The 144,179-nt window shown below is 44.3% G+C and overlaps 1 protein-coding gene across 4 annotated transcripts; it reads right to left on the bottom strand.

Annotated features, from left to right (window-relative positions):
- Positions 1 to 50,884: 50,884 nt before the first annotated feature.
- Positions 50,885 to 120,665, bottom strand: LOC142656401 (LITAF domain-containing protein-like). Of its 4 annotated transcripts, none has more exons than XM_075831323.1 (5): positions 120,406 to 120,665; positions 57,426 to 57,497; positions 54,087 to 54,152; positions 51,727 to 51,889; positions 50,885 to 51,152 (listed from the first exon to the last, which is right to left on the bottom strand). In XM_075831323.1, exons 2-5 carry the CDS (start codon positions 57,478 to 57,480, stop codon positions 51,044 to 51,046), a joined length of 393 nt encoding a protein of 130 aa, XP_075687438.1. In that variant the 5' UTR covers positions 57,481 to 57,497; positions 120,406 to 120,665; the 3' UTR covers positions 50,885 to 51,043. The 4 variants fall into 4 exon arrangements, with proteins under 4 accessions (XP_075687438.1, XP_075687439.1, XP_075687442.1 ...); XM_075831324.1 differs by having other exon boundaries at positions 120,540 to 120,665; XM_075831327.1 differs by lacking the exon at positions 120,406 to 120,665 and adding an exon at positions 108,364 to 108,401.
- Positions 120,666 to 144,179: the final 23,514 nt, after the last annotated feature.

The following is a 144,179-nucleotide window of genomic DNA, read 5'->3' as shown; positions in this document are numbered from 1 at the left end:
CTAAGAACAAGAGACTATGAGAAGGAACTCCGCAAACACACTGCACAAGATCTACATCGTACCAATTTGGCAGAATATCATAGATTCCTCGGGGCCTATGAAGTCAGCTACACTATTCTCAGAAGATCGTGACTACTGTGAACAATTTAAGAAAATACTCAATAAATGTTCTCTATACCTGATTCTATTAACAATTGAACATCTGCAGAAATCACTTAAAGAATCTGCCGAGAAAATCAACACACTCGAACAACAATTAACCTCTTCCCTACCTAGTAGCGCGTGGGAAACCCTAAGACCCGCACAGACAACGCCATAAAAGAATATTACAAAGAAATTCAACTAAGAAAAAGTGAAAAGTTCCAAAGGGATGCAAACGACTATCAGAACAATAGAGTCTATGTAGCGTCCATGGCCGCGGGCCGTCGGGTTTACTCACCTCACGACGCCCGCAGCCATGGATCCGTGAGCGCTGGTCCCCATCTCCTTCCTAGGAGACGCCAGCGCTCACTTCCGCTCCGGTCTGCTGTGTCTCGTTGGGTTCGTGCGCACGCTCGTGCCCGGCCTTAAAGGGTCAGCGCGCGCACCAAGGAGATCGTCGTCATCATCATCATCAACTGCCACGATTTCCTGGTCTATAAGAAGGCCCCAGGCCTTCTGATTCTTGCCTGAGCGTTGTTAGTTTTCCCAGTCTGTCTTGCAAATGGTCCCTTAGTGTTTACCGTTCCAGTTGTTACCTGTGCCTTGTTCCCTGTTCCTGTTTCCCGTGCTGTGCCTTTAGTATCAAGTTCTACCATGTCCGGAGGAATCCGACACGTCCTGTGTCATCTGCCACATCCGGAGGAATCCGCCATGTCCGGTGTCATCTGCCACGTCCGGAGGAATCCGCAACTTCCTGTGACATCTGCCACGTCCGGCGGAATCCGCCACGTCTGGCGCAACCTGCGGCACCTGTGTCATCCGCCACGTTTGGCGTTATCTTCTGCAACCATCTCCATCAGTGCTAGAGCTGCGGCCACCGTCTGGACTATCCAGGTACCCTTGTGTGGGACATTGTATTGCTGGGGTTTCCTGTTGTTTGGCCAGCTGCCTCCCCGCTACGGCGGTACGGCCTAGTGGGTCCACTAACCCGCTTCGTGACAGTCTATAGATGGCAGTACTCTTCCAACTCCTGGCGTTCTTGCAGAAATTACATCCCCAGGAACAGATCCAGCTCGGGAAGCGATACTTGAATCGAGAAATCTACATTTCATCAGCAAGGTATTTAGGCAATCGCTGAGGAAGAGGCGCCCCACCAGAATGGCGCAGAGGAGAGGGACGAGGCCGCAAAACAGGAATACAAACAAGGAGTCAGGTAATGACAGTAACCTGGTAGTCAAAGTATCCTCCCACTCCCTGGTTCCTATAGAACTTTCGGTCTTGCAATAAGGTTTGTCTTTTTGTCCCACTGTGTCATGTAACACATTTGTTTTGAAACAAGAATTGAATAGATTCTATAGATCACTTAGATTAAAAACTAATTTCGGACTATCCGAAACAAACATCAACGCTACAACAGAGATTCCACCATACACACAATTATCTATCTCACAACTAGGTTTACGCAATTTCTCGCCCCCTAGAATCTATCATGCTACCGAAACGGCAATTGAACTAACTGAAAGGGATACCCAAATCATATTACACAAGTGCAAAGTAGCGTCCATGGCTGCGGACCGTCGGGATTACTCAATCCTCGGCGGCCGCAACCATGGATCTATGAGCGCTGGCCCGCATCTCCTCCCCAGGAGATGCCAGTGCTCACTTCCGGTCCGCTGTGTCCCATAGAGTGCACGCGCACACATGGGAATTATCACTAATTAGACCATGATCCCCCTGGACTATAAGAAGGGTCCTGACCCTTTGCTCATTGCCTGAGCATTGTTGTGTTTTTCTATGTTAGTCTTGCAAATGGTCCCTTAGTCTTATCCTGGTTCCATTGTTTCCCGTGCCCTGCTAACTGTACCCAGTATCCCGTGCTATTTAATTCTGTGCCTTAAACCTGTAGTAGTCGTGTTGTGCCCCCGGTTCCACCTGCTGTATTACACCATGTCTGGTGTCTGCTGTCAAGGTCCCCTCCGTGACTAGCCATTGCTACTGTCTGAACCACTACAGGTACCCTTGTGCTTGGACTATTTATATATTGACTTGGTACTCTGGCCAGCTGCTATCCCGCTACGGCAGTATGGCCCAGTGGGTCCACATACCCACAGATCGTGACATACAAATTAGGCCTATACCCACACCTAAACAATTTATCAAGAGAGGAGTCCAAAGCCTTAACATTTCTGAGTAGAGAATAGAGATATCATAATCAAACCGGCAGATAAATGGGGAGCTACAATAGTCTGAGACAAAAGGGATTCTATGTCGGAGGTAGAGAGACAACTATCCGACCGTGATACATATAAAAAAAATCCTGGTGATCCCACTCCCACTATTTGTAAAAAATATCACCACAATCTTAGAACATTATCACAGTCTAAGAACTATAGACGACAAAACATTGAAATATCTACAAAATCCCCATCCAGTAATTCCGTTACCGAAAATACATAAGTCTTTACAGAACCCACCCAGTAGACCTATAGTAGTCTCCACAGATTCTATTCTCTCACCACTTTCCATTTTTCTCATACTCACCCCACTGATTAAGACAACACACTCCTTCATCCAAGATACAGGCCATTTCCTCCAAAAAGTTAAGGAAAATCCCAGGTGAATCCATCCAGTATTCTAGTGACCCTTGACGTAAATAGCCTCTGCACCTCTATACATCACGAAAAGGGAATAGGAGCCACCACCCAACTACTGGCATCCACCAACATGACCACTGAATCTATAACATTTTGTTTAAAATTACTGGATCTGATATTACATGATAATTTCTTCATGTTTGGGGATGAATTTTGTATACAAATCTGCGGCACTGCTATGGGGTCGAACGTTGCACCATCATATGCTAACGCCCACATGGCATTATTCGAACAAGAGCATATTTATACTAACTTACTTACCTACAACATGCCAGATGTTGGTATCGATATATCGATGATATATTCTGCATCTGGGAGGGCCCTCAACAATCCCTGGACAACTTCCTGTCATGTATCAATCTAGTGAGGGAAGAATTTAAATTTACATTAAATAGTAGCAGTAACTGCTTTCTGGACACTATCATTATAAAGGATAACGAAGGTTATCTAACTACAGATATTTACTCTAAACCCACCGACAAAAATGGACTATTACATTACCAGAGTAACCATCCCAAAAACACCAAACACTCATTACCAAGATCACAGATCACAAGAATCTCTAGAATTGTTTCTAATGAAAACACCAAAACGATCAGGTTAAAACAAATGTCCAACAAATTTGCACAGAGAGGATACCCCGAAATACTTCTGAAACAGGAACTTCAGAAAACATTATCCTCCACAAGTAATATCACTATATTGAATAAACTTTCACAGACAAATCTACCATTCGTTCACACATACCACCCTATAATTCCCAAATGACAACAAATCATCTGCAAACATTGTCCGGTACTACACACAGCTTATCCGCAAATAGAGGCATTTTCGCACCCAGCCATGATGTGCTTGAAGAGACCACCAAACATTCGTGACCGCCTCATTAGAGCTGACATAGGCAATCTTACAAAAACAACGAAACAAACATTTCTCCAAACCAAACGCATCGGCACATTCCCCTGACTACATGTTCTTGTTGTTCCAACATCATTAAAGGAGACACCATTCAACATCCACACAGTAACAGAACTTTCCCTGTAAAAGGATATTTTACATGTGACTCTAATTTTGTAATTTATCTAATAAAGTGTCCGTGTGGTCTAGTATATGTGGGTTAAACAACCCAACATATAAAAGATCGCTTATCTAGTCATAAATCTACAATCAGATGTAAGACAACATGGCTACCTCTACCAGATCATTTTATGAAACTGAATCATCATTTATCACAACTGAGATTCCACATCATTGAACAGGTACCCAGACCTAGAAGAGGAGGTCACCACATACAGTTTTTGAAAGAGAGTCCTTCTGTATACATACTCTGGAAACACTAACACCCAAGGGCTTAAATAGGGAATATGACTTATTGTGTTAAAGAAAATCTGAAGTTCGTTCATTGCCAAGATTTACGAATTATGATATATATTTGTTTTCGTGAGGCACGTTATAAATATACCATACATTGTGCGACCAGATACAGGTACCATAAAACCGGTTCATTCTAAATCACCCATTCCATTTCTTTTAGTCCTCTTTACCAATTTTACACCCTTCCCCCCTCCTCTCCCCTTCCCATTTTCCTTTTTTTTTCTGTTCCTTCTTACTTTTCCTCCTCCCTTCACTTACATATTTTCCTCCTTCACTATCCACATATTTTCCTTCTTTTCTTTGTCCCCATTACATTATTACTAGACACGGAGTCTTAAACATATATTCCGTATTTTTTGGACTATAAGACTCCGCTTTTAGCAAGAATAAATCTTGCTAAAAAGTCTCTGCGTCTTATAGTCGGAAGTCAAGGGACCTGGGCCCCCTGACCGCTCCTTACTTAACCGCTTCCTGACCCGGCACATCATGGAGCGTGGAGGGGATGATGTATGGAGCTTACGTGCTGAGCCCGCTCCATACACTGCAGGTGTCAGCTTCTGACACGCTGCTCTAACGGCCAGGAACAGCGATGGCGCTGTTCCTGGCCGTTTAACTAGTTAAATGCCACGGTCAATAGCGACCGCAGCATTTATAGTGGTTTTCCCATGAAGGACATTTATGACATATCCACAGGATATAAACGTTAGATAGAACAGACCCCCTAAACCCCATTCTATCTTCCCTGGCTCCGGTGTCTTCCGGACACTTCCTGGTTGCATGGTCGAGTTACGGAAACAGCTTAACTCACTGAGCTACGCAGTTTCCGTAACTCCTATAGAACTGAATAGTAGTTACGGAAATAGCGTACCATGCTACGCTGCTTCTATAACTGCCGTTCACTACTATGGGAGTTACGGAAACAGCGTAGCTCAGTGAGTTACCCTGTTTCCGTAACTCATAAATGTATTGCAGTGTATTGTACCAGCGATAATCGCTGGTTCAAGTCCCTTAGGGGAACTAATAAAATGTGTAGAAAAAAAAAAAAAGTTAAAGGAAAAACCTTTTCCCATTTTGCACAATGTAAAAATAAAAAAATAATAAAAAAAACTGGTATCGCTGCATCCGTAAAAGTCCGAAACTATTACAATATAGCATTTGAATTTTTAAAACCCCAGAATCGTTGTCTTTTCGCTAAAAAGAATGAAATAAAAAGTGATAAAAAAATCGTATGTACCCAAAAAATAGTGCTAATAAAAACAACAGCTCGTCCTGCAAAAAATAAGCCGTCACACTGCTCAAACGAGGGAAAAATATAAGTTATGGCTCTCAGAATGTGGTTAAACTGAACAAATTAGTTTTTTTAACCAAAGTTTTTTCTTTGTAAAAGAAGTAAAATATGAATTTTTTCCCTCTATTTTATGTCTAAAACCTGGGTGCGTCTTATAGTCAGGTGCGTGTTCTAGTCCGAAAAATACGGTACATATACGCTGCTGACACACATTCACTTAACATCATACACAATGTCCCCATCTCACTATTGCAACAAATATTACCATCGTTCATAATATCTGTGTAACCAATCTCTTCATTACAGCATGGTTGATATGACTATGCGTTCCACACTAGCTTAGCTACCACATCGCTTGTATTCCACAGACACACATGACGTAATTACGTATATTACGCTGTGAGGCCGGATTCACACGAGCGTTGCGTTTTTTCGCGCGCAAACAACGCAGCGTTTTGCGCGCGCAAACACTATTTGACAGCTGCGTGTGTCATCCGTGTCTGATGCGCGGCTGCGTGATTTTCGCGCAGCCGGCATCATAGAGATGAGGCTTGTCGACGCCCGTCACTGTCCAAGGTGCTGAAAGAGCTAAATCTTTCAGCACCCTCGACAGTGAATGCCGAACACAACAGCGAAAAACCTGTAAAAAAAAAAGATAAAGTTCCTACTTACCGAGAACTTCCCGGCCGTTGCCTTGGTGATGCGTCCTTGGTGACGCGCCTCTCTTGACATCGAGCCCCACCTCCCTGGATGACGCGGCAGTCCAAGTGACCGCTGCAGCCTGTGATTGGCTGCAGCCAGTGCTTGGCCTGTGATTGGCTGGAGCTGTCACTTGAACTGAAGTGTCATCCCGGGAGGTCGGACTGCAGGAAGGAGACAGGAGTAATCGGTAAGTTAGAACTTCGTTTTTTTTTTACAGGTTCATGTATTTTGGGATCGCAAGTCACTGTCCATGGTGCTGAAACAGTTTAACTCTTTCAGCACCATGCACAGTGAATGTCTCCCGACGTCGCGGACCGGAATTTTTTTTGCCGGGTTCGGCCAAAACGAGTTTGGCCGAACCCGGTGAAGTTAGCTTCGGTTGTCGGGGTTTGCTAATCACAAAGACACTCCGTTTGGATGCTTGGAAACAGAAAAGCACGTGGTGCTTTTCTGTTTACATTCATCCTTTTGACAGCTGTTGCGCAAACACGCAGTTCGCACGGAAGTGCTTCCGTGCGACATGCGTGGTTTTCACGCACCCATTGACTTCAATGGGTGCGTGATGCGTTGAAAACGGTGAATCAACGGACATGTCGTGAGTTTTTTGCAACGGAGCAACGCTGCGCAAAAAACGCTGCCATGTCTGCACGGCCCCATTGTCTAATATAGCTACGGGCAACGCACGTGAAAATCACGCGCGTTGCACGCGCGTATTTTACGTTCGTCTGAATAAGCCCTGATGCACATGCATGAGCACACTTCAACACTCTGATTGAGCGCAGACCTGCAGTCAATTGCGGCTGACGATCTGCTCAGGACGTAAGGCAGGTAATTACAATTGGCCTCATATTCATCTCAGAGTATCTGGCAGACGCCACATCGACACACCAGACCTTTCATTCATTCATTCAGGTAATTAATTAGATAAAGCGATTATTTCTGCTGTTTACACCACTACCGGTATTTTATGGTATGGTCCTGAGGGGCATTTTGCCAATACCCCTCCTCCTTCTAAGCATATTATATTTCTGCCTATAAATTTTTTGCATGATTATAAGTTATTGTTGCAATTTTGATCTTGTTGCTTGATACACTCATTAATTATTAATTCTTATCTATTCATCGAATATACTTATACATACACATTGAGTACCTTCATTTTAAATACTATGTTGAGATTAATCAATATCTTGTTCTTTTGCACAACAGAGCCAATTTTTCTCTGGCCTCCATTTAATAGCCATAAATTGTGACGACACCCGCTTACTAATACTGAGAGCAGATAGATCCACGTTTTCCATGTGTAATTTAAAGGGAAGGTGTCATTAATTTAGAATTTTTTTTTATCATATTGCTTTTAATATGATATTAACATATTTTTTTTTTATTTGTGTTCTCATGTTCTACTTTTTACTTTGTTCTTACTTTTACTTCTCTATGGGGGCTGCCATTTTTTTTAAATCTCTGTATGTGTCGATTAACGACACATACAGAGATGGAATACGGCACATACAACCCCATAGAGAATGCGAGCGGGAGCCGTTCCATTCTATGAAGCGTACGCCGTCTGTGTGGGAACGGCACAGACCAAAACGAAGCTCGTTCGCAGAGCGAAATCCGGCGCCATTTTCATGTGGACCGGAAGCCGCTGCTGGACAGTAAGATGATGACTTCCGGCCATACGTTCAAGGAAGCGAAAGCGCAAGAAATAGGAGCAGAGGCGGCGGCGGCAGGAGTAGGTAATTTATGTTCGTGTATGTGATGTGTGTATTATGTTTGTGTATGTTCGTGTTATACTGTCTGCTGAGCACTGTATCTAATCCTCCTACACTGTGCAGTCGCTCAGAAAATGGCGGCACACAGTGTAGGAGGTTTGAAGATTCAAACCCCTCCTTCTCCTGGCACTAGCCAGAATAAGGAAGGGGGGATTGTGTGAGGACACTAGAGCGAGTATGCCTACCCCAAATTTGCAGCATAAATCAATGAGGTTGCTTTACCACATTGACCATGCTGCAATTTTGGGAACTGCTCCCTCTAGTGGCCAGCACATGGAAATGTTATAAATTAGAATCTAATTTATAATATTTCCTGACTTGTGAAAAAATTAAAAAAATTAAAACAATCTGTAATCACTTAAATAATAATTGTTTAACTGAAAAAAAATATAATTTCTGGCGAAACATTGCTTTAAATGTCATCGATTATGCTTTCTTGTTATGCATATTATTCAGCTATATTGACGTCCGCTTCTCTGAAACACCACTGTAACATGTCTATGCCAACATGAGCAACCATTCACTGTATTTATGTAATACTTATATGAATTTTTTTTTTATATCACGATTGTGACAAAGGCCCCCATGGGATAGGCCGAAACGTCCTAAAAGAATCGCCTGTTTCAAAAAAGATCATTTATACCCTGGAAATAAAAGCATTTGAAAAATCTATGTTTACCTCTACATTCATATTTACCACTGAGTGCTAGGGTTGTTTTTCTATACAATTTGTGGGGTATCCAACCCGAACGCTTACAGCACCTGAACATTCCACCCAGGAGTGCAGCCCATCGTTTCTTTTCTACATTATTTTGGCCAAACAGACAAGACATGGGCACTGGTAGTTGGTACCTTGAAGGATGGAAGCTGATAGTGGATCACTGGTCACAGGTGGATACCGGATAGCTAGACACAGGCAGGTAGCTGTTCACAGGCATGTAGCAGATAGCTGGAAATTCGCAGGTAGCAACAGCGGACTGGATACAGGCTGGTACAGGCTGATAACTTATAGAAATAGCGGACTGGATACAGGCAGGTAACGGACAAATGGGTACAGTCTAATAACTGATAACAATAGCAGACAGGATCAGATGCATGCAGGGACCTTCACTGGATAACACAAGGATTTTCCAATATTGCTCAGGCACCAGGTGGATAGTGAAGGTGCCTTATGTAGTCTTGAGAGCAACAGGGATTGGATGGGTGAATTTGAATATTACGAGTCCTGGCCCTTTAAGAGACGGCTGGAGCACGCGCGACCAGACTTGGAACACAGCGGCCATGAGTAGAGGATAACAGAAGATGTTGGCAGGACTAGTGAAGGAACAGGCCGCCGAGGAAGGTACAAGACCTGGCGGTGGGGACTGCTGGCAGGAGGGGAATTGGCGCCAGGGTTACAAAAGAACAGCAAAACTAGAATTCCTTTGTCATGCACTGCTCCCTCAGGCCCTGCACTAGGCATCCCACAGTGTAACAGTTTTTCCCAAAATTATATGGATATAAAGAGCATTATTAAATAACATGGTTTCCAACCAGACAGGAATAGGAGATTTTAAAGGTGTTCTCATCATAGACATGGGTGGCATAGGATGGATAAAACGAAGTTTCATTGACTATATTGGCTGTCCAAGCAGCTGCCCTGTGAATCCATCAGTAGAATGTAACCTGTCTGTGGAGCAGGAAATACATTATTGGAACACATCTGAACAGAGTCCGATAGCATGCGTATATTATGGATTTACTGTTTATGTCTTTAATTCACATTTTAATGCAGGTTCACAGGAAGTAAACACTTTTTACATGAATAAATGGATCTTCAGTTTTGCACGGTGTTCAGAAAGTCCCTAGTTGATGATTTATCACAAGCTATTTGTTTATGAAAATGACTGAAATTGAATGAATTTAGATTCTCTAATTTGCAAAGTCAAACATCAGCGATTTTCTTAATCCCACACATAACACATTATCTCTCTGTGTGTTTAAAATTTAACTAAAAAATGTTTAAAGAAGACCTCCAGTGGAAACACCACTTTCCATGTCTGCATTCCCTACCTGACTGTATACCACACGCTACACTGCTTTTATGTATACTATACTTACTTTTTGAACTTCCGGCCAGAAGTATTTCGCTCCTACAGGGAGCTACAGTGGCACTATCAACAGTGCCATCTACGGGGGGTGCTATCTACAAGGGGGCAGTGGCACTACCTACAGCATAAAAAATCTCCTCTTGACATGCACTGTGAGGAGAGAGCGAGCCGCAGAAAGCACGGCCGTCACTCGGATCACATCCAAGTGACGGCCATATTTTACACAGCCCAATAGACTTCTATGGGAGCCGTGGGGCAGTGAGAACGGCCCAAAATAAGGCATGTTCCATCTTTTGACAGCCAGGTTTACCGGGCGTCAAAAAATCGGCCGTGTGAATTTGGGGTCTATTGTTTTTATTGCGGCCGTTAATTAAATGGCCCTCACACGGCCGACTATCCCAGCCGTGTGAATAGGGCCTTAGATTTCCCCAGCTTTCCCTTTCTCTCTGTTTTGCTATCAATCCCATGATGCTTCAGCACAGCATCACATGACCAGCTAAAGACCATACCATTTCTGCATGCTGGGGGACACTGTGATTATCATTCTCTCTATGTTCTCCTAAATAAGCTGAGAAACCATAAGTATACAGACAGGGAGGCTGCACTATATTCTTCTACATTATACCTGTGTGACAGGAACCTATCTAAGTATCAATGGTAGCTGATTATAGAAGTTTCTGTCACCCCCTGTGAAAAACTAGTGTGGTACACAAACTGCTGAGGCCTGTGATGGGTGACACATAGATCTCTTAAGACCCAAGTAGAGAAAGCGTGTCACCGAGCCTGATTCACACGGCTGCTAATCAACCATTCCAGTCTGATATATAGAGATAAATAACAGGTGAGAGACTGACACATGGAATACCAGAATGGTACACATGGGAAATTTTCGTTTTGGCCAGAGTGTCCCTTTAAAGGGGTTGTACAGTATTAGAAAAACATGGCTGTTTTCTTCAAAAAACATTAGGACCTTACCCCTGATGAAGCCAGTCCATTGATCCTCACGGAGTGTCACGAAGGGTCTGGAAGTGGCAAAGAAATGCGTGGGTCAATACTGCCAAGAGGTGTAGACTGAGGAGCCACATTGCCAGGAGGTGTAGTAGGAGGAACAGCAGCTTGTGCCTCCTGCCGACGTGCAATAATGTTCAATGCTTGGAGGAGTTGGTCCTGTCGGGACCGAAGGTCCAGCATATCCGCTCGCATCTCCTGTGTCGTCGCCATAGTCTTGAACCGGCCAGCGGGGTCCATGGCCTGAACGTACTGTCACGAAGGGTCTGTGGACCCACTGGGCCGTACCGCCTTGGCGGTAGGGCAGCTGGCCAACAGGGTGCAGGTCACAGTCTATGGTATATAGGGTACCTGTGGCAGCACGGACAGTAGCTTGGCAGGAACTAGGCAGCGGGTGGACGTCAGGCGTGGAGAAGCAGGCAAGCGTGGTATCCAGCACAGCACGACTATAGCAAGCACGGCACTAGATCGGGATACAGGTACAGGAACAGGAACACTGGGAGCAGAAAACACTAGGGGACCATTTGCATAGACAGACTAAGGGATACACAACAACGCTCAGGCATAGAACTAGGTGGCTGGACCCCTCTTATAGTCCAGGGTACTTACGGGTCAAAGTTCATCCATCCGGTCCAGTGCACACGCTGCCCCTTTAAGAGCGGGCACGAGCGTGCGCGCGCACCCTACGGGATCCGGCAGAGGTGAGTGGACGCAAGCACTGGCATCTCCTGAGGAGGAGGCTGGGGCCAGCACTTGTCGACTCGTGGCTGCGGCTGTCAAGGGAAGGTTGGAGCTGACAGCCCACAGCCACGGACATTACAGTATCCTCCCTCTTACGCCCCCTCTTCTTGGGACCAGAGCGAGAGAGAAACTTCTTCAGAAGAGTAGGGGCATTGAGGTTCTCTCTGGCTCCCAGGACCTCTCTACAGGGCCGAACCCCCTCCAATCCACCAAATAAAAAGTCTTTCCTCTCACTCTCTTGGTGTCCAAGATCTCCTTGACCTCAAAGATGTCCGAAGGGCCGCTGGAGGCAACCGCAGGGCTGGGAGTCTTGGAATAGCGGTTCAGGATCACTGGTTTCAGTTGGGAATCCTGAGGGTAGGAGGCAGCCGAAGCTTGTAGGCGACAGGGTTGATTTGTTGCAGGACCTCGAATGGTCCGAGGAACCTGGGGGCAAATTTATATGAGGGTACCCTCAGTCGGATATTCCTAGACGATAGCCAGACCTTAGTGCCAGGAAGAAATCGAGGAGGCTCTCTTCTCCTTGTGTCAGCCTTCCGTTTCATGCGGTCCACTGCCATTAGGATGGAGGCTCGAGTCTGCTTCCAGAACTACAAAAAGTCTCTAAACGTGGAGTCAGCTGCAGGTATTTTCGAAGTATCACGTACCGGAAGAGGAATTCGTGGGTGCTGGCCGTAGACAATGCAGAACGGTGTATTTCTAGTAGACTCGCTGGTGTGATTATTGTAGGAGAACTCCGCCCATGGGAGCAACTGCACCCAGTCATCATGCTGTTTGGAGATGAAGTGGCATAGGTAGTTCTCCAAAATCTGGTTGATCCTCTCGACCATGACCATGAGACTGAGGATGGTAGGCAGAAGAAAAGTCCAACTTCACGCCAAGAAGTCCGCAGAGGGCTCTCCAGAACCTTGAGGTGAACTGAACCCTCCGATCAGACACAATATGCTGTGGCAAGCCGTGCAGGCGGAAGATGTGTTGAATAAATAACTTGGCCAACTGAGGAGCAGAAGGAAGATCGGTCAGAGGAACGAAATGGGCCATCTTCGAAAATCGGTCCACCACCACCCAGACAGCACTGCATCCAGCAGAGAGAGGCAGGTCCGTGATAAAGTCCATCGCTATATACTGCCAGGGAGCATTGGGCACAGGCAATGGCTGGAGCAGGCCAGCAGGTCTGGAGTGGGTGGCCTTGTTGGCTGCACATACAGCACAGGAAGAAACGAAGTCCACAGAATCCTTGGGCAGAGTGGGCCACCAAAAGTGATGAGCAATTAAATTCTGGGTCTTACGTAACCCCGCGTGACCTGCCAGTCTAGAGGAGTGTCACCAGCGGAGGATTCTTCCACGATCAGCCAGGCGCACAAAAGTCCTCCCTGGATGAATGTCCCCGATTTGCAGGGGATTGACCGAGACAATGCAAGACGGATCAATAATGTTCTGTGGATTCTCAATGGTGTCTTCTGTCTTGAAAGACCTGGACAAGGCATCGTCCCTCACATTCTTTTCAGCCGGGCGATAATGAAGCTCAAAATGAAAACTTGCAAAGAACAGTGACCACCTGGCCTGACGAGGGTTCAGCCGTTGGGCAGTCTGGAGGTAGGTCAGATACTTGTGGTCCGTAAAAATCAAGATCGTGTGAGCTGCGCCATCTAGTAGATGTCTCCACTCTTACAGGGCCAATTTGATGGCCAGTAACTCCCGATTCCCAATCGAGTAGTTGCGTTCTGCGGAAGAGAAGAGCTTAGAGAAGTATCCACATACCCTTGACTTGACCTTGGGACCTTTCTGGAACAGGAGTGCACCAGCACCGACAGAGGATGCGTCCACCTCCAACGAGAACTGCAGAGAGACATCCGGATGATGAAGGATAGAAGCTGACATGAAGGAACTCTTCAGGCTGTTGAATGCGGACTCTGCCTTGGGAGTCCACACCTTGGCGTTCATACCCTTCTTAGTAAGGTTAGAGATGGGAGAAGTCAGTGAGGAGAAGTTCGGAATAAACTGCCTTTAAAAGATAGCAAATTCCAGAAAGCGCTGTATGGCCCTCAAGCCTTGAGGACGTGGCCACTCCAGGTCAGACTTTACCTTCTCCGGGTCCATCTCGAGACCTCGATTCGAGACGATGTAGCCCAGGAAGGGTAGAGCATCCTTGTCAAATACGCACTTCTCTAACTAGGCGTACAGATGATTCTCCCTTAACCGTAGCAGAACCTGACGGACATGTCTCTGGGGCGTCATAGGATCTGGGGAGAAAATCAAGATGTCATCAAGGTAGACTACAATACAAACATAGAGGAGGTCATGGAAAATGTCATTCACAAACTCCTGGAAGACCGCGGGAGCATTACACAGGCCGAAGGGCATTACTAGATACTCATAGTGTCCATCACGGGTGTTAAATGCAGTCTTCCATTCATCGCCCTGGCGAATCTGGATTAGGTTGTAAGCCCCAAGCAGGTCTAGTTTAGAAAAAGTCTTTGCACCACGTTTACGGTCAAACAGTTCGGAGATCAGTGGCAACGAATATTTATTCTTCATCGTGATCTGGTTAAGACCTCGGTAGTCGATGCAAGGACGAAGAGAGCCATCTTTCTTTTTGACGAAGAAGAACCCGGCTCCTGATCGTGGCCTGAACGTACTGTCACGAAGGGTCTGTGGACCCACTGGGCCGTAGGGCAGCTGGCCAACAGGGCGCAGGTCACAGTCTATGGTATATAGGGTACTTGTGGCAGCGCGGACAGTAGCTTGGCAGGAACTAGGCAGCGGGTGGACATCCGGCGTGGAGAAGCAGGCAAGCGTGGTATCCAGCACAGCATGACTATAGCAAGCACGGCACTAGATCGGGATACAGGTACAGGAACGGGCACAGGAACACTGGGAGCAGAAAACACTAGGGGACCATTTGCATAGACAGACTAAGGGGTACACAACAACGCTCAGGCATAGAACTAGGGGGCTGGACCCCTCTTATAGTCCAGGGTACTCACGGGTCAAAGTTCGTCCTTCCGGTCCGGTGCGCGCGCTGCCCCTTTAAGAGCGGGCACGAGCATGCGCGCGCAACCTACGGGATCCGGCAGAAGTGAGTGGACACGAGCACTGGCGTCTCCTGAGGAGGAGGCTGGGGCCAGCGCTTGCCGACTCGTGGCTGTCAGGGGAAGGTTGGAGCTGACAGCCCGCAGCCACGGACATTACACGGAGTCATAGACATAAACCATTCCTTTCTTTCATAGTTTATGTAAGATTGTATATCTATACACTACCGTTCAAAATTTTGGGGTCACCCAGACAATTTTGTGCTTTCCACGAAAACTCACACTTATATTTATGAAAAGAGTTGCAAAATGACTAGAAAATATAGTCAAGACATTGACAAGGTTAGAAATAATGATTTTTATTTGAAATAATAATTTTCTCCTTCAAACTTTGCTTTCGTCAACGAATGCTCCATTTGCCGCAATTACAGCATTGCAGACCTTTGGCACTCTAGCTGTTAATTTACTGAGGTAATCGGTAGAAATTTCACCCCATGCTTCCAGAAGGCCCACCCACAAGTTGGATTGGCTTGATGGGCACTTCTTGCGTACCATACGGTCAAGCTTATCCCACAACAGCTCTATGGGGTTGAGATCTGGTGACTGCGCTGGCCACTCCATTACAGATAGAATACCAGCTTTGGAGGTGTGCTTTGGGTCATTGTCCTGTTGTAGGATGAAATTCGCTCCAATCAAGTGCTGTCCACAGGGTATGGCATGGCGTTGCAAAATGGAGTGATAGCCTTCCTTATTCAAAAATCCCTTTTACCTTGTACAAATCTCCCACTTTACCAGCACCAAAGCAACCCCAGACCATCACATTACCTCCACCATGCTTGACAGATGGCGTCAGGCACTCTTCCAGCATCTTTTCAGTTGTTCTGCGTCTCACAAATGTTCTTCTGTGTGATCCAAACACCTCAAACTTCGATTCGTCTGTCCATAACACTTTTTTCCAATCTTCCTCTGTTCAATGTCTGTGTGCTTTTGCCCATATTAATCTTTTCCTTTTATTAGCCAGTCTCAGATATGGCTTTTTCTTTGCCACTCTGCCCTGAAGGCCAGCATCCCGGAGTCGCCTCTTCACTGTAGACGTTGACACTGGCGTTTTGCGGGTACTATTTAACGAAGCTGCCAGTTGAGGACCTGTGGGGCGTCTATTTCTCAAACTAGAGACTCTAATGTACTTGTCTTGTTGCTCAGTTGTGCAGCGGAGCCTCCCACTTCTCTTTCTACTCTGGTTAGAGCCTGTGTGTGCTGTCCTCTGAAGGGAGTAGTACACACCGTTGCAGGAAATCTTCAGTTTCTTGGCAATTTCTCACATGGAATAGCCTTCATTTCTAAGAACAAGAATAGACTGTCGAGTTTCACATGAAAGCTCTCTTTTTCTAGCCATTTTGAGAGTTTAATCGAACCCACAAATGTAATGCTCCAGATTCTCAACTAGCTCAAAGGAAGGTCAGTTTTATAGCTCCTCTAAACAGCAAAACTGTTTTACAGCGGTGCTAACATAATTGCACAAGGGTTTTCAAGTGTTTTCTAATCATCCATTAGCCTTTTACCACAGTTAGCAAACACAATGTACCATTAGAACACTGGAGTGATGTTTACTGGAAATGGGCCTCTATACACCTATGTAGATATTGCATTAAAAACCAGACGTTTGCAGCTAGAATAGTCATTTAGCACATTAACAATGTATAGAGTGTATTTCTGATTAATTTAATGTTATCTTCATTGAAAAAAACTGTGCTTTTCTTTCAAAAATAAGGAAATTTCTAAGTGACCCTAAACTTTTGAACGGTAGTGTATATATCTTTCATATTCTTCATACATAAGGGTATTTATAGTGTTCTGAGCTTACATGCTTATATATACAGGGGCAATATGTTTTTACTTATTTTTGCATATATCCTGATATATATTTCTTTCTTGTTTACGATAATCTTTTTCCATGAGTTATTAGTCCTTTCTCCTGATCGGGGGCTAGGATTTGGGTCCGGCACATGTTTGTGCACTTTTAAACGTTTTTAAATGTCGTATTTTTTGTGTATTTTGTGATGTTGTAATAAAGTGATTTTATTCATATTAGAGCTGCAGTCTGACGTACGTTTCCTTGTCTTTTTTACTTTTGAAGAAATAGAAGGGGAGGAAACCTCCAGCTCACCAGTTCTGCGTCCCGCACTCAAACCTCGCCCGGATCTCCGCGACGGCCCACGGCAAACAGCATTGAAAAAAGAATATGTGATCCAGCGTAGTATGAAGATAAAAAAGAATCGATTTTCCCACTTTTATTAGTATAGAAAGTAAATAGTAAAAAAAGAGAACGCAGTTACAAGGTGGTCTCAGAGTTGCATAATGTAGAGGCCTACGCGTTTCGAACACTGTCGGTGTTCTTATTCATGGCAAATGTAAGTATGCAGTGCGAGCTTCTCCAATTAATACTCCAGGATTAGGTTTAGGGCGGTTTAGTTAAAAAATTACACCCATAGAAATCAGCGGTGCATGTGAGAAAGTAACCCTTAGTGGTCCGGATTAGACCTGAGATTGCAAAACATGAAAAAAGGGTTCGATATATAAATGATTGAAAAAAATTGCAATAAATGAAGATGCAAGATATTATAAATGTATGGGAATAAATCCCATAATAGTCACAACATTGCTGAATAGAGTGGATGAAATTTAGAGGACGATAAAAGAGATTTAATTTATTGAGAAAAATGCCCATGTATAATAAAGTATAGGAGCGAAGGGAAACTCGCAGAGCATAGAAAACAATAAAAGAAAAATTATCAAAGAGAAAAGAAATTGTAATCATGTGTGAAACTGTGATACATATAGACTACAAACAAGATGTGAAACAAAATAACAATAAGCAACAGTTTCAAACGTAAAAGAACATAAGAAAAGAAAATTCTTTTCAATAATGTTATAAAACAAAAATGATAAGAGCGTATATAGACCAGCATGTAAATAAATACAATTTGCAGTTACCGTATTAGCGATATGTGCATTATTTTGCAACTAAATAATATATGTAATAATATACAGTATATATCCTTTTTACTTTTGTCATATTTTTTAATACATGTTGACTGGTACTCTTGATCCATATTTATGGTGCCCACTATTCTCTTTTTTGGTATTAGAGCTCAGTCGTTGAAATGAACAATGTCACACACAGCCAGTGGAAAGGTGTGGTGCTGTTTTTGGAAGAAAGCAAACATGTTTTTTAATCCTGGACAACCACTTTGAGGGTATGTTCACACGCTAAACAAAAAACGGCTGTAAATTACGAACCTGTTTTCAAGTGAATACAGCTTCTGATTTTCAGACGTTTATTAAGCATCAGGCGTTTTTTTTATGCGTTTTTTACGGCCATTTTTTAAGCTGTTTTTCTATTGACCCAATGAAAAATGGCTCCAAAAACGACTCAAGAAGTGACATGCACTTTTTAAAAACAGCTGCTTAAAAAAATGCCCCATCGGAACGGAATGCCGGTTTTCCATTGAAATCAATGAGCAGTTGTTTGGAGGCGTTCAGCCTCCATATTTGAATCCGTTTTCCGGGGCATTTACGGCCCGAAAAGCAGCTGAAAATAGACCGTGTGAACATACCCTAACTGTTTGCAATACAAGCATGGGTATATAGAAAATACAGTCCTTGCCAAACGTTTTAAGGCTTGACACAAATTTTGGTTTTCAAAAAGGTTTCTGCTTCAGTGTTTTTAGATCTTTTGTGAGATGTTTCTCTGGTATATGGAAGTGCAATTATAAGCGTTTCATAAGTTTTTAATCTTTTATTGACAAATACATCAAGTTTATGCAAAGACTCAATATTTACAGTTTTTACCCTTCTTTTTCAAAACTTCTGCAATTCTCCTTGGCATGCTGGATATCAGCTTCTGGGCCACATCCTGACTGATGGCAACCCATTCTTGCCCAATCAGTGCTTAGAGTTTATCACAATTCCTATCTTTTTGTTTGTTCACCCGCTTTTTGAGGATTGACCACAGGTTCTCAATCGGATTGAGATCTGGGGAGTTTCCTGGCCATGGACCCAACATTTCAATGTTTTGTTCATCAAGCCACTTAGTTATCACTTTTGCCTTGTGACATGGTGCTCCATCATGCTGGAAAAAGCATTGTTTATCACCAAAATGCTCCTGGAACGTTTTGAGAAGTTTATTTTGGAGGATGTTTAGATGCCATTCTTTATTCATGGAAGTGTTCTTATGCAAAATTGTGAGTGAGCCCACTCCCTTGGATGAAAAACAACCCCACACATGAATGGTCTCAGGATGCTTTACTGTTGCCATGACCCAGGACTCATGGTAGCGCTCAACTTTTCTTCCCCGGACAATCACTCTTCCAGATGTCCCAAACAGTCTGAAGGGGGCTTCATCAAAGAAAATAAATTTATCCCAGTCCTCTGCTGTCCAATCCCTGTACATCCTCCTGCAGAATGTCAGTCTGTCCTTGATGTTTTTCTTGGAGAGAAGTGGCTTATTTGCTTCCCTTCTTGGCACCAGGCCAGCCTCCAAAAGCCTTCGCCTCACTGATACCTGCCTGCTGCCATTCCTGGGCAAGCTCTGCATTGGTGTTGAACCGATCCCGTAGCTAAATCCTCTTTAGGAGTCCTGGCACTTGCTGGACTTTCTTGGCACCCTGAATCCTTTTCACAGCAATTGAACCTCTCTCCTTGAAGTTCTTGATGATCGTGGAGGCAGTGTGATGGCATGGGCATGCATGGCTGCCAAAGGCACTGGGTCACTAGTGTTGATTGATGATGTGACTGAAGACACTGCCATTTTTTTTGTCATCTCTGTATGTGTCGATTAACGACACATACAGAGATGGAATACGGCACATACATGCCCATAGAGAATGCGAACGGGAGCCGTTCCATTCACTATGGTGTACGCCGTCTGTGTGGGAACGGCGCCATTTTCATGTGGACCGGAAGCCGCGGCCGGACAGTAAGATGACTACTTCCAGTCGCGGCTTCCGGACATGTGATTAGAAGCAAGTACTAGGAGCGGAGCGAGCGGACGGAGCGAAGGGAGCGGCGGCAGCGGCGGCGGCAGGAGCAGGTAAGTTATGTATGTGTATGTTTGTGTTTTACTGTGTGATTACCACTGTATGTAACTGTATGGAGGTTTGAACATTCAGCCCCCTCCTTTCTCCTGGCACTAGCCAGGATAAGGGAGGGGGGATTCTGTGAGCTCACTAGAGCGTGTGTGTCTACACCAAATTTGCAGCATAAAATAATGCGGTTGCTTTACCACATGCCAATGCTGCAATTTTGGGAATTGCTCCCTCTAGTGACCAGCACAAGGAAATGTTAGAAATTAGAATCTAATTTATAATATTTCCTGACTTGTGAAAAAATTTAAAAAAATAAGACAATGTCTAATCATGTAAATACTGTTAAACAAAAATAAAAAATTTTCTAGCGACACATTCCCTTTAAGGTAGAAAGACCCACAAAAAAGCAACAACTGAAGACAGCTGCAGTAAAGGCATCACAAAGGAGGAAACCCAGCGTTTGGTGATGTCCATGGGTTCCAGACTTCAGGCAGTCATTGACTGAAAAGGATTCTCTACAAAGTATTTAAAAAAAAAAACACATTTTATTTATAGTGATGTTAATTTGTCCAATTACCTTTGAGCCCCTGAAATGAGGAGGCTGTGTAGAAAAATGGTTGCAATTCCTAAACGTTTCACAGGATATTTTTGTTCAACCCCTTGAATTAAACCTGAAAGTCTACACTTCAATTGCATCTCAGTTGTTTTATTTGAAATCCAATGTGGTGTCGTGCAGAGCCCAAATCATGAAGATTGTGTCACTGTCCAAATAATTCTGGACCTAGCTGTACGTGACAACTGCACGGGGCATTGGCAATTGGAACGTATATAGCCATATGGCAGTCATGGAGGGGTTAATTTAAAAAACACAGTATTGTGCAAAAGTTTTAGGCAATTGTGGAAAAATGCTGCAAAGTAAGAATGCTTTCAAAAATAGAAGTGTTAATAGTTTTTTTTATTATCACTGAACGAAATACAAAATGAATGAACAGAAGAGAAATCTAAATCAAATCAATATTTGGTGTGACCACCCTTTCTCTTCAAAACAGTATCAGTTCTTCTAGATCAGTTCTTTCAGTCAAAAAAGCTGTGGGAGGGCTTGTTTTTTTGCGGGACGGATTGTAGTTTTTATTGGTACTATTTTCTGGTACATGTGACTTTTTGATCACTTTTTATTCTATATTTTGTGAGGGGTGGTGACCAAAAAATAGTGATTCTGGCATAGTTTTTAGTTTGTTTTTATGGTGGCGTTCACCGTGCGGTAAAAATAACATTATAGTTTTAGAGATTGGGTCGTTACAAACGCGGTAATACCCAATATGTGTACTGTTTTTTAACGGTTTCATCTTTTCCCTTTAACCCCTTCCCGCAAAATCACGTACAGTTACGTCATGGGAGATGGACTGTTCCCGCATCTTGACGTAACTGTACGTCATGGAGATGAAGCTGGCTCAGGAGCTGAGCCAGCGACATCACCGCCGGGTGACAGCTGTATGTTACAGCTGGCACCCTGAGGTATCGGCCAGGACCGGAGCTAGCCTCCGATCCGACCGATTAACCCCTCACATGCTGCGTTGAATAGCGATCGCAGCATGTGAGGAGTTTATAGCCACCGGCGCCCCAGCAACATGATCGCTGGGTTGCCGGTGGCTGCAAAGGCGATCGGAGGGCTAATGCTTACCTCCCGGTCCGCCAGCAACGGAATCCTCCTATGCCCCGTCGTCGGCGGGGCTCAGGAGGCTTCCGGTACCATCGGCAAGATGGCGCCGGCTCAGCTTCCGGCTCAGAAGCTGAGCCGGCGCCATCAGCAGTGGATGTCCGCTGTATGTTACAGCGGACACCCCGATCTATCGCCAGGAACCGGAGCTAGCTCCGATTCCTGGCATTAACCCCTTCGATGCAGCGATCCATTGTGATCGCTGCATCCTAGAGGTTTGTAGCAAATCGGCAGCCTTGCCACGCGATGGCAAGGCTGGCGACTGCTACCATGGCAACAGGAGCCCTAACAATGGACTCCTGTCTGCCATTACGTAGGCTGATTAGGCCCCGCCCAGAGGCGGAGCCTGATCGGCTTGCTGTCAGTGAACAACTGACAGTTCTAATACATTGCACTACATAGGTAGTGCAATGTATTAGAACATCAAACAAACTGTTGGACCTTCATGTCCCCTAGTGGGACTAAAGAAAAGTGTAAAAAAAAGTGTCAAAAAAGTAAAAATAAAAGTTGTAAAAAATACAATAAAAGTTTCAAATAATAACACAAAACACAATCGCCCTTTTTCCCTTATCAAGTCATTTATTATTGAAAAAAATAATAAAACCATAAATATTTGGTATCGCTGCGACCGTAACGACCTGAACTATAAAAATATGATGTTATTTATTCCGCACAGTGAACGCCGTAAAAAAAATAACTAAAAAATACTGACATAATTGCTATTTTTTGGTCACTTTGTCTTCCAAAAATTGAAATAAAAAGTGATCAAAAAGTCGCATGTACCTAAAAATGGTGTCTATAAAAACTATAACTCGTCTCGCTAAAAACAAGCCCTCATACAGCTCCGCCGACGAAAAATGTAAAACCGTTATGGCTCTCACAACTTGGCAACAGAAAAAATCCATTCTCTTTACAAAAGTTATTTTATTGTGCAAAAAGTTGTAAAATATAAAAAGTGCTATAAATTAGGTATCACCGGAATCGGACTGACCCGCAGAATAAAGGTAACATGTAATTTATAACACGTGGCGAACGCTGTATAAAAAGAACTAAAAAAATATGCCAGAATTGCTGTTTTTTGGTCACCTTGCCACCCAAAAAAAAAAGGATAACAAGTGATCAAAAAGTCGCATGTACCCCAAAATGGTACCAATAATAACTACAGCTCGTCCCGCAAAAAAAACCAGCCCTCATACCACTACGTCTATGAAAAAATAAAATTAGTCAAGGCACCAATAAGCCAGGAAATAAAAATATGCAGTTGTGCAGCCCGAGGGGAACATTTCTTCTGTTTCAAGTGGCGAATTATCAAGGCCCCTAAAATTAGGGATCCAGGAAGGGGAGGGCCCAAACATATCTGCTGGAAGCGAGGGTGCCTGTATTATACCAGGACAACACTTCCCAGCAAAATTCCCCAAACTTCAAAGGTGCCGAGTGCGGACCAAAAGGGGGATAAGTAAAGACCATTTATTAGTGCGACACCGGCCTGTGCAGAAAGGATTGTGTCACAGCATAACACACATCTATGGATTATTATTTTTTATTTTTTTTACCCCACTATACCACCTGACTATGCCCCTTATATACTCCGCCCGCCTTACATGTACCCCCACATTATAAACGGAAACACCAGTAAGACTCCAAACAAAACTACTACCAAGCAAAATCCACGCTCCAAAAGCCAAATGGCTCTACCTCCCTTCTGAACCCTACAGTGTGCCCAAACAGCAGTTTACTTCCACATATATGGCATCGCCATACCCGGGAGAACCCTTTTAATAATTTTTGGGGTGTGTGTCTCCAGTGGCACAAGCTGGATATTGGCATATCTATTGAAAAACCATTTTCACTCTGCAACATCACGTGCACACCAATTTCTGCCAATCACCTGTGGGGTTAATATGCTCACTACACCCCTATGTGAATACCTTGAGGGGTGTAGTTTCCAAAATGGGGTCACTTCTGGGGGGGATCCACTGTTTTGGTCCCACAGGGACTTTGCAAATGCGATATAGCGCCCAGAAACCAATCCAGCAAAATCTGTACTCCAAAAGCCAAATGGCGCTCCTTCCCTTCTGTGCCCTACTCTGTGCCTAAACAGCAGTTTATGACCACATATGTGGTATTGTCATACACAGGAGAAGTTGCTTTACAAGTGTTGTGGTGCTCTTTTACATTTATTTGTTGAGAATATGAAACATTTTCAGCTAAAACTACGTCTTATTGAAGAAAAAGGATTTTTTTATTTTCACTGCCCAATTCTAATAAAATCTATGAAACACCTGTGGGGTCAAAATGCTCACTACACCCCTAGATGAACTCCTCAAGGGGTGTAGTTTTGTGAATGGAATCACTTTTGGGGAGTTTCCACTGTACTGACACCTTAGGAGCTTTGCAAAAGTGACATAGTGTCAAGAAACCAATCCAGCAAAATCTGTGCTCCAAAAGCCAAATGGCACTCCTTCTCTTCTGATCCTTGCCGTGTGCCCAAACAGCAGTTTATGACCACAAATGGGGTATTGCCGTACTCCAGAGAAGTTGCTTTACAAATGTTGGGGTTCTTTTATTCCTTTATTTGTTGAGAAAATGAAAAATGTTGAGCTAAAGCTACGTCTTATTGGAAAAAAAGGATTTTTTTTATCTTCACTGCCCAATTCTAATAAAATCTATGAAACCCCTGTGGGTTCAAAATGCTCACTACACCCCTAGATGAATTCTTCAAGGGGTGTAGTTTCCTAAATGGAGTCACTTTTTTGGTGTTTTCACTGTTTTGGTCCCTTAGGGGCTTTGCAAATGCGACGTGGTCTCCGCAAACCATTCCTGCTAAATTTGAGCTCCAAAAGCCAAATGGCGCTCTTTCCCTTCTAAGCTCCGGCGTGTGTCCAAAAAGCCGTTTATGACCACATGCGGGGTATTGTTTTACTCGGGAGAAATTGCTTTACAAAAGTAGTGGTGCATTTTCTCCTTTTAGTCCTTGTGGAAATTAGAAAAAATTAGCTAAACCTACATTTTCTTTGAAAGAATGTAGATTTTCATTTTCACGGCCTACTTCCAATAATTTCTGCAAAAAACCTGCGGGGTCAAAATGCTCACTATACCCCTAGATAATTTCCTCAAGGGGTATAGTTTCCAAAATGGTGTCACTTTTGGGGGATTTCCACTGTTTTGGTGCCGCAAGAGCCTTTCAGATCCGACATGGAGCCTAAAATATTTTCTAATAAAAAGGAGGCCCCAAAATCCTCTAGGTGTTCCTTTGCTTCTGAGGCCGGTGCTTCAGTCCATTACTGCACTAGGGCCACATGTGGGATATTTCTAAAAACTGCAGAATCTGGGCAATAGATATTGAGTTGCGTTTCTCTGGTAAAACTTTCTGTGTTACAAAAAAAATAGATGAAAAATGAATTTCTCCAAAAAAAAAAAGAAATTTGAACATTTCACATCTAGTTTGCCTTAATTCCTGTGAAACATCTAAAGGGTTAAGAAACTTTCTAAATGCTGTTTTGAATACTTTGAGGGGTGAAGTTTTTAAAATGGGGTGACTTATCGAGGGTTTCTAATATATAAGGCCCTAAAATCCACTTCACATCTGAACTGGCCCCTGTAAAAATAGCCTTTTGAAATTTTCTTGAAAATGTGAGAAATTGCTGCTAAAGTTCTAAGCCTTGTGATGTCATAGAAAAATAAAAGGATGTTCAAAAAACGATGCCAATCTAAAGTAGACATATGGGTGATGTTAATTAGCAACAATTTTGTGTGGTATTACCATCTGTCTTACAAGCTGATACATATAAATTTAGAAAAATGCAAATTTTTGCAATTTTTCGCTACATTTTGGTGTTTTTCACAATTAAATACTTAATGTATCGAGCAAATTTTGCCAGTAACATAAAGTCCAATGTGTCACGAGAAAACAATCTCAGAATCGCTTGGATAGGTAAAAGCATTCCGGAGTTATTACCACATAAAGTGAAACATGTCAGATTTGAAAAAATCGGCTGTGTCCTGAAGGCCAAAACAGGCTGTGTCCTTAAGGGGATAATAAGATACTTATTATAGGAAAAAAACAATTTTATTTTTACACTTTTGGAAAACATTTTTATTAACTTTAAAAAAAAAAAAATTCTTTACTTTTGACACTTTCTTTTTTTACCTGCAGCTCTGATCGCTGCTAGAATACATTACACTACCTAGGTAGTGTAACGTATTCCAACTGTCAGTGTGACGTCACAGTAACTCTGACAGTTAGTCTACGAGGACCAGCCAGAGGCTGATCCTCATAGGCTTCCATACATGGCAGACCCGGAGGCCGTTGTCTGACCCCCAGGTGCCATCACAAGCATCAGCAGCCACCACAATTGCATGGGGGCTGCTGATGTACTACAAACCCCAGAATGCGGTGATTGCAATCGATCACCGCAATTAAGGGGTTAATTGCCGAAATCAGCGGAAATAAGCCGCTAATCGGCATACAGTCGAGTGACAGCTGTCAGGGACAGCTGGCCTCCCGGTGCACACTGTCGCCGACAGTGTGCATTGGGAACCACGCAGTAACTGTATGTCCCTGGCCACATGGATGTACAGATGCGTCGGGGTGCGCCTCGGGGTTCAGAAACGAATTAGCATAAATCTAAAATGGCACATAACTTGCTCAAAAATGATCGTTTTTCAAAATAAAAACCACTGTTATCTAAATTACAGCGCCGATCACAATATGTAGGAGATACGGCACTTATAATCTGGTGACAGAGCCCCTTTAAAGAGATGGTTCACAGAGTCGGTGTTGCGAAACTGATCCACTAACCTTTCTCAGGTTTAGATCCAAAAGAGTGGAAAAGTATAGAGAAATATTTATTCATTTCTCTTCTTCTCTACCAGTGTTGTAAAAAATAAATAAATCTGTGTTAAAGGCATGCTGTGATAACTCATCTGAATGGTTGTTTGATTATTTTGTATTTAATAAATCAATACATGAAAAACATTGCCAAAATGATCACATGAAAAATAATATAGTCACCGTGTTTTTCCTGTTTATTAGTGTCAATACAACATAATAGGAAGCATATAAAGTCTTGGAAAAACAGGTGAAAAAAACAAAAAAAAGAAAGAATTTTTCACTTTAAAGGACGAGTGTCGCGAAATATTTTTTTTTATATCAATTTGCTTTTAGTGTTTTATTAAAAAACGTTTTATTTATTTGTATATTACTTTTTTTTATTTTTTAACTTTTTCTTGTCTATGGGGGCTGCCATTTTTTTTCCATCTCTGTATGTGTCGACTAACGACACCTACAGACATGGAATACGGCACATACAGCCCCATAGTGAATGCGAACGGGGCCCGTTCCATCCACTATGCTGTGCGCCGTTTGTGTGGGAACGGCGCATGCGCCTCTCCCACACAGTCCAAATTGAAGGTCTTCGGCCGAGCGACGTCCGGCGCCATTTTCTTGTGGACCGGAAGCCACGGCCGGACAGTAAGATTACTACTTCCGGTCGCGGCTTCCGGACTTGTGCACTTGGAGCGGAGGGAGCAGACGGAGCGGACAGACCGGAGGGAGCGGCGGCGGCAGGAGCAGGCAAGTTAGGTCTGTGTATGTACGTGTTTTAGTGTGTGATTACTACTGTATGTAAACCTACTACGCTGTGTGTTAGCTCAAAAAATGGCGAAACACAGTGTAGGAGGTTTGACCGTTCAATCCCCTCCTTTCTCCTGGCACTAGCCAGGACAAAGGAGGGGGGATTCTGTGAGCTCACTAGAGCGAGTGTGTATTCTCAAATTTTGCAGCATAAAGCAATGTGGTTGCTTTACCACATGCCAATGCTGCAATTTTGGGAATTGCTCCATCTAGTGACCAGCACTGGGAAATGTTATAAATTAGAATCTAATTTATAATATTTCCTGACTCGTGAAAAAATTAAAAAAATTCGAACAATGTTTAATAACTTATACACTAACTGTTTAACTAAAAAAAAAAAAAATTTCCTAGCGACACATTCCCTTTAAGGTGCAATAAACAGTAATGGTTTTGACATTTTTAAAAAAATTTCTTTAACCTCTTAGTGACCAGCCCATTTTAGGTCCTAATGACCAAGCTATTTTATTCGTTTTTCTATAGTCGCATTCAAAGAGCTATAACTTTTTTTTTTTTTCGTCTACATAGCTGTATGAGGACTTGTTTTTTGCGGGATTAGTTGTACTTTTTAATAGCATGATTTTTGGGAACTTTTTTTGGGGGGATTATAAAAAAAACTGAAATTCCGCCATTGTTCTATGCGTTTTTAAATTGACGCCGTTCACTGTGCGACATAAATAACACATTACCTTTATTCTATGGGTCGGTACGATTACGGCGATACCACATATGTAGAGGTTTTTTTATGTTTTACGACTTTTGCACAATAAAAACACTTTTGAACTAAAATTATTTGTTTTTGCATCGTCGCTTTCCAAGAGCCGTAACTTTTTTATTTTTCCATCAATGTAGTGATTTTTTTAGCTTGTTTTCTGCGGGACGAGACGTAGTTTTGAGTGGTACTATTTTGGGGTGCATGGCACTTATTGATTCATTTTTATTATGACTTTTTTGGGGGGCAATGGAAAAAAATTGCAATTTCGCCATTGTTTTTTGTGTTTTTTTTTTACGGTGTTCATCTTGCGGTTTAAATGACATATTAACTTTATTAATGGAGTCATTACGGTCGCGGCGATACCATATATGTGTACTTTTATTTATTTTTTACACTTTTACTAAATAAAACCACTTTTTATGGAAAAAAATGGTTTTATTTATTTTTTTACTGTCATTTTTATTATTAATCTTTATTTCACATTTATTATTTATTTCATTAGTCCCACTCGGGGACTTTACTGTGCGATCTTCAGATCGCTGCTATAATGCTTTGGTATACTTCGTATACCAGAGCATTATTGCCTGTCAGTGTAAATCTGACAGGCAATCTATTAGGACGTGCCTCCGGCACATCCTAACAGGCATATGTCCAGGGCAGACCTGGGGGCTTTTATCAAGCCCCCGGCTGCCATGACACCCCATCGGAGACCTGCGATTGCATTTGCGGGCCGCCGATGGGAGACAGAGGGAGCTCACTCCCTCTTTAAACAAAGTCAAATGCTGCGGTCGCTATTGACGGCGGCATTTAACGGGTTAAACGGCCGCGATCTAAGTAAACTTCGATCTCGGGCGTTGGAGCAGGAGCTCAGCTGTCATCAGACATCAGAGCCCCGGCTCCAGCCTGCACGGGTGACCCGTGCAGGACTTAGACTAGGCTCACGTGAAAAAGCGTCAGCCTAGCCTAAGGCCCCTTAGTGACCAACGTAAAAAGGCGTATTAGTTGTCATTAAGGGGTTAAATTAAATTAAATGTGGGGCTGTGATACCATGTGTCCCCCAAGCAAATTGCTATGGGGGGCCCTGACATGCATACTGTCTGGTATCAAAGAAAAGTGTCCATAGACCCAGAGAAAGAAAGCTACATCAGGGGCACACCCAGAAATGTGACTCACGTGAAAAGGCGTATTGGTGGTCACTAAGGGGTTAAATATGTAAATACTTTTTCCCCAAAGAAAATAAAGTATAAGGGCCAGTTCACATCAGCATCTGGTTTCATTCATCGGTTCCGTTCAACCTTTCCGTTTTTTTTTTCGGAAACAATAGCGTAGTCGATATACTATGGGATTAGACGTGGGGCGGTATAGTAAAAGATTGACGCCCATATCAATTAGCAATGCAACCCCAGCATCTCCAAATTGGGCATGGAGTGGCGAAATTTAAAATTTCCTATCTTAACTCCACAGTGCAACTGAGTGGTGGAACGCACATCGTGACCCGCACGTCCATTAGTCAAGATTCATCGGGCGTATGCTCAGCTGAGCATTCCTGTGGCTATGTGGACCAGGCTAGTGATATTCGAAAACTATGGAATTTTAGCCCTTAGCTGCTATTGTTGATGTTTTCAAAAAATCATACTGTATCCACCACAAGGGTGACACTTCATTAGTGCATACTAAATATGTTATATGGAAATTTGTATTAATTATTGAATTCATTATGGATTATCATAAAGTGTGTATTTATATGTGCACTACTCACTGATTGTTATGCTTGAGAAAGGCCCCATGGAGTAGGGCTGAAATCTCGCATTTGGTGAATAAATCTACTATTCCACTTATTGAGGACTGCTGTCTCGTGTTTTGGAGGATTTGACTAAGTATCTGGGGACACTGGTCACGTGTCCAAATGGGAATATTGCACCCTGATTGTACGTATTTGGGAAACGGTGCTACCCCTTTACCTTTATATATATATATATATAAATATATATATATATATATATATATATATATATATATATATATATACAATCCCCAAAAAATATGTCAAAGATCCCATAGAGACGGATCGAAACATTGCCTGCCTGGGGTGAATAAACACACCACTTTTTTTCACCAATTTCCTTGGAGTGCTGCCTCTTCATTTTTTTGGGATTACATTTAGGCCTGATTTACACAAGCGTGTGCGTTTTGTGCACGCAAAACACGCAGCATTTTGCGTGCGCAAAAGGCACTTAACAGCTGCGTGTGTCATCAGTGTATGATGCTCGGCTGCGTGATTTTCTCGCTTCCGCCATCATTATGACACTCCATTTGGATGTTTGTAAACAGAAAAGCACGTGGTGCTTTTCTGTTTACATTCAGTGTTTGACAGCTGTTGCGCGAACCACGCAGTTCGCACGGAAGTGCTTCCGTGCGACCTGCGTGGTTTTCACACACCCATTGACTTCAATGGGTGCGTGATGCGCGAAAAACGCTGAAATATAGAACATGGCGTGAGTTTTACGCAGCGCACTCACGCTGCGCAAAACCCACGGACTGTCTGCACTGCCCCATAGAGTAATATAGGTGCGTACGACACGCGTGAAAAGCACGCGCGTCGCACGAGCGTATATTACGCTCGTGTAAATGATGCCTTACAAGGGTTCCTAGCCTCAACCTAGGAGGCCTTCACCCACTGCTGTCGCTGTGCTGCTATATATACAGGTCCTCCTCAATGAATTAGAATATCATCAAAAACTTAATTTATTTCAGTAATTCAATTCAAAAAGTGAAACTCATATATTATATAGATTCATTACTGCCAGCATTTATTTCTTTTAATGTTGATGATTATGGTAACAGTTAATGAAAACCCAAAATTTAGTCTCTCATAAAATTAGAATATTATATAAGCCCAATTTCAAAAATGATTTTTAATTCCGAAATGTTGGCCTTCTGAAAAGTATATCCAGTATATGCCCTCAATACTTGGTCGGGGCTCCTTTTGCTTGAATTACTGCGTCAATGCGGCGTGGCATGGAAGCGATCATCCTGTGGCACTGCTGAGGTATTATGGAAGCTCCATCCAAAGCCTTTGTCGCAGACTGTATCAGATTAGACAGAAAAATAGTGCTTCCTGTTCAAATGATGGACACCTTGGCCGAAGCTCATGGACCCCGTTATACGGGTAAGGCAGTAGGGACTATCAGGCACCACTGGTGTCCATTATGCGATGGATCCAATACTGCATTATGACTTTTGTTATGAACAGGTCGCTGACAGATCCTCTTTAACCCCTTCAGGACCCAGCCACTTTTGGACCAAATGACACAGCCTCATTTTTTAAATCTGACGTGTGTTACTATATGTGGTAATAACTTGGGAATGCTTTTACCTATCCAAGGGATTCTGAGATTGTTTTCTCGTGACATATTGTACTTTAAGTTAGTGAAAAAATTTGGTCGATATATTCAATATTTTTGTGTGAAAAACACCAAAATTTAGAGAAAATGTGCAAAAAATTAGCATTTTCTAAATTCAAATGTATCTGCTTGTAAGACACATAGTTATACCACACAAAATAGTTACTAGCTAACATTTCCCAGATGTCTACTTTAGATTGGCATCGTTTTTTGAACATCCTTTTATTTTTTTAGGACGTTACAAGGCTTATAAGTTTAGCAGCAATTTCTCAAATTTTAAAGACAATTTCAAAAGCCTATTTTTTTAGGGACCAGTTCAGTTTTGAAGTGACTTTGAGGGCCTTATATATTAGGAACCCCCGCAAAATACCCCATTTTAAAAACTGCACCACTTAAAGTATTCAAAACATCATTTAGAAAGTTTCTTAACCCTTTATGCGTTTCGCAGGAATTAAAGCAAAGTGGAAGGGAAATTTGCAAATTTCATTTTTATTTGCAGAAATTCCATTTTAATCCATTTTTACTGTAATACTGAAGGTTTTTACCAGAGAAACACAACTGAATATTTATTGCCCTGATTCTGAAGTTTTTAGAAATATCCCACATGTGGCCCTAGTGCACTACTGGACTGAAACAAAAGCCCCAGAATCAAAGGAGTACCTAGAGGATTTTTGGGCCTTGCTTTTCTTTAATTATATTTCAGGCACCATGTCAGGTTAGAAGAGGTCTTGTGGTGCCGAAACAAAGGAAACCCCACAAAAGTGACTCCATTTAGGAAACTACACCCCTTGAGGAATTCATCTAGGGGTGTAGTGAGCATTTTGAGCCCACAGGTGTTTCATAGATTTCATTAGAATTGGGAAGTGAAAATGAAAAATTACATTATTTTCCAATAAGATGTAGCTTTACCTCAACATTTTTAATTTTTTCAACAAATAAATGAGGAAAAGCACCCCAACATTTGTAAAGCAACTTCTCCAGAGTACGGAAATACCAAACATGTGGTCATAAACTGCTGTTTGGGCAAGCGGCAGGACTCGGAAGGGAAGGCACGCCATTTAGCTTTTGGAGCGCTGATTTTGCTGGATTCATTTCTCTGCACCATGTCGCATTTGCAAAGCTCCTAAGGTACCAGTACAGTGGAAACCCCCCAAAAGTGACTCCATTTAGGAAACTACACCCCTTGAGGAATTCATCTAGGGGTGTAGTGAGCATTTTGACCCCACAGGTGTTTCATATATTTCATTAGAATTGGGAAGTGAAAATGAAAAATACCATTATTTTCCAATAAGATGTAGCTTTACCTCAAAATTTTTATTTTTTTCAACAAATAAATGAGGAAAAGCACCCCAACATTTGTAAAGCAACTTCTCCAGAGTACGGAAATACCAAACATGTGGTCATAAACTGCTGTTTGGGCAAGCGGCAGGACTCGGAAGGGAAGGCACGCCATTTAGCTTTTGGAGCGCTGATTTTGCTGGATTCATTTCTCTGCACCATGTCACATTTGTAAAGCTCCTAAGGTACCAGTACAGTGGAAACCCCCCAAAAGTGACTCCATTTAGGAAACTACACCCCTTGAGGAATTCATCTAGGGGGGTAGTGAGCATTTTGAGCCCACAGGTGTTTCATAGATTTCATTAGAATTGGGAAGTGAAAATGAAAAATTACATTATTTTCCAATAAGATATAGCTTTACCTCAACATTTTTAATTTTTTCAACAAATAAATGAGGAAAAGCACCCCAACATTTGTAAAGCAACTTCTCCAGAGTACGGAAATACCAAACATGTGGTCATAAACTGCTGTTTGGGCAAGCGGCAGGACTCGGAAGGGAAGGCACGCCATTTAGCTTTTGGAGCGCTGATTTTGCTGGATTCATTTCTCTGCACCATGTCGCATTTGCAAAGCTCCTAAGGTACCAGTACAGTGGAAACCCCCCAAAAGTGACTCCATTTAGGAAACTACACCCCTTGAGGAATTCATCTAGGGGTGTAGTGAGCATTTTGACCCCACAGGTGTTTCATAGATTTCATTAGAATTGGGAAGTGAAAATGAAAAATACCATTATTTTCCAATAAGATGTAGCTTTACCTCAAAATTTTTATTTTTTTCAACAAATAAATGAGGAAAAGCACCCCAACATTTGTAAAGCAACTTCTCCAGAGTACGAAAATACCAAACATGTGGTCATAAACTGCTGCTTGGGCATGCGGCAGGACTCGGAAGGGAAGGCACGCCATTTAGCTTTTGGAGTGCTGGATTGATTTCTCTGCACCATGTCGCATTTGTAAAGGTACCAATGCAGTGGAAACCCCCCAAAAGTGACTCCATTTGGGAAACTACACCCCTTGAGGAATTTTTCATGTGGTGTAGTGAGCAGTTTGACCCCACAGGTGTGTCATACACTGGGCAGCAAAATAATAAAATTTAGATTTTTTTCAAAGAAAATGTTGCTTTAGCCCCAAATTCATAATTTTCACAAGGGGTTAAAGGAGAAACAGCACCCACAGTTTGTTATGCAATTTCTCCTGAATACGTCAATACCCCATTTGTGGAGATAAACTGCTGTTTGAGCACGTGGCGGGGCTCAGAATGTAAAGAGCACCATGCAACATTTGAGTCCTAGTACAATGGCATTTACTGCCCTGTGTCATGAAAACAGAGGATCTGGGATGTCAAAACATTAGAAACCCAGAAAAGTGACCCCATTTAGGAAACTAAACCCCTCAAAGAATTCATCTAGCGGTATAGTGAGAAGATTTAGATTGTAATGTAACACCTTTCAAGGTATTCATCTAGGGGTATAGTGAGAATTTTTAATTTGTGAAGTAACAACCCTCTAGGTATTCATCTAGGGGTATAGTGAGAATTTTTAAATTGTGAAGTGACAACCCTCTAGTTATTCAACTAGGGGTATAATAAGAAATACTTTAATTTTAGTAAATAAGGAGGACAACCTGGAAAACCCGCAATGGAGGGAGAGGGAATGGCAGGTCCCACTACCAACCTACCCACCATTCCATAAAATCCAGCCCAAAAAATAAATCAAAGGCCTCAGCAAAAAAAGATTTGCCGAGACAACCAATCTCATCTGGATTTATTCCTCTCACCCAGATTTGCAACCTGGATGAGACAGACACTCCCTCGGGTATAGTGAGAATTTTTCGTTTTGTTTTAGGTGATTTTTTACACATTTTAAATGATCAAATTTTAAATGGGGCTGGTCAGTAAAAAAATGAATAATTGGTCATGGCCAGTATGGGAGACAGAAAAGGTGAATAAAGAATAAATAAATTAAAAATCCAAGGAGGTATGATAAATTTTGAAACATTGTTTCATGCACAGGCCGGGATTTGTGGGACACGTCTCACATTGGTATGTGGTGTCCTTACGAATGCCTCGCTTGGCACACACACGGCATTTTTTTGGGGGCTTCTGTTTTTTTTCAGTGGGGGGGATTTCTGTGGGGAAATGCTGGCCGGGAATTATCCTACTGACGGAATAGCCGGATGAACTGTCCTCTCCTTCCTGGTCACCAAATATCAGGGACTTTATGACCTTTTCCTGAAATTGCAGGAACGTATCTCCACTGCTGGCATATCTGTAGAGGACAAAGGCGTTGTATAAAGCCATCTGTGTAAGATGCACAGACAGCTTCTTATACCATACTGTGGTCTTGCGCATGGCGCTGTATGGTTTTATAACCTGGTCGGACAGGTCAACGCCACCCATATACTTGTTGTACTCCTGTACACAATATGGTTTTGGGACTTGGGTGTTGGATCCACGTACAGGGACTAGGCTGCCTCTGCTGTCATGTATGCTCGTCAGTATAAGGACGTCCCTTTTATCCTTATACTTTAGGAGGAGCAGATCGTCGCTGCAGACAGCTTTGCTCTCTACTAATTTTAGGATCTGACCCAGCAATGTTTTGGCAATGTTTTGGGGAGGCCCTTCTGATTTTTGCGGATTGTTCCGCACGCCAAGGTGGATCTGGACGAGAGAACTTTTAGTAACGGGACACTGTTATAAAAGTTGTCCAGATAAAGATGATTTCCTTTGCCAAGTAAAGGATTGATAACATCCCATACGATCTTTCCACTAATTCCAAGGAAAGGGGGGCATTCTGAGGGATCTATATGGGAGTCTTTTCCCTCATAGACCCTAAAAGAGTACATGTAACCGGTGGCACTTTCGCACAGCTTGTAGAGCTTTATGCCGTACCGGGCTCTTTTATTGGGTAGATACTGCCTGAAGTGCAGTCTACCCTTGAAGCTGACTAGGGATTCATCCACCGAAATATTTTGTTGGGGGGTATAAACGTGGGAAAAAATTTGGGAGTAGTGGGCAATCAATGGTCGTATTTTATATAGCCTATCAAAATTTGGGTCCTGTGGGGGTGGGCACTGACTATTATCATTGTAATGAAGGAATTTCAGGATGGCTTCGAATCGCTTCCTTGTCATTACTGTGCGGTAAAGGGGGGTGTTATATAAAATATCAAGGGACCAATAGTCTCTAATACTGGGCTTTTTTATGAGACCAAAACTTAAAAATATGCCCCAAAACTTCCGCAATTCCACTGGGTTTGTGGGGGTCCAATTTTGGCTTCTCCCATAATAAGAGTCACGGTTCTGGGCGATAAACTGTTCCGCATAGATGTTGGTCTGCTGGACCATTAACTCTAAAAGTTTAAAATAATCAATGGGGCTGAAGCCGGTAATTTCAATTTGAATGCCTGAGGGGGCTGTAAACTCAGGCACCTGGGGGGTATAATTGTCCGCAGCTTCCCAGGTCAGCTCAGGCAGAGAAGGACCTACGGCTCTTCTGCGCCGACTGGGGGGTGCAGACTCAGAGTCACTAGATTCAGAGGAAGATGGAAGCACGAACTGCTCTTCACCTTCACTCGCGCTGTCCGTGTCGGAACACAGCATTTCATATGCTTCCTCGGCTGAAAAGACTCTTTTGGCCATACTGATAAACTTTTGCTACCTAACTAACGAACTAACGAACAAAATTTTTTTTTTACATTTTTTTTTTATCAAAAAATAAACCGCTTCTCTCAACTGTGGAATGAGAACAGACCCTGCTGTATTCAATTAGTAAGGGTACCCTACCTACCAGGGGAAAAACGAAATGAGACATTATATATATATTTTTTTTTTCTTAACCAGTGGGCACCAAAGGGTGTGATCACAGGTTAGTGGGCACAAAAGAGCAGAAAAGGGGCAGATCGCTGGTTTTTTTCGTTCTTTTTTTCACTTTTACACTGTATTTCTTCTTGTCTCCGACTCTCACAAGCTCTCTGACAGGAATGAGCTTGTCAGAGACGGAGATGCCGGCAAACCACTGCTCCTGCGCTGTGATTGGCCTGTCAGTACTGACTGGCCAATCACAGCTCGTTCCGGCACGGGACCACTCTGATTGGTCCTGTGTCCGCGAGTCCTGCTCGGCAACTGTCTATGACAGTTGCGATCGGGACGCTGTCACCATGTCTGTTGACATGGTGACAGTTTGAAGCTTGGGCGTAACTGTACGCCCGAATGCGGGAAATCACTTGCATTCTGGACGTACAGTTACGCCCAATCGCAGGAAGGGGTTAAAATAGCACCCCTAAGTATGCTTTCAAAACAATAACAATCTGATCTTCCTATTTTTATATTTATTATAAATAAACTGTAAAGGAACATATCCATCACCAGATCCCTTTAGTTTAGTCGTTGTGTTTAACTCTGGCATCAGGGTTTGTTTATGGCTTAAGTAATGAACAGTATGTTTGCCTAATAACTGAACAATCACACCTAATTCCTTTGTACAAAAACACAAGCCGGCTTGTTTAGGTTGTGTAAGAGTACGTTATGTTACCTTTGCTATTCTGTCCTGTAGGCAGAAGAGATTTTCTATTAAAGAAGACTTGTCAGCTCTTTCGACCTGCCTTGTTTAGTAAGTATTATATTCCTTGTGACATGTCCCTCTGCAGGACATTGGCGCAATGATAGAGGTTAATATTAGTACAGTGTAAACAAGCGCAATAGCAAGCATAACTATAATGGCGGTCAAGGTTTTTTTCTCTCACTTGTTGAATAACTATAGTGGCTGTGGCCAAAAATACAGTGGTAGTTTTCTACCCTCGAGCACTTCTATGTGGGTCTCCGTGTAAGATTTCTACAGTACTATCCATGGTTGCTTGCTGATATAAAATGAGCTATGTTGTTAATGTTCTACAGTTCAGTTTACTGTCCACAAGGCAGAAGGCCCATTCTTGACTTTGCGTCATTGTGATCCAGATCTGCAGCATTCCTTTACTTTGGGGTTGCTTGAGGGGTAGAAAAAAACATGGTAACACAAATCCCAACACAGAAACAACATAACATAAATAAAAACACAGGCCACTTTAACTTTGGAAAATATAGGCCACGATGTTTATTAAGGGTTACCATAGAATAAATAATTAAATAACACATAACCATAAAATTATGGAAAATTCATCAATCAATCATCGTAAAAATATTTTACCAAGTCCCCCCAGCATTAGCTGGGAGACTAAACCCCACTACTAAACATCGCGACAAGGAATCATTTTTATTAAAAAAGAGGGGAGGGTGGGCAGGGGCTTTCCTTCAAAATCTTCTGCAAATGGCCCCGTGCGCCGGCGAACACCGGAATATAAAGGGGAATTCTTCCCACCGTTGCCACTCAATACCCAATCAGGAGAAAGCGCTGGCTTCACGAGCGCAAGGTGAAAGATTCCAGAAACTGCTCGTATGTTCCATACAGCTGACCAACAGTTTACCCCAGCTGGTAAGTACCAACTGTAAATAATAAGAAGGGGAGGAAGGAAGAAATCAAACACACAAACAAAACAACACCTTTAAATTAACCCCTTAGTGACCAGCCCATTTTAGGCTCTAATGACCAAGCTATTTTATTCGTTTTTCTATAGTCGCATTCAAAGAGCTATAACTTTTTTATTTTTTCGTCTACATAGCTGTATGAGGACTTGTTTTTTGCGGGATTAGTTGTACTTTTTAATAGCACCATTTTTGGGTACTTATAATTTTTTTATTAACTTTTATTAACTTTTTTGGGGGATTATAAAAAAAACTGAAATTCCGCCATTGTTCTATGCGTTTTTAAATTGACGCCGTTCACTGTGCGACATAAATAACATGTTACCTTTATTCTATGGGTCGGTATGATTACGGCGATACCACATATGTAGAGGTTTTTTATGTTTTACGACTTTTGCACAATAAAAACACTTTTGAACTAAAATTATTTGTTTTTGCATCGTCGCTTTCCAAGAGCCATAACTTTTTTATTTTTCCATCAATGTAGTGATTTTTTGGGCTTGTTTTCTGCGGGACGAGACGTAGTTTTGATTGGTACTGTTTTGGGGTGCATGGGACTTATTGATTTATTTTTATTATGACTTTTTTGGGGGGCAATGGAAAAAATTGCAATTTCGCCATTGTTTTTTGCGTTTTTTTCGTATACTAGAGCATTATTGCCTGTCAGTGTAAATCTGACAGGCAATCTGTTAGGACGTGCCTCCGGCGCGTCCTAACAGGCATATGTCCAGGGCAGACCTGGGGGCTTTTAACAAGCCCCCGGCTGCCATGACACCCCATCGGAGACCCGCATTCGCGGGCCGCCGATGGGTGACAGAGGGAGCACTTTCCCTCTGTAAACAAAGTTAAATGCCACGGTCGCTATTGACGGCGGGCGTTTGAGCAGGAGCTCGGCTGTCATCAGACAGCTGAGCCCCGGCTCCAGCCTGCACGGGAGACCCGTGCAGGACTTAGAATAGGCTCACGTGAAAAGCCGTCAGCCTAGCCTAAGGCCCCTTAGTGACCAACGTAAAAAGGCGTATTGGTTGTCATTAAGGGGTTGAATTAAATTAAATGTGGGGCTGTGATACCATGTGTCCCCCAAGCAAATTGCTATGGGGGGCCCTGACATGCATACTGTCTGGTATCAAAGAAAAGTGTCCATAGACCCAGAGAAAGAAAGCTACATCAGGGGCACACCCAGAAATGTTAACGCTGAACTCAAAAACACAACCAAAACATCACGAACTAAAACGCTGTCTATGTAGACTTTTCAATATTTCACTATAGATTTTAAAGTAGCATCTGGCTGCACCATTTCTGACCTAAAAAATCTCTGTGAAAAACGCCAACAGAAGTGCCAGAAAAACAGTAAAACGCTGTGTGTTATCCGAAATTAGATGTGATGAGGCAAGCAGAGTAGTAGTTAGGCTTTCCTTAACCCCTTGCCGCAGAATCACGTACATGCACTGCTGGGAATGCTGTGCCTTTCCGCATTTCGCCATACATGCACGTGATTCAGTTAAACTGCGCCCGCACGAAGTCGTACAGATGAAATTGAACAAAAACTGCTGACAGCCCCTGACAACAAGTGTCCCTTGCTGGCCAGGGACAAATCAGCTGTTGTCCCGGTTGGTGATCGTTATAATTGGTTCGTTTCTACAGCGGACCAATTACAATGAACACTATCAGAGGAGGCTGTCCCCCCCCCTCTCCGATGCATGGGATATTGATCTAGTTCAACTTGATAAACTTGAAGTTCAAGTTCATCTGCAGTCAAAACCCTCATTGTTCTGTGCTTTGTCAAGTTCATCAGCAGTACATAAAGTGTCAGGCAGACCTGACAAGTTCAAGTCCAAATAGACACAATCGTTCTGTATCAAATAGAAACAATTGTTCTGTGATTGTCAAGTTCATCAGCAGCATACAAAGTGTCAGGTCGACAGTTCGTTGACAGTTTGTCAACTGAAATATTTGCGATTGTATGTACATCTGTTAAGTTCAAATCCATTCACAGTATATATAGTACTAGGACAAGTTCAACCTTTATGTTATAAATTTAGCCTTATAGTTAAATTCGAAAAATGTCTGAACGGACGTACAGTGCCGAGGAGGCATTTGATATCCTAAATTCAAAGTCTGACAGTGGAGGACAAGTGCATTTTCTGCTGTCATCCTCTTCATCTGATTCATCAAGTGATGAAGAGCCCGTAGACGCTCTAGGGTCAGCGGTCAATCAGTTCCCCCAAGTGACTCTGACTGGACCTCCGCTAGTAATTTTATATGCCAAGTGTCAGACTTTACAGCCACTGAAGGAATTTGTGTGAACACTGCAGGGTTCAAGGAAGTAGATTTCTTTTCACCTTTTTTTTCACAGAAGAGTTAATAGGGATGATAGTTGAGCAAACCAATATTTATGCCCAGCAGTTTTTAGCTGCCAACCCCAACTCATATTACGCAAGGCCCCGTCAGTGGACTCCTACCAACTCAGTGGAGATGAAAAAATTTTGGGGTCTAGTCCTAAATATGGGAATAATAAAAAAGCCCTCAATAAGGTCATATTGGAGTAATGACCTTTTATACGACACTCCACTGTACCGCAACGTCATGCCCAGGGCTCGATTTGAAGTGTTACTAAAATGTCATTGCCTACTCCCTAATGACCCTGCATATGATCGCTTATTTAAAATTTGGCCCATTATAGACCACTATAATCTTACATTTTTCCCAGATATACACCCCCCACAAACATGTAGCCATAGCTGAATCCATAGTACATTTCAAGGGCAGATTACATTTTCGTCAATACCTACCCAACAAACAGGCCAGGTATGGCGTAAAACTTTACAAATTATGTGAGAGCACATCTGGCTACACACAGAAGTTCAGAGTCTACGAAGCAAAGGACGCCAAAATAGTGCCCCCAGACTACCCCCATGTCCTGAAAATAAATGGCAAAACTGTATGGGATCTGCGTCTAGCAGGGGGTTAGATCAAGGGTACAATTTATATCTAGACAATTTTTATAACAAAGGTACTGTTGCCTGTGGAACTATCAAGCGAAACCAAAGAGATTTGCCTAAAAGCTTCATAGGGCAAAGGATGAGAGCGGGGGAAAGTAGGGCGGTGTGCACTGACAACATGAGGCTTGCCAAGTACAGTGACAAGCGTGAGGTCCTTGTACTGACCACTATACATTCTGACAAATCCAGCTCCGTCCCAGTCCGTGGAAACATAGAGTCGGTCCCCAAACCTGTGTGTATCCAGTACTATAATAAGTTTATGGGAGGGGTGGATTTGTCAGCCCAGGTGCTGCACCTGACCCAAATAGCCCCTTATAATTCTTTTGTGTAGGAAACAAGGGGAAATTCCTGCAATTTCAGGAAAAAATAATAAATGCCTTTATATTTGGGGAACAGGTATGATTGGGGAGCAGGGCCTCAGGGCAAAATAATTCCAGGGCAGTATTTCCCTGGAGTAGTTCCCCCGACAGAGACAAGGAGGAAGTCACAAAAAAGGTGTCGGGTCTGCTCCAAGAATGGTATTAGAAGAGACACTACACACCGTTGTGAGACCTGCCCCTCAAAGCCCAGTCTTTGCATACAAAACTGTTTTGAACTTTACCACACCTTAGTTGACTTTAACTAACCTGCCCTCCCTTTTTTCAAATACCCCCTGGAATAACTTTTTTTTATTATTCTTTTTATTACCAATGGTGAAGTAGAAAATTACTTTATTTAATAATTTAGTTCCCATTTTTACTTATTACCATATTTCCAGCGTTTCAATTGGCAATCTTGTAAAACCCCTAAACAAAACTAAAAAATCTCATTACACCCCTAGATGAATACCGTGCAAACACAAAGCGGATCCTCAAAATAATGAGAGTAAAAATTAGGTCACAAAATGCCTTGTGCCGCATGTCCTGCCATATAAAGCTGTTATAACAATTCCTATTACTGTTTTGTGAAATCGGCCTGAACACAGGAGAAACTGGGCAATAAATGTTGGGGTGCGTTTCCTCAGTTTCATGTCCTATGTACAAAAAATATGTCCTATAACTGACGCATTTGTGAAAAAAATTAATGAAACTTATTTCTTCTACAGCGGTTTTGCATTAATTTCAGCAACAACCTTTGGGCCCAAACAACTCACTATACCCCTAGATGACTATCTTAGGGGGGTGTAGTTTTTAAAATGGGGTAAATTCTGGGGGGGTCACATCATTCTGCCAGCTCAAATCTTTTGCAGGCATGGAGAGGGGCCTATAAGTCATTCAAGCTAAAATGATGTCCTGAAAAGCCAGAGGGTGCTTCTTTGCTTTGGGTCAACACTGCGTGGGCATGCAGCAGAGTACGGCCTCAGTGGGGATATTTCTGAACATAGGACAAACTGGGCAATAAATGTTGGGGTGCGTTTCTTCAGTTTCATGTACTATGTACGAAACATATGTCCTATAATTGATGCATTTGTGGAAATAAATTATTTTTTTATTTTTTACACCTACTTTACATTAGTTTGTGCACAAAAACAATGAACTCAAAAAACATAATACACCCCCCCCCCCATTTAACCCCTTGTGGTGTAGTTTTTAAAATGGTGTTGTTTTGGGGGGGGTTCCTTATGTTCTGGCACCTCTGAGCCTCTGCTAACCTTGCTTGGTGCATGAAAACAAAGTGTTTTTCCAAATTTTCAAAATTAACTTGACATTTTTAACCCCTTCCCGCTCCTTGACGTACTATTACGTCATGGCAGCTGTATCTTTCGCGCTCCATGACGTAATAGTACGTCACGGGAGTAACGGCCGTTTCGGCCGTCCTCCCGACAAATACAGGAGCTGTGACGCTGCTGTCTTGTTCAGCAGCTGTCACAGCTCCTACAGCGGGGACCGATCGCTGTGTCCCCGCCGATTAACCCCTTAAAAGCCGCGTTCTATAGAGATCGCGGCTTTTTAGGGGTTAAGCTGCCATCGCCGGCCTGCTACGCGATAGTGGCCGGCGATGGTGACTATGGCAACCGGACACCAAACAATGGCGTCCGGCTATGCTTGCTGTCAGTGAGTAGCTGACAGTTCTAATACACTGCACTACGCATGTAGTGCAGTGTATTAGAATAGCGATCAGGGCCTCCTGCCCTCAAGTCCCCTAGTGGGACAAAGTAATAACGTTAAAAAAAAAGTTAAAAAAAGATGCGTAAAAATAAGAAAATAAAAGATTTAAAAGTAATAAAAGTAAAAATCCCCCCTTTTCCCTTATCAGTCCTTTATTATTAATAAAAATATATAAACAAACAAATAAACTATACATAATTGGTATCGCTGCGTCCGTAACGGCCTGAACTACAAAACTATTTCATTATTTATCCCGTACGATGAACGCCGTAAAATAAAATAATAATAAACCGTACCACAATCACAATTGTTTGGTCACTTCACCTCCCAAAAAATGGAATAAAAAGAGATCAAAAAGTCGCATGTACCTAAAAATGGTACTGATCGAAACTACAGTTCGTTACGCAAAAAATAAGTCCTCGCACGGCTTTATTGATTGAAAAATAAAAACGTTCTGGCTCTTAGAATAAGGTAACACAAAAAGTGAATGATTGTTTACAAAACGTATTTTATTGTGCAAACGCCATAAGACATAAAAAAAAACTATAAACATCTGGTATCGCCGTAATCGTATCGCCACGCAGAATAAAGTGAATGTGTCATTTATAGCGCACGGTGCACGCAGTAAAAAAAAAAAGAATAAAAAAACAATAGTAGAATTGCTGTTTTTTAGTCACCACGCCACCTAAAAATAGAATAAAAACTGATCAAAAAGCCGCATGCACCCCAAGAAAACTACAATGGATTCCTCAAGGGGTCTAGTTTCCAAATTGGGGTCACTTTTGGGGGGTTCCCAATGTTTTGGCACCACAAGACCTCTTCAAACCGGACATGGTGCCTAATAAAAAAGAGGCCTCAAAATCCACTAGGTGCTCCTTTGCTTCGGAGGCCGGTGCTTCAGTCCATTACCGCCCGAGGGCCACATGTGGGATATTTCTCAAAACTGCAGAATCTGGGCAATACGTATTAATTTGCGTTTCACTGATAAATCCTTTTGTGTTAGAAAAAAAATGGTATAAAGTGGATTTTCTGACAAAAAAAAATATGTAAATTTCACCTCTACTTTGCTCTAAATTTTTGTGAAACACCTAAAGGGTTCATAAACTTTCTAAATGCTGTTGTGAATACTTTGAGGGGTCTAGTTTCTAAAATGGGGTATTTCATAGGGGTTTCTAATATATGGGCCCCTCAAAGCAACTTCAGAACTGAACTGGAACCTAAAAAAATAAATAAATGAGGCAATACTTCGCTTCTTACATTATACTGATAAAGAGCCGTGCCCACCCCGAGATGACCCCAGTTTTGACCGTTTGTATAAACGGAGACCCCTATTAGACCGTTCCAGTGCCCGGTTTTCCCCAGCATACACCCCGAGAAGTGTATTTCTATTGATGAGTCCCTGGTACATTTTAAAGGGAGGGTTCAATTCTGCGAGTACCTGCCGGGTAAGAGGGCAAGGTATGACATGAAGATGTATAAGCTGTGCGAGTGCATCAGGGTATACCTACAGGTTTAGGATATATGAAGGAAAGGCCACCCCCAAACCAGACTGCATCCTGGACTACAATAGGTACATGGGAGGGATGGACTTGTAAGATCAAGCCCTGAAGCCCTACAGCGCTATGCGGTGTGGTATAAGAAGCTGGCCGTGCACATCATACAGATGGCTTTGTACAATGCGTACGTGCTACGTCGATGTGCAGGCCAGACGGGAACTTTCCTGGAATTTCAAGAGGTGATTATCAAGAACCTAATCTTTAGGGACCAAGAAGGGGGGGCACCCAGTACTTCTGGAAGCGGGGCCACACGCATCGTACCAGGGCGGCAACACTTTCCAGGGGAAGTTCCCCAAACTGGCAAGAAGGGAAAAAGTCAAAAGAGGTGCAAAGTCTGCTATAAGAGGGCGATAAGGGATGACACAATATATCAATATGACACGTGTCCCGAATAACCAGAGCTCTGTATGAAAGAGTGTTTTAAAATTTATCATACATCCCTTGGTTTATAATTTACCCCAATTTTACTTACCCTGATGCACTCCGCACAGCTTATCCCATCTCGTCTTTCCCCTCTGAGCCCTGCTGTGTGCCCAGGCAGCTGATAACAGCCACATGTAGGGTATTGCCATACCCGGGAGAACCCACATTACAGTTTATGGGGTGTAGGTCTCCGGTCAAAATGCTCACTACACCTCTAGATGAATGCCTTAAGGGTGTAGTTTTAAAACGGGGTCACTTCTTGTGGGTTTCAACTGTACTGGTACCTCAGGTGCTTCTGCATACATGACTTCGCACTAGAAAATCCCCAGTAGGCCAAATGGTGGTCCTTTCCTTCTGAGCCCTCCCATGGACCCAAACGGCAGTTTATCACAACAAATGGGGTATTGCGGCCCTCAGAACAAATTGCGCAACAGAATGGGGTATTTTGTTTCTTGTGAAAATAAGAAATTTTCAGCCAAAACTACATATTATTTGAAAAAAATAATTTTGTTTTCATTCCCAGCCCAATTCAAATTAGTTCTGTGAAAAAACTATGGGGTCAAAATAGTCACAACACCCATAAATGAATTCCTTGAGGGGTCTAGTTTCCAAAATGGGGTCATTTGTGATTGGTTTCTATTGATTTGATACCTCTGTGGCTCTGCAAATGCGACATGGCACCCGAAAACCAATCCAGCAAAATCTGGACTCCGAAGAACACACAGCGCTCCTTTCCTTCTGAGCCCTCCCATGGGCCCAACCGGCAGTTTATCACCACAAATGGGGTATTGCCGCACTCAGGACAAATTGGGAAACAAAATTTAGTATTTTATTTCTTGTGAAAATAAGAATTTTTGAGCTAAAATGACATATTATTGGAAAAAATATATATTTTTTTAATTCCCAGCCCAATTCAAATAAGTTCTGTGAAGAAACTATGGGGTCTAAATGGTCACATTACCCATAAATGAATTCCTTGAGGGGTGTAGTTTCCAAAATGGGGTCACTTCTGGTGGGTTTCCATTGCTTTGATACCTCTGGGGCTCTGCAAATGCGACATGGCAGCCGAAAACCAATCCAGCAAAATCTGGACTCCAAAGAACACACAGCACTCCTTCCCTTCTGAGGCCTCCCATGGGCCCAAACGGCAATTTATTGCCACAAATGGGGTATTGCTGCACTCAGGAGAAATTGGGCAACAAAATTGAGCATTTTGTTCCCTGTGAAAATAAGAAATTTTGCTAAAAAATTACATCTTATTGGAAATAATTTCATTTTTTTTAATGTCACAGCCCAATTGAAATAGGTGCTGTGAAAAAACTGTGTGCTCAAAATGCTAACAACAACCATAAATGAATTCCTTGAGGGGTGTAGTTTCCAAAATGGGGTCACTTTTGGTGGGTTTCCATTGCTTTGATACCCCTGAGGCTCTGCAAATGTGACATGGCACCCGAAAACCAATCCAGCAAAATCTGGACTCCAACAAACATATAGCGCTCCTTTCCTTCTGAGCCCTCCCATGGGCCCAAACGGCAGTTTATCACCACAAATGGGGTATTGCCACACTAAGGACAAATTGGGCAACCAAATGGGGTATTTTGTTCCCTGTGAAAATAAGAAATTTTGATCACAAATGACATTTTATTGGAAAAAATGACATTTTTTTCATTTCACAGCCCAATTCAAATAGGTGCTGTGAAAAAACTGTGTGGTCAAAATGATAACAACCGTAAATGAATTCCTTGAGGGGTGTAGTTTCCAAAATGGGGTCACTTTTGGGGGATTCCTACTGTTTTGGCACCTCAACACCTCTTCAAACCTGGCATGCTGCCTAAAATATATTCTAATAAAAAAGAGGACTCAAAATGAACTAGGTGCTTCTTTGCTTCTAGGGCTTGTGTTTTAGTCCACGAGCGCAGTAGGGCCACATGTGGGACATTTCTAAAAACTGCAGAATCTGGACAATACATATTTAGTAGTGTTTCTCTGGTAAAACCTTCTGTGTTACAGAAAAAAAAATGAATAAAATTGAAATTCCGCAAGAAAAATGAAATTTGCAAAGTTCACCTCCACTTTGCTTTAAAGGAACAGTGTCATCACAAATTATTTTTTTATATGTTAAAGATGTTAGTGCTTTATTAAAAACGTTTATATTCATTTGTGTGTTTGTGTTTTACTTTTTCTTATTTTTACACTTTTTCTTCCCTATGGGGGCTGCCATTTTTTTTCCATTTCTGTCTGTGTCGATTAACGACACATACAGACATGGAATACGGCAGCCACAGTCCCATAGGGACTGCGAACGGCTCCCGTCCCATTGACTTCCGTGTACGGCGTCTGTGTGGGAACTGCGCATGCGCCGCTCCCACACAGTCCAATTCGAAATTGGCGCCGTCCGGCGCCATTTTCCTGTGGACCGGAAGTCGCGGCCGGACAGTAATATTACTACTTCCGGTCGCGGCTTCCGGATTTGTGCACTTGGACCAGCGGCAGCAAACGGAGCGGACGGGCCGGAGGGAGCCGCGGCGGCAGGAGCAGGTAAGAGATTTCAATGTATGTTCGTGTTTGTGTGTGTTTACTACTGTATGTAAACCTACTACACTGTGTGTTAGCTCAAAAAATGGCGACACACAGTGTAGGAGGTTACACCGTTCAAACCCCTCGTTTATCCCGGCACTAGCCAGGATAAAGGAGGGGGGGATGCTGAGAGCTCACTAGAGCGAGGGCTTTTAACCCAATGTTGCAATGCTGCAATTTTGGGAATAGCTCCATCTAGTGACCAAAAATGGGTAGTATTATAAATTTAGAATTAATTTATAATATTTCCTGACTCGTGAAAAACATAAAAAAAATTTGAACAATGTTTAACCACCCACACACTAAATGTTTAATTTTTTTAAAAAAAACATGTTTTTCTGGCAACACATTCCCTTTAATTCCTGTGAAATGCCTGAAGGGTTAAAAAACTTTCTAAATGCTGTTTTGAATACTTTGAGGGGTCTAGTTTTTAAAATGGGGTGTTTTATCAGGGTTTCTAATACATAGGCCCCTCAAAGCCACTTCAGAACTGAACAGGTACCTTAAATAAAAGGCATTTAACATTTTCTTAAAAATATGAGAAATTGCTGTTTATGTTCTAAGCCTTGTAACGTCCAAGAAAAATAAAAGAATGTTCAAAAAACGATGCCAATCTAAAGTAGACATATGGGAAATGTGAACTAGTGACTATTGTGGGTGGTATAACCGTCTGTTTTACAAGAAGATGCATTTAAATTCTGAAAAATGCAATTTTTTCAAAATTTTCTCTAAATTTTGCAATTTTTCACCAATAAACACTGAATATATTGACCAAATTTTACCACGAACATGAAGCCCAATGTGTCACGAGAAAACAATCTCAGAATCGCTTGGGTAGGTTTAAGCATTCCCACGTTATTACCACATAAAGTGAAATATGTCAGATTTGAAAAATGGGCTCTGAGCCTTAAGGCCAAAACTAGGCTGCGTCCTTAAGGGGTTAAGCTTTGTAATACATATAAAAATGGAAAATATTTTAAATACATTGCTGTTAAAAATAGTACAGCATGTGCATGAGAGTGAGAGATTAGAGTTTAAAATACTAAATAAATGATTTTTTTCAAACATTTTCTTAGATTTTTGCATTTTAATAAAAAAATAGAAATCGTATCGGCCTACTTTTACCACATAAATATAGCACACAATGTCAGAATCACTTGGATACACATGCATTACGCAATTATTTTGAAAAATGTCACCACAAATGGGGTATTGCCACACTAAGGACAAATTGGGCAACCAATTGGCCAACCAAATTGGCCAACCAAACCAGGATGAATCTTCACAGACATACAATAAAACAGGAGGTGGATACACCCGTGGGAAAACACTTCTCTGGACCAGACCACAGTTTGGCAGATCTAAAAACCTCAGTTTTATTGCCCCGGCTTATCTTAATGATGTATCACCTCATGTACTAATTGTCTTTGTGTAACATCTAAATGTTGTGTTTTTTTCTAAGTCATTCATTTGTAAACTGCCTGAAGAAGGGGCTCTGAAAGCTTGCATATAGAACTTTTATGGTTAGCCAATAAAGGTATCATACCTATTATACTTTTGTCTTTTTTGACACAAAAGTATTTAACATTTCATATTGTCTCTGGCTAACACGGTACTACACTATTTTTTACTGTACTTCGGAAAAATGTTCACAAAACCCTAGATTTTAAAAATCTGGCTAGGTCCTTAATGCCAAAACATTAACCCTTCAGGGGTTATAGGGAAACTGTCAGTACGTTTGGAGCCACTAGACCACCAGCATGCTGTTATGAAGCTCGGGTTTTTGGGCTGAGTTCCCAAGGGTCAGATATGCTGCATAAAAACTGTGCAGTGTATCAAACCTGGAGCCCGCAGAACCTTCCATCCAACCATTCATCGCCTACAGTGCAGGAGGGGGGGTGCCGGCTGGTTTCAATGGCGCCACCGCCCCCTCAGAAAGGCAGCAGGCTACCGTCATGGACGGTGTGGCCCTGGCAACCCCCATCTGCTCTTTTAGTTCAGCCCGGGGCACATGCCCCACCTCCCCCCTAGCAACGCTCCTGCATATAGAGGCACAAACAGCAGACAGATTCTCCATTAGGCACTAACTTCTTGCAGGGGTGGGCTGTGGGCAGAGCTTCCTTCTCTCCTCTTGCTGCCTCTGCTCCTGTCTCCTCCTTGTGTGTAAGCAATATGCCGACCCTGCGTCTAAGACACTCCCACTGTTTTTGGATTGTCTAGAGCTGCATACTTGAGCAGTTCTGTCCAGTCCATGAACAGCGGGCATGTCTTACACAGTCTGAGATGCACCGGTGTAGCCCCTCCCCTCTGCCCTGTAAGCCACCTGATTGCCTGTCGGTCAGGTCACAAAGTAAAAAATTTTTAGAAAAAATAAATAACCCTAAAGCTGCCCCCTCCTGCTGAACACCCTAGGCACTGTGGCAAATATGGGCCTGCATGGTCATGGGGAGTGAAAATTGTGAACCATATTCGTCCAGCAATAATCTGATGAGCATGCCTACCTTCCCAGCTAGTATAAAGACCCTGTGCTTGGCTCACAAAGTGGTAATACGTAATACGGACCTGTAGGCACTACATGTACACTATCTCCATGTGGCACCATATTCTCCACTAGGATCAAGTCTTCTAGGGGAGAATATCTCCAGTGTACGGCATTCTACGTGGCACTTTTTTTTCTGCTTCAATGCATGGAACAAAATACTGTGTGCCTCAGTATCAGAGGCTCATGGTGTAAGAGTATGGGCCCGTAACAGGCTATTGGTGCCTTTTTTTGGAACTGCCTAATAAATATTCACAACTATAGCTATACATACTCATCTGTAAAGCGGACACATTTTTTTCCTAATTGCAAATTTCTTAATTGTCCACAATAATATAGAGAATTATCCTACAATATTATTTTCAAGTGATTTAGAAAGGCCAAAATAAGAAACCTAACAACAATGTTAGAGATAATTCTGTATAAATGTCAGATGAAATTTTCAAATGAACATATAATAAAATATTAACAAGAAGAGAAAAAAAATCAGTAGAACTTAACATTTAATATAAATTGCACAATCCATATAATTAGTAAACCAGATCACATCTTTCAGGAGCTCCTACAAGGTAATAATTTTTTTTTTTTAATATGACACAGAAAAAAAATTTTCTTTGTTTTTTCTGGACCGTTAAGGGAACTTCTTCAAAGTCTTTTGTATTTTGATAGGTGATGATTGCAGTTTGGGCAGAAATGGTCAACATCCTTACAGCTGTCCAAACAGAAAGGGATAAGGCAGCATCCAAGCCAGCAACTATGGAAAAATACACAATTAGATAATACATAAATCAAGTGTTTATAGAAAAATAAGATGCCCAGGTCCGGGTTGGGATACATTTCTATGTTCGTTTTGAATACATGATATAGAAACACACAGCAATAATGTCATAGTTACTAGTCCAATATCTAAGAATGTCGAGGCTTCTAGTGACCTCCAGTACAAATGTAGCAAGGTTGAATCAGGGACATCGCTATAGGGGGTGCAGAGGTAGCAGAAGCAGTTGGGCCCAAATTCCCTTCTGCCCCATAAGAAAACACCCGTATTCTACATAGAACATGGTAGGTGGCGGTGGGGGCTGTTACAGATTTTGCATTGAGTCCCATGAGCTTCATGTTACACCTTCATGAGGAAAATCAACTAATAGAGATGCCATATTATATATCCCAATGTGTTGCGCCAAATCACAAATTTGGCTACGTTAAATCTTTAGATGGACTAAAACATTACGGCAATTGCGTTATGCGTAATTCGCTAATATATTTGTATTACCCGAATCCAAACAAACTGCAAGGTAAATTATTTTATTATTTTTTATTGTAGTGCTTACCCAAAGAAACACAGGATGCCAAAGATAAGCCAGGCGAGGAGCCCAGTGTTATATTGTATACGTGTCACCACATTCTGGCGACAAACAGGACAGGTGCACGATGTTGGCGAGTCAGCGAATGATGTTCCCATGATCACTATTGTGGTCATAGGAGCCATAACCACTGCGGGGATAAGATAAACAAAATGATAAATATGCAAGAACTTTTTACACAAAAATAATAATTGCACTAGGGTGATAGCAGCGACATCATTGCTGGGTCCAGCTGCAACCACATTATTTCCAGACCAAAATGATATACTGCTTCTTATGACCGATTAACATATTTTCACATGAACCAGTAACGGAGCAGAAGAAAAAAAATAGTAAAAGATTTTATGCAAATACATACGGTTTTTGCATGTGATTGTGCCGTGTTCCCTGCTCTTTTAAAGAAACCGTCTAGGAAAATACACCTAGAGTTGCTTTTAAGGAAAACCTCAATTCATGTAGCCACTGCATTAAAGTACTCACCAAATCTGACGTGTAAAAATACGATTGTGCATCAAAACTGCAGCTTTAGCAAAGATAGTAGACTTCCTAAAGCTGGCCATAGACTTAAAACCAGCTCTCCTGACAAGTCTGATTTAGGAAATACTTGCATATATATTGAGGGTCTGTGGTCTGAATTTAGTGGTCTAGTCTTAAGTATTATTATATTTTGAGGTCTGAATTTGTTTAAAGATCTTATGTGGGGTCTGATTTAATTTTGAGAAAATAATTAATTTAGGGCTTTGGAGCTGTATTGGGGTCTGGTCTGGGATCTTAATTAAATTTGGGGTCTGATCTGGGGTCTGTATTAGTTCTGTGGTCTGGTCTGAGGTCTAAAGGTGTTGCTGTAGAGGCTGGGGATGAGCTGCAGAAGCAAAGGGGCAAGAAATGTCTGGGTAGCAGGCATGCAGAGGTTTGTAGAAGTCATGACAGTCTGAGCCGGATGGAGAAGAAACACACTACTACTACAATCAGAGAAGATGTTACCTGTGAGTCTCTAGATTTAGCTGTTATGTATTCTGCCAGTGACTGCTTATTTTCTTTGTGACCTGCTAGTTGTCAATGGACAAGTAGGGATTGTCTAAAGCGGAGAACCCCTTTAAACAGGGCAACATAGTATGATGACTGATGCTTTTTTTTCCATCTGGCCAACTCTGTAGGCCTGTTTTTTGTATCTGTAGGTTGCAGTTTCCTGCCATAAAGGTACATTTACACATAATCATGTTTAACAAAACAGTTATGAGTTTTATAAGTTCAGAGCAGTACAACTTTCATATGTATTTGGAACAATTTGATTGTATGCCAATATAGTGCTATAGAGACAAACAGGCAGACAACCATTTACTTGTTACAAACATAAAATAATGATTTTTATGTATGAACACAATTTTTTTAATCAATAATAAGCAACACTTTCAGCGTTTATAATTTAGTGCTTTACATTTTTCCATTATCGTTACGATTCATTTAAATTGTACGAATTATAACAAGAATCTGTACATGTAAACAGGCCTGCCATTCCGCACGATAGCGCCCTTTCTTGAATAATACTGGGGGAGGTACCAGTGACCCTAGAGAATGGTACTTGCACGCACAATTGGAGAATTCTTACCATTGTCTATACCTGCACTCAACCCTTTACAGATAACTCACACCATTTCAATTGGTTTGTGTAGATAGTCATATAGTGTTCCTGCATTATGATATTGATCATTTATAACAAATTATTCTGTTGCACTGGAAGTCTTTGCATGTTCATAATGTGGTAGAATTTGTTGAGAATCTCAACCATATTATGTTAGTGGAAGAATTAATTTATATTGACTAGGAGGAGGTACATAGATTCACTTTTACTTGGTATCCCTGGCTTGCTTTTCAGGATTCTAGCTTCTGAAGCCACATTCACATGGCTACATTACGGCTCTATACACTTACATATGGAGGTTTTCGGTCGGAGCCGCATGCCACACCATATCACGACACGCATGTAGAAAAATCTGTTTGCTTGCCATGATTTTCGTTGCGTTTTCGGCCACGCCCAAAAAACGGCGGGAAAAACGCCTTTTCTGCCTCTCATTGGTTTCAATGGGAGGTCAATGGCGGAACTGTGGCCCCGCTTGTTTTTACCATGAGCGGCTAAGAACCACCGCAGAAAAAAAATGCCTCCGCCTCCCATGGAAATTCAGTTCCATGGGAGGCGGTTTCAGACACTTTTTGCCGCTAATTCCGACTCGGTTTCCGCGTCAAAATCAGCGTAAAAAAACTCTGTGTAAACTGGGCCTTACACCGCCAAAAAATACAAATATGTACATATAGTAATTGCACTCTACCTGTGGGCTGTGCCCCTCCCATTCCATATGGTGGTGGTTGTGGTGGTGGATAAGCTCCTCCAACACCTATATAAAAGCAAATATAAATATTTAAGACGACTGGACAACATCTGTAGATGCATGTATTCAGCAATATCATGTAGATGAATTGATCACACTGTATTTCATGGGATACTTATGCTGAAATGCATGAGACGACATCATATCCATACAACAATTAAATGCTATTATTACCATATCATTAAGAATTTAAACCGCGCCTCCAACAGAGAACTTGACTGTGCTCTTTAATCCCATAAATTTCTAGTCTTTGATTTAAAGTAGACCTTAGGGTATGTTCACACGCTTAACAAAAAACGTCTGAAAACACGCTTAGGCTGGGTTCACACGACCTATTTTCAGACGTAAACGAGGCGTATTATGCCTCGTTTTATGTCTGAAAATAGGGCAACAATACGTCGGCAAACATCTGCCCATTCATTTGAATGGGTTTGCCGACGTACTGTGCAGACAACCTGTCATTTACGCGTCGTCGTTTGACAGCTGTCAAACGACGACGTGTAAAAATACAGCCTCGTCAAAAGAAGTGCAGGACACTTCTTTCAGACGTAATTTGAGCCGTTCTTCATTGAACTCCATGAAGAGCAGCTCAAAATTTACGGCTGTCAGAGAAGCCTCGCAAAATGCGAGGAGCAGCGTTTACGTCTGAAACGAGGCAGCTGTTTTCTCCTGAAAACAGTCTGTCTTTTCAGACGTAAAAGCCTGCTACCGTGTGCACATACCCTTAGCTAAAAACATATGAAAATAAGGAGCTGTTTTCAAGGGAAAACAGCTCCTGATTTTCAGCCGTTTTTTTTTAGCAACTTAGGTTTGTTGGTGCGTTTTTTACGGCCGTTTTTGGAGCTGTTTTTCTGTAGAGTCAATGAAAAACGGCTCCAAAAACGGCTCAAGAAGTGACATGCTTTTCTTTATCGCAAGCGTTTTTTTACGGCCCCGAAAAACGGCCAAAAATAAGCCGTGTGAACAAACCCTTAGACTTCCTTCACACATTGGGGCAGATTTATTATTATTGCCTTACACTTAGGCTGGATTCACACGAGCATGTTCGGTCCGTAAAGGACGGAACGTATTTCGGCCGCAAGTCCCGCACCGAACACACTGCAGGGAGCCGGGCTCCTAGCATCATAGTTATGTACGACGCTAGGAATCCCTGCCTCTCCGTGGAACTACTGTCCCGTACTGAAAACATGATTACAGTACGGGACAGTTGTCCCGCAGCGAGGCAGGGACTCCTAGCGTCGTACATAACTATGATGTTAGGAGCCCAGCTCCCTGCATTGTGTTTGGTCTGGGACTTGCGGCCGAAATACGTTCCGTCCTTTACGGACCGAACATGCTCGTGTGAATCCAGCCTTAGACAGCTTAAAACTAGACCAGGCAGGCAGAAGCTGCGCCAGATTTATCACAGTAGTTCATGCTGTAAGATAAATTTGGCGCATATCTCTATAAATGTTAGGTAGTTCTTTCCTAAGGCTGAGTTCCTACACTGCAGAATTTCCACAACGGAATTCTGTGCAGAAATTTTGCAGTATTTACAGCAGCAGCAAAGTGGATGAGATTTTGCAAATCTCATGCCTACATTGTGGAAATAAATCGCAGAAAAGTCGTGTGGAAAATGTTCTACGGTGTAACTTTCAAATCCGCAACATGTTAGTTTATGCTGCATATTCTGTGTGGGGATGCTGTGAGTTTGTCCCATAGACTTCATTAAGGGGTCATAAATGCAGCAGAAATGCAGTAAAAATAGATTTTGCATGTATTTTTTGAGCCAAAGACTTATTCACACGGTTTGGTTTTGCCGGCTTTGTTTTGCAGTTCTAAAGCTGCACTTTAAAAATGCATGTGTTTTTACCGAGATTTGCAGCGGTTTTGCAGTTAGCATGGAACAGTAAAAAAGTGGACCTCTGTACAGCGCTGCGTAATATGTTGGCGCTATATAAGTAACTGAAATAAATAAATAATAAATAAAAACCTCTTGAAATCGCGGTAAATACACATATGTTTTAGCAGTTCGGTTTTCGGCCACGCAGCAAGAAATGAGACAAATCCCCACCGTGTGACTACACAATTAGGCTGGATTCCCACAAGGTCATTACGTCCGTAATTGACGGACGTATTTCGGCCGCAAGTCCTGAACCGAACACAGTGAAGGGAACCGGGCTCCTAGCATCATAGTTATGTACGACGCTAGGAGTCCCTGCCTCGCTGCAGGACAACTGTCCTGTACTGTAATCATGTTTTCAGTACGGGACAGTAGTTCCACGGAGAGGCAGCGACTCCTAGCGTCGTACTTAAGTATGATGCTAGGAGCCCGGCTCCTTGCACTGTGTTCGGTCCGGGACTTGCGGCTGAAATACGTCCGTCAATTACGGACGTAATGACCTCGTGTGAATCCAGCCTCACACTACCTTTTACTTGGCAAAAAAAAGCCCAAAACAAAAAAGCATTGTTTGTAGAGTGTTTTATATTTTACTATAGTCTTTCAGTTAACATATGCCTGCAGATGTTTTTGGCCAAAAAAAGCCACAAAAAATCCTGCATTTTTCCAAAAATGCTATGTGTGAAACCATCCATAAAGGCTATTTTGAAGACATTTTTTTAATAAAACAATGTATCATGGCGTTCTAAACAACTTTTTAATAGTTTTTTTATTAAAGAAAATGTTTACTTTTCGAGATATAGCTTCTATGTATCCTGGATACATAGTAGGACCCGCTGTCACGGAATCCATCAGTCCCGCTGACCTGACGGATTCGGGATTGAGCACAAGATATAGCTTCTATTTATCCAGGATACATAGAAGCTGTATCTCAAAAAGTAAGGGCCTGTTCACTGCGAATGCGCTATTGATACCGCCAAAAAAACGGAAACCTTACGAAACTGAGACAAATGGAAACCATTTGCAACGGAAGCATTACCATTGAAATCAATGGTAATGCAAATGGAAAGCTATGGCTTCCGTTTGGTTTCTGTTCATGGGTTCCCCTGATGAAAAGGTCTAACGGAACCCACGTACGGGACCCTGACGCTGATGTCAACACACCCTTAAAATCTTTTTTTTTTTTAATAAAAAAACAATTACAAAGTTGCTTAAAACATTGTTAATATGCGTACACGTATAACACATTGTTTTAGTGGGAAAAAAACTGTACAAAGGTTTACAGATATCCTTTAATGGCTGCACAGTAAATATGTTAACACTATTTTCTATTATAAACATGTGTATAATATATTACAGCTTAAATAGGCACTTTATATAGTAAACATTGTCAAACCCACCTGGTTGTGGGTAAGCTGGAGCGGATGGAGGATATCCCTTATCTGGCTCATACATGATAATTGACTTTTCACCTGCATGAGTAGAGAAAAAAAAATAGGATTTAAAAAATCATCATTCCATGGTTTTTATTTTAAAACAAGTAATTATTTTATGAGCTAGTATTAAAATCAAATATGACTAGGACAGTAGTGCAATACCTTGCACGGCCACTACAAATGTAACGGTGCAATCAAGTATGAACAGAAAGAAGAACCATGTAAACAATAAAGCGGTTGTGGCTCTCATACGAGCACTGCGGCCCCTTCCAACACCTGATCGGACAATCAGACCACCACCGATCTAATATTGATGGTCTATCCTGAGGATAGGCCATCAATTTTAGCAACCCGGATGACCCCTTTAAACTGTCTATGAGTACAGGAGATTTAAGGAACTGCCACACCATTCTAATGTTGTGCTTTTCGGGGTAAGGAATGGAAGTTGGCCAGGAGGGGGTTGTAGATTGGGATCTATCATAACAAACAGTAGGCAGGTAACAAGTCACATATAGGCACAAGCAGAATGGAAACAAAGACATCAACTTAAAAAAAGCAGAAAATACAACATTCATAAGGCTCTCGATCGGTGGATGTCAGTGTGCTAAAACAAAGTTGTTGAGCGCTGTTCCCCTTAGGGCGGATTCAGACGGACGTGAGCGTTTAGCGCCCGCACAAAACGCATGCGTTTTGCGCGCGTGGCAGCAGCGTGACAGCTCGGTGTGTCCTGTTAATATGGATGCTCGGCTGCGTGCTTTTCGCGCAGCCGCCATCTTTATGACACTCTGTTTGGATGTTTGTAAACAGAAAAGCACGTGGTGCTTTTCTGTTTACATTCATTCTTTTACTGTTGTTGCGCGAATAACGCGCGTCCCATGGAAGGGCTTCCGTGGGGTACGTGTGATTTTCACGCACCCATTGACTTCAACACCTAAATATAGAACATGTCGTGAGTTTTACGCAGCGGACTCACGCTGCGCAAAACTCACGGACTGTCTGCACTGCCCCACAGACTTGTATAGGTCTGTGCGACCCGCGTGAATACCACGCGGGCTGCACGGACGAAAATCACGTCCATGTGAATCCGCCCTTAGGCTGGATTCACACGAACGTGTATTGCGTCCGTGCGGGCCACGCACAGACCAATACAAGTCTATGGGGCAGTACAGACAGTCCGTGCTTTTTGCGCAGAGTTTGTCCGCTGCGCAAAAAGCGCGACATGGTCAATATCTCAGCGTATTTTGCGCATCACGCACCCATTGAAGTCAATGGGTGCGTGAAAACCACGCAGGTCGCACGGAAGCACTTCCGTGCGAACTGCCTGTTTCGCGCACCAGCTGTCAAAAGGATGAATGTAAACAGAAAAGCACCACGTGCTTTTCTGTTTACAAACATCCGAATGGCGTGTCATAATGATGGCGGCTGCGCGAAAAGCACGCAGACGCGCATCATATGATGCTGCCTCACGGAGGAGGTAAGTGGCTTTTGCGCAGGCAAAACGCCTCGTGTTTTGCGTGCGCAAAAACGCCACGCACGTCTGAATCAGCCCTTAGTGTGTGTTAACACATGGCGTACTTGTGTGAAAATATGCTGCAGAATATGGGACTGTTGTTTCCATTGCATTCTTGTATAATTTTTGCCTGCTGATTAGGAGGCTACCTCCTACTGCTGCTCTGTGTCTTTGATACTCTATGTAATATTGAAGTGTTATAGTGCACTGTATGTGAATTTTGCAAATGCATGAAACTAATGTATATGCTGTTATGTTGTGTAAATTTTAAAAATAAAAATCTTTGATAAAGAAAAAATAAAAATATGCTGCAGAAAACTACAATGTTTGCCAATACACGTATTTGGAGTTTGTGCTGCCCTAGGCACTTTTAGTGATGACATCCCGATAACGCAACTTTTCCTCTGCAAAAATTGCAACGGTGCTAATCGTTGCGGGTTTTACCGCCCCAATGAATTCAATGGGGAAAACCTGCTACAGAAAACCAGTGATCTCACAGCATAAATTTACATGCTGCGGATTAAAAAAACGCACCGCATGTCAATTTATGAACGTTTTTTCGGTGGGTTTTTTATGCAGCGGGGTTGTTCAAATCCCATGCACTTTATGAAAAATCTGCATTGTTTATGCTACGTGTGAACTTACCATAAAAGAAATGTTCAGTGCTAACCCATTAACATTCCCTCACCTGCCCCCACATGAACACTGAGGCCCATTTTCCCTATTATTTAGAAAAAAAAACACTCCTGTAGCGGCCCTCCCTCCCGACTGAAGCAAATTATGCCCCGCCAGTTACATCAGTACATTGTCCTACTTTTAAAAGTAGACCAAGTTTACTGTCACAGACCCAGGAATGTAAGTATGGTAATGGTTTTTCTATTTTACTTATTAATGTTACTAATATTAGTTTTTTTATGTTTTTTAACAGGTTCGGTTGTTGGACTACGTCGGATTCGAGGACTACTTCGATAACGCCGTTTTCATTCCCAATGGTTAAATCAGGCGTTTCATAGATTTTATTAGAATTGGGCAGTGAACATAAAAATATATTTTTTTCCCAATAAGACGTAGCTTTAGCTGAAAATGTTTATTTTTCTCAACAATTAAAAGGAGAAAAAGCACCCCAACATTTATAGAAAATTTCTCCTGAGTACGGCAAGACCCCATATGTGGTCATAAACTGCTCTTTGTGCACACAGTAGGGCTCAGAAAGGAAGGAGCGCCATTTGGCTTTTGGAGTGCAGATGTTGCTGGATTGGTTCCTGTGCGCTATGTAGCATTTGCAAAGCCCCTGTGGGACCAAAACAGTGGAAATCCCCCAGAAGTGACCCAATTTTGGAAACTACACCCCTCAGTTGTTTTCCACAAATTAGTGTACACTCGATGAGTGAAAATGGGAATTTTTCCATAGATATGCCAATATTGGGCGCCCAGCTTGTGCCACCATAACAAGAAAACTCTCTAATAATTATGCTGTGTTTCCCGCTTTTAGAAACACCCTACATGTGGCCCTAATCTTTTGCCTGGACAATCGACAGGGCTCAGGAGTGAAAGAGTACCATGCGAAATTGAGGCCTAATTTGGCGACTTACATAGTATTGGTTCACAATTGCAGAGGCTCTGATATGAAATAATAAAAGAAACCCCTGAGAAGTGACCCCATTTTGGAAACTACACCCCTCAAGGCATTTATAAAGAGGTGCAGTGAGAATTTTCATCCCACAAGTCTTTTACATAAATTAACCCCTTCCCAACATATGACATACAGTTAAGTCATAGCCGGGTAGGGCAAGTATGGGGCATGCTCACGGAGTGAACCCGCTCCATACGATGCCGGTGTCAGCTGTTTATTACAGCCGACACTTCAGAGTAACGAGCGGCTTCACGCTTGAGTGCGATCCCGCTCGTTTAACTCGTTAAATGCTGCGGTCAATAGCGACCGCAGCATTTAAACTACACCCCTCAGTTGTTTTCCACAAATTAGTGTACACTCGATGAGTGAAAATGGGAATTTTTCCATAGATATGCCAATATTGGGCGCCCAGCTTGTGCCACCATAACAAGAAAACTCTCTAATAATTATGCTGTGTTTCCCGCTTTTAGAAACACCCTACATGTGGCCCTAATCTTTTGCCTGGACAATCGACAGGGCTCAGGAGTGAAAGAGTACCATGCGAAATTGAGGCCTAATTTGGCGACTTACATAGTATTGGTTCACAATTGCAGAGGCTCTGATATGAAATAATAAAAGAAACCCCTGAGAAGTGACCCCATTTTGGAAACTACACCCCTCAAGGCATTTATAAAGAGGTGCAGTGAGAATTTTCATCCCACAAGTCTTTTACATAAATTAACCCCTTCCCAACATATGACATACAGTTAAGTCATAGCCGGGTAGGGCAAGTATGGGGCATGCTCACGGAGTGAACCCGCTCCATACGATGCCGGTGTCAGCTGTTTATTACAGCCGACACTTCAGAGTAACGAGCGGCTTCACGCTTGAGTGCGATCCCGCTCGTTTAACTCGTTAAATGCTGCGGTCAATAGCGACCGCAGCATTTAAATCGTTAGAAAGAGGGGGCAGCCCCCTCTAACAGCTCATCGCGCCCCCCGCAACGCAATCGCGGGGGGCGATGGTTGCTATGGCTGCCTGTGGGCGTAATGAAGGCCCCCCGATCCGCCATCTTTGTGCACCTATTAAGCCCTGCCTCCGGCAGGGCTTAATAGACGCCTGTCAGAATCACGATATACTGCAATATATGGCTGAAGTCCCCTAGGGGGACTAATAAGAAAAGCAAAAATGAGTTAAATAAAGTTTTTTTTGTGTAAAAAAAAAATATATATATTAAAAGTTCAAAAAACCTCCCTTTTCCCGTTTTCCCCCTAGAGCATAGTAAAAAAATAAATAAAATAAACATAATTGGTATCGCCGCATCCGTAAAAGTCTGGACTATTACAATATATCATTATTTAACCCGCACGGTGAACGCCGTAAAAAAAAAATTGGAAACGCCAGAATCTTTTGGTCACCTAATCTCCCACAAAAGAAATAAATAGTGAACAATCCGTCGCATGTACACCAAAATTCTATTATTAAAAACTACAGTTTATCCCGCAAAAAATAAGCCCTCATACCACTTAATCGACGTAAAAATAAAAAAGTTATGGCTCTCGGAATTTGGCGACACAAAATACATTTTCTTTTTTACACTTACGGTATGTTCACACGGCCTATTTACGGACGTAATTCAGGTGTTTTAACCCCCGAATTACGTCCGAAATGACGGCTTGAAAGCGTTGACAAACATCTGCCCATTGAAAGCAATGGGCTGACGTTTGTCTGTTCACACGAGGCGTATATTTACGCGTCGCTGTCAAAAGACTGCGCGTAAATAGACGCCCGCGCCAAAGAAGTGTCATGTCACTTCTTCAGACGTAAATGGAGCCGTTTTCCATGGACTCCATGGAAAACCAGCTCCAGTTACGTCCGTAATGGACGCAGCGTTCAAGCGCCTGCACATGCCGTTATGGCTGAAATGACGGGGCTGTTTTCTCCTGAAAACAGCCCCGTAATTTCAGCCGTTACGGACGCTACCGTGTGAACATACCCTTAGGTTTTTACTTGTAAAAGGAGTAAAATAAAGAAAAAACTATATATATTTGGTATCGCCATAATTGTATTGACCCACAGAATAAAGTTAACATGTTTTAATTGCACGGTGAATTTCATAAAAACGGCGCTCAAAACACTATGGAGGAATCGCTGTTTTTTTCATTCTCTACCCCACAAATAATCTTTTTCCCATTTCCTAGTACATTATATGGCAAAATAAATGATGCTACGAAAAACTACAACTCGTCCCGCAAAAATCAAGCCCTCATAGGACTATATAGACGGAAAACTAAAGACGTTATGGCTTTTGGAACGTGGGGAGGAAAAAACGAAAATAAAAATCTGAAAGTTGTTTATGACGGGAAGGGGTTAATGTGCAGCAGATTGTGCAAAGTAAAAAGGGCAATATTTCCCTAGATATGCCATTTCAGTGGCAAATATGTCGTGCCCAGCTGGTGCCACTGGAGACACACACCCCAAAAATTGTTAAAAGGGTTCTCCCGGGTATGGCGATGTCATATATGTGGAAGTAAACTGGTGTTTGGGCACGCTGTAGGGTTTAGAAGGGAGGGAGCGCCATTTGGCTTTTGGAGTGTAAATTTTGCTTGGTAGTAGTTTGGTTTGGAGTTTTACTGGTATTTTAGTTTAAACTGTGGGGATATATGTAAGCTGGGGTAAAAAAATCCATAGAGGTGTGTTACGCTGTGAAGCAATCCTTTATGCACAAGCCAGTGTCGCACTGATAAATGGTGTCCTTTCTTTTCCCCCTTTTGGTCCACACTCTGCAGCTTTGCAGTTTGGGGAATTTTGCTGGGAAGTGTTGTCCTGGTATAATACGGGCGCCCTCGCTTCCAGCAGATATGTTTGAGCCCTAACCTTCCTGGTTCCCTAATTTTAGGGCCTTGATAAATCGCTACTTAAACAGAAGAAATGTTCTCCTCGGGCCTGCACTACTGCATATTTTTCTTTCCTGACTTATTGGAGTCTTAACCTATTGTATTTTTTAATAGACGTAGTGGCATGAGGGCTGTTTTTTGCGGCACGAGCTGTAGTTATTATTGGTACCATTTTGGGGTTCATGCAACTTTTTGATCACTTTTTATCCTTTACTTTGGGAGGCAAGGTGACCAAAAAACAGCAATTCTGGCATCGTTTTTTAGTTTTTTTCATACAGCATTCACTACATGTCATAAATTACATGTTAACTTATTCTGCGGGTCAAATACGATTCCGGCGATACCAAATTTATAGCAATATTTTGTTTTACAACATTTTGCACAGTAAAATTACTTTTGTAAAATGAATGTATTTTTTCTGTAGCCATGTTGTAAGAGCCATAACTTTTTAATTTTTTAGTCGACGGAGCTGTATGAGGGCTTGTTTTTTACGTGACCAGCTATAGTTACCACATAGCTACCATCTTTGGATACATGCGACTTTTTGATCACCTTTTATTTAAATTTTTGGAAGACAAAGTGACCAAAAAACAGCAATTCTGGCAACTTTTTTAGTTTTTTTTTTTTAAGGTGTTCACTGTGCGGGATAAATATTTTTTTTTTTATAGTTGAGATCGTTATGGACGCGGTGATACCAAATATGTATGGTTTATTTATGTTTTTCAATAATAAATGACTTGATAAGTGAAAAAGGGCGATTGTGTTTTATTTTATTACTTGAAACTTCTATTTTATTTTTTACTATATATATATATATATATATATATATATATATATATATATATATATATATATATAGTGTATTGTATTAGAACTGTCAGTTGTTCACTGAGGGCAAGCCGAACAGGCTCCAGCTCTGGGCGGGGCCTTATTGGCTTCCGTAATGGCAGAGCAGAAGGCCATCGCATGGCAGGGCTGCCAATTTGCTACAAACGACTAAGGTGCAGCGATCGCATCTAAGGGATTAATGGCAGGGATCGGAGCTAGCTCCGGTTCCTGCCGTTATAGCAGGGTGTTTTCTGTAACATACAGCGGACACCCACTGCTGATGACGCCGACTCATCTTATGAGTCGAAGTTGAGCTGGCACCATCTTGCTGTTGGTGCTGGAAGCCTTTTAGGCCCCACCTCTGAGCGGGGTTCTGTTGCTGGCAGACCGGGAGGCCAGTATTAGGCCTCCAGTTGCCATTGCAGCCACCGGCAACCAAGCGATCACATTGCTGGAGGGCCGGTGTCTAAAATCCCGACAGATGCTGCAATTTCTATTGAACGCAGCGTCTGAGGGGTTAATCGGCTGGATCGGAGGCTAGCTCCGGTCCTGGCCGTTACATCAGGGTGATAGCTGTAACATACAGCTGGCACCCGGCGGTGATGTTTCGGGCTCTGCTCCTGAACCCACACTATCACCGCGATGTAATGGTACTGCGCTTTGCGGGAAGCCCGACAGCGCCGTATATATATGGCAAATTTCGGGAAGGGGATAATTCCTCTTTTACGTTCTGTTTTTGGCTTAAAAAAACACATACAAAATCTGCAGCAAATCTGCACTGTGGGAACTCAACCTACTTCTTGCCTTCTCACAGGGTGTTAAGCATATTGACAGAATGATATATAGACATATCTTACTATATATATATGCCTCATATACAGTATGACGTAATTGCATATGCCAATTGTGGGTGGACAGATTTTGCATCAGGGTGTAAAAGCTTTAAGCTATGTTTCTGGAATGTAGGTGCTTCTGCATTTTCTGTACTAAAAGCATTGGTAAAAAGTTATAGGTACTAGATTGCTGGAGATGGGTCATTGATCAGGAATATATTAGGTTCTCATCTTAAATTAGGCAATTGGCAACTGCCTTAATGACCCTGTTCAGATGGAGTATTTTGCAGGCGGTTTTCGCTGCGTTTTTCAGCCGCGGCCATTGAGCGCCGCAGGCAAAAAACGCAGCGAAAAACGCTTTCTCTGCCTCCCATTTATTTCAATGGGGGGCAGGAGCGTAACTAGGAAAGACTGGGCCACATAGCAAACTTTTGACTGGGGCCCCCCCCTCCCCTGGGTGTCACACAACCCCCCCCTTGTATGGCGTTATCTACAGGGGGGACTGTATGGCGTTATCTACAGAGGGGGCTGTATGGCGTTATCTACAGGGGGGCGCTGTATGGCGTTATCTACAGGGGGGACTGTGTGGCGTTATCTACAGGGGGGACTGTGTGGCATTATCTACAGGGGGGACTGTATGGCGTTATCTACAGGGGGACTGTATGGCGTTATCTACAAGGGGACTGTATGGCGTTATCTACAGAGGGGGCTGTATGGCGCAAACGCCATACAGCCCCCACTGTATAGAACGCCATACAGCCCCCCTGTAGGGAACGCCATACAGCCCCCCCTGTAGGGAACGCCATACAGAACCCCTGTAGGGAACGACATACAGCCCCCCCTGTAGGGAACGCCATACAGCGCCCCCCCTGTAGGGAACGCCATACAGCGCCCCCCCTGTAGGGAACGCCATACAGCGCCCCCCTGCAGGGAACGCCATACAGCGCCCCCCCCTGCAGGGAACGCCATACAGCGCCCCCCCTGCAGGGAACGCCATACAGCGCCCCCCCTCTGCAGGGAACGCCATACAGCGCCCACCTGCAGGGAACGCCATACAGCGCCCCCCCCTGCAGGGAACGCCATACAGCCCCCCCCCCCCCCCAAAAAAATGCGACCTATAGTGTGTCCTACAAATAACATGCATCCCCTATCCACAGGATAGGGGATACATGTGTGATCGCTGGCATTGATAGGGAGAACGGGGGACTGAAAGTCCCCTGAAGTTCTCCATGACTAACCTCTGACTTCCGGCATCTGCGCAGCTCAATAAAAATGAAAGGAGCGCTGGTCACGCATGCGCACAAGCGCGACCGGCGCTCCATTCATTTCTACGGAGCTGCCGACACAGACCCCGGAAGTCCGAGGTTTGTGATGGAGAACTTCAGGGGACTTTCAGTCCCCCGTTCTCCCTATAAATGCCAGCGATAACACATGTATCCCCTATCCTGTGGAGAGGGGATACATGTCTTTTGTTTAATGGCAGAGCGGGGAGATACCTCCCTGCTCTGCCGTAGTATTCAGTGGCGTCGCGCTGTAGCAGCCATAGCGGCTGCTAGCGGGGCCTCCGGCCATTGTGGGGGCCCGTGCCGGTGGGCGACACGGGCCCTTTCATGCCGCGGGCCCCGTAGCAGTCGCTACGACTGCTACGGCGGTAGTTATGCCACTGATGGGAGGTCAGAGATGGAACTGCGGAAAGAAAGAGCATGTCGCTTTTTTTTCCTGCGAGCGGCTAAAACCGCCTCCGCCTCCCATTGAGATCAATAAGAGGCGGTTGCGTGTGTTTTTTGGCGCTGATTCCTATGAGGTTTTTTGCATTCCTCTGGATCAACATCATAAGGGGTTTTTGTTACGTGCTGTTTTCCGCAGCGGACATTCCAGCCGAAAAACTGCACCACATTTTGGTTCAGTTGGCAAGAGAATATATATCATGAGCTAGCTATGTATATTACAAATATACGTTTTTATTGAAAGTAATTACACCACATGACAAAGTTAAAAACATTTAAAAAAGCATAAACATGTTACAAAGAATCTCTCTGGGTTTTTTTTTAACCAACCTGATAAGTGGAAAGAAAAATGCATGCCCCCACAATACCTCCTAATCCCCTAAATATGCAATCCTAATATATACACATATATAGTGTGCACCCTTTGGCGCATTTACCTCTCTTCGATTTTTATCGTAGGAAAATCATACTAAAATTGGGCTAAATAGCCAAATGTACTGATAGAGGCGTAAGCACGGTAGACCACACAGAAGGGGGAGCAATTGGGGGTGCTGTTGGCGGCATCACACACTGCTGAACGATAGATCCCCCTAACTGAGTTATATTATAAACACCTGGTCAATCCGTGCCAATGAAAACGTGTCCCTACGCGTTTCCGCACCGCTAGTAATCAGGGTGCTTCATCAGGGGTCACACTGATGTGGTTTTAACACATCTATATTATGGCCGGGAGACACCTATTGCGTGTCTCATACAATTCACCCGGCTCGTGCACGACACTAGTCAGCTGGTCGAACACGAGCCGAGTGAGATGCCGGGCATAAATAGTACTAGCCACTCCATCCCAGAGATGACGCGGCGGCCGGGCAGCCAATCCGCCACGAGCCACGCCGTGACGCGGCCCGAGCCGGGCCGACACCCGGACGCTCGCTGTCACTGCAGGAGGGAGCAACCAAAAAGCTTCCCTAGTGACCAGGGATCACAAGGCGGCCATGTAGAACTGGCATGAGACAAGTAGCCGGGAAGAGGACCAGCAACAGGAGACACAGCAATCGTAGAGCCAAGGCACATGGCACACTCGATCGCTGTGTGTGCCTTAGCAACAAGAGACACAGCGATCGCAGAACCAAACCATATGGTGCACTCGATCGCTGTGTGTAACTAATAGGAAGGGTGCAGCAATTCGCTATATATAAACTAGCTAATCACTGAGTGATCGAGTGTGCCATGTGCCTTGGCTCTACGATCGCTGTGTCTCCTGTTGCTGGTCCTCTTCCTGGCTACTTGTCTCATGCCAGTTCTACATGGCCGCCTTGTGATCCCTGGTCACTAGGGACTAGGGACACTTTTTGGTTGCTCCCTCCTGCAGTGGCTCGTGGCGGATTGGCTGCCCGGCCGCCGCGTTATCTCTGGGAGGGAGTGGCTAGTACTATTTATGCCCGGCATCTCACTCGGCTCGAGTTCGACCAACTGACTAGTGTCGTGCACGAGCCGGGTGAATTGTATGAGACACGCAATAAGTGTTAAAACCACATCAGTGTGACCCCTGATGAAGCACCCTGATTACTAGCGGTGCGGAAACGCGTAGGGACACGTTTTCATTGGCACGGATTGACCAGGTGTTTATAATATAACTCAGTTTGGGGGATCTATCGTTCAGCAGTGTGTGGTGCCGCCAACAGCACCCCCAATTGCTCCCCCTTCTGTGTGGTCTACCGTGCTTACGCCTCTATCAGTACATTTGGCTATTTAGCCCAATTTTAGTATGATTTTCCTACAATAAAAATCGAATTTTAATCGTTCATATAGGCAGTGATACAATTTCAATTAATCAAGTGAACGGACATCTTCTTATATTGATGCAACGACTGTTGTGTAGTGTCAAACTGAAAATGATAGTGAAGCGTTTTTTGAGACTTTTTTTTAGGTGTTTTTGGAGGCGTTTTCCATATTGTCAATAGAAAAACTGCTCCAAAAACGCCTCAAGAAGTGACAAGAAGATGCTCCTTCTTTTATGCATCTTTTTACGCGCCATTTTTTAAAACAGCAGCATAAACATACGCCTTGTCTGAACTAAACACCGTATTTGCCATTGATTTCAATAGGAAGCTGTTTGTAGGCGTTTCACTAGTGTTTTACAAGGCTTATTTTGAGGCGTTTCCGCTCCGAAATACGCCTGAAAACACTGCGTGCAAAGTATTTCCTGTTCTAGTTACACACATAAAATTAGCTTTAAAGGGGTTGTCCACCTTCTGACAAATGATGACCTATCCACCAGTATGTCATCGGCGCGGGTCCGACACCCGGACCCCACACGATAAGCCGCTCCGGTGGCCTGCGGGTACCGGATGTTGTGGCACATAGTGCTATGTACGGAGCCCGGAAGCAGTTGGCTCCGTACATAGCATAGCGGCCGTGCTGCAGAATTGCAGGTCTGCTCCTTTTCACTTGAATAGGAGCTGAGCTGCAGTACTGCAGCTCGGCCGCTATTCTGTGGCCGGAGCTAACTGCTTCCAGCTTGTAAGTCCGGTGCACAGAGGCATCGGATCAGCTGATCTGTGCGGGGCCCAGGTGACGGACCCCCATAGATCACATACTGATGACCTATCTGGTGGATAGGTCATCAGTTGTCAGAAGCTGGAAAACCCCTTTAACAAAATAAATAAATCAAAGCTACAAGTACAGTGAACAAAATTAGGTTTGAGATCTGGTTTGGGGAAACTGTAAGGGTAAGTTCACACAATGCAGATACGCTGCACAGCGTATCCACCCTGGCGGCCGCAGGGAGTTCCGCCAAAAAAACGCCCCAAATTGTGGTGCAGTTTTTTGCCCAGAATGTCCGCTGTGGAAATCATGCAATACTTAGCAAATATGGACAGAGACATCAGGGCTCCCTGTAGGAGCGGAATCCCAGGCCAGAGGGATTCCGTTCTTACAGGGAGCTACAGTGGTGCTATCTACAGGAAGGGGGTGCCATTTACGGAGGGGGTGGGTGGAGGTGGCGCTATCTGCAAGGGGGGATGTTGCTATCTACAGAGGGGATAGTGTCGGCAATGTGCAGGGGGTGGCGCTATCTGCAGGGGGGATGTTGCTATCTACAGTGGGGTGCAATCTACAGGGGGATGTTGCTATCTGCAGGGGGGATGTTGCTCTCTACAGGGGAATGTTGCTATCTACAGGGGAGATGTTGCTATCTACAGGGAGGTGGCTCTATTTGCAGGGGGTGGCACTATCTACAGGGAGTGTGGTGCTATCTATAGGGGCATTCTATATACAGGGGGTGTGGCACTATCCACATGGGCACTGTGGTATTATATGGATACTACCTACAAGGGACAATGTGGCGATATCTACATGGGCACTGCATGTGGCACTATGTGGGCACCATCTACAGTGGGAACTGTGGCACTATGTGGGCACTATCTACAGTGGGAACGGTGACACTCTGTGGGCAATATGGCACTATTTACAGTGGGCACTATATATGTGGGCACTAGCACTATCTATGTGGGCAATGTGGCATCTACAGTGGTATTGCGTCATTATCTACATGGGCACTGTGGTGATTTCAGGGGGTTGGGACAAAAAAAAAATCGAACCATTAAAATGCATGCATTTTTTAAATTTCCATGAAAAACGGATGGCAAATGGTGGTTAAAAACGGTCAGACGATCGGGAAATGGATTTAAATTTGAGACACATTGATGCAAAACAGCCATGAAATTCTGACCGTTGATCCATTGTTAACTGGCCTTTTTTTCACTGTCATGTGAATATAGCTTTATAGCCTGCTTCACTCTCCCCTCACAGCGATCCAGGGTGACGGAGAGAGAAGAAGACTTAGGGAATGTGCACACGATATCGACAATTACGACTGAAATTACGGAGCTGTTTTCCGGAGAAAACAGCTCCTGCATTTCAGACGTAATTGCTCGAACTCGCGTTTTGCGAGGCGTCAATTACGGACGTAATTTGGAGCTGTTCTTCATTGGATTTAATGAAAAACGGCTCCAATTACGTCCCAAGAAGTGTCCTGCACTTCTTTGACGATGCTGTCATTTTACGCGCCGTCTTTTGACAGCGACGCTTAAAACTACAGGTTGTCAGCACAGTACATCGGCAAACCCATTGAAATGAATGGGCAGATGTTTGCCGGCGTATTGGAGCCGTGTTTTCAGGCGTAATTCGAGGCGTAAAGTGCCTCGTTTACGCCTGAAATTGGGGTCGGGCGAACCCAGCCTAATTGTTACATAGCTGTACAATGTGTGTGTGTATATATATATATATATATATATATATATATAACTATATATATATATACATATATAGTTTTATATATATATATATATATATAGTTATATATATATATAGTTATATATATATATTTATATAGTTACATATATATATATATATATATATATATATGACAAAAAAGTGTTTTTTACAAATTTTTTGCGATTTGTCTGCTCACAATAAAAATTTGTAATACGGAATTAATTAAACTAATCTAGAAAATGAAAGCCTCATAAGTCTTGTAAAAAAAAATAAAGTAAAAATAGTTGTGATATTAAAAGCGGTTACAAAGAAATTATCGTTTAAAGAAGTGCATATCGGAAATGGAAAATTTGACCTGGACACGGGGGCATCAATGACCCTTGGTCATGAAAGGGTTAATTATGATTTGTATGTGTATAAATACCTTAGAGGCAATGCATTAAAAAGAATAATGTGAATTTCTTACTTCTCAGTAAATAGTTAAGGAGATAAAAGTATTTTAAAAGCTAACGCCATAAAGCAATTGTGTATAAGGTATCATCCAGAGCCATATAGGCAAATTTTTTACCATTTTATTATATGCAATATATGAGCAGTTGAGTCATCAGGTTGTAAGAGTTTTCTTATAAGGTCATGAATACAGAGAATTGTTGTGCTATTCAAAATATTAAAAGTTTTTAGACAGGGATAATAAATAAAACAAATAACCATCTTCTGAGATGCCAATAAGTCAAGTCAGAAGAGATGTTATGAGTGGAGCCTCGACAATCCCCAATCAGATCTCTAAAATGAAGGGCTGCAGCACTCCCATCGGAAGCTGCAGTGACCTAGAACAACTTTTTATTTTATTTAAATTGAAAAAAAGGTTCACACTAATGGCTATTCCCCCTGTAACTGCTGCCTGAGATAAAGCAAGACATTCTTTCTCCCAGGGCAAAGATTCACCTTGGTGCCACTCCCCTATTAATACATACAAATCCCCCTATTCTGATGTACATATATGGTACAAACGCCCCCCACCATAGCTGCGACTATGTACAGGAGGAAAGTTTAGTGTTTAAAAAAATATTTCAAGTGAAGAAAAATAATAATTATATTTGGGTGTCCTCCTTATTCAGAGGCAATGTTTATTTCTTCGTTTTGTATCTAATTGTAAGTTTGTTTAGATCTCGGCCTGTTTAGAAATCTTTAGTCCTTGTTGTTCTTCTGGAAAATTCAAATAAAAAATCTATTGAAACTAAAAAAGGATCATTTTATTGTTACGCTGGGTTCACACTGAGTTTTTTTGCAGGCGGAAAATCTGCCTCAAAATTCTGTTTGGAAGTTTGAGGCAGATTTTCCTCTGCCTGCACGCTGATTTTCGCTGCGTTTTTCGCTGCATTTTTCATCCGCGACCATTGAGTGCCGCGGGCATAAAACGCAGCGAAATACGCTTTCTCTGCCTCCCATTGATGTAAATGGTAGGTCAGCGGTGTAACCGCGTGAAGATAGGGCATGTCCCTTCTTTCTCCCGCGAGCCGGTTTTACCGCTCGCGGGAGAAAACCGCCTCCACCTCCCATTGAAATCAATGGGAGGCATTTTCAGACGGTTTTTGGCGAGTTTTGCGGTGCGGTTTCCGCGTCAAAAAAGTCGTCAAAACTCTTGGGCCTCTCACCGATCAGCAGTTTTGAAGGGGCCGCAGCGCTGCTTCCCCTTTTTTTTCTTCCTCACTGTGAATCTTCGACACACATTTAGCGGCGATTCACAGGTATTGCAGCCTTTTCTTCCATTCACTTCACTATCCTGAGGATAGGCCATCAACTTTTAATGGCTGGAAAAGCCCTTTAAAAGTCTATCTGACATTTTGAAAAATATGCAATATTTAAAAAAACAAAACAATTATAAAATAATATAGTAAATAGTAAAAAAAAACAAAGAATGTGTTCACCCCATTCATAGAATTTGAATTTATCTTCCGCAATTTGGCTAAATGTAAGGGGAAAATGTGATTTCATTACTATAAAGCTAAAAATAAAAATATTAATAAAAGCCGTATTAGTCATAAAAAAACATAAGTGATTCAACTTTTTTAAAGCGTACCTAATTTTTCAGAATAAACTGTGCATGAGGAATGACACTATATCTTGCGATTATATGACTTGTTTTCTGCTTTTTTTTTTTAAGCAGTTTTCACCTCTGCATCTGCTCCCCCTCCCCTCTCCATAGACTTGTGTGGGCAGCGTGTCTGTATTCTGCTCCCTCCTGCTCCCCCTCCCCTCTCCATACACTTCTATAGGCAGGCAGTGAAGAGACACACCCCCACCTTCTGCAGTCTGTCAATTCTGCTCTGTAACTAGGGATGGATTTTTTTGCTTGACAGCAGATTACAGGAAGGAGACACCTAGTAGCAGTAACTTCACACAACATTTGCATGAATAAAACAACTAAATTTTAACAGTAAGTCAATTAAAAAGTTGATCTATATCAGGGATACTATTAGATTAGCATAAGTTGTTTCAAAATTAGTTTCCATTTAACAAATAAAAAAAGTCATAACTGTTACATAATTGGGTTTATTATTAAGAGCTTAAAGGGGCATGACAGCCTTTGCATATGCCCTATTAAGGCATATAGACACTTGGGTATCCCCTCTATGAACCAAACCAGAGAGTCATCTATATGTTTCATGGACTGCCATTAATCTGCCATTAATCTCAGTGTAATGTAGTACTAGATTTCCCCTGCAGTGGGGCCGCATCATACATACCAAGGCAAACTCAGATCAGCTATCTGATTAAAGGGGTTGTGTATGATGTGACCTTTAAAGAGGCTCTGTCACCAGATTTTGCAACCCCTATCTGCTATTGCAGCAGATAGGCGCTGCAATGTAGATTACAGTAACGTTTTTATTTTTAAAAAACGAGCATTTTTGGCCAAGTTATGGCCATTTTTGTATTTATGCAAATGAGGCTTGCAAAAGTACAACTGGGCGTGTTGAAAAGTAAAAGTACAACTGGGCGTGTATTATGTGCGTACATCGGGGCGTGTTTACTACTTTTACTAGCTGGGCGTTCTGATGAGAAGTATCATCCACTTCTCTTCAGAACGCCCAGCTTCTGGCAGTGCAGATCTGTGACGTCACTCACAGGTCCTGCATCGTGTCGGCACCAGAGGCTACAGTTGATTCTGCAGCAGCATCAGCGTTTGCAGGTAAGTAGCTACATCGATTTACCTGCAAACGCCGATGCTGCTGCAGAATCATCTGTAGCCTCTGGTGCCGATGTGTCCTCGCTTGTCTGACACGATGCAGGACCTGGGGAAGTGACGTCACAGCGTGATCTCTCGAGAACACGGCTGTGTCTGCACTGCCAGAAGCTGGGCGTTCTGAAGAGAAGTGGATGATACTTCTCATCAGAACGCCCAGCTAGTAAAAGTAGTAAACACGCCCCGATGTACGCACATAATACACGCCCAGTTGTACTTTTACTTTTCAACACGCCCAGTTGTACTTTTGCAAGCCTCATTTGCATAAATACAAAAATGGTCATAACTTGGCCAAAAATGCTAGTTTTTTAAAAATAAAAACGTTACTGTAATCTACATTGCAGCGCCTATCTGCTGCAATAGCAGATAGGGGTTGCAAAATCTGGTGACAGAGCTTCTTTAAATAAGAAAATTGGGCACATTCTGAGTCAGGTATCAGGTTTCAGTTACCTCTTTTTTATGTTTTGCCCTATATGTAATTTCTGTTGAAATACTCCAAACACTTTGGTTTAAGCAAGAAGCAGATAGATCATGTAAACATGTATGCAAATTTATTCATTGTTCCATGAATAAACTTCTATATGAATAGAGCCATTATTTAAGTTTCCACTTCTTTATCTGCCTATTATCTAAACTACAAGAAAACAAACATCCTCCCAGTTTTCTCCCTGTGACTCAGGCACATGTGATCTGTGGTATGTGCTTTACAATATGCAGTAATTACACAACAAAGCTATAAAATCATCACTTTTAGTATGATTATAAAAATTACAACTTAAATACCACTTCAGCTATAAAACCAGGGCCAGCCTTAGGCCTCATGCACACGACCGTGCTCGTAATTACGACTCGTAATTACGAGCACGGCCGGCCACGGCCGGCCACGGTCAGCCGGCCGCTTTTGCGAGCCGTGCTCACATTATAAAGCATAGCAGCACGGCCCGTAAAATGGAAAAATAGAACATGTTCTATTTTTTTAACGGCACGGGCACCTTCCCGTGAGAAAACGGGAAGGTACACGTGACTAACAGAAGTCTATGGGCCCGTTATTGCGGGTCGTATTTACAACCCGCAATAACGGGTGTTTTTACGGTCGTGTGCATGAGGCCTCAGGTTGGATGGCGCCCTGTGCGGTACTCTCTATTGCCGCCCCCTTCACAAACCAAAAATTAACCACATATATAGACACGCACATACTGGAACATGTATACTGTACACACATAAAGACAGATATTAAGACATACAGGCAAATATACATACACACATTCTTGAATATATACATGCAGGTAAATATATAGACGTACAAACACATATACACACACAGGCAGATAAATACACAGACATAAACATATACAAATCTAAATACATAAAAGGCACATATATAGACATGCAGGCATATATACAAGCACAAAGACATATTCACAGACAGACCCATATATACCCACACAGGCACATATGTATACACAGTACAGATAATTCAGTCCTATGTAACGCAGATAACACACAGTGACAACTCTCTGAGTATAGATAATGTAGTAGACATTACCTACAGTCCCATGTGACACCACAGATAACACACAGTGATAACTCTCTGAGTACAGATAATGTAGTAGTGTTACCTGCAGTCCTATGTAACACCACAGATAACACAGTGATAACTCTCTGAGTAAAGATAATGCAGTAGTGTTACCTGCAGTCCTATTTAACACTGCTGATAGCACAGTGATAACTTTCTGAGTAAAGATAATGCAGTAGTGTTACCTGCAGTCCTATGTAACACCACAGATAACACAGTGATAACTGTTGGTATAGTGCAAAGGGACTGGCGAAGGGCAAATATGGTGCCTATTTTCAAAAAGGGCTCTAGGTTTTCTCCGGGTAATTATAGACCAGTAAGTTTAACATTCATTGTGGGGAAAATGTTTGAGGGGCTATTGAGGGACTATATACAGAATTATGTGACAATAAATAGTATCATAAGTGACAGCCAGCACGGTTTTACTAAGGACAGAAGTTGTCAAACCAACCTGATTTGTTTTTATGAAGAGGTGAGCAGAAGCCTAGACAGAGGGGTCGCTGTGGATATAGTGTTTTTGGACTTTGCAAAGGCATTTGACACTGTCCCCCATAGACCTCTAATGGGTAAATTAAGGACTATAGGTTTAGAAAGTATAGTTTGTAATTGGATTGAGAATTGGCTCAAGGACCGAATCCAGAGAGTTGTGGTCAATGATTCCTACTCTGAATGGTCCCTAGTTATAAGTGGTGTACCCCAGGGTTCAGTGCTGGGACCACTATTATTCAACTTATTTATTAATGATATAGAGGATGGGATTAATAGCACTATTTCTATTTTTGCAGATGACACCAAGCTATGTAGTATTGTTCAGTCTATGGAAGATGTTCGTGAATTGCAAGTGGATTTAAACAAACTGAGTGTTTGGGCGTCCACTTGGCAAATTAAGTTTAATGTAGATAAATGTAAAGTTATGCATCTGGGTACCAACAACCTGCATGCATCATATGTCCTCGTGGGAGCTACACTGGGGGAGTCACTTGTTGAGAAGGATCTGGGTGTACTTGTAAATCATAAACTAAATAACAGCATGCAATGTCAATCAGCTGCTTCAAAGGCTAGCAAGATATTGTCGTGTATTAAAAGAGGCATGGACTCGCGGGACAGGGATATAATATTACCACTTTACAAAGTGAGGCCTCATCTAGAATATGCAGTTCAGTTCTGGGCTCCAGTTCATAGAAAGGATGCCCTGGAGTTAGCAATAACACAAAGAAGAGCAACGAAGCTAATAAGGGGCATGGAGAATCTAAGCTATGAGGAAAGATTAAAAGAACTAAACCTATTTAGCCTTGAAAAAAGACGACTAGGGGGGGACATGATTAACTTATATAAATATATTAATGGCACATACAAAAAATATGGTGAAATCCTGTTCCATGTAAAACCCCCTCAAAAAACAAGGGGGCACTCCCTCCGTCTGGGAAAAAAAAAGGTTCAACCTGCAGAGGCGACAAGCCTTCTTTACTGTGAGCACTGTGAATCTATTTTATAGTCTACCGCAGGAGCAGGTCACAGCCGGGACAGTAGATAGCTTTAAAAGAAGCTTAGATAATTTACTAGAACGAAAAAATATTAGCTCCTATGTGTAGACATTTTTAACTTCCCCTTTCCCATCCCTTGGTTGAACTTGATGGACATGTGTCTTTTTTCAACCGTACAAACTATGTAACTATGTAACTCTCTGAGTACAGATAAAGTAGTAGATGTTATCTGCAGTCCTATGTAACACCACAGATAACACAGTGATAACTCTCTGAGTACAGATAATGGAGCAGTGTTACCTGCAGTCCTATGTAACACTGCTGATAGCACAGTGATAACTTTCTGAGTACAGATAATGTCGTAGATGATAACTATACCCACATACACATATAAATACACAGAGGCATATATGTGTGTATGTATGTATGTATGTATGTATGTATGTATGTATGTATGTATGTATGTATGTGTATGTATATCATGTGGTGCACTTCCAAACTGGAGATGCACTTTAAAAATATTATTTCAATTAATTAATTGCCATGAATTGGTTAAAGTTTTAAAGATTACTATATATGAAAACGTGGTGTTTCCCTTAAGGGCATCAGTGTATATAAGGGGCAGCAGAGTATATAAGGGAAAGCATGGTATATAAGGGAAAGCAGAATATATAAGGGGCAGCAGGGTCTATAAGGGGCAGCAGAGTATATAAGGGGCTGCAGCGTATCTAAGGGGCAGCAGAATATATAAGGGGCAGCAGAATATATAAGGGACAGCAGGGTATATAAGGGGCAGCAGAGTATATAAGGGGCTGCAGGGTATGTAAGGGGCAGCAGAATATATAAGGGACAGCAGGGTATATAAGGGGCAGCAGAGTATATAAGGGGCTGCAGGGTATGTAAGGGGCAGCAGAATATATAAGGGGCTGCAGAGTATATAAGGGACAGCAGGGTATATAAGTGGCTGCAGAGCATATAAGGGCAACATAATATATAAGGGGCAGCAGAGTATATAAGGGGCAGCAGGGTATGTAGGGGCAGCAGGGTATATAAGGGGCAGCAGTGTATATAAGGGCATCAGGCTATATAGGAGCAGCAGGCTATATAGGGGCAGCAGGGTCTATAGGGGGCAGAAAGGTATATAGGGGCAGCAAAGATATCTTCATTTTATCTGTTCTACTTTAAAGAAGCTCTGTCACCAGATTATAAATGCCCTATCTCCTACATAATCTGATCGGCGCGGTAATGTAGATAACAACAGTGGTTTTTATTTTGAAAAACGATCATTTTTGAGCAAGTTATGAGCAATTTTAGATTTATGCTAATTAGTTTCTTAATAGACAACTGGGCGTGTTTTTACTTTTTACCAACTGGCGTTGTGCAGAGGAGTGTATGATGCTGACCAATCAGTGACCAATCAGCGACATATACTTTTCATTGTTCCAGCCCAGCTTCTTTCACTGCACAATCACACTGTGCTGTGGATCATGCTGGGCTGGAACAATGAGAAGCGTATGACGCTGATTGGTCACTGATTGGTCAGCGTCATACATTTCTCTTCACAACGCCCAGTTGGTAAAAAGTAAAAACACGCCCAGTGGTCTATCAAGAAAGTAATTAGCATAAATCTATAATTGTTCATAACTTGCTCAAAAATTATAGTTTTTCAAAATAAAAACCACTGCTGTTATCTACATTACAGCGCCGATCAGATTATGTAGGAGATAGGACACTTATAATCTGGTGACAGAGCCTCTTAAGTTACTTACTCTGTGTGTGTAACTAAGAGCAAAGCCCAGTGGCGCCCCTACATGCTGGGAGGGTGCAGAGGCCTGTGCACACGCACAGGTCGAACACCCCTAAGGCCGGCCCTGGCAATACCTCACATGACAAAAAGAAGTAACATATGCTCTGAGAACAGAGGTCTCTGGTTGCAGCTATAACTAAATCCCTAATGAAGGTGCAGCATGAGCTGAAACCCCTTGTTACTATAAGGCCGGATTCACACGAGCGTGTGCGTTTTGCGCACGCAAAAAACGCGGCATTTTGCGTGCGCAAAAGGCACTTAGCAGCTCCGTGTGTCATCACCATATGATGCGCGGCTGCGTGCTTTTCACGCAGCCGGCATTATTATAAGACTCCGTTTGGATGTTTGTAAACAGAAAAGCACGTGGTGCTTTTCTGTTTTCATTTATCCTTTTCACTGCTGTTGCGCGAATCACGCGCGTCTCACGGAAGTGCTTCCGTGTGGTGCGCGTGATTCTCACGCACCCATTGACTTCAATGGGTGCGTGATGTGCGAAATACGCAGAAAGAACGGACATGTCGTGAGTTTTTCGCAGCGGACTCACGCTGCGTAAAAATCACGCACCTGTCTGCCCGGCCCCATAGACTAATATAGGTCCATGCGACGCACGTGAAAATCACGCGCGTTGCATGGACGTATATCCCATTAGTCTGAATAAGCCCTTAGGCCATGTTCACACAGGGCGGATACTCTGCGTAACAGTACACAGTGTATCCGCCCTGGAACTTGCAGGGAATTCCGGACAAAAAACCGCACCAAATTGTGTTGGAGCTTTTCAGGCAAAATGTGTACGCCACCGAGTTGCAGGAATGACAAATGCTTACAACTTGATTTGGCTCAGATAAGTAGTCCTTCAGAACCTAAGTCTTGAGTATAAAATATGCAAAACGTTTAAATACTGTTGACTTTCCTCTTACAACCTTTTGCTTTGCTTTCTTTTATACCCTTAAGGGTATGTTCACACGGCCTATTTACGGACGTAATTCGGGCGTTTTTGCCCCGAATTACGTCTGAAAATAGCGCCTCAATAGCGCTGACAAACATCTGCCCATTGAAAGCAATGGGCAGACGTTTGTCTGTTCACACGAGGCGTATATTTACGCGCCGCTGTCAAATGACGGCGCGCAAATAGACGCCCGCGTAGAAGAAGTGACCTGTCACTTCTTTGGCCGTAATTGGAGCCGCTATTCATTGACTCCAATGAATAGCAGCGCTAATTACGGCCGTAATTGACGCGGCGTTCAAGCGCCTGCACATGCCGGTACGGCTGAAATTACGGGGATGTTTTCAGGCTGAAACATCCCCGTAATTTCAGCCGTTACGGACCCCCGCCGTGTGAACATACCCTAATTCTTACTGCCTATGTATATGATACTCTCCTCCTAATATCTAATAGAGCTTCCTCATACTGTAGTTACTATTTCCATTATTTCCAAATCCACTTAATCCTTCTTGTGACTATGTATTACTAAAAACCTGTAAAACTATAATGAACTTAAGAACATATGATGTGACCTCCGCTTTATATATTGCTATCGAAGCCAAGGTGGGAGACACTTAGGGTATGTTCACACGCAGTGTTTTCAGACGTAATTCGGCCGTTTTACGCCTCGAATTACGCCTGAAAAAAAACGCCCCTAATACGCCTACAAACATCTGCCCATTGCTTGCAATGGGTTTTACAATGTTCTGTTCCCACGAGCCTTTATTTTACGCGTCGCTGTCAAAATACGGCGCGTAAAATTACGGCTCGTCAAAAGAAGTGCAGAACACTTCTTGGGATGTTTTTGGAGGCGTTTTTCATAGACTCCATTGAAAAACAGCTCCAAAATGAGCCGTAAAATACGCAGCGAAAAACGCGAGTTGCAACAAAACGCCTGAAAATCAGGAGCTGTTTTCGCCTTAAAACACCTCCGTATTTTCAGATGTTTTTGGTCACTGCGTGTGAACATACCCTCTGAGTATGTTCACACGGCCTATTTTTGGCCGTTTTTCGAAACGCCTCCAAACATCTACCCATTGATTGCAATGGGAAAATGGCGTTCTCTTCCGACGTGTAAAAAAACGGCCGCGAAAAAGAAGTGCAGGTCACTTCTTGGGACGTTTTTGGAGCTGTTTTCATAGACTCTATTGAAAACAGCTCCAAAAACGGCAGTGAAAAACGCAGTGAAAATCGCGAGTGGCTTAAATAACGTCTGAAAATCAGGAGTTGTTTTCCCTTGAAAACAGCTCCGTATTTTCAGAAGTTTCTGAGTTTGCGTGTGAACATACCCTTAGAGTATGTCCACACGCTTAGCAAAAAACATCTGAATATACGGAGCTGTTTTCATGGCAAAACAGCTCCTGATGTTAAGGCGTTTTTTAAATCAAACTCGCGTTTTTCGCTGCGTTTTTGACGGCCGTTTTTGGAGCTGTTTTTCTATAGTCAATGAAAAACGGCTCCAAAAAACGTCCCAAGAATTGACATGAACTTCTTTTTCGCGGGCGTCTTCTACGTGCCGGTTTTGGAAAACGAGGCGTAAAAAAACGCACCGTCGGAACAGAACGTGTTTCCCATTGAAATCAATTGGCAGATGTTTGGTTTCCATTTTTTCAGCCATTTTTCATGGTGTAAACGCCCCGAAATACGCCTGAAAACACTACGTGTGAATATACCTCCAGGGTATGTTCACACAGCTTATTTTCGGACGTTTTTCGAAAAACGGAAGCAGAACGCCTCCAAACATTTGCCCATTGATTTCAATGGGAAAAACAGCATTCTGTTCTGACGGGCCATTGTTTAACGCGGCCGTTTTGAAAAATGGCCGTGTAAAAATAAACAGCCACGAAAAAGAAGTGCATGTCACTTCTTGGGACATTTTTGGAGCCGTTTTTCATAGACTCTATAGAAAAACAGCTCCAAAAACGGCCGTAAAACACGCCACGCATATCGCGAGTGGTTTAAAATACTTCTGAAAATAAGGAGCTGTTTTCCCTTGAAAACAGCTCCGTATTTTCAGACGTTTTTGAGATTGTGTGTGCACATACCCTAAGGGTAGGTGCACTCGACCAATTTTCATGCATTATGGAGGCGTTTTACACCTCGAATTACGCCTGAAAAGACGGCTCCAATACGTCGGCAAACATCTGCCCATTGCTTGCAATGGGTCTTACGATGTTCTGTGCAGACAAGCTGTCATTTTACGCGTAACTGTCATAAGACGGCGCGTAAAATTACGGCCGCGTCAAAGAAGTGCAGGACACTTCTTGAAACGTAATTGGAGCCGTTTTTCATTGACTCCAATGAAGAACAGCTCCAATTACGTCCTGAAAAGACGCAGCGAAAAACACGTGCACTTGTAAAAACTTCTGAAATTCAAGAGCTGTTTTCTTCTGAAAACAGCTCCGTAATTTCAGACGTTTTTGGCGTTGGCGTGTGCACATACCCTAAGGGAAAAGGGTCTGTTTTATTGAAAAATTTTCTTTTAAATGGTGTTTGAGATTCCCATGTTTAAATAGAAAATCATCTGAAATTCTCCTTTCACATAAACAGTCTCATTGGCCTAAGGCCTGATTTACACGAGCGTGTGCGTTTTGCGCACGCAAAAAACGCGGCGTTTTGCGTGCGCAAAATGCACTTAACAGCTGCGTGTGTCATCAGTGTATGATGCGCGGCTGCGTGATTTTCGCGCAGCCGCCATCATTATGAAACTCCGTTTGGATGTTTGTAAACAGAAAAGCACGTGGTGCTTTTCTGTTTACATTCAGAGTTTGACAGCTGTTGCGCGAATCACGCAGTTCGCACGGAAGTGCTTCCATGCGACCTGCGTGTTTTTCACGCACCCATTGACTTCAATGGGTGCGTGATGCGCGAAAAACGCTGAAATATAGAACATGTCGTGAGTTTTACGCAGCGCACTCACGCTGCGCAAAACCCACGGACTGTCTGCACTGCCCCATAGAGTAATATAGGTGCGCACGACACGCGTGAAAAGCACGCGCGTCGCACGCGCGTATATTACGCTCGTGTAAATGATGCCTAAGTGTTTATGTTCATGGCTACAGGCCCATTTGCACGGAGCAATTACCGTCAAGCTGCCAATGATTACCAACATTCGTAACGATAATTGCTCAGTGCAAACGAGCAAGTGAGCAAAATTATTTATGCTTGACTGAATTGATAGTTCACATGATAGCTAGATTAGACTAAACACAGGGTTTGTTTATGGCCATGTAGATTTGTTAGGGTATGTTCACACGGCCTATGTTCGGCTGTTTTTCGGGCCGTAAACGGCCGAAAAATGGCCGAAATATCTGTAGCAGAATGCCTCCAAACATCTGCCCATTGATTTCAATGGGAAAACGGCGTTCTGTTCCGACGGGGCCCCTTTTTTACGCAGCCGTTTTGAGAAATGCATGCGTAAAAAAGCGGCTGCGAAAAAGAAGTGCAGGTCACTTCTTGGGACGTTTTTGGAGCCGTTTTTCATTGACTCTATAGAAAACAGCTCCAAAAATGGCCGTAAATAACTCTGCAAAAAACACAGCGAAAATCGCGAGTGGCTTAAAAAACTTTTGAAAATCAGGAGCTGTTTTCCCTTGAAAACTGTTCCATATTTTCAGACGTTTTTGACTCAGTGTGTGAACATACCCTAAGGGCATGACCAGACGTGGCGGAATTGCTCTGGAATTCCGCTGCGGACAGTCCGCTGCGGAAATCCGCAGCGTACACGTTTCTCCTTTGCTTTCCACAGCTTTTTAGTTGGGTTCGTTTACACATTGCGGAAAACTCTGCTGCGGACCATAGGCTGCGGTGCGGAATTTGGTGTCCGCAGCATACACTGGTTGTTGCGGACGTGTAGCGGACTTTTTGCAAACTCATTGTGGAATTTCTCCATTGACTTCAATGGAGAGTCAAAATTCCGTAATGAAGTCCACAGATGTTATGTGTGTTGCGTAGCGTATTTGTTTTACGAACATGACATTTCTTCATTCTGGCTGGACCTATGTATTACAGCCAGGCTGAGGCCCCATGCACCCTAACGTAAAAACGCCCGTAATCACGGGCCATTATTACGGCAAGGGCAGGCTCATAGAAGTCAATGGGGCTCCCGTAATTACGGGTGACTACGTGTGTGCACCCGTAATTACGGGAGCGTTTCTAGGCGACGTCAGGAGATAGTTACTGTCCAGGGTGCTGAAAGAGTTAATCGATCGGCAGTAACTGTTTCAGCACCCTGGACAGTGACTACCGATCACAATATAGATCGACGTGTAAAAAAAAAGAAGTTCATACTTACCGAGAACTCCCTGCTTCTTCCTCCAGTCCGGCCTCCCAGGATGACGTTTCAGTCCAAGTGACGGCTGCAGCCAATCACAGGCTGCAGCGGTCACATGGACTGCCGCGTCATCCAGGGAGGTTGGGCTGGATGTCGAAAGAGGGACGAAAGTAAGTATGAATGTCTTTTACTTTTACTAGGGAACGGGCTGTCTATCCTGCACTGATAGGGAGAAGGGAAGTACTTTCACCTCAATACGCAACGGCTAATCCGCATCAGTTTAATGCCCATTTTAGGCAGAGCTGCAACAGAATCTGCAACGCAGATTATGTGCGGCATTGATGCGGACAGTGGCGGAAGAAAGACGCCACGTCTGGTCATGCCCTAAGTCTTCATAGGAGCTGTATACAGAAAACGGTAGGAGATTTTTGATCAACACTATTTGCAAAGTCGGGGCAATTTTTGTTTTAGATGCATCAGAGCAATGAAACAGTAACTTGCAAAAGTACACATGCCATATAAACTCCCATAAATGCATGGGATTTTATTGTTCCGCTTGTTAGGCATAGACAGAAGTTTAATGGTCAGTTCACACGTTGCGTAAATACTGTGGTTTTCCGCAACGGAATTTGTTAGGAAAATACTCAGCAAATACAGTAGCAGCAAAGTGGATGAGATAAAACAAATCTCATCCACACGCTGCGTAAACACGTAGTGGAAAAAAAGCTCCGAAATTGACCTGCGGTGTGAAATTTTATTTCACAGCATGTCAATTGTATTTGCATAAATGCTTCTTATTTGTTGCAGGTTTTATTTTTACGTTTTTTGCGGCGGGTTCGCAGCGATCCCGCCACAAAAAACGTAATACAGAAAAATAAAAAAATCTCATACTTACCCAGAAGTCTGTATTCGTCCGTCCAGCGCGGCCTCCTGCGATGCCGTTTCATCCCATCCCTTGTGACCGCCGCAGCCAATCACTGGCTGGAGCGGCGATCACATGGGATGAAACATCATCTCAAGAGGCCGGCCTGGGTGACGTCAGAGGGCCGGCCTCCTGGGATGACGCTTCATCCCATGTGACCGCCGCTGCATCCAATCACAGGTTGCAGCGTTCTCCTGGGATGAGACGTCACCCAAGGAGTGTTGAAGTGCTGCAGTTTTTCACAGCGGACATTCTGGGCGAAAAACTGCACAACAGTTTGGTGAGGTATTTCACCCCGGAATTCCCTGCGGTGCACATGGCGGATACGCTGCGTGCTTTTTTCCCCGTGTGAACTCGGCCTTAAAATGAAAGTAAAAATAACATGAAAAACAGATAATAACTGAACAATAGGGGAAACTGTTCCGTACATCATTATTCAAATGTTACAAAGCTGTTTGTATTTTGAATAATAAAGGAGGATAACTTCCTCTTAAGAAGAAAATAGCGTTCTGTGATCCTGGTAAATTGCCAGCCAACATAATAACAAATTCCCACATTAATGAAACAGCAAATAGATATAATGTAAAGTAAAAAAAAAAATGAATTCTTCAACGATTTTCAAACTACTGCAGTTGCATTTATACAGAAAAGAATAGTTATTTTATAACTGAACAGTACAATTTACAGGGCTCAATTAAAAGGTAAAGTAGAAAAAGTTACATATTAAACTGAGGACAGATATGTGCTTACAATAGCTTTCCTCAGATACAAGTCCACATATACTATGCCTAACCCAAGATGTTGGTTTGCATATTAGCCTTAGCACTGCATTTTCCCTGTATGTTTGACGTATGCGTCAGGAAGCCTGGTGCTATTTAATTTTCACCTTGTTCCCGGGGAGGGATGCTAAAACAAGGGCACGAGAGCAACAAGATAAAAAAAAACAGCATTTATACGGTACCTACCCCCCTTGCTCCCAGCTCTTGTTCAGCTCCTGGTACAGCTGCACTGGGTCCTGTTCACTGCCACACAATAGTGCGGTTTGAAATAAGTTAGGAGTCCGGTCTGGGGTCTGAATTAAGTTAGGGGTATGATTATAGGTTAGGGGTCTAGTCTGGGTCTGTATTAAGTTAGGAGGTCTAAGGATTGAATTAAATTAGGGGTATTGTCTGGGGTCTAAATATTACTATTGGGGTCTGAATATATTTAGGGCATCTGGTCAGGGGTCTGATAAAGACATAGGGGTCTGAATATATTTGAGGGGTCTGATCCGGGTTTTGATATTAATATAAGGGTCTGATATCAATATAGGGTGTCTTAATATATGTATATATATATGGAGCCACACCCATTTATATAAGCCACATCCATTAAAGAGGCTACTTCCATTTGTACTGCAATCCACTGCTTGAGTATCACCTTGTAAAGGGCTCTTCCAGGTTGACATCTCTAGTGAGAGACTTCAGATTACCCAGCAAGTCTCCTCTAGCTGCTCCATAATACACAGGGTACCCATCTTACATTGCTGCTAATATATAAGTTAATTTAGCATTAAGTAAGAAGCAGAGATCTCCACTGTGCACATGCTGTACACGAAAAGTACCCCCTCACAGAAGCACAGATAGGGGTTTAGCACAGAGGGGGCGAAACACATCTGAGTGGGCCCCCAAATGCATGTTTACAACTGCAGAGGCGCATCTGGCTGGGGCAGACTTACATAAATATCGTATTTTGCTGTGCTACTCTGTTTATGTAAGCTTTCATAGAAGTGACGGAGATTCACAGTATAGTGTCCCTCCCCGCACAGTATAATGCCCTCATAGTGGCCCACACACACAGTATAGTGCCTCCCGACACAGTATGATGCCCCTATAGTGCTTTCCCACACAGTATAATGCCCCCATAGCTGCCCACACACACTATAATGCTCTTATAGCTGTTCTGCCACAGTATAATGACCCCTTAGTGGCCCCCACACAAAATAATGCTACAATAGCTGTCCCCACACAAAATAATGCCCCTATAATGGCCCCCACCCAGTATACTGCCTCTATAGCTTCCCCCACACAGTATAATGCCCCCAGAGTGGCCTCCACACAGCATAATGCTCCTATAGCTGCCCCACACAGAATAATGCCCCTATAGCTGCAACCACACAGGATAATGTCCCTATAGCTGCCACCATACATTATAATGCCCCTATAGCTGTCCCACACAGTATAAATCCCCCATAACTGCCCCCATACAGTATAATGCCATTATAGCTGCTCCACACAGAATAATGTCCCTATAGTTCCCATACACAGTATAATGCCCCCATAATGACTCTATAGTGCCCCTCACACATTAGAATATCACAATAGCTACCCCACACAGCATAATGCCCTCATAGCTGCCCCCATATCCAGTACAATGCCCCCAAAGCCAGTATAATTCCCCCACAGCCAGCATAATGCCCCCCACAGCCAGCATAATGCCCCCACAGCCAGTATAGTTCCCTCACAGCCAGCATAATTCCCCAACAGCCAGTATAATGCCCCCACATATAGTATAATGCCCCATAGCTGCCCCCCACATTATAAATTCCCTATAGCTGCCCCCATACAGCATACAGTGTAATGCCTTTAAAGCTGCCTCCACACAGAATGATGCCCCTAATGCTGCCCCACACAGTATAATGCCCCTATAGTTCCCACTATAAAGTAGCAGTATAATGCCCACAAAGCTGCTCCCACACAGGATAATCCGATAGTGCCCCTCACACTATAATAGCCCCATAGCTGCCCCACACAGTATAATGCCCTCATCGCTGCCTCCCATATCCAGTACAATCCCCCCACAGCCAGGATAATGCCCCCACAGTCAACATAATGCCCCCACAGCCAGCGTAAAGCCCCCGCAAACCGGAATAATGCCCCCAAAGCTGCAGCCCACAGGCAGTATAATTCCCACACAGCTAGTATAATGCCCCCACAACTGCCTACATACAGAATAATGCCCCCATAGTTGTCTCCCATACAATATAATGGCCCCATAGTGTCTAATAAAAAATAAATAAAAAATACTCACTTAACCACATTCCAACGACGAGTGGAGGCGATCTCCCTGCTCCTCTGGTATGTACAGTGTGTGTGACTCGGCGCAGACTGGCATGATGATGTCACTGCATTGCGCATGTCTGCGCTGAGCCACTAACGGCCGGCGTTACACATTGAATGCTGGAGAAGGAAACTGACGGCTCTGTGCTACAGCATTGGATTCAACTGTATCTGCGTCCTGAGGATGCAGACACAGTTGAGACACAGACATGCCACCATCTCAGTGGACCCGGGGGCCACAGCCCCCTGCCCCCCCGCTAGCTACACCTCTGCCCCCTCACAGTGGACTCTCCCAGCACAGAAACAGGAAGTCTAAAGTTATCTCAGCTCTATAAGGATCAGAGCTTCTATCACTAAATTAGAGAGGATGTTTTTTAATTTTCCTAATTAAATATATTTGAAAAGGAGTTATATTTTGGTCTTCTGTTGCTTCATGAGGTATCCCAAAGGTGATAGGTCCTCGATAAAGGCGTTGCCCAGCACCGGTTTGGCCAGCTTTTCCGATAAGTGTTCATCTGAAGCATGTGCTATCTATTTAAATCAATGGCAGTAGATGAAATCCATGAATTAATGGGATCCCCTAGAGGGAGAGCTGATCTTTATACCATGCTCTCCACTTTGGCTAATTGAGGCATGTCCTGAGTGGGCTTCCCACTATAAGGGTATGTTCACACAACCTATTCTCAGACGTAATTCAGGCGTTTTACACCTCGAATTACGCCTGAAAAGACGGCTCCATTACGTCTGCAAACATCTGCCCATTGCTTGCAATGGGTTTTACGATGTTCTGTTGAGACGAAGTGTAATTTTACGCGTCACTGTCAAAAGACAGCGCGTAAAAATACGCCCGCGTTAAAGAAGTGCAGGACACTTCTTGGGACATTTTTGGAACCGTTTTTCATAGGCTCTATTGAAAACAACTCCAAAAACGGCCGTAAAAAAACACAGCGAAAATGCCGCGAAAAATGCGAGTTGCTAAAAAAACGTCTGAAAATCAGGAGCTGTTTTCCCTTGAAAACAGCTCCGTATTTTGAGACGTTTTTGACTCTGCGTGTGAACATACCCTCACATTAATAGGACATATGAACAGGCATTGCTCAAAAGTAAATTGCCACTTTCTACTAAGGTGGTGATGTTGGGGTGCTGGCAAGGAAACCAAGTAGGCCTCCTGACGAAGCCGGTCTATCGGGCGAAACGCGCGTCGAGGCGTTTGTTCACTCAGATCTTCTGATCCTCCACGCTCTCTCAACATGTCTCAGGGTATGTGTATGTGCTTTTGCTAAACCTGTACTTACTTTTGGGCTATTCTGTTTAACTATGGCAGCTGTACTTTTCTATGGCTATTTGAGCTACAATATTTCTTGACACACGTCAACAGCTGCACTCTTTACTTGTGCTGACTTTAACCTAGCAGTATATGTATATCTATTTAGCTATGCTGTGCTGACCTTTTACGCATTATCATATGCATATCTATTTAGCTGCACCTTTTTATACATTGTGCTGGCTTTGACGTAGTACCATCATATGTATGCTGCCATATGTATGCTGCCATATGTTATCCTGCCCTTCCCACGTATTATCACACTTTGTATAGGCTTTGATAGTATATAGGCCACCTTTGCATTGCTATTGCTACATGTGGGATTTATATTACACACCCCTGGGCTTGTGTTATTATTGGATATTATTTGAGCGTGTTAGTGATCATTAGTATATGGTTGATTCTGTCGGTCATGGTCCTTTCCATCTGACCCTGCTGTATATGTCTCCGTATATGCTGTATTATTTCTCTTTTTCTATCATTGTGTTATTTTGTCATTATATTTAATAAAGATATTTTTTGTGCTTTTTACTTTGAGTACAATATTCTTTTTAGGGATATGTCCCAATTGGTTCGTTTTTAGGTTTAAAAGGAAACCAAGTGGGCCTATGGTCTTGTCTTCTAGGTAAAATAATTTGTAGGAGTAAGGCTGGATTCACATGAGCGTGTGCTTTTTGCGCACGCAAAAAACGCAGCGTTTTGCCTGCCCAAAAGGCACTTAACAGCTCCGTGTATCAGCCCTGTATGATGCGCGGCTGCGTGCTTTTCGCGCAGCCGCCATCATTATGACACTCCATTTGGATGTTTGTACGGACTAACGCTGCGTAAAAATCATGCAACTGTCTCCACGGCCCCATAGACTAATATAGGTCCATGTGACGCGCGTGAAAATCACGCGCGTTGCACGGACGTATATCACGTTCGTCTGAATAAGCCCTTACAAATATAAAAAAAAGTGATCTCTAAACTGGGAAAAATCAAGGCTTTCTTTCACCTGGGGCAATGATTTAGTTTGATGCCCTTCCCTCACAGAGTAAGGCCGGATTCACAGGAGCGTGTGCGTTTTGCGCACGCAAAAAATGCAGCATTTTGCACGCACAAAAGGTCCATAACAGCTTCGTGTGTCAGCAGCATATGATACGTGGCTGCGGGATTTTCGCGCAGCCGCCATCATTATGACACTCTGCATGTTTGTAAACAGAAAAGCACGTGGTGCTTTTCTGTTTTCATTCATACTTTTTACTGCTCTTGCGCGAATAACGTGCGTCACACGGAAGTGCTTCCGTGTGCTGCGCGTGATTTTCACGCACCCATTGACTTCAATGGGTGCGTGATGCGCGAGAAACGCACAAATATAGGACATGTCGTGAGTTTTACGCAGCGGACACATGCTGCGTAAAAATCACTGACTGTTTGAACGGCCCCATTGACTAACATAGGTCCGTGCGAGGCGCGTGAAAATCACGTGCGTTGCACAGACGTATATCACATTCGTCTGAATAAGCCCTAATACATATAACTCCCTGTATGCAAATATATGCAAATATGTATACATGCATTTATAGAGCGGCCAGCCAACCCTAATCCTGCCCTGCCACCTGCTGTGTGGTGGCCTTGCTCTTGTCCATTATGCAAATTGAAGCTGCAGCCATAATAGCATGTATATCCCCCTTGTTATTAAAATATTTTATTATTAAAGGCTATGTATACCTTTGAAAGCAATATTTTTTTTTAAATAAAAAGTTCAGTGTGTTTTATCCAACTTTATAGTTAGTTTTTATTACAAATTATTTTTACTTTTTGAGATACAGCTTCTCTGTATCCTGTATACAGTGCAGCTGTATCTAGCTCTGAAACCTGTATCTGTCATGTCCGCGGGACTGACGGGTTCAGTGATAGCGGGTCCTGCATGTGTCTGACACGCAGGATCGAGCTGTTATCCATCACATCTAAGTTCATAACTTAGATGTGATCTATTACAGGTGGATCCTGCGTGTCGAAGACACACGGAACTCGCTGACACTGAATCCGTCAGTCCCGCGGACATGACCTATTCAAGTCTTAGCGCACGATACAGCTTATCTGTATATAGGATTCAGAGAGCTGTATCTCAAAAAGTAAAAGTAATTTTTAAATAAAGCGAATTATAAAGTTGCACAAAACACACTGATTGACATTTTCATTAAAAAAAAAAACAACTCTTGCTGCTAGTTTCAATGGCATCCCTCCACCTCCACACCCAGCACTTGAGGCACATGCCACCCCAGCTACATTCCTGACTCTAGATTCCTATAATAGTATATTACAGTAAAGATGCAAGCATTGTTTATATCTAATACTCTATGCCACTATCTTCTAATTGCCCTACCATGGCACAGTTGCTAGTGCCTTGTTGCAACTAATATAAATGCATTGCCAAATGTTTGTGGCTCCATAGACCACCCAAGTATTTGCTGGTATGTAAGTTACTTCTAGGCATAACATAGTAAAGACAAGGGTTAAATGCTTCTGCAGGAATATATAAATTAGTCATAAATAGTGAATCACTAGACATGCTCTAAAGGGGATTTTACACAGGACGATTATCGGGCAGACGAGCATTAATATAACGCTCGATCAACTGCTGGTTGTGTCGTTTTAAAAAAGTAAAAGATTATCGTTGTCGGCAGCACATCTCCCTGTGTAAACAGGGCGACGCACTGCCGACATGATAATAATGTATGGGGACGTCCCCATCTATATCTCTATGTGACAGGAGCAAGTGAGCACCGATCAACGATGTCTCGTTGATCGGCACTCGCTGCACCGGCAGACTGTCGGCCGGTGTAAAAGGGCCTTTACTTCCAATGCAATGGCCAGGAACTTACTGTATTTTAATACCTGAAAGTTAAAATACGCTCATCCATAGACATGGAATATGTACTGTACATAGATAGATCTGCTTGTAGATGTATGTCATGTCAACTGACATGCCTCACGGAGGCAGCATATGGCTGAACATGACCCCCTACACTGCTCCCGCCAACTATTCCGCTGCACTCCATCAGATCAACACATCTAGTACTCAGTTATATTAGAGTTACGCATACAGAGAACCTTTTAAAACTTTTCTTTTTTATATTCAGCCCTGATGTATCCTCTTTACAAATGTTAGGTGTAGCCCCATACTTTTCTAATAAAGAAAGAACAAAGCAGAAACAACAGGGGTTCACCTTGTCCTTAGCGATTCCATATTTCAGGAGAAACTAGTTTATTGCTGCATATTCTTATAACATACACAGAGTTTGTGAATGCCTATTTAAAGGGTTGTGTAGTTAAATGAAGGGTGTACTATATGAACTTTGTAATGTAATTTCCATTCAAATATTTCCAGGACAATGTTGTATGGATAATTGTAAGTTAGAATTTTATATTATGCAGCTGGTGTGGAGAAACATTATATGTTAGGCCTTATTCAGACGAACGTGTATTACGCGCGTCGCACGGACTTATGTAAGTCAATGGGGCCATTCTGCGTAAAACTCATGACATGTCCTATACTTGCCCGTGTTTCGCGCAGCACGCACCCATTGAAGTCAATAGGTGCATGCAAATCTCACACGGCACGTAGAAGCACTTCCAGGTGATGCGTGTGATTCGCGCTACAGTTATTGAAGAAGTGAAGGGAAACATAAAAGAGTGTCATAATGATGGCGGCTGCGCGAAAATCACGCAGCCACGCAACATATACATATGCCACACTAAACTTTTGCACGCGCAAAACGCACACACTCGTGTGAATCCGGCCTTAGGCTATGTTCACACGGAGTATTTTGGGGGAGGAATATCTGCCTCAAAATTCTGTTTGGAACTTTGAGGCAGATATTCCTCTCCCTGCACGCCGATTTTCGCGGCAATTATCGCGCCGTTTTTCGCCCGCGGCCATTGAGCGCCGCGGGCATAAAACAGCGAGAAATACGCTTTCTCCTGCCTCCCATTGAAGTCAATGGGAGGTTAGAGGCGGAAGCGCCCGAAGATAGGGCATGTCGCTTCTTTTTCCCGCGAGGCAGTTTTACTGCTCGCGGGAAAAAGACGCCGACGCCTCCCATTGAAATCAATGGGAGGCGTTCTCGGGCCGTTTCTGCCGAGTTTTGCGACGCGGTTTCCGCGTCAAAAAACTCGGCAAAATACCCCGTGTGAACATAGCCTAAAGGAGATGTCTATAAAGTGAGGTCTCCAGATCTACATGGTAAAGATTATGCACTCTATATTCTGATGCTAATTATCTATGATCTTTTACTTGCCTGGCAACTGCTTAACTTGATACCCCCTATACCTGTATATTTTCTGAACGTAGACTCCTGACACACTGGTAAAATGCCACCCAGAACTTTACAAACATGGACGCCTTCATTCAATTTTGCATCAAAGCGTAACGTTTCATAAAATGTTTGTGGCTAAAAATAAAAGTTTGTGGTGTGCAAAGTTCATACATGCCACCTAGGTCTATGTCTTCATGCACAGATCTTCACAAAATCAGCAAAACTGAAAAGACTAAAAATCTCTTTAATCCTAAGGGTATGTTCACACGGCCTATTTACGGACGTAATTCGGGCGTTTTTGCCCCGAATTACGTCTGAAAATAGCGCCTCAATAGCGCTGACAAACATCTGCCCATTGAAAGCAATGGGCAGACGTTTGTCTGTTCACACGAGGCGTATATTTACGCGCCGCTGTCAAATGACGGCGCGTAAATAGACGCCCGCGTCAAAGAAGTGACCTGTCACTTCTTTGGCCGTAATTGGAGCCGTTATTCATTGACTCCAATGAATAGCAGCGCTAATTACGGCCGTAATGGACGCGGCGTTCAAGCGCCTGCACATGCCGTTACGGCTGAAATTACGGGGATGTTTTCAGGCTGAAACATCCCCGTAATTTCAGCCGTAACGGACGCCCTCGTGTGAACATACCCTAAAGCCTATAAACATCTGTGTCATATCTGAGCACATATCTCTCTCATTAGTAATAGGGTTGATAACATGAAAAAAGCTTCCTGTTTCACCCCTGGGGGTCACTGGAGGGCTGTACAGGGGGTGAGATGACAGTAGAAGGTTGAGCTCTAGCCTTAGGGCGAGTTCACACAGAGTTTTTTGACACGTTTTTTGACCCGGAAACCGTATCGGAAAACGCGCCGAAAATGCCAGACAGAGGCGTTTTTTTCCCGCGAGCGAAAAAAAATGTCTCGCAGGCAATAGAAGCGACATGCCCTATCTTCGGGCGTTTACGTCTCCGACCTCCCATTGACATCAATGGGAGTTAGAGAAAGCGTATTTGGCAGCGTTTTTTGCCTACGGCGCTCAATGGCCGTGGGCGAAAAACACTGCAAAAACGCGGCAAACGGCGTGCAGGCAGATCAAAAAAACTCTGTGTAAACATAGCCTTATATTCTTAAAGTCATGATGTAGTACAATAAACCTTGGCAGTGAAAGGGTTAAGCTGGTCAAATTCATGATTACCTTTTCGTTGCTTACATTATAATTCACTAGTGTTAATAGAATTACAAGGTAACAAAACTGTGTAATATAATGCTAATATTTCCTAACACACACACACACACACACACACACACACACACACACACACACACACACACACACTGCATTTATACCTCTAAAAAGTACAGCAAATAATTTGAGAAAAAAATAAGAATGTTTGTAGAATATTGATAAGCAATAAGAAAGTGCAGATCATTAAGTGTAAATAGTCTAAAATAAATATCTAGCATATATATATATGGCATACAAATCATGAGAGAGCAACTCACCGGCAGTGCTCAGGACTGGCTGATGTTTGTGAGAATCGTCTAATGCAGGGTGGAGAAGTGGTGTGATTTACTTCCTCAATGTGAGGTCACTTACTAGATTACAGCTCACAGTAAATACTTTCACAGTCAGGATATAAAATATGTTTTATTCAAATGCCATGACCCATTATAACATAATTATTTGCTTCTACAAAATTACATTGTGAGGTAGAAAAAAAAGAAGAAATGGGATTCAAATGCAACTGGAATAAACATGCAGATATATGAATGAATACTGTATATAAGGACAGGGATTCCAACTTTATTACCACTGGGGAACCCTGAACCCCACTCCTGAGGAACCCCTACCCGCATGCTTACCTTAAAAAATCCTTAGTGTAAGGCCTCGTTTACACGAGCGTATTATACGCGCGTGCGACGCGCGTGCTTTTCACGCGTGTCGTACGCACCTATAATAGTCTATGGGGCTGTTTAGACGATGCGTGAATTTTGCGCTGCGTGAGTGCGTTGCGTAAAACTCACGACATGTTCTATATTCTTGCGTTTTTCACGCAACACGCACCCATTGACTTCAATGGGTGCGTGAAAACAACGCATGCCACACGGACGGTCCTGCGTTGCATGCGCGAAAATCACGCAAGAGCTGTCAAACTCCTGAATGTAAACAGAAAAGCACCACGTGCTTTTCTGTTTACAAACATCCAAACGGAGTGTCAAATTCGAGATGAGCGCACCGAACTTCACCGGGTTCGGCCAAACTCGTTTTGACCGAAACCGGTAAAAAATGTTCGGGTACGCGACGTCAGGAGACAGTCACTGTCCACGGTGCTGAAAGCGTTAAACTGGTTCAGCACCATGGACAGTGACTTCCGCTCCAAAAATCCATGAACCTGTAAAAAAAAAAAGACGTTCTGACTTACCGATAACTCCGGTCCGACCTCCCGGGATGACAGTTTAGTCCAAGTGACAGCTGCAGCCAATCACAGGCCAAGCACAGACTGCAGCCAATCACAGGCCAAGCACAGGCTGCAGCCAATCACAGGCTGCAGCGGTCTCATGGACTGCGGCGTCATCCTGGGAGGTGGGGCCGGATGACAAGAGAGGGACGCGTCACCAAGGCAACGGCCGGGAGCCCGGACTGGGGGAAGCAGGAAGTTCTTGGTAAGTATGAAAGTCTTTTTTTATTCACAGGTTGGTGTATATTGTGTTCGGCATTCACTGTCGAGGGTGCTGAAAGAGTTACTGCCGATCAGTTAGCTCTTTCAGCACCTTGGACAGTGACGGGCGTCGACTAGCCTCATCTCTATGATGGCGGCTGCGTGAAAATCACGCAGCCGCGCATCATACACGGATGACACACGGAGCTGCCAAGTGCCTTTTGCGCGCGCAAAACGCAGCGTTTTTTGCGCGCGCAAAACGCACACGCTCGTGTAAATGAGGCCTAAGAGCTGGTAAAGCATTCTACAGGCAAAATCGCTTCATGAAAGAACATGCTGCTTTTTTTCTCCGTGATCGGCTAAAAGCCGCCATGGAAAATAACACCTCCGCCTCTCATTGAAATCAATGGGAGGGGGTTTCGGATGTTTTTTGGCGCCGATTCCGACTCTGTTCCCGCATCAAAATCAGCGGCAAAAAAAACTCAGTGTGAACTGGCCCTAAAAGTGACAGCTCTTGCTGCTGCTGCTTTCGTTGGGGAACCCCTGACCAGGTTCACAGAGAATATTATAGATTTTTTTAATTTTGCAATCGAAACTCACAGTAAATTATCACCTTTAAAGCATCTTTCCTAACTGACCCAAGTGACATACTTCAAATAGGGCATCAAGAATATTGTATTTGGGAAACAAATCAAGAAACGGAACAAGTATCTTATGAAGTATATAAGAAAAACAGGTGGTGACAGGAGGAAAACTTTCAATTATTACATATATTTAGTTGTCAGCTAAACTGATGGCACACAGATAATTCAGTTAGATATCTTATGGACAGAAATTTTCTTCTGTATACTATAAAAGCACTTTTACATGGGCCAATGATCATGTAACAGGGCAGCGATTTGCTGACAAACGAGCAAACGCTCATTTGTTTGCTGATCGGATCATTTTTGCGCATTGTTCTTCTTGGGCCCCCCCAACTTCTCTTCATAGCTGACGGCCCACAGATTTCAGCTGCATCGCCAGGTGTCCTAAGTGACTCATTGATGAAGCACTAGTAGCCAGGGGCATTGATAAGGTCATAAAACATCAATACATATATTTCCCCCCCCCCCCCCCCCCCAAAATGTATGTACAGTGAAGGAAATAAGTATTTGATCCCTTGCTGATTTTGTAAGTTTGCCCACTGTCAAAGACATGAACAGTCTAGAATTTTTAGGCTAGGTTAATTTTACCAGTGAGAGATAGATTATATAAAAAAAAAAAAAACAGAAAATCACATTGTCAAAATTATATATATTTATTTGCATTGTGCACAGAGTGTGTGTGTGTGTGTGTGTGTGTGTGTGTGTGTGTGTGTGTGTGTGTGTGTGTGTGTGTGTGTGTGTGTATATATATATATATATATATATATATATTGGAAACAGCATATCTGTAGGACTATAGGGGACTGTAGGGGTCCTATAGCTATGGATAGTATTAGCTACAGCGGCTCAGCAGACTGTATAACATACGGTAGGCTTAGAAATAGGGCCTATGTGTGATAATGTCTGATGGGCCTTGTATCTAAGCCTACCACATGGTAGGCTTAGATACAGGACCCCAGCAGACAGTATTCTTATACTTACCCTCCAGGCTCCTGAGCAGGGTCCTCATCGGATCCGGGCGCAGCGCAGGTCCTGAAGACTTTCAGCGTCACAACGTTGTGGGGGGCGCACATAGCGTCGTGAGATCATGATGCTGAAAGACATCCTCACCAGCACATAGCTGCCAACATTTGAAAAAAAAATTCCAGCGACATTTAGGGTATGTGCACACACAAAATCAAAATTGTCTGAAAATATGGAGCTGTTTTCAAGGGAAAACAGCTCCTGATTTTCAGACGTTTTTTATACAAACTTGCGTTTTTCGCAGCGTTTTTTACGGCCGTTTTTGGAGCTGTTTTTCTATAGAGTATAGAGTCAAAACAGAACGCAGTTTTTACAATTGAAATCAATGGGCAGATGTTTGGAGGCGTTCTGCTTCCGATTTGTCGGCCGTTTTTCGGACGTTTACGGCCCGAAAAACGTCTGAAAATAAGCCGTGTGAGGCGTCTTTGGTGGGTGTGTGTTATGGGGCGCGGCTTATCTGGTAAGTGTGCGGCTAGTGGGGCATGGCTTTCTTCCCAGAATTTTTACATACAAATAAACAAACAAAAGTTTCTGCACTAGTTTGGCTGACAACTACTATGGCGGCCAGTATATCTCTCTCTGGATATCTGGTTGTATACAGGCACGTGAAGTCCCACTTTATCACTAGGGCTAGGTGATATGTGCTGACCACTATTGGTTGTGTAAAAATTAGCGTAGATAGTGCCACACTTAGTGCCCCTTGTAAATGGTGCCCCACACTGCCCCCAGTAGATATTGCCACACACTGCTTCCTGTAGATAATGCCACAGTGCCCTCTGTAGATAGTGCCACATGCCCCCCCCTGTAGATAGTGCCACACACCTACTTTTTAGATAATGCCACAGCCCCCTGTAGTTAGTGCCACCAGCCCCCTGTATATAGTGCCATACAGCCCCACCTTTATAGATAGTGCCCCACAGCCCCCTATAGATAGTGCCACACAGTCCCCTTGTAGATCGTGCCACACAGCCCCCCTTTTTATCTTGTGCCACACAGCCCCACCTGTAGATAGTGCCACACAGCCCCCCTTTATACAGTAGATCGTTCCACACAGCCCCCCTGTAGATAGTGCCACACACTCCCCCTGTAGATAATGCTACAGTGCACTCTGTAGATCGTGCCACACACACTCTTGGAGATAGTGCCACAGTGCCCTCTGTAGATAATGTCACAGTGCCCTCTGTAGATAATGCCACAGCGCCCTCTGTAGATAATGCCACAGTGCCCTCTGTAGATAGTGCCACAATGCCATCTGTAGATAGTGCCATACACAGCCCCCTGCAGATAGTGCCACACAGCCCCCCTGTAGATAGTGCTACACAGCCCCCCTGTAGATAGTGCTACACAGCCCCCCTGTAGATAGTGCTACACAGCCCCCCTGTAGATAGTGCTACAGAGCCCCCCTGTAGATCATGTCACACACTCCCCCTTTATAGTAAGTGCCACATTCCTCCCTTTGTAGATAGTGTCACCCAGCCCTCCTGTAGAAAGTGCCATACAGCCCCCCTGTAGATAGTGCCACACACACCCTATAGATAGTGCCTGGATTTTCCTCAAACAAATTTTAAAAAACGTATACTCTCCTAGCCTTATTACTGTGAAGAACGAAGCTCCGAAGGCCATACAGTGGCAAAAAGGGGCAGAGTCGATGAGGGCGGGATTTGCGACAGGGCGGAGTCAGAGACATTCACCTGACCATGACCTGGGTGAGCATCACTGACTCCTCCCATTGGCACTTTCTGAGAGTGAAGACCGCCGCTCACGTCCTTGGCTGCAGTGCACAGTGTGATAAGGGGGGCCTATGGGTCCTCCTAGCTTAGGGGCCCGGTCACGACTGCGACTGCTGCAACCTCTATAGCTACGCCACTGCCTAGCATCATCTTGATTCCAGTGCGGTCATTTCAATTTTTTTGGCCCTACCAATAGAGTGGACAGCCTCACACTGATGAAGAAGACCCATCTGTTTGGACAGCGTCACAGTGATGGAGGAGGCAATGCCTAATGAGGAGAGATGAGATCTCCTCCTCTCTGTACCTTTACTCAAAATTAGCATATTAGACGCCAAACAGAGCAGGGTACGTAGCAGGACAGCGGGAGGCCAAAAATAACAATTAAATTACAGTGCTGGAGTTGAGAGGATGCCAGGAATAGTGTGAGGTATGTGGTTTAAAAAATAAAAAAAACATGGCAAATCCTCTTTAACCCCTTCAGGACTGAGCCTGTTTTGGCCTTGAGGATGAAGCCGATTTTTTTCAAATCTGACATGTCACTTTATGTGGTAATAACTTGAATGCTTTTACTTATCCAAGTGATTCTGAGATTGTTTTCTCGTGACATATTGTACTTTATGTTAGTTAAAAATTTGGTCGATAAATTGAATATTTATTTGTGAAAAACACAAAAAATTTCAAAAGGCTATTTTTTCAGGGACCAGTTCAGTTCTGAAGTGGCATTGAGGGCCTTATATATTAGAAAGTCCCCATAAATCACCCCATTTTGAAAACTGCACCTCTCAAAGTATTCAAAACAGCATTCAGAACGTGTTTTAACCCATTAGGCGTTTTACAGGAATTAAGGCAAGGTAGAGGTGAAATGTACAAATTAAATTTTTTTTTCCAACATTAATTTGTAATACATTTTTTTATGTAACACAGAAGATTTTGCCTGAGAAATGCAAGTCTATATTTATTGCCAAGATTCTCCAGTTTTTAAAAATATCCCACATGTGGCCCTAGTATGCTAATAGTCTGAAACACAGGCCTCAGAGGCAAAGGAGCACCTTGTGGATTTTGGGGCCACCTTTTTTTTTAGAATATATTTTAGGCTCCATGTCAGGTTTGAAGAAGTCTTGTGGTGCCAAAACAGTAAAAACCTCCAAAAGTAACCCCATTTTGGAAACTACACCCCTCAAGGAATATATGTAGATGTATAGTTAGCATTTTGACCCCACAGTTTTTTTGCTAAATTTATTTGAATTAGCCTGTGAAGTTGAAAATATACTTTTTTCTGAAAAACTTAGAAATTTTTAATTTTTACAAGGAATAAAGGAGAAAAAGCACACCAACATTTGTAAAGCAATTTCTCCTGATTACGGCAATATGCCATATGTTGTAATAAACTGCTGTTTAGACCCGCGGCAGGGCTCAGAAGGGAAGGAGTGCCATTTGGATTTTGCAGCTCAGATTATGCTGAATTGGTTTCTGGGGGCCTTGTCGCATTTGCAGAGACCCTGAGAGGCCAAAACAGTGGAAACCCCTCAAAAGTGACCCCATTCGGGAAACTACACAACTTAAAGAGGCTCTGTCACCAGATTTTCAAACCCCTATCTCGTATTGCAGCAGATCGGCGCTGCAATGTAGATAACAGTAACGTTTTTGTTTTTTTCAAAAACGAGCATTTTTGGCCAAGTTATGAGCATTTTTATATTTATGCAAATGAGCCTTTCTTAAGTACAACTGGGCGTGTTTAAAGTTATGTCCAAGTGGGCGTGTATTGTGTGTGTACATCTGGTCGTTTTTACTTGTTTTACTAGCTTGGCGTTGTGAATAGAAGTGTATGATGCTGACGAATCAGCATCATCCACTTCTCTTCGTTAACACCCAGCTTCTGGGAGTGCACTGACACACAGCGTGTTCTCGAGGGATCACGCTGTGACGTCACTTCCTGCCCCAGGTCCTGCATCGTGTCGGACGAGCGAGGACACATCGGCACCAGGCGACAGAGGCTACATCGACTTACCTGCAAACGCCGATGCTGCTGCAGAATCAACTGTAGCCTCTGTCGCCTGGTGCCGATGTGTCCTCGCTCGTCCGGCACGATGCAGGACCTGGGGCAGGAAGTGACGTCACAGCGTGATCTCTCGAGAACACGCTGTGTGTCTGTGCACTGCCAGAAGCTGGGTGTTAACAAAGAGAAGTGGATGATGCTGATTCGTCAGCATCATACACTTCTATTCACAACGCCCAGCTAGTAAAACAAGTAAAAACGCCCAGATGTACACACACAATACACGCCCACTTGTACTTAACTTTAAACACGCCCAGTTGTACTTAAGAAAGGCTCATTTGCATAAATATAAAAATGCTCATAACTTGGGCAAAAATGCTCGTTTTTGAAAAAATAAAAACGTTACTGTTATCTACATTGCAGCGCCGATCTGCTGCAATAGGAGATAGGGGTTTGAAAATCTGGTGACAGAGCCTCTTTAAGGAATCTATCTAGGGGTATAATGAGCATTTAGACCTCACAGGTCTTTTGCAGAATTTTATAGAATTAGGCCATAAAAATGAATATCAACATTATTTCCACTAAAATGTTGAATTTTTTCATTTTCATAAAGGAGGAAAAAGCACCCCAACATGTGTAAAGCAATTTCTCCTGAGTATGAATATACCCCACATGTGGTCATAAATGTTTTTTTTTTATTATAAATTAATTAACCCTTTCCAGACTGATCCATTTTTTGCTTTTTCTTTTTAGCTTTGTCCTCCCCACATTCCAAGTGCCATAACGTTTTTATTTTTCCGTCAGTAGAGTGGTGTGGGGGCTTATTTCTTGTGGGAGGAGTTGTAGTTTCCATTGACACCATTTAAAGTACAATTTAATGTACTGGGAAACTGAAAATAAAATTCTTTGCAGGCTGAAATTGGAAAAAACTAGGATTCCTCCATTGTTTTTGGGGGTTTGTTTTTACTGCTTTCATCGTGCAGTAAAAATTACAACTTACATTTTTTTCTGAAGCTCAATACGATTACGGTGATATCAAATTTATAGGTTTTTTAAAATATTTTACTACTTTTAAAAATTGTTTTGTTTCACCACTTTCCGAGAGGCATAACTTTTTTGGTCGATTGAGAGGGCTTATTGTTTGCGGGACGAGCTGTGGTTTTTATTGGTACCATTTTTTTGGTACATACAACTTTTTGAGCACTTTTTATTCCAATTTTTTTAGAGCTAAGGTGACAGTGATTTTGGTTAAATAATGGTATATTGTAATAGTTCGGACTTTTACAGATGCAGCAATACCAATTTTGTGCATTTTATTTTATTTTTTTACATTACTTTAAAGAAAAAATGGGAAAAGGTTTTTTTTTTAAATTAACAATAACTTTATTAACTTTTTTTTTTACACATTTTATTAGTCCCCCAAGGGGACTTGAACCATCGATCAATATGTATTGCAGTATATTGTCATTTTTACAGGCTCCTGTAACAGTGAAATAGCTGTTCCTGTCCGTTAGTCCCGGGTGTCAGCTGTAATACACAGCTGACAACCGTGGCGTATGGCACGGGGTCAGCGCGTGGGCCCGCTCCATACATCAGCCCCCGCACCACAACATGCTATTGGGTCGAGGTGCGCAAAAGATTTTTTTTTTTAAAATCAAGTCATTTTTTATTTTCATTTTCAACAAAAAGTAAAACATTTCTGATACACCATCACAACCCAAATACAAACACCCCCTCCCCCCTTCTTCCAGAGTATGTATTGTTACGAATACACAATATTATCACATAAAACAGCACCAAATATAGTTCAAAACATATATAAATCCCTGGTATACAGATATATTAAGCACTAAGATCCCCCTTGCCATTCAGTTTACCCTACACAACACGCACTGTCTACAAATCTATTACGTTCCCGAATGAATCTCAGCCGCAGCATCAGGTGACAAATTCAGACCCCGTCTCTCCACCCACAAGGACCATATTTTATCATATGTGTGTTCAGCATTCCTAGCTGTGTAGATATATTTTTCCATACGTGTTAGCCACGTGACTTTACTACAAAATTCCAATAGCGTAGGTGGTCGATCATCCAGCCCATGTTGTGCAATAAGCTTCCTAGCCATATACAGTGCGCGAAAGGTTTAATGTGCAGCTGATGGTGCAAAGTCAAAATTAAAATTTTCCACTGATATGCCATTTTAGTGCACAATATGTTGTGTCCAGTTTGTGCCACTGAAGACAAATACCTCATAAAATATTAATCGGGTTTTCCTGGGTATGGCGAACCCATATCTATGGACGTAAACTGCGGTTTGGGCACGCTGCAGGGCTCAGAAGGGAGGAAGCGCCATTTGGCTTTTGGAGCGCAGATTTTGCTTGGTAATAGCACTGTTTGGGGTTTTACTGGCGTCTCAGTTTATAATGTTGGGGCATATGTAATCTGTGCGGAGTACATCAGGGCATAATAAGAGGGTATAATAATGCGGTAAATAAATAATAATTCATAAATATATGTCCGGTGTCGCACTTAGAAATGTTGCCCGATCTTATTCGTTTTTGGAACATTCTGCACATTTTGCATCGCCATAGTCTGAGACAGAACTTTTTTATTTGTTCTCCACTGGAGAGGTATGAGGGCTTGTTTGTTGTGGGACAATCTGCAGTTTTCATTGGTACCATTTTGGGATACATGGGATTATTTTTTTTATCCCTTTTTATTCCATTTTTTGGCAAGCAAGTTGACCAAAAACCATAAATTCTGACAATGTTATTTATTCTTTGGTTTTTACGGCGTTCCCCCTGGGCTATAAGTTAAAATTTTATTTTATTCTCCAGGTCGATACGATTACGGCGATACTATATATATATATATATATATATATATATATATATATATATTGGGGTTTTTTTATGTTTTGCAGCGTTTGCGCAATAAAATCATTTTTTTTATAATATTATTTATTTTTTGTGTCACCATATTCTGAGATCCATAACTTTTTTAATTTTCAGTCAAAAAAGCTGTGTAAGGTCTTATTTTTTGCGGGATGAGTTGTCGTTTTTATTGGTACTACTTTTTGATCACTTTTTATTCTATGTTTTGGGAGCGGTGGTGACCAAAAAAATTGTGATTCTGGGATCGTTTTTTCCTTTTTTTTTTGCGGTGTTCACCGTGCGGGAAAAATAATATTAAAGCTTTATAGTTTGGGTCGTTACGGACGCAGCGATACCAAATATGTGCCCTTTTTTTAACGTGTTAATATTTTTCCTATAATAAAAGACTTATTATAGGAAAAAAAATATTTTTGTTTTTGTAACTTAGAACTTTTATTTTTACACTTTTTAAAACATTTTTATTAACTGTTTTTTTTTTGTTTTGTTTTTGTTCCACTAGGGGACTTCAAGACTTGCAGCACTGATCGCTGCTGGAATACATTACACTAACTACATAGTGTAATGTATTCCAACTGTCATTGTGACGTGACAGTCACTCTGACAGGAAGCCTATGTGGACCAGCCTGGTCCTCATAGGCTTCCGTACATGGCAGCCCGCAGACCATTGTCTGCAAACATCGGAGCCCCTGCGATTGCATTTGGGGGCTGCCAATCTGCTCTAAACCCCTTAAATGCGGCTGATCGACAACAGGGAGAGCAGGGCAGACACCCTGCACATTTAACCACCACTGCTGTCTAGCGCCGCATGGCAGTTAACTGTTAGAAGTCCAGACGTAACTGCACGTCAAGGTCCGCCAACTTACTGCTCACCTTGTGATGTGCAGTTACGTTAAGGTGCGGGAAGGGGTTAAACTGTCAGCTACTTATGTCATAACAAACAAAAAAGCACCTACTTATCTTTTAAATTCCTTGGCTCCCCACTGTCTCCGGTAACATAGCTGTACAAATGTACATAGCCATACCAACATATAACTGCTTCAGAGGTAAACAGAGACCAGCATGGGACCGGTGGCACTGGTTTAATGGGTGGATATATGCTATAAAGGGCTTTTCCCATAAACGTTATCATAATTATTATTATTATGATAAATATCTGATCAGTGGGGAACCCCCACCGATTATGAGAACGTTGTTACCTTGCCGTTCCAGGGAGCCCCATAGGAATGGCGCGGTAGTTTGCATGCTCGGCCAGGGCTCCATTCATTTCTATGGGGGTGCCGAGAACTATCTTCAGCAGCCCCACAGAAAAAAATGGAGCAGTGGCCGAGCATGCGCACTACCGCTCCATTCCTATAGGGCTCCCAGGAATGACAAGGTAAACCCATTCTCGTGATCGTTGGGGGTCCCAGCGGTCGGACCCCCTCCGATCAGATTTTTATCACCTATTGCGTGAATAGGGGATAAATAATGAATATGGGAAAACCCCTTCAATGATATTTTATGTCATAAGCAGCAGGCTTTTTTTATGTTTTGCAAACCTGGAAAACCCCAGGTTTCTATAGAGGACAGTTCTATACATGTTTCCTTTATGGGTTGCATAATTAAATTGTATATTAAATTGGTAGGTGTGGTTGCTTGAAAATAGTGTGACTCTGTATGTGGAAGAATTGAGTGATTATATATCTTATTTAGGGTGCATCCACTCTTGCACTTTTTGCAGCATGTAATTAAAAAAAACAGAAAACTGAGAACAAATATCACACTCAGTGATGTAGAAAAGCAAAAGGATAGTGGAATATTTTTTTTATTATTAAAGGGATTGTCTGGTTTTAGCAAATTCATGTTATTTTTTGTATAATTAAAAGTTACACAATTTCCCAATATACTTTTTTTATTAATTCCTCACAGTTTTTAAGATCTCTGCTTGTTGTTATTCAGTAGGAACATTCATTGTTTACTTCCGAGTAGATAGATACAGATTAGCAGCACTGGACAAACAAATTGGGTGGGTGCACGCCTCCAATGACCCTTCAATATAGAAAAAGATTTACTTCCAGTGGATAAGATTCTGTCCATGGTCATGTGATGTACACACTGGTACTGGGATCATTAGAAGACACAACTCTGACATACTGTAACTGTAACGATCGCAGAACCTGTGTGCCCATCACACGACCATGGACAGAATTGAGGCTCTCTACTCTAACAAGTAAATTCAATATACTTTCTGTGAATGTTCGAAAATCTTGAGTATGTGATAATCTATCGGTCAGGGCATTCCCATCCTGTAATGCTATGGCATATTGCTAGGATATACCATAACATTATGATCAGTGTGGTCTGACCTCTGGGACCACCTCCAATCCTAAATAAATAGGGCTATGTGGCAGAGTCGGGACAAGGGATAGGCATAGAATGTGGACACCTAATGCGTCATTGATGGGGTCGGGGTGAAATTTTTTTTAAAAAGTGCAATGTTTTGCATTTAAATGTCTTACCAATCAGTGTTTCCCTGTATGAATAAGAATGCTAGGGATTGTTATCTAAGGGTGCATCAGGTAACAATTAAATTAATGACTTTCCATATGATGGCAATGTGTAACGTGGATTTAATTATGATACACTGTAGGCAGACCAACAACCAATCAACTTCTTTACTAAACGGCAACGTATAAGTTTTGGCAAAGCGGTCAATACCCGAGGTCGGGGAACTCTACCTCCACGGGAGTTCCCACCGTGCCCGTTTGTGTCAAAGGAATCTGTGGACACATAGGTCCCGCCTTCTATAGTGCCGTCACAGGTCACAGAGACGCCACTCTCTACCACACGGCTTATCCCGATCTCTTGATTTACCAATGTCACCGGGTTGCACCAAATTCCTTTGTGGAGGACACTCTCCTACCCCTGCTACACGGGTCGTTGCAGAGGCACAGCTACCTTTCGCGCACGGACACCATTGGCGGTACTCTGGCAACGGTCCGAGTACCTTAGGTACAACTATTTAAGGGGGTATTGTAAAGTAAGTAGATAGTCCAAAGTCCATGCAAATCAGTCCATTGAATAAGATGATTACCACCCATTTAAGACCACTTTGCACTGGCTATAACATAAACATACCTTGCTTGTAACTTGTATATTAATAACCAGGAAATATTACTTCAAAGATGACTGTTCACTCAAATTACCACAAGGAGTGGTGGGATGACCATACTTCACTTGATAATTATATTCTGGATATAATTTATTCAGTCAATATTCAGACCTTATCCTCAGGTCCCTCTGACTTGATGACACTTTGTGGTGTTAGGCCAGACCGTCAGTGTTCAGTTTCTTTCTGCCTACTGTCACTTTAACTCCCTTAACTATTATGACCTCACACTTTCCCGCCTTTTTCTAACTCCACCCCTTCTCTCTAACCTCTTTCTATCCAGAAGCCACACCAATCACCTTGACCAGTTTGGTCGTCTGATTTGTGCACTAATACGGGTCTCAATGGGAACCCCCCTTAGTGCAGGGCTGTTGTGTTTCCTTGGTTGCTAGGGAAACCCAGCCTCACCCCTGCCCACTGAGAAGACATACAGAAACAGGAGGATACAAACAACCAAGACAGACACCGGGACACACACACAAAAGGGTGAGAGAGCAAAACAAGCAACCATGTACAATACCTGGTGGGTGACCAGGAAACACCCCACACTTTCTTCCCCCTGTTGAGGGGTGTGGTCGTCTACACCAACCACTGACAAGTCAAAGTCCCTCAGTCGGGTTGGAACAAGTCCTTGGTTGTTCCGTACTGGGTAGCGGGAAGCCTCCTGCCCAGGTCTTTGCACTTCATCGCCTGTCAACAGTGCCTCTGTGATCCTATCTGGTGGAACAGCTACCCCCCACTCAAGTTCAGGCGGTGTCACTGATAACCCAGGCGCAGGCAGAGGCACCTTTTCCACGCACTCCCTAGGGAAGTTGAAAGGTTTTAAATGATTCCAGTGCAGATTTCAGAGAGGGCTATCCCTATCTTCTGGCTTGACTTCGTACACAGGTAGATTTGGATCCAGCTGCCTCTGCACCACGTGTGGGTGAGACTCCCATATGGGTGCCAATTTTCCGGCTCAGCTGCTTCTTTTGTTCCGCACTAGGACACGATATCCTGGAAACAGTGGTGGAACTCTGGGCCTCCTAGGCATGGTGGAAGTTGGACCCTGTTCGTCAGCTGCTTGAACCAAGTCTCTGGCCCATCGTAGTTTAGCTTGATGTTCCTCAATCCACTGTGAAGAAGTATATACTTTACTTGCCTCTGGTTGATACAGCAAGATGGACATCGGCAACCTTTCCGGGTCAACCAAACAGCAACTCGTATGGGGTGAAACCTGTACTGCTATGTACAGTGTGATTGTAGGCCCACACCACTGTTTGCACATGTTCGGGACATCTTTCTTGGAAATCTTCCCCCAATGTACGTATTAATCCCAACAAAGTTTGATTAAGGCCTCATTTACACGAGCGTGCGCAAAAGGCACTTGACAGCTCCGTGTGTCATCAGTGTATGATGCGCGGCTGCGTGATTTTCGCGCAGCTGCCATCATAGAGATGAGGCTAGTCGACGTCAGTCACTGTCCAGGGTGCTGAAAGAGTTAACTGATCGGCAGTAACTCTTTCAGCACCCTCGACAGTGAATTCCGATCACAATATACACCAACCTGTGAATAAAAAAAAGACGTTCATACTTACCAAGAACTTCCTGCTTCCTCCAGTCCGGTCTCCCGGCCGTTGCCTTGGTGACGCGTCCCTCTCCTGTCATCCGGCCCCACCTCCCTGGATGACGCGGCAGTCCATGTGACCGCTGCAGCCTGTGATTGGCTGCAGCCTGTGCTTGACCTGTGATTGGCTGCAGCTGTCACTTGGACTGAATTGTCATCCCGGGAGGTCAGACTGGAGGAAGAAGCCGGGAGTTAGCGGTAAGTCAGAACTTCTTTTTTTTTTTTACACGTTCATGTATATTGTGATCGGAAGTCACTGTCCAGGGTGCTGAACCAGTTTAACTCTTTCAGCACCGTGGACAGTGACTGTCTCCTGACGTCGCGTACCGGAAAATTTTTTGCCGTTTTCGGTCAAAACGAGTTCGGCCGAACCCGGTGAAGTTCGGGTCGCTCATCTCTAATTTGACACTCCGTTTGGATGTTTGTAAAAAGAAAAGCACGTGGTGCTTTTCTGTTTACATTCATCCTTTTGACAGCTCTTGCGCGAATCACGCAGTTCGCACGGAAGTGCTTCCGTGCGGCATGCGTGGTTTTCACACACCCATTGACTTCAATGGGTGCGTAATGCGCGAAAAACGCACGATTATAGAACATGTCGTGAGTTTTACGCAACGCACTCGCGCTGCGCAAAATTCACGCATTGTCTGCACTGCCCCATAGAGTAATATAGGTGCGTACGACACGCGTGAAAAGCACGCACGTTGCACGCGCGTATATTACGCTCGTGTAAATGAGGCCTAAAGCGTTCATGAACAATTACCTTGGGGGATATGGAGTAGTGCGAGACTTCCTTATTCCATGAAGTCAACACAATTCTCTCACTACCTCTGCTTCAAAGCTTGGCCCTTGATCAGTTAAAATTCGCATGGGGCAGCCGTAGGGCAACACATGGGTCCACAACAGTTCAGCGGTGGTTAGTGCAGTCTGGTTAATCGTGGGGATCACCACAGCAAATTTGGAAAAATGGTCAATACACACAAGTGCATATCTGTGGCCTGAGGTCACTTAAAGAGGCTCTGTCACCACATTATACGTGCCCTATCTCCTACATAATCTGATTGGCGCTGTAATGTAGATAACAACAGTGTTTTTTATTTTGAAAAACGATAATTTTTTAACAAGTTAGGAGCAATTTTAGATTTATGCTAATTAGTTTCTTAATACCCAACTGGGCGTTTTTTAACTTTTGACCAAGTGGGCCTTGTAAAGAGAAGTGTATGACGCTGACCAATCAGCGTCATACACTTCTCTCCATTCATGTCCATTTGTACTCAGCAAAGCGTGATCTCCATGTGCTGTCACATACACCCACATTAACTTTACTGAAGTGTCTTGAGAGTGAATAGACATCACCTCCAGCCGGGACGCAATGTCTATTCACACTCCCGACACTTCGGTAAAGTTTGTGTGTCACTTAACCACAGCACTGCGTGATCTCGCGAGCATGCTGTCATTCACAGCGTGATCTCGCGAGATCACGCAGTGCTGTGATTAAGTGACTACTATGGCCTGTGGGGGAAGAAGTTGTTCAGCTCCTTTGTGTATGGCACAGTTGCGACACTCTTGACACACTTTCTTAATAGTAATTGCTAATTTAGGACTGAAGAAATATCGGCGTACTGACTGCTCTGTTTTTGTAGGTCCGAAATGGCCACGTACCTCGTGAAGCAACCGACATGTCTCTTCAGCCTGGGCTTTAGGGAGCATCAGCTGCCAAATATATAGCTGTTCCCTAGAGAGATGGGCCCGTCGGTACAATATTCCGGAACAGTGTTCCAATCTTACCCAATGCTAAGCTACGGCTCTTCCCCATGGACTGAGAGTTTACTTGTCTCGCTTGCTAGGTCGACTTTGTTTCTGCAGCTAGCATATGATGACCTGTAAATCCTTGTCTGCCAATTGACATTCTGCCCAATCTTCCCGATTGCGCATCTCTGAAAAGTCTGTTCGGGGATTTTGGGCTCGTATCTTCATTAATGGAGCGGTGGCGGTGGGATTTCTTCTGATTCCAATACTTCATCTCACTCACCCACTGGTTCTTCACAGGGGTTGCGAGATAATGCATCAGCGTTGGAATTGCTGCTGCCTGGTCGATAATGGATGATATAATCAAATCGGGCCAGAGGAGCCACCCAGCGTTGTTCCATGGCGTCCAAACTTGACGGTGTCAAGATATACTAGGGGATTATTGTCTGTGTAAATCTGGACATGGCTTCCAGCAGGGTACTCCGAAAATCTCTCAGTAATGGCCCAGACTATGGCAAGTAATTCCAACTTAAAGGAACTGTAGTTGGATGGATTCTTTTCTGTGGGCCAAAGGCTGCGACTGCAATAGGCTATTACCCGCTCAGCTCCCTCTTGACGTTGGTTCAACACAGCTCCTAGCCCGGCTAGGCTGCCATAAGTGTGCAGTTCAAATGGGAGACGGTAATCAGCAAAAGCCAATATCGGGGCAGAGACAAGCTGACGCTTCAGTTTGTTGAATGCCTCCTGTTGCGGATCTCCCCATTCAGAGACAATTTCTATGCTGTGTCGGCCTTTATGTTCAGGGAATTGTCCACTCACTAATTGATTGAGAGGAAGTGCAATCTTGGCAAAATCTTTAATGTAACGCCGATAATAGCCGACCAGCCCTAAAAAGGACCGCACTTTAGAGACTGTCTTTGGTTCAGCCCACTCACATACCGCTTTCAACTTGTCTGGATCGGCTGCCACTCCCGCCTCACTAACTACATGTCCCAGGTATCAAATTTCTGTTTGGGCCAATTTGCATTTGGCTGGTTTCAATTTCAGTCCGTACCAGCCCAATCGGCCTAGCAACACATCCAGATGTTCAAAATGGTCTTGGAATGTCTCTGAGAATATTACAACGTTGTCCAGGTAAATCAGCACAGTCTCGAAATTTAAATCACCTAAGCACTGCTCCATGAGTATTTGAAAGGTGCTGGGCGCATTTGTAAGTCCAAACGGTATCCTGTTAAACTGAAACAGGCCCAAGGGGGTGATAAATGCTGTTTTCTTTCAATCCTCTTCTTTAACTGGCACTTGCCAATAGCCACTAGCCAAATCTAATGACGTAAAGAACTTGGCTTTCTTCATGGCAGTGAGAGATTCTTTGACATGTGGTAGGGGGGAAAGCATCCCGGTGAGTGCATGTGTTTATTCTCCTATAATCCACACAGAAGCGTAGCGTACTATCCTTTTTGCGCACTAGAACAATCGGAACTGCCCCGGGGATGGTGCTACCTCGGATCACTTGTCCTTCCATCATTTTTCATAGACGATCCTTCACTTCCCGGTAAAGGGCTTGAGGGATACTGCGGTACCTTTCTCTCACAGGGTGATTCTCTCCCGAATCAAATTGAATGTTCAATATCCATTGTGCACCCATAGTAATCATCATGAGCAGCGATTACCCAATGGAACCTTTTCAGTAATGACTTCAGTTCAGTCACCATTTCAAGGCTCAAGTCCAGGGCGTCTATGTCCAACTGTGCACACAGCCAAGTAAGTACCTGGTCTTCAGGGGTTGTCTTACTTTGAGTTTGACTCGCTCAGTGGTGGAGTAGTGGAATCAGTCACGTCAGTTGGTTGTATTATGTGCACTTCTGCAATGAGGGTTCCAGGGTTAATATGCAAAGGATGGTCCCCTGTGTTCATAATCCGCACTGTAACTAATCCCTGAGAAACAGTGCTTAAAGTGCGACCTACTATCGATTCCTGTTCCCACTCGAAGCCCCTCATGGCTTCCACTAACACAGTGGCACCTGACAGTTTATTGTGAGTTCCTACTGGAAGGGGTAACGTCACATCCTGTTGGGGTGAAATGTTTAGCACACTTCTTTTTGGAGTATGTACCAGGCAAGCTCGGCCATCAATGCGCCTCCAGTTTTTCTACTACTGGCATCTTTGTTGCAACTGCCACAGGTGTTGCATGGCTGGCTCGCTGACTGGGATTTGGGATACATAGGTCGCTCCTGTCACGATGCAGGGTGTGGACCCATTGGGCCGTACCGCATAGCGGGATGGCAGCTGGCCAAACAGGTATGGTACAGAGTCTATAGTCCAGTAAGGGTATGTGCACACACACTAATTGCGTCCGTAATTGACGGACGTATTTCGGCACATACCCTAAGGGTACTGTAATGGCAGGAAGGAGGTGAAGGGAAAGTGAGCCCTAATCTACCCACCGCCCTGTCCCTGCCTACTTGCAACGACCCGCCCTAGGCGACGGGGTACAACTGGGCGGCGGTCCCTACACTGTCTAAGTGCACGGGAGAACAAACAGGGAACACGCAAGGGAAGGGGCAGTAGCCACGGAACGCCACGAGGAAACGGAGCAGTGAATGAGTAGTCAGGACCAGGATGAAGTGGAGTATACCAAAGTGAGCACGGAGAAGGAAGCAAGCCAGGGGCAAAGCAAAGCAGGTTAAGAGGAACTGCAGCAAGGCAGAAGCACGGCAGAAGCAGGCTGGAGCAAGCAGCAGTGAGGCCAGGAATCCAGAAGAATTACAAGCACTGAGGAAGAGAACACGGCAGGTGATAAAGGACAGGGGGCGGAGCTAACTCCGACTGACCAGGCCGCGATAGGCTCTCCCACTCCTGAGCCTGGCACCCTGGTTGGTGGGAGATGGTGTCAGTCGAACAGGTCTGGCCTCAGGTGTGGATTGATTAATCCCAGGAGTATACCTAGACGTAGTACCTGGCAGATCCCTAACAGGTACCTGAGGCAATGTAGACAGTAGCAAGGCAGGCTCGACTGGGACCAGGCGGCAGGTAGACATCAGGCATGGAGTAGCAGAACAGGCGTGGAATGCAGCACAACATGACCACAGCTCAGCATGACCAGGATAGTACTGGATAGCACAGGATACAGGATATAGGATACAGGTACGGGGAACACTGGGAACTGGAAGACACTTAGGAGACCATTTGCAAGACAAACTTTGGGAAACAACAACAATGCTCAGGGGAGGATCAGAAGGGCGGTATTATAGTCCAGGAAATCATGTGAGTTAATAATGATGATTTTCATGTGCGCGCGCTGGCCCTTTAAGCGCGGGCAAGAGCGCACACGTGCACCCTCCGGGAGACAGTCTCGATACCCAGAAGTGAGTGCCGGCACCTCACAGGGGGTGCGACGCAGCACAACAGCAAGATGTCTATGGCCGCGGTCGTCATGGGGTAAGTTAGAACGACGGACCGCATTCATAGACGTTATAGCATCCCCCCTCTTACACCCCCTCTTCTTGGGGCCAGAGTGGGAGAGAAACTCCCTCATGAGGACAGGGGCATCGATGTTCTCCTCTGGCTCCCAAGACCTCTCTTCTGGACCGAGTCCCCTCCAATCCACCAAATAAAACATCCTCCCTCCCACCTTCTTGGTGGCTAAAATCTCCCTTACCACGAAAGTCCCTGACAAGCCGCCAGGAGCCACTGCGGAACTAGGAGTCCTAGAGCAGCGGTTCAGGACCACAGGCTTCAGCGAGGAGACATGGAAGGAGTTAGGGATCTTGAGGGTAGGAGGCAGCCGCAGTCTGTAAGACACCGGGTTAATTTGTAGGAGGATCTTGAAGGGTCCGAGGAACCTGGAAGCAAATTTGCAGGGCGGCACCCTCAGACGGATATTCTTTGAGGACAACCAGACCTTCGTACCTGGAAGAAACTGAAGAGGATCTCGTCTTCTAGTGTCTGATTTTTTCTTCATGCAGTCAACTGCCAGCAGAATAGAAGATCGGGTCTGTTGCCATATTTGCAGAAATTCCCTGAAGGTCGAGTCAGCTGCAGGCACCTGGGACATAGTGGAGACATGAAGAGGTATTCGAGGATGTTGACCGTAGACTATGAAGAACGGGCTGGAGGTGGTGGACTCACTAGTATGGTTATTATAGGAGAATTCTGTCCACGGGAGCAGCTGCACCCAGTCATCATGTCGTATGGAAACAGAGTGACGTAGATAGTTCTCCATAATTTGATTAATCCCCTTGACTTGCCCATTGGACTGGGGATGATAGGCCGAAGAGAAGTCCAACTTTACACCGTAGAGACCGCAGAGTGCTCTCCAAAACTTCAAGGTGAACTGGACCCCTCGATCCGAGACAATATGCAGTGCAGACGGAAGATGTGTTGTATGAAGAGGTCGGCCAGTCAGAGGAACAAAATGAGCCATTTTAGAGAATCGATCCATCACCACCCAGATCACACTACAACCCGCACAGAGAGGGAGATCCGTGACACAGTCCATTGCAACATGCTGCCAGGGAACAACAGGCACAGGCAGTGGTCTGAGCCGACCAGCTGGTCTGGAGTGGGCAACTTTATTTGCTGTGCATACCGTACATGAGGAGATAAAGTCCATGACGTCTTTGGGCAGCGTGGGCCACCAGAACTAACAGGCGATTAGGTCTTGGGTCTTACGAGTACCAGGATTCTTCCTCTGTCTGCCAGACGTACAAAAGTTCTTCCTGGAAGAATGTCTCTAACCTGCATAGGGTTCACAGAGAAGATGCAGGAAGGATCAATAATATTCTGTGGAGACTCCACAGTTTCCTCTGTCTCAAATGACCGAGACAAGGCATCGGCCCTCACATTCCTGTCGGCAGGTCGGTAGTGGAGTTCGAACCAGAACCGAGCAAAGAACAACGACCACCTGGCTTGACGAGGATTCAACCATTGAGCCGTCTGTAGATAGGTCAGATTCTTGTGATCCGTGAAGACCAGGATAGGATGGACTGCGCCTTACAGTAGGTGTCTCCACTCCTGCAGGGCCAGCTTGATGGCCAGTAACTCCCGATCCCCAATCGAGTAGTTGTGCTCTGCGGATGAAAACACTTTGGAATAGTAGCCATATACCACAGTCTTGCCTTTAGAACCTCTCTGGAACAACAGTGCCCCCGCACCAACAGAGGAAGTGTCCACCTCTAATGAAAACTGTAGGGATACATCAGGGTGGTGAAGAATAGAGTCTGACGTGAAGGCTTTTTTTAAGGTCTCAAATGCGGCTTCTGCCTCCGGAGTCCACACCTTGGCATTTATACCCTTTTTAGTGAGGGAAGAGATGGGGGCTGTCAATGACGAGAAGTTGGGGATGAACAGCTGGTAGAAGTTGGCGAATCCCAGGAAGAGTTGTATGGCGCTTAAGCCTTGGGGTTGTGGCCACTCCAGGACAGCCTTTACCTTCTCAGGGTCCAAGGGAAGAGATCTTTTTTCAAACATGCACTTCTCCAGCTTGGCATAAAGATGATTCTCCCTTAAACTAAGCAACACCTGGCGGACATGACTCTGGTGAGTTACTGGATCTGGTGGAAAAAATCTAAATGTCAACAAGATACACCACAACACACATATAGAGGAGATAACGAAAAATGTCATTGACAAATTCTTGAAACACCGCAGGGGCGTTACACAGGCCGAAGGGCATAACTAGGTATTCATAGTGCCCATCAAGTGTATTAAATGCGGTCTTCCACTCGTCACCCTGACGAATCCGAATCAGGTTGTAGGCCCCCTGCAAGTACAGTTTGGAAAAAAAAATTGCCCCCCCTATACGATCAAACAGTTCCGAAATCAAAGGCAATGGGTACCTGTTCTTCACCGTGATCCGATTGAGACCTCGGTAGTCAATGCAGGGTCGGAGGGATCCATCCTTCATCTTAACAAAGAAAATCCCAGCTCCGGCCGGTGATGAGGATTTACAAATTAAGCCCCTTTCCAGATTCTCCTTAATGTAGGTCAACATAGACTGAGTCTCTAGCAGGGAGAGAGGGTATACTCTACCGTGAGGAGGAGAGGAATCAGGAACCAAGTCGATCGGACAATCATATGCTCGATGTGGCGGCAAGGTCTCTGCTTCCCACTTATTGAAGACATCAGGGAACATAGAGAAACAAGAAGGCAACCCTGCCAATGACTGATGCGGAGAAGACTGTGGTGGATGGATATGACCCAGACAGCAGTCGAGACACTTGGGACCCCACTGGAGAACCTCTCCAGAGTTCCAATCTGAGGACTGGGGTCGTGCAAACGGAGCCAAGGCAAACCCAGCAGCACGGGGTTGACGGCCTTGGGCAGGACAAACAGGGAGATGAGCTCAGTGTGAAGAGCTCCCACTTGAAGTCTCAATGGCTTGGTCACCGACAAAACTGGGTCAGGCAATGGCAGTCGGAGGAGCTTGCATAGAGGCAGGAAGGGAAGCAGCTAGCGCCCCTAGCTGCTGCACCATGGAGTTCACTGCCACAAGAAGTTGATCCTGTCTTGCTCGGAAATCCTGCAGGTTCGCCTGCATGGCTTGGGAGGGTGACATGCCCTTAAATTGACCAGCGTGGTCCATGGCCTGAGCGTACTGTCACAATGCAGGGTGTGGACCCACTGGGCCGTACCGCGTAGCGGGATGGCAGCTGGCCAAACAGGTATGGTAGACGTCAGGCGTGGAGTAGCAGAACAGGCGTGGAATGCAGCACAACACGACAACAGCTCAGCACGGCAGTAGACCAGGATAGTATTGGATAGCACGGGATACAGGATACAGGTACGGGGAACACTGGGAACTGGAAGACACATAGGAGACCATTTGCAAGACAAACTTTGGGAAACAACAACAACGCTCAGGCGAGGATCAGAAGGGCGGTGACCTTATTATAGTCCAGGAAATCATGTGAGTTAATGATGATGATTTTCATGTGCGCGCGCTGGCCCTTTAAGGGCGGTCATAAGCGGGAGACAGGCTCGATACCCGTAAGTGAGTGCCGGCGCCTCACAGAGGGACGATGTAGCACAGCAGCAGGATGTCCATGGCTGCGGTCGTCGAGGGGTAAGTTAGAACGACGGACTGCGGCCATAGACGTTACAGCTCTGAACTCTTGAAATAGCAGTCCATCCACTTCCCTGAGAACATTCATGCCCAAAATAACATGTACTCCACTCTTTATAGCATCCTGTACCACCACAATGCCCCACAGAGACAATCGGCGACCGAACACTTCAATGTCCATCTATACTACTCCCACCACAGGTATAGAAAGATTATTGGCTGCTGTTTGGGCGATGCAGGGAGCTTGTAGTAGGATATTTTTATGGAAATGGTGTTCATACAATTCAGCAGAAATGGTTGTTACTTCTGAACCAGTGTCAACTAAATCTACAGCCTACAGCTGCGGACTCTTTTAGTTTAATGGAGTCTTCGGCACAGGGCAATCACGGGCCATATGTCCAGGCTGGTCACAAAGCCAACAGCGCCGTATATTGAAGTTGGAGGCGTTGACCTAAGCTGAGCCAATTCTTCCCGCAGTTCCTTAATGGCTATCCTCATCTCTCGGGCAAACCCTTGTAGTGTGCTAGTGTGCTGTTGGTACTTTCAATAGTGGTAGTTTGAGTACCATGAGCGGCAACTACTGCATTTTCCTCATCTTCACGCTGTCTCTCTATTGCCTCTTTTATCCCTATCGCCAGGGTCTAATCGACCCTTATAAAGTCTCTGAGAGCCCTACGGAGGGCTATATTTTTTAGTCTTGCAATAAACTGATCCTTCAGCACTCGGTCACTATTTGGAACCGCTTTACATCCGTTAGCCAGTCGACTACACAACATCTGAAAGCCTACTGAGAATTGCTGTAAAGTTTCATTATCCCTCTTGCTTCTGACATAGAACTTTTTGCGTAACTCAATGGCCGGAGTAGAATCCCCATATAAAGCTTCAAGACGCTGGAATACCTGCTCCATGCTGGCTCTTTGATCTTGGGCAGCACTACCACAGCTTTGCAAGCATCTCCTTCCAGTGCATTCAGAGCTAAGTCTGCTTGGTGGGGAATTGACACTTGACACAGCCGGGATGCTGCACGGATTCTTTCCATCCAGTCAGACAGGGGAATATTTTGTCCATCAAATTTTGGTACACTGACCATTGCAGCCCCATGGGTATAATAATGGGTGAAGAGATTCAAGGTCCTTGGGCACCATTGCTGCTGCTAGGGGCATCTGATATGTTAGTCTAAGACATGATGTCATTTCCTGCCGAATACGCCAAATAAGTAAAGTGGATTTATTGATTATACACTGTAGGCAGACTAACAACCAATCAACTTCTTTATTAAACAGCAGCATATACGTTTTGGCAAAGCGGTCAGTACATGGGGTCGGGGAACTCGACCTCTGCAGGAGTTCCCACCATGCCCGTTTGTGTCAAAGGAATCTGTGGACACACAGGTCCTGCCTTCTATAGTGCCGCCATGGGTCACAGAGACTCCACTCACGACCACACAGCTTATTCCAATCTCTTTATTTACCTATGTCACCGGGTTGCACCAGATTCCTTTGCGGAGGACGCCCTCCTACCCTTGCTACATTTACACGAGTTGTTGCGGAAGCACTGCTACCTTTTGCGCACGTACACCATCGGCGGTACTCTGGCAATGGTCCGAGTACCTTAGGCACAACTATTTAAGGCGGTATTGTAAAGTAAGTAGCTAGTCCAAAGTCCATGCAAATCAGTCCATTGAAAAAGGTGATTACCACCTCTTTAAGACCGCTTTGCTCTGGCTATAACATAAACATACCTTGCTTGTAACTTTTATATTTATAACCCGGAAATATTACTCCAAAGATTACTTTTCACTCAAATTACCACAAGGAGTGGTGGGATGACCATACTTCACTTGATAATTATATTCTGGATAGAATTTATTCAGACCTTATCCTCAGGTCCCTCTGACTTGATGACCCTGTGGTGTTAGATTCCCAGACTGTAGGCCATAGACTCTAATGTTCAGTTTCTTTCTACCTATTGTCACTTGACCTCACTTAACTGTCATTAGCTCACACTTTCCCGCCTTTTTCTAACTCCACCCCTTCTCTCTCTCTAACCTCTTTCTATCCAGAAGCCGCACCAATCAGCTTGACTAGTGTGGTCACCTGATCTGTGCACTAATACAGGTCTCAATGGGAAGCCCCCTAGTGCAGGGCTGCTGTGTTTCCTTGGATGCTAGGGAAACCCAGCCTCACCCCTGCCCACTGGGAAGACATACAGAAACAGGAGGATACAAACAACCAAGACAGACACCGGGGGACACGGACTAAAAGGGTGAGAGAGCAAAAGACACAACCATTTACAATACCTGGTGGGTGACCAGGAAACACCCCACATATTATGCTGAACTTTAGTGACCAAGGTTGCCCAAGGCATTCTAAAACCACTGCCTTGGGCTCCAAGAAATATTGTCCGGTCCCTGCCATGCTGCAATTCCCTGCACCATGGGTAGCTGGGAACGTCCCTGTGCAGGGAAAAAACTCATCTGATTTCAACTAGTGCTTCAGCTCCTTTATTCTAAGGATTGACGATTGTCCCAGCAGTCAGACCTCCACCGATCCCAGAGATGTGCCATAACATTATATGGTAGGAAAACTCCTTTAGGGTAAGTTCACAGAGTTTTTTGACACGTTTTTTGATGAGGAAACCGCGTCGGAAAACGCGCCAAAAAACTGCCGAAAATGACTCCCATTGATTTCAATGGGAGGCGGAGGCATTTTTGTCCCGCTAGCGGAAAAACCGTCTTGAGGGAAAAAGAAGCGACATGCCCTATTTTCGGGCATTTACGTCTCTGACCTCCCATTGACATCAATGGGAGGCAGAGAAGCGTATTTCGCTGCGTTTTTTGCCAGCGGTGCTTCGCGGCGTGCAGGCAGAGCAAAATCGGGCTCAAAATTCCTGAAGGAATTTTGAGGCAGATTTTCTGCCTGCACAAAACTCTGCGTGAACCTACCCTTAATGCTGAATTAAATGAATTTTATTGTAGGTAGGAGAGATTACTAACTCTGCTTTGTATACTTTTTGTTGTATGAGACTTCTCTTGTTCACTGTACCTTCTTAGGCCCTGAAGAAAGGGCAGTCGCTTCTTTTTCCCGCAAGCATTTTTTTTCGCTATCGGGAAAAAAACGCCTCCGCTTCCCATTGAAATCAATGGGAAGCGATTTCGGCCATTTTTTTACCCGGTTTCAGCGGCAAAAATACGCAGCAAAAAAACTCTGTGTGAACAGGGCCTAATAATGCTTTTTGTTTATGCACCATGCCAAAATGTTTTACTTTCTTTTATAGTATTGTATTGTTAAATTTCAATAAAAATGTATTACCTTATCACCTTTAAATATCTACTTAACTCAGACTCTATAGAGCTATAGAAAGTACTCCTCTATACAAAAAAAACGATTCCAATGTTCATTATATTGCATTAGCTATAAAATAATTACATTTATGTCCTTTACATAACCATATATTGATAGATGATTATTGTCTTATACAAGACTATGATGATCTTTCCCCTCCATCCCTATTTTCCCAATTTTTTTATTTTTTATTTCTGTCTATCTCACCCCATTTCCCTTTATACTATTCCTTTCTTTTCATGACATTATTTGCTCAGCGTAGCCTAGACTACCCCAATATCTGGGACTTCCTTTTGTTTGGAAATAAAATAAAAGAGTTAAAGAAAATGTCAATAAGAATATGTTAATGAAAAAAAAAATAAAAATGATGATTGATATTGCCATTATCTATGTGTGGAGAATAAACAGAAAAAGCCTTCTTTATTTCAGCCACGGTATGCAAATTAAATCCTGTCCGGAGCCAAGTCAGCCTGAGCTTAACCTTTGGTTAGACGAATTAAAGAGTTTGGGAGTTTTGAGCAAATAGGATTGGTTTGAGCAAATACTGTAGGTACTGCATATCAATTAAACACTGCTGGGATGAGTGCAGATGAATAGAAAATCTTACGCGCAACTATAAAATGACCTTTTGTTACTGTAAAATTTCTTTAGAACTTTGCTTCCTCCTTAGTGTTGACATAAGTGCAGGAATGTAGTTCTGTCCTTGGTGACTCAATAAAATACGGAGACATATGATGTACAATGGGGGTAATTTAACAACTTTTCTACGCAAGTTTTCTGACATAGAAAATTCGCAAGCAGCTCAAAAAATAGGTGGAATTTAGAAGGACAGTAGTGGCCACATGCGGACTGACACATTTAGCATAATTTACTACAAAAACTGACTTAAATTATAGCGGAAATCTACACTAGCTCCCGGCCGGCGTAGATTTCGCTCAGGAACGCATGGACAGCCAGCTTGTTTTCTATTTAATCTGGCATATGAAACACTAGTCTTAATAAATTCCCCCCAATGTGTGATAAATTAGATAATTTCTCCTACCACCCCTGTACCTTTCACAACTCCCAATAATACTGTATGTTTATTTTATAGTGGTATGATAAACACACACACACACACACACACACACACACACATATTACATTAAAAAAAAATATGTATGGAGATTCTTTCTAATTTTATTAATTTTAAGCATTTCATCCACAACCATTGCTAACAGGTGTACAGAGACATGGAGTATTGACAACCTCTGGAAAAAGCTATAATCAGTGACTCTTCCAACATGTCAGTTTGTAAGCAACACTGCCAACTACTGAAGCATGTAACATGTAACATGTGAATTTCATGTGACTATCGTATAACATGTGAATATCATATGTTTTTATGTTGTCACAATTCAGTTCGAAATTTGCTTTTTCAGCAGCTACACACAGCTACCTCTGTAGATAGTGCCACACATTCCCCTGTAGATAATGCCACAATGCCCTCTGTAGATAATGCTACAGTGCCCTCTGCTCTATAGATAGTGACACACACACACTTTTTAGATAGTTCCACAGTGCCCCCTGTAGATAATGCCAAACACACCCCCTGTAGATAGAGCCACACAGCCCCTCTGTAGGCAGAGCCACAGAGTCCCCTGTAGATGGTGCCACAGTGTCCTTTGTAGATAATTCCACATTGCCCTCTGTAGATAATGCCACAGTGCCCTCTGGAGATAATGCCACACCCCCTGTAGATAGTGCCACATTGACCTCTGTAGATAGTGCCACAGTACCCTCTGCAGATAGTGCCCTCTGTAGTATGATAAATCTCAGTTCTACGTTCTATTGTATTAATCTAGGTTTGTCGTATACACAAAATAGTACTTCCTGTCTGAGTGTGTAGTTTTGTGGAGGATGAATAATCGTCTGGAGCTACATCTCGTGGTTTGGGTTGGACACTATAGTTTAAGTAAATTGAAAATGTTTAGCATAAGACATTCTAGAGAACTGCATTCTATGTAGGCAAGGAGTTAATGTTTGTTTCCCTTGTTGTCTAGGTTGGTGAAGGGGTAATCGCCTGTTTCTCTGGTGAAGAGATTAATGCCAGTTTTCCTGGTCATCTAGGGTAGGATAGCGATGGGGTTAACATGCATCCAGGAGTGGGTTACTTATCTCCCCTGGCTTCATCAATGTCTGTTCTGCCCTCTCTATGATCACCCATATCGCTTGACGAGCACCCTGTCTGAATTCCTGCTTGGGCGAACCCCAATTAAAGGGTTGGTGGCATTCCTTGACCGGCCATAGAGGCTAGTCACAGTGTTCTTATAAAAGAGATAGCAAAATTGCACCTCACAGTATGTCACTGTTAATATTGTAAAGCAACATAGGGTAGGGCATGATGGTGGTGACCCCCAGGTGTGTCACGGAAAGAGATGAAAGAAGCAGGAAGTTAGACTACCAACTTTAACTTTTACTTTGCATTTAAAATATGCACATTTCCTTCCACACATGGCTACAAATACTATGCAAATTTTTTCCACTCTGGGAGGCACAAAAATTTGTTACGAAAATTATGTACAATCTTCTCACTACTGAGAGGCACAGACTAGTTACGATTCAGGCGGGCAAGATGGCTTTCTTACACTGATGTGACCGGCAGAAGTTGATAAACTCCTTGACAAAAGGACTATTGTGTCTTAAGTCCCCCTTACACGGCCCGACGAGGGCCGTGTAAAAGGGCACCGATCAACGAGGCATATCAGCGCTCGTTTGCTCCTTTCAAAAGAAGCTATGTATGGGGACAATCGTTTGTTACTCTGATCGTTCCCATATATTTCTATGATGTCGGCAGCACATCTCCCTGTTTACACAGGGAGATGTGCTGCCGTCAACGACAATATTTTAGGCTGTGTAAACGATACAATCAGCCAATGAACAAGCGTTTGCTCATTCATCGTCTGATCGTTGCCATGTTTACACAGGGCAATTATCGGGAACAAGCTTTTTGTGAACACTCGTTTGCCTGATAAAAGGGCCCTTAGGCCTGGTGTGGTGGGTGCATAGTGTCCACACATAGTATAATGCGACATAAAGGCCCCCACACAGTATAATGCCCCTCATAGTTTCCCCCACACAAAGTATATTTCACCCATTGCAGCCAGAGACCTAACTTAAAAGAGCAACTAAATGGCAAAAAAACTATTTACAACATTCAGATCGAGTGTGGGAGCTTGGGAGTGTGCATTGGTTTCAAATGTGCAGTGTCTTAAAGAGGCTCTGTCACCAGATTTTGCAACCCCTATCTGCTATTGCAGCAGATAGGCGCTGCAATGTAGATTACAGTAACGTTTTTATTTTTAAAAAACGAGCATTTTTGGCCAAGTTATGACCATTTTTGTAGTTATGCAAATGAGGCTTGCAAAAGTCCAAGTGGGTGTGTTTAAAAGTAAAAGTCCAAGTGGGCGTGTATTATGTGCGTACATCGGGGCGTTTTTAATACTTTTACTAGCTGGGCGCTCTGAAGAGAAGTAACATCCTCTTCTCTTCAGAACGCCCAGCTTCTGACAGTGCAGATCTGTGACGTCACTCACAGGTCCTGCATCGTGACGGCCACATCGGCACCAGAGGCTACAGTTGATTCTGCAGCAGCATCAGCGTTTGCAGGTAAGTCGATCTTACCTGCAAACGCTGATGCTGCTGCAGAATCAACTGTAGCCTCTGGTGCCGATGTGGCCGTCACGATGCAGGACCTGTGAGTGACGTCACAGATCTGCACTGTCAGAAGCTGGGCGTTCTGAAGAGAAGAGGATGTTACTTCTCTTCAGAGCGCCCAGCTAGTGAAAGTATTAAAAACGCCCCGATGTACGCACATAATACACGCCCACTTGGACTTTTACTTTTAAACACACCCACTTGGACTTTTGCAAGCCTCATTTGCATAACTACAAAAATGGTCATAACTTGGCCAAAAATACTCGTTTTTTAAAAATAAAAACGTTACTGTAATCTACATTGCAGCGCCTATCTGCTGCAATAGCAGATAGGGGCTGCAAAATCTGGTGACAGAGCCTCTTTAAGTGTGACTTAAGATGAAGTGGAGGAGTGTTTCTAAAGGGGGTTTTGCACAGGACTATTATTATTGGGCAGACGAGCATTAATATAACGCTCGTTCCCGATAATTGCCCTGTGTAAAAAGAGCAAATGCTCGATCATCTGCTGGTCGTATCGGTTTAAAAAAGTAAAAAATGATCGTTGTCAGCAGCACATCTCCCTGTGTAAAAAGGGAGATGCACTGCTGCCAAGATAATAATGCATGGGGACAAGCGATCGGAGTAACGACCGCTCGTCCCCATCCATAGCTCTGTGTGACAGGAGGAAGCGAGCCACCACCTTCCCGTAGAAAGGACAGAAAAAAAACACAAGATGCCTACTGTGATGCCAGCTATTATAGGGCTGTTAATTGACTTAAGTAATTGATACCACCTGTCCTGTCTTTTAGGAGGATAGAATATATCCTATATGCGCTGCTGCTTTGACTAAAGGAAAGAGAATTTACGGTGATTAGGCATAACAAATTTTTTGCAGAAATTAATAAAAATTTGTAACACAGAAGATTTAACCAAAGAATCACAACTTAGTATTTATTGCTTAGATTCTGCCGTTTTTAGAAATATCCCACATGTGGCCAAAGTGTGCTACTTGACTCAGAAAAGGAGTACTAAGTGGATTTTATTCTTATTAGAATACATTTTAGGCACCATGTCAGGTTTAAAGAGGTCTTGCGATACCAAAACAGAGGAAACACCCCCAAAAAGACACCAGTTTTAAAACTGCACCCTCCACAGGAGAGTCGTAGGGTCGATGTGGTGGCAACATCTCTGCCTCTCTTTTACAGACAACGTCTGCATAGGCCAGGTAGCAAGGAGGCAGACCCAACAGGTTCTGTGGCACAGGCTGTGCAGAGGCAGGTTCAATGCATGCCATGCACTTGGTACGGCAGCTTGAACCCCACTGAAGAACTTGACCTGAGTTCCAATTAAGGAATGGGGCGTCTAGCTGTAGCCAGGGAAGGCCCAGAAGCAAGGCGTTAATGGAGACCGCCAAAACATATTAGGCGATCCACTCTGAGTGAAAGACCCCTACCTGCATAGACAGAGGCTGTGTGGTAAACAGGATGGTGTCATTAAGGTGCTTGCTGTAAAGGATCTGCCAGACACAGCTTCTGTGTCGACGCCCGTGGTTAATCAGTCTGCACCTGCTCTTAAGTCTGATAGGGTGACTCGATCGGCTACCACTCAGGCTGGTAGACTCAGGAGTGGGAGAACCTATCACAGCCTGGCCAGACGGTTCTAGCTCCCGCCCTCGGACTATTTATACCTTAATTTCCTGCTTGTCTCTGCCTGTAATTCTTTCCTGTTTCCTGGCTCTGCTGCTCCTGCTATCATTATTAACCTTGCTTCATTTTGACCCTGGCTTTACTGACTACGCTCCTGTATTGTAATGAGATAATTAATGTTATTCATTGCATCAGTGATTTTAGGGCACGGTCTCATGTTTTGGTGTCCCTGCTCACTTGTAGTGGTTAATCGCCACCCGATTTTGCCGGTAATAATTTCTTATACCTGTAAAGATTTTACCCCTTGGTGATTTAGGCATTTCAGCCTGTCACGTTTGGTATGTGGACCCACTGAGCCAAACCGCCTTGACGGTATGGCAGCTGGCCAACAGGACACAGGTCACAGTCTATAGTTCGTATAGTGTACCTGTGGTAGCTCAGACAGTAGCAAGACAGGCTCGGCTGGGACTAGGCAGCAGGCAGGCGCCAGGCGTGGTGTAGCAGGACAGGCGTAGTACACAGCACGACTTTAGCTCAACACGGCACTTGACCAGGATAGCACTGGATACAGGTTACAGGTAGCAGCAATGGGGAACACTGGGAACGGGAAAAAACTTAGGAGACCATTTGCATAGACATACTAGGATAACAAGGATCAGGCAAGGCAGAAAGGGTCTGGGCCCCTCTTATAGTACAGGGTGCTCATGGGTTAATTTTGTACTTGAATTCAGGTGTGAGCGCTGGTCCTTTAAGAGTGGGCACGGGCGTGTACTCGTGCAGCCTACGGGACCCGGCGGGGAGAAGCCAGATCCATGGCTGCGGGAGTCAGGAGGTGAGTGAACCTGACGACCCGGGGCCATGGGCATGACAGTATCCCCCCTCTTACGCCCCCTCCTCTTGGGGCCAGAACGAGAGAGAAACCTCTTCAGGAGCGTAGGGACATTGAGGTTCTTTTCTGGCTCCCAGGGCCTCTCATCAAGACCAAACCCATTCCAATCGACCAAAAAAATGGTTCTTCCACCCACTCTCTTGGTGTCCAGGATCTCCTTATCCTCAAAAGTCTCTGATGAACCGCTGGGAGTCACTGCAGGAGTGGAAGTCTTGGAGTAGCGGTTCAAGATCACCGGCTTCGGCAGGGAGACATCGAAGGAGTTGGGGATCTTGAGGGTAGGAGGCAGACGAAGCTTGTAGGAGACAGGGTTGATTCGTTGCAAAATCTCAAAGGGTCCAAGGAATCTGGGAGCAAACTTGTACGATGGCACCCTCACCCAGATATTCCTAGAGGACAGCCAGACCTTAGTACCTGGAAGAAACTGGGGAGGCTCTCGTCTTTTTGTGTCTGCCTTTCTTTTCATGCGGTCGACCGCCAGCAGAATAGAAGATTGGGTCTGCTGCCAGATTTGTAAAAAGTCCCTGAATGCAGAGTCAGCTGCAGGCACCTGGGACGTAGTGGAAACAGGTAGAGGTATTCGAGGGTGTTGGCCGTAGACAATGAAGAATGGATTCTTAGCGGTGGACTCACTAGTGTCGTTATTGTAGGAGAACTCAGCCCAAGGAAGCAGCTGCACCCAGTCATCATGGTGCCTGGAGATAAAGTGTCGTAGATAGTTCTCCATAATCTCATTTATTCTCTCGACTTCACTATTGGACTGGAAATGGTAGGCAGAGGAAAAGTCCAACTTCACACCGAGGAGTACGCAGAGGACTCTCCAGAACTTTGAGGTGAACAGAACCCTCCGATCTGACACAATATGCAGAGGCAAGCCGTGCAGACGGAAGATGTGTTGGAGGAACGGATTGGCCAGTCGAGAAGTGGACGGTAGGCCGGTCAGTGGAACGAAATGAGCCATCTTAGAGAATCGGTCCACCGCCACCCAGACCATTCTGCAGCCAGCACAGAGAGGCAGGTCCGTGTCAAAGTCCATAGCAATATGCTGCCAGGGGGCATCGGGCACAGGCAGTGGCTGGAGCAGGCCTGCCAGTTTGAAGTGGTCAACTTTATTTGTTTAACACCATGCAGGATGAGACAAAGTCTGTGATGTCTTTGGGCAGCGTGGGCCACCAGAACTGACGAGCGATCAAGTCTCGAGTCTTACGGACACCCGCGTGACCTGCCGGTTTGGAACTGTGTCCCCAGCAGAGGATTCTTCTGTCTGCCAGACGCACAAAAGTCCTCCATGGAGGAATGTCTCTAACTTGCAGGGGGTTGACAGGGATGATGCAGGACGGATTAATGATATTCTGTGGAGACTCCATACTGTCCTCTGTCTCGAATGACCTGGACAAGGCATCGACCCTCACATTCTTGTCGGCTGATGGTAGTGGAGTTCAAACTGGAAACGGGCAAAGAACAGTGACCATCTCGCCTGACGGCGATTCAGTCGTTGGGCCTTCTGGAGATAAGTGAGGTTCTTGTGGTATGTGAATATCAAGATGGGATGAACTGCGCCCTCTAATAGATGTCTCCACTCCTGCAGAGCTAATAGAGATAGGAGATGTCAGTGAGGAAAAGTTTGGAATGAATTGTTTGTAGAAATTGGCGAATCCCAGGAAGCACTGTATCGCTCTCAAGCCTTGAGGGCGTGGCCATTCCAGGAGGGCCTTTACCTTTTCAGGATCCATCTTGAGACCTTGATTCGAGATGATGTAGCTCAGGAAGGGTAGAGCATCTCTCTTAAACACGCACTTCTCCAACTTGGCGTACAGACGATTCTCCCTTAACCGTAGCAAAACTTGACGGACATGTCTTCGATGAGTCATTGGATCTGGAGAAAAAATCAAGAGGTCATCAAGATAGACCACAACAAAAACATAGAGGAGGTCACGGAAGATGTCAGTAACAAACTCCTGGAAGACCGTGGGAGCGTTACACAGACCGAAGGGCATTACTCGATATTCATAGTGTCCGTCACGAGTGTTAAGAGCCGTCTTCCATTCGTCACCCCGGCGAATCCGGATTAGGTTGTAAGCCCCACGCAGATCTATCTTTGAAAAAATCTTGGCTCCACGTATGCGATCAAACAGTTCAGAAATTAATGGCAACGGATACCTATTTTTTACCGTGATCTGGTTGAGACCCCGGTAGTTGATGCAAGGACGCATAGAACCATCTTTTTTCTTGACGAAGAAGAACCCGACTCCTGCCGGGGAGGAAGACCTCCGTATGAAGTCCCTCTCCAAGTTCTCCTTAACATAGGCAGACATGGACAGAGTCTCTGGCACGGAGAGAGGATATACCCTACCATAGGAAAGGGATGCACCAGGAACTAGGTCGATAGGACAGTCATACGCCCGGTGTGAGGGCAGCAACTCCGCCTCTTTCTTACTGAAGACATCCGAGAATGCAGAATAATGACCAGGCAATCCTGCCAAGGACTGAGGCAGAGCAGGCGGAACCAAACAAATCTGTACCAGGCAACGGTTGAGACACTCGGGACCCCACTGGAGAACCTCTCCAGAATTCCAGCCCAGGACTGGGGCATGTAGTCGGAGCCAGGGCAGACCCAGCAGCACAGGATTGACAGCTTTAGCCAGGACAAGGAACGAGAAGAGCTTGGAATGCAGGGCTCCCACTTGGAGCCTTAGTCACAGCTACAATTGGGTCTGGCAGAGGTAGTCCATGCACAGATGCAACCATCAACAGCCGCTCTAGAGGGATTGTGGGCAATTGGAGAAGATCCACCAAGTCTCTACGAATGAAATTAGCAGCGGATCCAGAGTCCAGATACTCAGAGACTCAATGCGTTTTCTCGCCGGACACTATGGTAACGGGAATGGACAATTCAGACAAAAATCCTTCTTTACCCAGGGTTGTCTCTCCCACCAACCTTAGGCTCTGGGGCATTTAGGGACACAGATGCACAAGATGGCCTCCGAGGCCGCAATATAGACAGCGTTCCGAGGTGCATCTGCGTTGTCTCTCCTGGGTAGACAGCTTAAACTGCTCCGTCCCCACAGACTCCATAGGAGGTTCACCATCTGAATACAGCAGGGGTTGCTGCAAAGTAGGAACTGGACTAGGGTGTCCTCCCTCCCGAAGAGCTTCTTGGAACCGTTTTCAGATCCTTATATCAATCCGGGCGGCCAGAAGGATGAGGGCATCCAGGGTAGACGGTAGATCTCGGGCAGCAAGCTTGTCCTTAATTCTAGGAGACAGTCCCTGCCAGAATGTAGCCACCAGGGCCTCATTGTTCCACAACAGTTATCCCGCCACGGTGCGGAAGTGAATGGCATACTCGCCCATGGAGTTGTCTCCCTGGCAGAGGTTCAGTAAGGAGGTGGCTGCAGACGAGACTCGTCCAGGCTCCTCAAACATTGCGAAATGTCCGTAGGAACCCCTGGAAGTCACTGGTCCTTGTCTCTCCCAGATAGGGTTCGCCCATGCAAGGGCTCTGCCAGAGAGGAGAGAGACAATGAACGCGACGCTTGCGCCATCAGACCAGAATGTCCTTGCATACAGGCTAAAGTGGATCTGGCACTGGTTCAAAAATCCACGGCAGGTCCTCGCGTCTCCATCATAGCGGTCAGGAAGTGGAAAAGATAATCGAGGATCTGTACTGCAAGGAGGTGTAGTAGGAGGAAAGGCAGCTTGCACCTCCAGCCGACGTGCAATAATGTTCAATGCCTGGAGAAGTTGGTCCTGTCGAGACCCGCGGCCATGGGCATGACACAGCCTCAAAGGAATATTCCTAATCTAGACATTTATAAAGGACCTATCATGTCCCTAGGAATGTGAACTTGCTACCATACCAGAATTGCTCCCTTCCCCCGATTACAGCGCCATTTATTTCATGTTTGTAGGTGACTCCATTCCTCTGCAATCTCCGTTTCCCCTGCATTCAGCCCGTTCATGTCAGTGGCTGATATGCTAATTTATGAATAAATAGACAATTGTGCGGACTCCACTGCCCAGATGGCAATGGGTGTGAACGTAAGCTATTCACGCCCCGTTGATTCTGGGCTTGGAACATGAAATAAACAGTGCTGGGATGGGTGGGAAGGAAGCAAATGTGTATGGCAGCACATTAACATTTCTGGGGACATGAAAGGTCCTCTAATGGCATAGTTACATAGGTACATAGTAATTACGGTTAAAAAAATACATATGTCCATCAAGATTAATCAATGAATGAGAAAGTTAAGAGATATGGGTAAACTATAGAACTTTATTCTTCCCCTATTGATTCAGAGAAAGGTAAAAAAAAATACCCATAAGGCATTAGACTGCCCTAAAAGGAAAAATGGCCCTCCTAAACCCAAGTGGTCCCTCCTGATCAGACTGGATCAACATTTAAGCAAGAATTCTATACATTGACATAGGAGCTGATATTTTTTTGTTCCAAGACATGATCTAAGCTTTTTTTAAAGCCATCTACTGTTCCTGCTGGGACCAACTCCTGTGGTAGACTATTCCACAGATTTGCAGTTCTTATGGTAATGGTGGCTTGTCGCCTCTGGAGATTGAACCTTATTTTCTCCAGATGGGACTTTACATTGAACAGGTTTTCACCATGTTTTTTGTACAGGCCATTTATATACTGATATAAATAACTCGTACAAAAAATATAGTGAAAACCTGTTCCATGTAAAATCATGTCCCCGCTTAGTTATCTCTTTTCAAGGAATTGTTTTAACCTTTCCTCATAACTAAGATTCTTCATGTCCCTTATTCATTTAGTTTTTTGTATTTTTTACAACTCCAGGGCATACTGTCTTTGAACTGGAGCCCAGAACTGAACTGCATATTTTAGATGAGGCCACACTAATGCTTTGTAAAGTAGTAATATTATGTCCCTGTCCCGCAAGTCCATGCCTCTTTTTATACACGACAATATTGGGCTGGCCTTAGAAGCAGCTGATTGACATTGCATTCTGTTATTTAGTGTATGATCTACAAGTACACCCAGATTCTTCTCGACAAGTGACTCTACCAGTTTAACAATCCCCAGGGACATATGATGCATGCAGATTACTAGTACCCAAATGCAGTGGCGTAGCTATAGGGGTCGCAGCGGTGGCAATTGCGACCGGGCCCCGAAGCCATGGGGGCCCACGGCCCCCTGCACCATATCAATGAAAAGTTACTATAGTAACTCGGGCCGCGGGCCCCTGTTACTATAGTAACTGACTGTACTTACCTTCCTGGTTCCGGATCGCAACAGAGGTCCTGACGTCACAACGCTGTGCGCAGCGCATGACGTCACAACGCTATGCGCCGCGCACAACATCGAGAGGACAGAACTTCCGCCGCGGCTGTAGAGGAAGGTAAGATTAGTATCCCTGACTGCTAAAGCTAATTGGTGGGGTCCGACTCCCGGGAGCCGGCCAATCAGCTGTTTTGAAGGAGCCGCAGCACTCGTACGAGTGCCTGTATACTGTATATTGGAAAAGAGAATAAACAGCTATTGCCTAATATACATCTATTAATTTAACTATAGTCTTTGTGAGTGGGGAAGATTATGGTAAAAGGCAGCGCCAGAGTTAGGGGGGGCAAACTGGGCAATTGCCCAGGGTCCCGGTCCTCTTAGGGCCCTGGGCCTGCCCGTGCCAGCTACAGGGCCTGTGCCACCCGGCCCACAACATTTATGGGCCGGGCGGCACGGGCCCCCTCATATCTGGTGGCGTCGCTAGCACTAGAGGGGGCTCCGCTGCTAGCGACAGCCACATTCACTTGTACCTGTGTCCTCAGGATGCAGGGGGGACGCTGTGTAGCACTATATACAAGGGGGGGACGCTGTGTAGCACTATATACAAGGGGGGACGCTGTGTAGCACTATATACAAGAGGGGACGCTGTGTAGCACTATATACAAGGGGACAAACGCTGTGTAGCACTCTATACAAGGGGGGACGCTTGTAACACTATGCACTGCATACAAGGGGGGACACCGTGTAGCACTATATACAAGGGGGCACTGTGTAGCACTATATACAAGGGGGGATGCTGTGTAGCACTATATACAAGGGGGGACGCTGTGTAGCACTATATAAAAGAGGGGACGCTGTGTAGCACTATATACAAGGGCGCGCTGTGTAGCACTATATACAAGGGGAGTACGCTGTGTAGCCCTATATACAATGTTGTGTGGCCCTATATACAAGGGAGAGGGCTGTGTGGCACTATATACAAGGGAGGGGGCTGTGTGACACTATATACAAGGGCAGGGAATTGTGTAATTATATACAAGGGGATGTGGCACTATATACAAGGGGGCACTGTGTGGCACTATATACAAGGGAGGGGGCTGTGTAGCACTATATACAAGGGCGTTCTGTGTGACACTATATACAAGTGAGGGGGGCTGTGTGGCAATATACAGGGGGGTTGCTGTGTAGCACTATATAAGTGGTGTGTGGCACTATATACAAGAGGGTTTCTGTGTGGCACTATATACAAGAGAGGGGGGCTGTGTGGCACAATATACAAGGGGGGCTGTGTGACACTATATACAAGGGGGCTGTCTGGCACTTTATACAAGGGGGATTGTGTGGCACTATATATACAAGGGAGGGGCGCTGTGTGGCACTTTATAGAAGGGAGGTGGCTGTGTGGCACTATATACAAGTGTGGATGTGTGGCACTATCTACTAAGGGGGATTTTGTGGCACTATATATAAGGGGGGAAGGCAGGGCTGGGCGATTTTGCCAAAAAATTAAACCTAGATTGTTTTCAACACTTTGGCCGATTTCGATTTGAATCTCGATTTTTCTTATTTTTTTTCTGTTTATTTAACAGTAATACCAAGAAATAATTGAATACATTTTCTTTATATAAATAACTTTTTAACATATATTGCTATCATTATTGTACTTATCTTCACAACTTTTAACCTCTGCAAATACTCATAAATATAATTGCCTAATATTCATCTATAAATGTAACTGTAGTCTTTGTGAGTGGGGAAGATTATGGTAATAGGCAGGGCCGGAGTCAGGGGGGGCAAACTGGGCAATTGCCCAGGGTCCCGGTCCTCTTAGGGCCCTGGGCCTGCCCGCGCCAGCTACAGGGCCTGCGCCACCCGGTCCACAACATTTATGGGCCGGGCGGCACGTGCCCCCTCATACCTGGTGGCGTCGCTAGCACTAGAGGGGGCTCCTGTGCTAGCGACAGCCACATTCACTTGTATGTGTGTCCTCAGGATGCAGATACATACAAATGAATATTATAGGCTGCAGACCACGTTAGTACTGCAGTCTATAAGGCGCTGGGAAGACACCCTGTGCAGGCCGGCGTAATGACGTCACTGCATCACGCTAGTCTGCGCATGCGTCTCGTCCGGAGGTAGTGCATCGCTCTGTCCGTCACCGGAATGGGGCAAGGTAAGTACAGTTTATTTTTAGGGCTTTTTGGTGGCTGTGTAGCACTATATACAAGAAGGGGACGCTGTGTAGCACTGTATACAAGAGGGGACGCTGTGTAGCACTATATACAAGGGGGACTGCGCTGTGTAGCACTCTATACAAGGGGGGACGCTGTGTAACACTATGCACTGCATACAAGGGGGGACACCGTGTAGCACTATATACAAGGGGCGCTGTGTAGCACTATATACAAGGGGGATGCTGTGTAGCACTATATACAAGGGGGGACACTGTGTAGCACTATATACAAGGGGGGACGCTGTTTAGCACTATATACAAGAGGGGACGTTGTGCAGCACTATATACAAGGGGGCGCTGTGTAGCACTATATACAAGGGGAGTACGCTGTGTAGCCCTATATGCAATGTTGTGTGGCTCTATATACAAGGGAGGGGGGCTGTGTGGCACTATATACAAGGGGAGGGAATTGTGGAATTATATACAAGGGGGGTGTGGCACTATATACAAGGGAGGGGACTGTGTAGCACTATATACAAGGGGGTTCTGTGTGACACTATATACAAGTGAGGGGGGCTGTGTGGCAATATACAGGGGGGATTGCTGTGTAGCACTATATAAGTGGTGTGTGGCACTATATACAAGAGGGTTTCTGTGTGGCACTATATACAAGAGAAGGGGGCTGTGTGGCACAATATACAAGGGGGGCTGTGTGACACTATATACAAGGGGGCTGTCTGGCACTTTATACAAGGGGGATTGTGTGGCACTATATATACAAGGGAGGGGCGCTGTGTGGAACTTTATAGAATGGAGGGGGCTGTGTGGCACTATATACAAGTGTGGCTGTGTGGCACTATCTACTAAGGGGGATTGTGTGGCACTATATATAAGGGGGGAAGGTAGGGCTGGGCGATTTTTGCCCAAAACTTAAATCTAGATTGTTTTCAACAGTAATACCAAGAGATAATTTAATACATTTTCTTTATATAAATAACTTTTTAACATATATTGCTATAATTATTGTACTTATCTTCACAACTTTTAACCTCTGCAAATACTCATAAATATAATTGGAAAAATGTATATTTAATTGATTTATAACTTCTATGTTCCCTGGCAGGGAACAGGTTAAGAGAATCTATAATCAAAAAAAGAAAAAATTTGATATCCAATAACCCAAGAAATTTTGTGGACCGAATGCCACACGGTGCTATCCTAGTAATTAAAGCAAAAAAGCAAAAACAAAAAAACCCTCTAGGATATATCAGCACTCACATGGGTATGTAGTAAAAATAAATAATTTTATTAATTAAGTAGTTAAAAAAGGGGAAAAAAAGTCATATCACAGACCAATTCCCATGAGGAAATAACATTGATATTACAAATAACAGTTCATGCAAATGTGACCAGTAAATGTCATCACCCAAAAATACATGGAAACAAGGTCACATAATTTATATAAACATATCTAATGACAACATATATGCAGTGCACAATTGAAGAGTAAATATCACCCTTTTAGAACAAGGAGGACGTAAGCACACTAAGCCTGTCTGACATATGGAGGGTTAATGAAGTAGAGGAGCCAGGTTGTAGCCAGCAAGCAGGAGTTGAATATAAGCGTGTAATATACTCATCTGGTTACAAGATTAGTCCAGAGTTCATCTGTTTATCACTCACAAAGACTTGCTGTGACTACGTGGAGACGAGTATTTTCAGTAGGGTTTCCTGACCCATAGCAGGGCTCCCAGTTGTTTGGGAGTAAGTCTCCCTCCTCACTTCAACTTTGTAACAAAGTGGATTAGCTCCAGAGCTCAGGAGACAGCTGGGTAAGGTTGTAGTTACCACATGCAGGCAAGGCCGTTCTCTCAGATAGGGATCACAAGTTAATACCCTTCTTGTTATGATATCTCATCTCTTTGTTTTATATAGTATAGAATCTATAATCAATGAGGCACTGCGGGCACTAACATTCCCCTCTACCTGTCACCACCTCAGCTGGTCTCTGACATTGCTGGATTCACGCGATTCCAAATTCTAATCCATTTCCAGTCCCTCTTTCATGGCCGTTTATAAAAAAAAAAAAAGGATGGATTTCATTTGTCAGGGTAGATAGTGCCCCAGTGCCCACATATAGTGACATAGTGCCCACAAATAGGGACATAGTGCCCACATATAGTGACTGTGCCCACATATAGTGACATGGTGCCCACATATAGTTACATGGTGCCCACATATAGTAACACAGTGCCCATGTCTAGTGACACAATGCCCACGTCTAGTGACACAGTGCCCACGTATAGTGACATAGTGCCACAGTGCCCACATGTAGTGACATAGTGCCACAGTGCCCACATGTAGTGACACAGTGCCACAGTGCCCACATGTAGTGACAGTGCCACTGTGCTCACAAGTAGTGACAATGCCCACATAGTGCCACCCCCTCCCCAGTATAGTGCCACAGTGCTCATATAGACAGTGCAACGCCCCAGTGCAGATAGCACCCCCACGTAGATTGTACCCCACCTTGTAGATCGCAGCCCCACCCCCCTTTCTTGTAGCTAGAACCCCCACATGTAGATCTCACCCCCACATGTAGATCGCAGCACCCCCCTCCCTTGTAGATCGCACCCCCACACCCCTTGCAGATTGCAGCACCACCCGCCTCCCTTGTAAAGTGCACCCCCAATTGCAGCACCACCCCCTCCCTTGTAGATCGCACCCCCCTTCCTTGTAGATCGTGCCGCTGTAGCTGCAACTAGGAGCTGAATCCACAGCCAGAGGTTGCCGACGCTTTGGCAGTCAGCTCCTGTTCGGAGCTACAGCGGTGCGATCTATAAGGGGGGGGGGGTTGTGGTGCGATCCGCAAGGTACAAGGGGGGTGGTGCAAACTACAAGGTACAAGGGGAGGTGAGATCTGCAAGCGAGTGCTATCTACAGCGGCGCGACCTATAAGGTGGGGTTGTGGTGCAATCTACAAGGTACAAGGGAGGGGTGCGATCTGCAAGGGGATGCTATCTATAGCTAGGCGGTAACTACAGGGCGGTGTGGCTATGTACTAGGAGTACCCGATTCCCCACGGAACTGCTGTTCTGTACTGAATAAAATGATACAGTACGGAACAACAGTTCCATGGGGAAACAGAGACAGAACGGGGCAGACCAGCAGTGACGAGGCGGTGGGGTGGAACTTCCCCTTGCAGCTCGACGCGACTGCGCCACTTAAAGAGACTCTGTCACCACATTACAAGTGCCCTGTCTCCTATATAAGGAGATCGGCGCTGTAATCTAGGTGACAGTAATGCTTTTTATTTAAAAAAACGATCTATTTTCATAACGTTATGAGCGATTTAGCTTTATGCTAATGAGCTTTCTTAATGCCCAAGTGTGCGTACTTTTACTTTCGACCAAGTGGGCGTTGTACAGAGGAGTGCATGACGCTGACCAATCGGCATCATGCACTCCTCTCCATTCATTTACACTGCACTAGCGATATAGTTATATCACTATGTGCAGCTACATACACAAGCCCTAACATTACTACAGTGTCCTGATAATGAATACACATGAAATCCAGCCTGGACGTCATGTGTACTCAGAATCCTGACACTTCTGACTCTTTTCTGTGAGATTTACAGCAACGGATACGAAATCTCGTTTACCTCGTAATCTCGCGAGATTTCGTATCCGTTGCTGGAATCTCACAGAAAAGATTCAGAAGTGTTAGGATTCTGAATACACATGACATCCAGGCTGGATGGTCAAGAAGAGGCTGGACGCAGCAGGGTGAAGGGAGGCCGACATGACCGTCCTGGTAGGGAAAGGGTTAATTAGGTGAGGGAGAGTTGGTAGGAGCTGAAGGAGGGACGGGGAGGAGTTAAGGGGGACGGGGGGCCGTTACTGCGCTTCCCGCTGTTTCTCGGCATTGAGCCGGAAGCAGCGGGAGGAGTAACATAAGAAGCAAGTAAGCTCCCCGTTGCCCGGCTTTTAGTAATGGCAGAAGCCCTTATGTTAGAGCGGCTGCGTGCCGCTGCTGTGCACCACGGTCCCGGATGGCTAGAGGAGACCGTGGCTGCAATAACTAGGATCCCGGACGCCGTTTCGCCACGCCGGGCACGGCGTTCGGGGTCTGTTGAAAGGGACAGGCTCCCCTCCCCCGGCCCCCTTACGAGCATGGCTATGGCGGCGGGGGGGGAGTCGGCAACAACCGCTCCTGCGCTGGGCAGGCAGAGAGCGGTGCCAGGGGTGACGGCGACGCAGGCTGGGTCGACCCGTCCCTCTCGGCGGTCCCGACCTCCAGAGCGCCTCAGTCCGGAGGTAGTCCCGCGGACACGGCGTCGCAGAGGGAGCCCGATCCCGGACGCTGCAGGCCAGGCAGCTGGGAGGACCGCCCCTTCCCAGGCCCTGCGTCCTGGCAGGAATCCCAGGCCGCGACGGGGTCCGGCGGTAAGCAGGGAGTCGCAGGCTGGGCTCCCTGTCACCCCTCCCCCATCAGATGGAAGATTTGGAGAACAAGGTACGGCCGCCCCGCATGGTGATGTTCCGGCCAGGGGGCAGGCTTCGTCAGGATCATCTAGACGGACGACTAGATCTGCAGCGACGTCAAGGCAACAGGTCCGGTCGGAAGTCTGGGTCCCGGCGGTCGGGCGGCAGGTTGCCGGCCCATCGGTCAGCGCGTCCTCATCCCCGTTCCGTAGATGTCGTTGGGAAGGACAGTCGTCGGCGAGAGAAGAACTGGAGGAAGGTGAACTGGACGTGTATCGTCGAGGTCAGGATGGTCCGGCTGACGGGAACACAGCGCCTGTGCAGCCCGGTGAGTGTATAACTCCATCTTTGTCTTATCCAGCGATTTTTATGTCAGGTGTCGACGGGGGGGCGGCTAGCATTGCATCGGGGGCCGGTAGTGGCGCGGGCGGACGCGACGGAGCGGGTTTGGCAGACTTAGTGGGTTGCTTAAGGGAGCTGGTGGGGCGCCTGGATAGGGCCGCGGCGCCGGTAGTAACGGAAGTGTCTCCTGCGGTAGTTTGGGAAGGCCCCAGGGACGTGGGATCGTTACAGGCGCGTCCTGTGGTGGCGGTTAGAGAGGCGGTCGCGGTGTCGGTACAGACCGAGGCACAGAAGGACGGCGATCGAGTGCGTATGGACGATCGTGCTCGGGGGGAGGTGTATGTTTGTTTTGAGGGTCCGTTGGGGGCGCATTTAAAGCAGGAGGTGCGTGATCGGATCTGGAAAGACGAATATGTTGAAATTTTTTCTCTCTTGCCGCTGGCTAAATTTAATTTGGATAAGAGCAAGCGGGATGAGAGTAAAAAGGACGAGGAGGAACGGCGGCGGTATAGGCTTATCCCGCAGACGTTCGTTAATTGGTCGCAGGCGTTCGCCATATTGGCTAGTGTGATAGGGGAAAAGGCGCCGGAAAATTGTTCGGCGTTATTTTGTTATTTTGATGCCATTGGGGAGGCTCATAGGGCGTATGGGGGTCAGGCGTGGCTGCGATATGACGAGCAATTCCGTCAGCGGAAGGCGGTTCGGCCGGCGATTCGGTGGGACCAGAAGGATATTGCTCTCTGGTTATGGGTTACGGCTCCGGTTAGGCAGCCCTTTCCCGGGAGCGGTGGCCAGGGAGGCCAGCTTAGTCAGAGTGGACAAAGCGGCGGGGGAAAGGCGGGGTTTTGCTGGCAATTCAATGAAGGTCAGTGCAAGTTCGGGGCCACGTGCAAGTTCAAGCACGTGTGCTCCGAGTGTAATGGTGCATCACACGGGGCGGCAAAATGTATGCGGAAAAAGAGGTCAGGGAACCAGCACGGGGCTGGTCAAGGGGGTGTCGCCGGTGAGGGTGGAAAGGATGGCCCCTTATCTAAGTGAGTATCCGGATAGGGCGGCAGCTAAGTTGCTTTATGAAGGGTTTTGTGTTGGTTTTGTTATTCCTCCGCCTCCTTATGAGGTGCCGGTTACGCGGAGGAATTTAAAATCGGCTTACTTGCATGCGGAAGTCGTGTCGGAAAAGTTGTTAAAAGAAGTTTCGTCGGGGCGCATGTCGGGGCCATTTGTTGAGTCGCCGGTAAAAGATTTAGTTGTGTCCCCTTTGGGTATTGTCCCTAAACGCGAGCCCGGAAAGTTTCGTTTGATTCAACATTTATCGTATCCCAAAGGTTCGTCGGTAAATGACGGGATTGATCACGAGTTGTGTTCCGTAGTTTATACCTCATTCGATAAGGCGGTGGGGTTAGTGCGGGCTGCGGGTCCGGGGGCGCTGCTAGCAAAAACCGACATCGAGGCGGCGTTCAGGTTGTTGCCGGTTCATCCAGAAAGCCAACGGCTGTTGGGTTGTTTTTGGAATGGGGCCTTTTACGTGGATCGGTGCCTTCCGATGGGGTGTTCTCTTTCTTGTGCATACTTCGAGGCGTTTAGTAGCTTCGTGGAGTGGGTAACGAGGGGAGTATCCGGGGTCGACTCGTTGATCCATTACTTAGATGATTTTTTGTGCGTTGGCCCGGGGGGTTCGCCGGTTTGCGGTAATTTGCTTCATGCACTACAGAAGGTGGCGAGGGATTTTGGGATCCCTTTGGCGCCGGAAAAAACGGAGGGCCCGGTAGCGACGATTTGTTTCTTGGGAATCGAAATTGACTCGGTGGCAATGGAGTGTCGGCTCCCGGCGGATAAGTTGGGGGCTTTGAGGCTGGAGGTTCGACGGGCTTGTAGAATGAAGAAAATGGCGCTGAGGGAGCTTCAGTCGCTGCTGGGGAAGTTGAATTTCGCCTGCCGGATTATGCCGATGGGGAGGGTGTTTGGTAGGAGGTTGGCGGCGGCAACGGCAGGAGTGCGCGCGCCGCATCATTTTGTGCGGCTCAAGGAGGAGCACCGAGCTGATCTTCAGGTTTGGGATGACTTCTTGGGCCAGTACAATGGTCGCTCGCTATGGATGGCGCCTGCGCAGGATACGAGTGATTTGAATATTTTTACGGATGCGGCTGGGGTGGGTGGTTTTGGAGCTTATGGGGGAGGTCCGTGGTGCGCGGGTCAATGGCCGGCTAGCTGGGTGTCCAGTGGACTCACGCGGAATCTGGCCCTGCTCGAGCTGTTTCCCATCGTGGTGGCGGCTACCATTTGGGGGGACAGGCTCAGGGATAAGAAGGTCCGTTTTTACTGCGACAACATGGGGGTGGTGCTGGCCATTAATAACATCACGGCGTCCTCTCCTCCGGTAGTTCAATTGTTGCGACATTTAGTGTTGGTGTGTTTGTCATTGAACGCGTGGGTGGTGGCGGTGCATGTCCCGGGTGTTCAGAATTGTATCGCTGATGCTCTTTCTCGCTCGCAGTGGGACCGGTTTCGGCAATTGGCACCGGGAGCGGAACGTCTCGGGTTGGCGTGTCCGGAGCATCTGTGGGATCTGGTATCGGTCCCGTAGAGCAGCTGTTAAAAAGGTCTTTGGCGCGCGCGACGTGGAGTGCGTATGCTGCTTGTTGGAGGCAGTGGGAGGAGTGGTTAAGAGAGTTGGGTGACGTCAATACGGATAGAGACAGGTTGGTGGCACTTTTGTACTGGTTAGGGGACGCCTGGGAGTCGGGGTTTTCAGTAGCGAAGGTGAACCGGTTCATATCTGCGGTGGCGTTTGGGTTCAAGCTGCGGGGTTTTCGGGATGTATCGAAGGAATTTCTGGTATCGCAGGCTTTGAAGGGGTTGCGTCGAGGTAGGGTGGAGGCGGATAGTAGAAGGCCGGTGTCGTTTGCTTTGCTTAACTCTTTGGGCGGTTCATTAGCATCGGTATGTCGTTCTGCAGATGAAATGGTTTTGTTTCGATTGGCTTTTTCGTTAGCGTTTTTTGGAGCATTTAGAATAGGGGAGTTGGTGTCGCCAAGTACAAAACGGGCAGGGGGGCTGAGATCTGGGGAGGTGAGCCTATTTGCAGATCGGCTAGAGGTATGGTTGCGTCGATCAAAAACTGACCAAGTAGGGAAGGGAAAGCTGATAGTTTTGTTCGCCCTCCCGGGGTCGGTCATGTGCCCTGTAGAGTGCATGCGGGGTTTTGCGCAAAACGGGGGGTCTCCAGATTTGCCTCTGTTACGTCATGTGGACGGGTCGTTTTTGTCCAGGTTTCAGTTTGGTGCTGTATTTAAAAAATGTTTGGCGGCAGTTGGTGTTGCGGCAGGGTCATATTCATCTCATTCCTTCAGGATTGGCGCAGCAACGGAAGCGGGGCGCTGGGGGTTGGATGATGAAGGGGTGAGGCGTATTGGTCGTTGGGAGTCTAAAAGGTTTAAGTCCTATGTCCGCCCCCATATGTTATGATTGGGGTTGTTTACGCTTTACAAATGTTATATTGGTGGTGCCTAATTGTTTTTTCCGTTTCAGATTCGCCTCCTTGTCTGGTGTGGTTGATGGGTCATTCGCACGTGCACTGGGGGGCTTTGAGGGCGGACGTCCGCCCGGATGGTCGCCAGTTGCGCATTCCGCGACAGGATGCGGTTGTGCATTGGCTGGGTTTTAGAGGTATGTCGTGGAACAGGGTGTTGGCGGAATTCCAGAC

This window comes from Rhinoderma darwinii, chromosome 6 (assembly GCF_050947455.1).
Source record: "Rhinoderma darwinii isolate aRhiDar2 chromosome 6, aRhiDar2.hap1, whole genome shotgun sequence".
NCBI classification, from domain to species: Eukaryota; Metazoa; Chordata; class Amphibia; order Anura; family Rhinodermatidae; genus Rhinoderma; species Rhinoderma darwinii.
This window is presented reverse-complemented; position numbering and strand designations above follow the sequence as displayed.

Bases quoted from the DNA above. Each gene is read 5' to 3' on its own strand.
- LOC142656401 (XM_075831323.1), bottom strand. From the start codon at position 57,480: ATGTATGAGCCAGATAAGGGATATCCTCCATCCGCTCCAGCTTACCCA. The intron at 54,153-57,425 runs GTGGGTTTGACA...GCTTTTATATAG, and splicing joins TCCAGCTTACCCACAACCAG to GTGTTGGAGGAGCTTATCCA. The intron at 51,153-51,726 runs GTAAGCACTACA...ATTTTTCCATAG, and splicing joins GGCATCCTGTGTTTCTTTGG to TTGCTGGCTTGGATGCTGCC.